This window comes from Larus michahellis, chromosome 7, assembly GCF_964199755.1.
Source record: "Larus michahellis chromosome 7, bLarMic1.1, whole genome shotgun sequence".
NCBI classification, from domain to species: domain Eukaryota; kingdom Metazoa; phylum Chordata; class Aves; order Charadriiformes; family Laridae; genus Larus; species Larus michahellis.
In genome coordinates this window covers 29,267,145-29,386,554 of record NC_133902.1, presented here as the reverse complement: position 1 = coordinate 29,386,554, position 119,410 = coordinate 29,267,145, and the positions used below count along the sequence as shown (strand labels likewise).

Sequence of the window (119,410 nt, the reverse complement as noted above, 5' to 3'; positions counted from 1 at the left end):
CTTCCTAAATGATTTTTCGTAAGTCAGTTTTCAAAATAGAATCTCAACATAGAGTATAGCTTGTCTCAATTAGATAATGGAAAAACCCAGAATAAATAAACTATATCCACATTATCACATATGAGGTGCGTCTTGATTTAGAATATTCTCTCTGGTTTTGGTCTCTCCATTACAAGAACATTATTGACATATTGGAGCGAGTCTAGCAGAGAGCCACCATGGAGGTCAAGTTCTGGAACACATGATGGATGAAGAGAGGCTGAGAGACATGGTTCAACATTAGGAAGAGAAGGGTAAGGGTAGATCTTATTGCTGTCTACAAATACCTAAGAGAGGGTACAGAGAAGCCAGACTCTTCTTGGAGATGCACAGTGGAAGAGGCAAAGAAAACAAGTTGGAACATGGAAAATTCCTACTCGACACATGGATTTTTTAATTTTTTTTTTCTTTTTTTTTTACCATAAAGGTGGTCAAATATTGGACCAGCTTGCACAGAGGCTGTAGAATTTCCATCCTTGGGGATATTTAAAACTCAGCTGGATATGGCCCTGAGCAACCAGCTCTAGTTGGAGGTTGACCAAGACGGCCTCTGGAGGCCCCTTCCCACCTGCATGATTCTATGATTGACTGCTCTGCTCCAAAATATTCACAGAATCACAAAATGGTTCAGGTTGGAAGGGACCTTTAGCTATTCACAAAAACTCACATTTGCTTTAGTTGCTTCCTCTATGTACACTATTTTTTGAGACTTTTGTCTCAGTTTGTTCTCATCCTACTGTTCCATGGCCTTGGAAACCACAATCTGCCTTTCTTATAATGGCTTCTCTTTTGCAAGTAGACATAAATCTAGCATGAAGGAAACGAGATTAAGTGTCTCCTTTCTGCAGCTGGATAACTTGGTCCTCAACTGTTACCAAATCATCTATCTATGCGTTTGCTTCCAAGAAGCCTTACAGAGAGTATTAGCCTTTCCTCATTAGTCTGTTTCTACTCATGGTTTACAAATAGAGGACAACTGTACAACTTTAGCAAGGAGACACGGGCCTAAAAAGGATCTAGCTATAACAGATTACACAAGTTGGAAGTGTACAGCTTAAAATATCTGCAAAGAAACGAAACTTGTCATCGTAAAAAACGTATCCTGGAATGTGTCGCTAATTATTCCTTTCCAAAATGGAGACTTCCACAAAATACGAGCTATGGTTCACAATTGTAGTAATGACTAAGACACTTGCATATGAGCACCCAAAAACTGAAGTCCAGAGCTTGACTGAATACACCATGTATACAGGTGAAAAATATCTCCCTTTACAAACAGAAGAGATGGTCCCAAAGCCCAAAATTTTACTTCAGAGTTCAGGACTCGCTACAGAGAGAGCCTGAGAAACATGGAATCTGGCTGTCTCTTATCCCCCTTTTCTCTATGTTTTTTAGGCTATTTGGATCCATGATTTAGATTGTAGGCCTGCCTCTAGAACAAAATAATCAGACATTTCAGCATGGGTTTTTTCCATGGGGCCCTTGTTCTGCCAAATTTAAATAAGATGTCAACAAAACCATAAATGACAACTGGAAGTAAATAAAGAGTCTTGCTTGATTTTTTCCATTTTAACTAGAATCTGGTACGTAAACTGTCAATGATTAAGGTTTGCAGACTACTGATAGCATGTCTAAAGGCAGGTGTGTTCAGAGGTCAAAGGAGGATATTTATGTAGGTTCACAGCCAATGAATATCATAGTGGTGGGTTTGAGAGCACACACTTTAGGACACTACAATAAGGAAATTCTAGGATTCTCTTTTCCTTTTTTTAACCTAATGCACTGACTGGATGCTCTACAGTTTCACACAGCTGAGGTTTCAGTTCCCATTAGACATCTGGCAGGATGCTCTATATATTCCAACACAAATTGGATTCTAGGGCCCTCAGTCCCAGTGGAACAGCTGGGTGGAATGGCCATAAAAAGTACGCAAATACAGAAGTAGAGAAATACGAGATTGTCAGCAAGCAGTGCTCCGCAATTTTTAAATGTATACATATATATATATATTCATATATATATACACATATAGAGTACGGTTAGTTTTAAATCTTTGGAATAAACTCAATTTTCCTTCTCTCTCTCTTCTCTCTTTCTTTCTTTTCTTTCTTCCGCTCTCTCTCTTGCTCTCTCTCATGCTTTTACCACGAATGTTACATCATTGTCCCTAAAAGACAGTTGGATTTTGGTCCATATTTCATGCCATATGGGCCAGACATCGTATTTCCCCCCTGTCCCCAAAGTGTTCGGTTGACAGTCACAGTGTTTTGTGAAAACTGTGAGGAAAACCAGCATCTTTTGAGTAAATTCACTCTCTCACTGGAACCAAAGGTTGCAAAAGGCTGAGAATTCAAGTGCCAAGGATCCCGGTGACGGCTCTTAAATATCTATTGAGTTTCTTGTTTGTTCTTTTTTCCCCTAAGAGTACAGTTTTACCTCTTGAAACATAAACTAAGGGAAATACTTAACAGTCAATGAGTCAAAACAGTCAAAGAAGGGCAGTTGGCTAACAGTATAAAAGAGCAGCAACCATTTGTGGACCACACGCCATTTTGTTTCATTTCTAGACACATCTTGTAGGGATGGTCCCAGAATATACAAAATATACAAACTAATGACCCCCTGCCTGCTTGCATAGGCCATTCTTATGGTCCTAAATGCAGTCTTTGGAGTCAGGGCCACCGCCAAATAGTTTCAAATGCAAGTTATGATAAGAGACATTTTTTTGTTTTTCTTTTCTATTTTCTAATGAAGACTTTAATCCACTTTGAGCCAACGAAATCCAATTATCAAAAGGACTGAAGGGTGGGCATGAGATCTCCACTTCTCCTTGACGTTTCACACAGTACGCCAAAATGGACCTCTAGGTTAGTAATATTTTAGACCAATCATTTGGAAAAGCCTCACTGCTGTATGTAAAATCCAACCCTTCCTTCACCGTTCACACTGTTACATTTTTTCGTACAGGAGTGGGCTACAGCATCAACTTGATGAATGGAAAAGGAGGACTTTGATAATTTCTTTAAAAGGCTAATGCTGAATGAAGCCATTGTACTTGGAAGAGGTTCTTGATCTCCCACTCAGAGACTGGAGTAGGATTTTTGGCTTGTTTTTTTTTTTGTGTGAAAGATGCTCAACAAACATTGGCTTTAAATTAAAATGTCTGCAAGTGCTCTTTACACAAACAAAAGTCTAATGTTTTAAATTGGTTAATAGAAGAACAGCAAGAAAAAGCAACATAATTCATCACTAAGTCACTGTGGGTTGTGGCTAACGTGCTCACATGATGTGGAAGGAATCTTGTAGTCATGCCTGTGTGGCCAGTCCCAGACCGATATCCAGGTGAAGACAAGGAGTTCTGAAGATCACTTGTTCGTGGAGAAAAGAGAAAAAAATATTTAAGCTTCCAAGTAAACTTTTAAAGTTTTTTGTTCAACAAATAAACAAGAAGTCCTAGCTATGGCAATACGGTGAGGCCTACAGAGATATTAGGTGCTGTTTCTCAGGGGTCTATCCCTTGGCCACTTAGCCATCATGGCAGCAGCTTCCAGAGTCCCTAGTGCATATGTTGTGCAATAGCCAAAACAAAAATTAAAATAAAAACAACCAACAAAAATATAGTCCTCCGTGAAGTCTACATAAACTCAGGCCAAAAAGAGGATATCTGTGTCACAAGTGTCACTCCACAGTCTACTGCCATTAAGGCCACTGGTATTGACTTAAAAGGATCTGAAGAGCTCAGTTCTAGGAAGAAGAACCAAAATCAAGACAGGTCAAAGTGTCTGTGAGAAGTCTGACGCACTGAACATTAGGAATTCTCAGACAAAGAACAAATGAACCAAGAGGTTAATTTTGGCTACCAAACTGGGATTTGGTTTTCTAGGTCATTGTTTCCCCCCATCTATTTAAAAAGAAAGTTAGTGCTACAAATATGCAACTTCAAGACAACATATTATCCTATTGAGTTGCACTGAGAAGCAAGTTAAATAAGCCCCTCCGACTGCCGTCCACCTGCAGGGAAGCCTCCTCCTTTTTCTTTGATTTCCACTGGCAAAAACAGGAAACAAATCCGAGAGGGACGAAGTACTGTAAGCAATTGTTCCTTCTCATTGACTTCACCTCTATACCATTTCCTCGCCTGCATCTTCTCCCATCCAGCTGGGGCAAGGCATAAAGAACCGACGTACGTATTGAAGTATAATTGGGTGCATGACAGTGTGAGCGTGTGGTCTCTGTACAGAGGTTTACACGTGATCAAGTTCTCTTCTCCTGCAAGGCAGCGCGTTGTAACTTGAGTTCCACTTTCATCTCACAACACTTAGCTCAGACAACATCTATGCCAAGCTGACTGATATTTAGATGTGTCTCTTCATGTGGAGGGCGAGGTGATCAGACCTGGAAAAACACCTGCAAAATAAAGCAATTGGGAATGAAATAGATATCGGATTTGGGAAGACATGATTATTGCTCCTTCCTCCTTATGTATAGGAGGAAATATATATCCAGGTTTAGAGACATACCTTTGATTATCCACGGTTCACAACCAAACCTTGTGTGATTGACCTCTGTGTCTACAGATGGCCAACTATCCTGGCTCTTTGGCAGCTAAATACACTACTCTTCTCCTTTCTCTGTTCCTCTCCCTCCCCCTTGTTTCACGCAGTCAAACATCAGGGAAGAGTGCTCATCTATGCACCCATAGTATAAAATCAAATATTTAGTATAAATGTGTGTGCACATATAAAAAAAAGAAATAAAACAAGTCAGTTTTGCTCAAGTACTCAGCAACACCTGTTTAAAAAACCACCAGCTTTCTCAAGTGCCCAGTACCTCCAACAAGCTCCGAAGTATGATGCTGGTTTTGAAAGCTGAATTCTCATTTATAACTCCAAACTGGAAGGAAAGCTGGCTCAGAGTTTGGAGGCTGACAATCCGTCAGGCTACATATCTCTCCCTTTCTCTCTGCTGGGAATCTGTGTGGTAATATGTGGATGTTGATGAACGCTATCTCCCTGAAGGATGCTGAGAGAAGATAAGGTATTATGCCTATTTTGTAAGAGTGAAAACTGAGAGACAGAAAAGGCAAGAAAATTGTAAATCACACAAGAAGCGTGGTAAAACCAGAAAAAAATGCCAGGACTTCAGCTTTCAACTTCTTTAATGACAAAGCCATTTTTCTCCATCTCATAAGAAAACATAACATTTTGACATTCTGAACATGTAGATGGATGCTGATAGGACGGACTTAGAGCTGCAACCCTAGAGAACTAGGTGAGTCTAAGGGCTGGTCTAAACATGCAGATAACAGAGAATAAGGTAGGGCATGAATTTGAAATGAAGCATCTATTCTTGATTAACTCCCTCTCTAAAGGCTTATTACTGCCGCCTTCTGAAATGACTTAATCCACTTGGGAAGTGGGTTAAGATACTCAGAATAAAACACACTCCAGGAGAAGAGCGACCCCACAAAGAGTTAATCAGGAATTACTATTCCAGAACAGTTGCCTTGTAGTAGACATGCTGCAGGGCACTCTCAGCAGCAGGAACAGCAGCCCAAACTCAGGCACTTTACACCACCAAGATATTGTCAGAGTGATCAGGGGAATAAGTTCTCAGGAGGACAAGAGCTTTTCTTCCCTGTCATTCAATATAGACCCCATTTTGTCGAGACTGTCAGGAAGCAAGAATATTTTTTTTTACTTCATACCCATTAGAAATGGGATTGAAAGCACCAACCCATTTCACACCCGCCATCACAGTGTCATTAAAGTTATGTATGGCACCAGCAAGCAAACCGCAGGACAAGCGGGCAGTGGCTCCGTCTGCTTACCCCAAAGCCCTAAAATGGAACCTGACTGTCAGAGCAGCAGGACTCAGACACCCTCAAAAATTAAACTTCTACTAGATACTTCAAATCAAGCACTAAAAAACGGGAGGTTTCCAAGTACCCTGTAAATTTTGGCTTGCCTTCTTTCCATCCTAAGCCATAAGACACTGGCTTATTTATTTTTACTAACAGCAAACCCATCTATTATAAATATCTCACAAAGCCCCACATACCTGTGGCTTTCGAGTAAACTGTTTTTGTAGGCTCCAAGGGCACCATGAAAAGCTACTTCCAGAACTGACTTGCCTGCCCCACAGATTTAGAGTATAAAAGAGCCACCGATACCGGTCTGAAGAATATCCAAATGGCTTATTGTGAGAATCTGGATAGCTCATACATGGGCAATGAATGTATTTCCAAAAAAGCAGTAGTTGAGTATTTCATATTTTTCAGAAAGAAATGAATTGAACTACTTCGTAAAAAAAGCCAAAACCCAAAGACAAAAAAAAGAACACTCAATCTAAAGGCAAACTCCCAGAGGACAAACACCCTAAGCAGAGAAAGGCTGAGAAAGAGACGAACTATAAAAATTAAGATATTTTAAATAGTTAGGGGATCTTTTCTGTCCCGCTGGCAGTATTCTCCTGCATAAGCGATCTATCTGCATCTACATGCAGAGGTGAGCGATCGAGAGGTGCATTTTTAAGGCAAAGAAATTTCATAAGAAGGCGACTTTCGCAAGAAAAGCTAGATACTCATCTTCTGTGAATAAGCATAGCTCTGATCAAGTCAGCTGTTCTCTACTGATTTGTAGCAGCTTTCAAGGGGGTTAATACCTTCAGAGTGGCAAAAATTAAGAAGAAAGACTTCAAAATAGGATGGAGGCTGCATTCCTCCAAGCTCCTACATGAAGCACAGTGAGACAGACGCGAATCTGACAATGGACGCTTGGCTTTCAACACAGCAGGCTCAGCACAACTAGAATTTTCTAGCCCTAGGGTGCCAAAATACACCCTTGGACCAACATCTCTCTCGTCAGTCTAAACTGAGAAAGCAGCATGCTCTGGCTACAAGGGCTGCCAAAACAAAACAACAGCTTGAGTGGCTGCCAAAAAGACATGCACCAGCTGGCACTTCAGTCTAGGACTAGTCATAAGACCACCACCCAAGCACGGCTTTTCCTCTCCGATTGTCTCTATTAGAGATGCAACCCAGGAAAAAGTATGCTGAGTCACAGCACAGCAAGATCTGTTAAAAATATGGATTCAATACATTGTTTCACATCAATAACCACAGTATTAGCATCTAGTGTATTTTTCAGCCCTAGAATATTTTTATAGCTAAGAAAATGCTACCATAATTGCTAATTTATAGCTAAGAAAATGGTACAATACTAATTCTTCACATTCTTCTGCTGACTAATTTGGTTAGTTCTATCTCTTGGTAAGACTGGTGGATGCAGACATTTATTTTCAACAGTAAAACAGTCCCTATAAAATTCTGCAGCTAAATCACACTGACAAAAAAAGCTATTGATAGTGGACGCATTTTTTTTCCTTCTGGAACTAGAGGCAACAGTGGAAAAAGCTCCACAGGATAAACTGTCAAGGAAAACTCCTTTATTCACAAATTAAGAAACAAACAGCAGCTTGCTGGTCTCTAGTCCTGCCCATGAGACAAGACCTTGCTCCACTCCTCTGGCTTGACACCTCTTCCAGTTCCAGACCAGCTCTGCACATTGTAGGTGAGTCCATCACAGTCCTCCCCGTCATCCCTCTCCCAGTCTAGCTCTTCCTAGAAAGGACAGTTTATGCCAGAGTAAGATACTCTAATTCTGAAAGTCATACAGTGATGCGTGATGCATAAATTCCCTCCTCCCAAACATGATTCTTTACTTTCTCTTTTTGCTCTATCTCCTTAGCAACACAGCACCGCTCGGCACTGAAGCCTCTGCAGGAGAAAAAGGGAAGGTAACTATGATGAGAACAGAATATATTGCTCAGCCATCTTTCTTAACAGCTGTAGATTCTCCACTGTGGGATGTGTTCATTCCAGCTAAGTGTGTTCTTAGCTTGCTGTCAAAAAGGAAACCACATGCGTGCGCGCGCACACACACACACACAAAAGAATATATACTCCAATAGTCTGGCACTAAGCTGCTATCTCCTAAACACATATTTACGCAGAACAAGCGAGCACCACTACCCTGTCATCCTCTTCCCCTTGGAGTGCTGAGGGCTTGCACTGTCTGAAGAACATAACCTTAGCCTGTGTTTCTGAAGAGCATAATTCCTGGGGAATGCTAATAACCAGCATAGCCCTGGTGTCTGGAAGGCACCAGGGACTTGTACACTGCTTTCCTCACCGCTTTAGCTGATTCTCCTTTCTCCCCTGCTGCCACCAAACCACACACCATTTGCAGTACATATGGTGCCACTCAAACCAGTGGTAGTTTGCCAGCTATAAGTAGCAATGTGATCTGTGGGCTGCATGGTATTGGGATAGGGCTGGGACAGCAGGAGAAGAGAATCACGCCTTCTTATCTCTTTTGTTTTAAAATTGACCTGTACACAGAGAACATTAACACCCCTTTGACGTCTGCCAGGAGGTCACAGACACAAACACATCTGAAAACAGCCTGGAAAGAGAATTGCAGCCAGGCTGTATGCACAACATTCCTCTTCTTTGCTATTTGAATCACCGCTTTCATACTCTGATTGCCAAGGTACGGCCCCCACCTCTGAACAGCAGCAGACATACGTTTTGTGCTATGTCACTGTTGTTAAAGTAGCTCCAAAATGCTCCTTAAAGTATAGCAGCCAGGATGTCTTGAGTGAGTGACCAAAACTTCTGACAGTAATGGTGGGTGCAATAAAGAGTAGCAGCTCAAATATGGAGAAACTGTTCCCCAGCTGGGAACCTGGGCTCAGGAAGGAGCGTTTTTAACATTAAAAATCTGCCTAAATAGCTAAGGACAGATTTAGGCATGTGCTTTAGTGCTTGCTTGAGGTGACATCTGCAATAGATGGCAGTAGAGAGATCTGCGAATGAGAAAAGAAGGAAAAAATAGTGGTATGGCAGAGTGGGCCAAAAGAAGAACAGGCACCATCACTCTACGAGCTTGCAACAAGTGACTGGAAGACTAAAGACGTATCTGTTTCCTACCACCACACACAGATGGTACGTGCATGGAGTTCAACAGTGCACAGTCCTCAGAAGAATCCTCCTTATAAATATTTTTCCTTCATCTACAGATTCAGCTGAAGAGCAGAAAATGCATTAGATGATTGCAGGAGTATATCGCTCAACTTCAGTGACTTGAGTTGGCTGCCAAAGAAAAAACCTAGGTAATAAGGGATAATATGTAGAGGGAGAAGAATGAATACTTAACAAAGGGCTGAAAGAGACTGAGAAGTTCAAAATACTGACTGTATTTCTTTAGATGTCTGCTAAAAATATTGTCTGTCCTGACATAGAAACCCTGGGGCTTTGTGTGTATGTGTGTGCGCGTGTGTTTGTGAGGCCAGGATGGTTAGTTTGTTCTTCAGAGGAAAGAAAAGAGAAAGGCAATGCCTTACATTTAAAACAGGGAACATAACCGTTCGCCTTCACAGAGGTGCTTATACAAAAGCAGAACTCCAGAGGTCCCTACTTAGCTTATCCTGTCCCTCATTCTGAGCAAACAAAAGATAATCCAGGGATAAAACAAAAGATAATCCAAGAGGAAGCCCTCTGTGGGGGAAGGGGGACGGAAAGAGGGGAGACAAGGGGAGAAGAGCACTCAAGAAGATGAAGCTCTTGGAATGGCAGGATGTGAAAATGATCGAATTTCCTTCCCATAAAAGGATGGGGTCCCTTGTTTATGTCCCACACATCCTCTCTCCACGCATGTTCTCTGCTGGTCTGGTGTACCCAGAGGCTTCCTAGAGCCTTTATTGTATTACAAAACGTTTCCTTATCAGAGCAGAGAACCTTACTGCTGCATTAAAAAGATGGGTAATTTTCTTAAGCCTCTTTTAAAAATACATATAAATAGGATTAGCTGGATAACATGTTCAGATGCAAGCACATTATTTGATTACTCAATAGTGGATCCAGGTTTCACCCAGGGCACTGCCAATCTCCAGCTGGGGGGGTGCGAGGGGGAGAAGTGCTTATTGTTCGATCCTGTCAGTGCTGTCAAGAGTCATTACAGGGGTAATTGCTTTTGCTCCACCCTAATTTCCTATCAGTTGGGACTGGGGATGGGGAGGAGGATTTTCTTTTGGTTTTGTTTCTAAATTCAAAGAACCCAGCTTTCAAAATTGCCTAGCACCAAGCAAGGATGACCAGATTTTTCAGACAAGTTCATCATTCATTCAAGCAGCTAAAACAGTGGGACTGCAAAAAGGAATCAGCAGAGAACGGCAGCAACCACGGCTCTCACTGGGAGCTGCTGGGTGCTCAGCTCACCAGGCAAAACTGGCCCCTCATTTCTGAGTGCCCAGAGGAGGATTGCTGCATGACCGGCTCTTCAGGAACCCAGGCTCTGGGCATCTGTCAGGCTTTTAAATCTGGGGCCCACACAGAATGAAAGTGCAGAGTATTTCCCACACCAAATAGATGTCAAGGGTGAGATTTAAAACTGTAGGAAAAGATTCACTAATTAGCAGGAATGTGCAGAGATCACTGATGCTACACAAAACAACCCCATGAACTTGTATTGTCAGATGTGCCTAAATCACTCCTGTGCTTTTGAAAATCAAGTCCTTTGCTGTCTTCCATTGACTCTCCCCGTTTCATCTGGGGAAGAATGGAGCCCTGGACTCAGTGGTTAAGAGAAGACAATGACCATACAGAAATTAAGTGCTTTTCTCCTAGACATTTCCTATAGATTTGTGGCACAACAGCCACACACACTCCCCATCCCCCCAGTCATATACCCATGTATTTGTGGGGCACATCAGCTTCTGCTAACCACCCTGCTGAAATAGGGGGAGCCAGCGGTGGTGCCTGGGGTAGTCCCTGAAGCAGCGCACATAGAGGGAGCTCTGCCTCTGTAAGGGCACTAGGCTCATAGAACTAGGAGATGGAGAGCTCTGGAGATGCTTTGTTGAGAGGTTCATCAGTGAAGTGGTCTAGGGCCCTCCAGAGTTCTCTGCTTCGGGAGTATTAAGAACAGCTGCTCTATGGACCAAATTCTGTGCCTACAGCAGACATGGCAGCTTTCAGTCAGACCTACATCTGGTCCCATATTTTTCTCTGTGCTGTGGCATGGAAACGGCTTAGGCTGTTAGGAAGTATTCCCCCTCTGCCAGCCTGCCTGGTCACTGAGGCAGAGAGGACAGGGGCAGAGTGGAGGGTCTGTCTTTGGCTTGGGGATTGAGGCAGTGGGAGAGGAGGCCAGAAGAGGCCCCTCTGCTGGGAGCCAGGTCTCTTGTCTCAGGGAGCTGGCGGCCCCATGCCACTTTCAAAGTCCACATGTTGCTTGAACACCGTGTTAGGAGGCTGCATTACCTGTCACAATGGTTGCATTTAAAGGGCTTTGCACCCGTGTGCTTTCTGTAATGCCTCGTGAGCTCGTCACTCCGTGCAAAACGCCACTCGCACCCTTCCCACGAGCACTTGTAAGGCTTCTCACCTGCAGAGGGGAGGAGAGAACAGTCAGCGTGGCAGCAGGATTACTGAGCACTCAACTTGCAAGCCCTGTGTCCTCCCACCTCACCTCTGTCCCACTTGCGCCAGTTAGCCCTTCACACAATTCACGGCCAGTGTGGCATGGAGACAATTTAAGGCTTATGATGCATTGTACTGAGGATGGATCCAGCCCAAATTTTACTGCTAAAATTCTTGCACAACCTTATTTCCCATTTCTAACTAAACCAATCAACTACTCTTCAAAGAAGCCCTCAGAACATCCCCAAATGCCTGTCCTGCTGTGTGTCTGGAGCCTGATTTTCAGGCAGCTTTTCAGCTCACTCTGCTCTTGCCAGAAGAATTACTGCGGTAGCTGTGAGTGGCTGTACAAACACTTTAACACACTGCAGGTGTGCATCAGTCCAGAGTGACCACCACCACTGCATCGCATGCTTTATCCCGGCTGCCATTTACCCCTCACATGGCCAGACTCACATCTGTTCCCTGTAGGACTGCACATTCTTTAGTTGCTTCTCACAAGAAAAACTATTCCTTGTTTCTTGGTTCAAGAAATTATGCATCAGGACAGTGAGCGTGAGACGTGAAATGTTGTCTTCTTTAAATCAGCTGGTCCTTCAGGCTTTTTGCACTACACCTTTATCAGCTCTTATTCTGCCCCAAAATATTAACCATACCACTGAAGGCAGTGAAACAGTGCACTGATAAGACAGGAGAGATTCTAGTCTGCTGTGTTCACATTTACCTATCTTCTAATGCAAACCAGTTTCTGTGGATCAAAGTCTGCCATGGTGCAACATCCGTGGGGCCATTAACACATTCTGATGGAGAACTCCAAGGTCTCATGCCTCCCCTTTACTTATGCAGTGCACGTGTATTCAACTGCATGCAAATTTACCATCTCCCCCAGAACAAATGCTCCAGTACATCTCCTCCAATATAAACAGCATGTCACTATTCCCCACGCAGTTAGCACTGTATGGATGCATTAGAAGAGGAGGGAGTTAAGATAAAACACAGACAAGAAATCACTTTCACTACCGAGCTTCTAAACTGGGAATTATAAACAGAGAAGGGATTATTACTTATTTATTTTTTCATAAAATTGCTAAGAAGGTGATCTTAAAAATCCTACCACTGACCAAACAGAAATTTCAGGCTGTATGACCTCTCTATGCCAGTCACGTGAAACAATCACTTGGCCACAGCAGAGAAATTTCTCAGTGCAGAGACGCAGATTTCTATATTTAGCATTTCTATTCAGCAAGTAAAGGAGTGAGATGTGATTATGGGAGACCTATGTATTTCAAGGTGACAAACTGGAGAGGCCACAAGAGCAAGAAAAGTGAAGAGGGCAAGAGAATTGCATCGAAATACAGAGAACACTTGTTCTTTCATGAGTGAGTTCCTGTGTACTTCTTATTGCGCAGGCAGCTCTGCTGCATGGTGGTCATCCACCCCAGAGAGAACAGCAAAGTGGGCTGAGACGTTAACTGTAGTTGAACCATTTTATTGGCCTTCGAAAAGTTTCTTTGGCTCAGTAGCACGATTAAAGGATTCATTGGGGTGAAGCAATGAAGAGGGGGCAGCAGCTGGCAAGACCTCGCCAAAATACCCATTTGTCCCTCTGTCCCTGAATGCAGAAAGGGCAGCCTGGATGTCTCTGTTGTATGCCACAGTACACCACGGGAAAATGCCCAACAGGGCAATGGACTGAGCCAACAATAACACCACCCCACTCAGATTGTGTCTGCCTGGTCATCTCTGCAGACTTGCCTTTTGTTCTTTTTTTCTTTTAATAGGATTTTTTCAGGGGGAAAAGAAAAAAGCAAGAAACTTCTTGTTAGTGAGCCAAGTGCTGGTGTCCTGTTTCTGTGCCGGTTACTCAACTGTAATTCAAGCACCACCACCAGTGCTGACTCTAGATGCTGGAGTTGCAGTTGCTGCAGTGCTCTCCCCCTCCCAGCCCTTGACATCCTACCTGGCATACTGCATCTGCTCTCCCCTCTCAGAGAAAATGGATTTCCCCAGCCCTGGTCATGTCTATGGTGGCAGACCAGTTTTGTCTGAACAGTTCATGCGTTATTTTTAAAAGCTGTCAGTAAACAAGCGTCGATGACAATTCAGCTTCCTCAGTTCTCTGACGCTCTCTAGTGCCTACCTTAGAGTGGAGACAGCAAGGCAGACAAACTGCCTTGTAGTGTACGTTTGCTACACACACTGCAAAGCAAATGCAGAAGACTGACAGTCTTCTGCTCAGCCAAATCTGGCAGGTACAGCCCGTTTGAAGGATACAGTGGCCTACGGAGCAGAAGGGTGAAAGAAAAACATCCTGGGCTTTCTGTGAAACAAGGGCTATTAGGACTGAAGCTGAGTTTGGTTTGTTAACATTTGTCAAGAGCTTTGAAAATGTACAGTGCTATATATAGGTTATGAGAGGCAGAAATGCCAAGCATGATTACTGGTAAAGCCATGGGATGCCACATATCTCCGTTACTTGCTGCAGGGGCTCCTCTCTCAAATGTTCCTGGTCTGGCCTTGCACAGCCCTGAGCTGAGTTTGGTTTTCAGATGCTTTTCCTCTGTAACCCAAGACCTGTTCCACAAAATGTCAGACAGTACCTCTTTGTGCTCCAGACAGCACGCTGGCATACAGTGCTCCGCGTGGCACAAGATAAATGCAAAGGAGCACAATGACCTTTAAAGCCATGTCAGATGGCTCCTTGACCCAGAGACCTCAAAGAGGTCAGACTTCCTGCCCTCCTGCAGCTACTCAAAAACATGAGAGGGCAGGAGGAGAGAGACCTCCGTATCTCTGCACGTGAAGACTAAGAACAAACTGCTTCTTTAATGGCTGCTTTCACCTTACCCGAAGATGAAATGGAAGCTTATCTTGCCGAGGTGCACATATGTAGGAAGCATGGGCATGGAGAAGGGGAGACGGTCCTCCTACCTCACTACTGGCAATGGCAGGGAGAAGAAATGGGAAGGATTCTTTTCATGTGCCAGGCTGCTCTTCTGTTGTTGCAGAGGATTAGTGAGAATAAAAAGATAGATGGTGAAATCCTCCTCTGCTGAAGGCAATGGCAAAACTCCCACTCATTTCTACAGGGCCAGGATCTCCCCCTTTTTAACAAATTAATTATGAGCTTCAAAATCCAATTAAAAGTAAGAACATCACAGAGCTCTGCCACACTGACTTTTTTCAGGCTCTAATTCCTCAAAATTAATAACCACACTTAAAACTCGTGCCTGTGAACCACTCCCAAGGAAGGAAGCTCTACTCCTTAAGTCACCTTTATTCAACACAAGGATCTGTGCAGTGCTTAAACAAATCCATAAACCCACATTTATACAAATGCACTCAAGAGAGGAGCCAATGCCCATCCGAAAAGAAGCCGATACCCAGATATGCAGCTGTTAAATACTCAGCTGTTTCAGTTCAGAACGTGCTCCACACCGTGTGGTATGTTCAGCTTTCACACATCCACAAATGCACCTGGAAGGGCAGGCAGCCAGCAATGCAGACATACATCCAAGCAATGAATTATGCAATTTTCTGAGATGAGCACTAGTGCTAAAACAATGTACCATTTACTTATGGAAAATCTTCTAGAACTGACCCAAAACAGTGGCTTTCAGCTTTTTCTAATTTTTTCCCTGGAAGGTGGAGACTGCTACCTAGTGATTTCAAGCTTACTGACCACACTCCTTTCCTTGGGCAGCGTGTGCATCAGAGAGGACTGCAGAGCAGTGAAGGCAAGCTGATTTGTGAAACAGTGGGTATGCAGGACCCAATATCATCACCGCGTGCATTTGAAGGGTGTTATTTCTGGCTAGCCACAGCCTGGTCCTGTGGCCTGAACCCATCCGTAGGTGAAGTGTGCCAGCTGTGCACTTGCAGAGCACCTCCCGGGACAGGCCATCCAAAACCATGTGTGCGCTCCAGCCAGGCTGAACCAAAGCACAGTGAACGGGGGCAACCAGAAGACCCACCTCAAAAGGGGACTCTGGATCACCAGAGAACACTCACACAGACACATCCTTAGCTGCCTGCTGAGGATCCCCGAGAAGCAGCCTGCGCACGCCTGCAAGTGCTGAAACCTACTGATCTAGAAGGACCTTATCATCAGAAAAGTTAGTGGTACAGAAACGCTATTAGCCCTTCAGATATGCTTTAGGGTTTCAGTCCACCGTGACTGCGTACTTCTGTGAAGCAGCCTCTCTTCACTGTGGCTCTGTCCTGCAGTCCATAGCCCATTTTAATCTTTTCATCTTCCTGGAACGTATTTTCATACCCTGAGACTGGGATGCTTGGGGAATAGGCTCTCTGTTCCACTTCTGTTTATGGCACCTCACACAACCTAAAAGTACCTCCCAAGCACACTTCAGTACAGTCTGGCCCTCCATCCTCTTTATTTCATCTAGCCTGGTCCAATCTGGTAACTGGGGGACACAAACCTTTGCAAATTTATGGGAAACATGCAATAATGAAGCTAGAATTTATAAGTCATAATAAAAATCCATCAGACTTTGGCAGTCCTAAAATCAGGTCGCTATTCTTTTGGTGACTAAGACAAATACAAGACTCTAAATATTAGGCACCTAGTTATAAAAATAAACAAATTATTGGTATAGCTTTCTCTTGAATGCCAAAAATTTATCATTTGAAAATATGAAAGAGCCAAGCACACGATCCCAGCAACACTACCACGGTAAACACATACCAGGTTCTCAGCAAAACATGATTGATAGAGCTTGCCTGGTTCTGTGACAGAGACACCGCATTGGGCTTTGGGACTTCTCCCTCCATTTTCCAGCCTTGGGCCGTCTTGGTGAGCTTCATCTCATGCAACTCGAAAGCCACTGTCTGGAATAGCCACCTATGGCTCTTTATGAAGCTAATAGAGAGGCAAAGGCAAGTGCAGAGTGTGACACATCGGACCCCAGTCAGACTTCAACTGGAAGTTAATTTCTCTCCTTTGATGGTACAGGGGGCTAGGCAAGCAGCTCAGCTGCAGGCAGCTCTGTCTTTGCTCTCCAGGCACAAAACAGAGAATGTCAGGTCTTCTCTCCAACGCATACTTAGATTGCAAACCCTATACAAGCCTTCACAATAAATATTCCCTCACAAAACACAGCAGTGGGGATGTTGTCTCTTCTCAAAATCCAGACACCCCCTGTCCTTGCCACCTACATCCCACAGGCACCCTCAAGGTCCCAAGGATACTTCTTTTGTATGGGGAGTAAAGAAGCTTCACTACAAACATGTCATAGTGCCTGTTTCAACAGAGTGATTAGTAGAAACATCAGGTTCCAGGATGCAGAGGTACATAACTGAGATCATCTGAGGACACTGTCATGATCACAAAACTACAGCACACAGCGGACACTGGGAATATTATACATCTTATATTGCATTATTTATTGCCACCCCCAAGGGTTAAAAAGTCATGAGTCCAGTCTCCCACAGAAATAATGAGATTTTAAAGAAGAAAACAACAATATTTAGAGATCATTTGCCTTCTGCTTTGTAGGTAACCTACGGTCATGATTTTAAACTTCTCTTTGCAGCCCTGCAGGCTGGAAACATTGATTATGAAATACAGGGAAAGGAGTTTGCTCTCTACTCCTTGGATTTCAAAAGCAGGGACTTTAAGAAGAAAACGCTGTGCATGATAAGATCGCACAAGTTGGCAACGCTGTGGGGTGAAATCCTGGCTCCATCAAAGTCATTGGAAAAATGCCCATTAAGGCTTGAGTTTCACTCTGTATCTTTACAGAATTAAAAGTAAACAAAGATATTATGATTATCCATCTGTATCTATTTCCTTATCCCTCCCCTGCACCCCACCTTAAACACCACAGCACAAACATATGTTGATTACAGCACACTTAGTAAAACAATCAAGTCGTTTAAGACTCCAGTCCTGTAATAAACTTCAGTAAGACAGAGCAACCCTAGAAAGAGGAGAATCACAGTCAAAATCCTTGCTGGTATCTCTCTGTGCTAAAATGTGGTACAGTCATGGGATTCCTTTTGTCAGTATGAGCGATTTAGACGAAAATGCTCAAAGAAACCGAGGGAAAAAAACCCCAAACCTGTCTGTATGCACATTTTGAAGGTCACTCAAATAAGACATTTGTTGCACTATATTTTAAGAGCTCCTTAATATCATGTTACATAACTACACAAAACTAGCAAGCAAATGTGTCTTTAAGAAAACAACAGAAACATCCCCTGAAAAATCACCATGTGTTCTAATCCACCATGAATTATTTACATACAGTTTCAGGATCCAAAAAAAAGTTCTATGAAAGAAACACAAAACATTTCCTTCCTTTTTAAAATCTGTGATTTAAAAACTATTCAAAATGAAACTACTTCTAAAAGCCTCAATGTCTAAAAATATGTATTGAAAGACAGCTTTAAGTATGCTTGCTCCAAGACTGGTGCTCCTGGAGAACCAGACAAACTGCAAATTACAACTGAAAAAGGAATTAAATGCAAGATTTCTTGCCTGGGTTTCTCCTACAAGAAAGCTCTGGGGGCCTGAGCCACACAAAGAAATGTGTGAAGAATCAAGTAGTCCCACTGGCTTTTAAGAGAGTGTTTTACTAATTTTGCTTGCCACCCTTTCTGAAAAATCCTTTTGGGACTTTTTGCTGTTCCCGGGCTAGTGACTGGGACCATGGCATTGCAGCGAGCAGTGGTGTCACTGCGGGATGACCCAAGGCATCTTTCAGAGGCTGTTGCCCACAGGGGTGTCATCAGTGCGGACACAAGTCACTCAGAAATGCCAGAAGCCAGTGCGGTTTTTGGTGAGAAGCGGCCCCCCAGATTGCTTTGCACAGAAACACTAGGCAGGCAATTGTATTTGCTTTGCATTTTATTACGAAAGTCTGCCACAGCACAATGGGATGCCTAATGTGGAACATCACATTAACAATATTTTATATTTATGTAGCACTCTTCATCTCCAAGAGTCCCTGAGAGCTTTACAAGCTACATACATGGCATACCAATGAAGCCGAGCCATAATTCTTCTAATTAGCTGAACATCAGCACACTGCACATGGCACAACAGAAAATGTTACTGGTCACTCTTCTTACGGAGAGAGCTATGTTATATTTAATAGAAGCTGAAGGACATTCAGTTTTAAGGACTCCTGAAAAAATGGAATCTAACCAGACAGGTCTCCTTAACACCCATGCCTGTCCACCCTCATTACATACGCACACTTTGTCAAATACGAGACACAGAAGAGGAGTAGCCCAAGACCTGCTGCTTGTTAAATACCCCCACTTTCACACTAGATGCAGCAAGTTATCATCACATGGCTCAGGCAGCTGCTGTGCTGGTGAGGTTACAGAAAAGCTAGTGAGCAGCTGCAGTTCAGCACACAACCACATCACCCTCTTTCTAAGATTAATAAGTTCATTTCTTCAGCAAAAAGGAAGAGCAGGCTATTTAATACACACATCCTCTGGAGATCAATGCGAACATCTAAGCATATGTGCGTGCAACCCATCAACCAGTAAAACTAATTACAAAAATCAATTTCAGATACTTTTCTGAGCCTTTCATTCCTCAATATACTCCTAATTGATTTTTGTTGGAGAATGGAAAGCCTAATTATTATTTTTATTATTACAAAGGAATGGGGGGGGGGCGGGGCAGTGGTCGGTGCGTAAGTGGCTCACCAATGCTTTCTACCCAAAAGAGAAAAAAGGAAAAATAAAAAAGGCATTTTATTCACAGTTTTGCCACCTGCTGGAAAGATGGAAAAGGCTTTGAAAGGGTGACAAAGCACAAGAGAAAAGCTGGCAGGAGACAGTACAGGGCAGAAGAGGAATGTGACAGGATTGTGAAATACACAATGTGAGAAGGTTGTACCTATTTTTAGATGGGCAGGGATGATCAAGTGTAAAAGCAATACATTTCCATGAACAATGCACAGCTCCTTTCATACAAAAAGGTCAGCAGTGCCCTTACAGAGAGATGGCTCTGATTATGTCTATATTAGAGATGGGGGAAAGGAGGTTAAGAACCAGACCCAATGTCCAATCAGTCTTTCTACAAACTTCAAAGCACCAGATTAGTCCCTAAGGGCCTTGCCAAAGCTTGTCTACCGAGTCAGCAGCAGTCCTCAGTATGTAGCCATTCAGGACGAGAAAAGAAATGAATTTTTGCAGCATTATGTCTTACACACACACAAGCACCTAACACACCCCCACAAAGCCCACTTGCCTAGCTGAAAAGCAGAGAAAAGCAAAGCATGTAGCAACATTCAAAGAAATGGAAATTTCCCATTTTCTACTCTCCTTGAGAGGACGCATTTAATGAACGCCCATTGCCATACATGCAGAGCACTGAAGGCGGGAAGGCTTTATCTCCCCGGGTCTACGCAAGACTCCCATTGAGAGTGATAAAGCCTTCGAAACACCGCTCCCCTTTCAAACCCCTTCTCCGCAGCTCCCCTCCGAAGGAAGCTCCTGGCTGTCGGGGAGCGGGGCCAAGGGACGGATGCCGGCGCCAGCCTGGGCACACAACCCCTGCTTCTGCCCCACTAATTGCCGGCACATCCTCCCCCAGCCCCAGGCCCTGGGGACAGCAGCTGAGCAGCAGGCCCAGGCGGGGGCCCGGCAGCAACACCAGCAGCAAAACTACCCAATTAAGCCTCCAGAATGAGTGAGTGAGGAGGGGAGGAAAATTTAAAAAAAAAAAAAAAAGAAGAAGAAAAAAAAAGGAAAAAAAATAAGGATGGAGTTGCTTGGCAACGGGAGGGCAGAAGCAGCTGTGCAGCAGGTCGGGCTGGTACCCAGGCGGCCGGGCTGGCCCATTAGCACCCCGCATCTCATGCATTTCGTGCCGGGGTCTCCTAGTAACAGCCTGTGCACGCGGGCTGTTGCGCACTTCCCCTCCTCTCCTCCTGTTTCTCCCCATCATGCGAGGCATTGCTGTTTGCCCTAATTACACATTCTCCGCTGCTTCAAGCTGCCATTACTTCGGTCCCCAGAGGAGAGGCAAGAACTTTAAAAAAAATCTCCTCTAATAAGGGCTTTTAGTTTCAGATTCAGTGGAGCTCTGTGAGCTCAAAGATGCAAGGCAAGGCAGCAGCGGCAAAAGTAACAGATGAAAAAGGAGAAAAATTCAGCAGTTCACTGGGTCAGATTTTTCCAGGACCCTGAAATATATTTTTTCTCTTTGTTTTTTCTAAGTTACCCTGGAGGGTGAACAATGAAGAGAGCCCTTTATGGGACATGGCACATATTTACATAATCCGGCGCAGTGCACCAAGGATGTGCTCTTTGGACACCTGCGTTTTAGGCCAAGAGTTTATGAGAAATTCAAGGCAGAATATAAAGGCAAATATTCCAGGCAAAATATAAGAAGTGTGTTTCAGGGACTCGAACCGATGAAAAAGAGGAATGGACACCCCCTTTTCCAAATGCTATGATTTTAAATCATTTTGCTCCGTATTTTTGCTAATGAACGTGGGTTTTTTGCTTATTCAAACTATTACAGTGCTGATGTTTTTCACCACTTACGTATCACTTCACTTTCTCCCTTTCAGCACTGAAAAACTGGAGAAAGACGAACCAAAAAAAAAGATGCATACTGGCAGAGACAGCACAGGAATAAAACACAAGGTGAAAATAAAATACATTCCTTTCTGTTTCCCAGTTTTGTCAACCACAAAAATTAAAAAATGGAAGAAGTCCCAGGATGCTTTCATTCATTCAGATATTGGATTTGATTTGGGGGTGGAGGTGGCTTGGACTGTGCTTGGGCTTAAAAAACACACTGCCAAGTTCTCGCAGTGAAGGCTGCACTGGTGTCAGGGCAGGGCTACCTACACGGTGGCAGGCACGGGATGTTCCTGAGCGAGATCCCATCCTCTCTGGTGCGTTCTCCCTCTCCTGGGGCTGGAGGTTGCAGGCTGTGCCCAGCGGTGCGGGAGCTCCTTGGTGCTTCACGCTGAGCAAGGCTCAGTAAAAACGTCTTGGCAACACTGGTGGGCAAACCTTGGTGAACCAAGCAGCCTGGTCTCAAGAGCATAAGGCAGTGAGTAAAAATTAATTTTACCGGCTAGGAAGTCTCCTCATCTGGAATTTGGAAAAGGCACAGATGATTACCTGTCCTTAGCTCTAAGGGAGGTACAAGCACCCAGCTGGAAATCACCCAGGTCACTCATGCTGCCAGATGAGTGTAAATAAAGGAGGACACAAATGTACTATGAAATTCCATTGTTGTGTGATGCTGCATCTTCAGGGAGAAAATTTTAAAAAATAAAGAGGTGTTCTATATGAAACATATTTCCTAAAACATATTCAAAGCCAAACAAAGCCCAGGAAAAGAATTGCCTTTGGGATTCTATGGGTTTTGCAAAGAATTAATGAAAAAATTGTATCACATGTTCCACACTCATATGAAAGTCAGTTTACAACAGATCATAGCTTAGTACATTTGAGTTAATTTTTACCCGGATATTCACAGATAGAAGTCTTCTACTCAAAGACTATTTTCCATTACACAGGCCAAGTTTTTAGCTAAACTTGTTACACTGAGGACAGCTCTTTTCTCCCTGCCCCTCCCCAACACACATGCCACATTCTCCTCAAAACCAAATATTTTTCCTCCAACTTCTAAAATAACAAACAGTAACCACACTGGAAAAAGACCAAATGTGGAAAATTTCACTCTGAAGAAGGAAAAGCTTTGCAAAGTTACAGGTGACCAACAAGAAGAGGTCCAAATGGAAGTCTATGCAAAATCAACCATAATACAGTTCCATGCAGTTACATATTGAACAAAAGATGTGCATGCCTATATTTTTATAACATTCATTTCCAAGAAATAATATAAGCTTCTAGTGCACTGATGATTGCTTATGGTCATCATAAAAAGCTAGAATGACACTGCAAAATTGTCCAACTAAACTAATCTATTAAGATCTCTCTGTTGGTGGTAAGAGTCCAGACGTACAGGAGGAAGGAATAAATCCCCTCTAAGCCTCTGAATGCACACTGCCATACAGCGAGGACACCTTTCTTTCAGAACTCAGCTGGGGATCAGCTTTTATCTTGAAACACATGCTTGTCACCGTCAGCTTAGCTAGCACGCCTGCAAATGTTTTTTCAGCATTCAGTTTTTGCAGACCCAGCTCTCAGTCCCAGGTTTCAAAGGCCAGACACCTCCAGGAGCAAATCTACCCAACGCAACATTTGGGTGCCTATCTACAAATGGGGACTGCTGGGATTGTGAACTGGCCTGCAATGTTTTAAAGGCTTTTCATTCTTAGTAAGTCTTCTTATCATGTATAAAGCTGACCTATGGAAAGATTTCGGTTCTGCAGTGACACAAAGGTTTTGGACTCTCTCAGAGACCTGTGGATAAAGCACGTCCCATGCAGTATTTTTTCTTCCCCTTTCCAAAATGGCTACACTAGTCTTTAAACTGCCCTGACTTGATGTCCTTGTCTCTCATTCATTTCAATCTACTGCAGCACGTCACCACTCATTCTTGGCGTGTGGTAAATAACTGGTTAGACAGAAGTTTTCTGAAGACACAAATACATGTTCTCCTAAACTCCAGCAATACAGAAAGAGCAATTTTATTCTTTAAATCCACCTTGCATTCTCTTCATCATAAACTTGCCCTTTAACTATCTTTAAATACATTTTTTCAGCCATTATTCCTAGTGCTAATGCAGGCCTAGCTGGTCCCCCTACCTGCAGTTGGTCTCTGCTATACGTGGGCACCATCTACGCCATGGTGCCCATGGTTTTGTTTGGGACACCACCACCCTTGGCAGAAGCATGGACGCTGTATTTAGGTCCGCTGTATTTAGGTCAACTTCCACGAAGCTTTGCAGTTCATCTGCTCCTGCTTGCTGCTATGTAGGTGTGTGGGTCCATGTCTGCATGGGGTGTGAAAGGCAGGTTCTGGATTAGGAGAGGTCCATCCAGGCTCGTGGCTGTTTGCCCAGATATGACCCAGACTCAAATACTCACTCTGTGCTTAGGAAAAGCCTAACTTGGCACCTGCTTTTGAGACAAGAGGTAGCGCACTTGGCTTTTCCTGCCCAGAGTGCCTCAGCTCTCCCAGCCTGCTCAGGCCCTTCTCGTCCAGCAAGCCCACCTTAGCCTAAACCAAGGTCTCTGAGCACACATCTCTGATTCAGGCCTGGTGTGACCTCAAACAGTTCAGAAGTGCCAGTGCTTTGGACAAATGGGCAAGAAAATCATAGCTTCTTGTCATTAACCTGCCATTTGTATACACTGTGGGACAGCAGCAACACAAAGGGAAATCGGCAGAAGACAAGTTGAGGGTTTTTACTTTGAGTCTTTCTCTGTGATCCCTATCATTCACCCCCTTGCTAGGTGCCTCATGGGGGTTCAGGGTGGATGGTTATAAAGAAAACACTAGATGACAAGCCTAGAGATTGCTCCTCCGTGCCTTACCAAGACAGCCTGCCATAACACTTGGAGGCATCTGCACTCTCCCTCCTGCAGCTGCTGAGCAGACAGCAAACATCACTTTCTAGGCCTCCCTTGTGCCAAAAATCATCTCACATGGCAAACAAACAAACAATACCTATTTATATTTTCAAACCCAAACAGTAAGGCTGTCCTGTGCTATTGATTTGGCAAATGATGGAGCAGAAACAGGACTGAGGATTCACGTATTGGCTACTAAGCAATAGATGAACACCACTGGTGTTTTAAATGGCAAGGGCTGCTTTTGGCAAGGCTTGTCCTCCTGCCGCCCGGGAGGTTCACAAAGCTCATTTCCTCAGCCTAAGCTCTCGCTGTAATACTGAAGTGACGCTCTGGCCATCCACAGTGAAATCACAACACTCTCCTCCAAACTTGCCAAATGGCTAAAAGGCTTCAAAACCAGAAAGTTTTAAAGAGCTTATTTTAATCAGCTTTGATAAACTCTTTTTATGTTTTTACCCAAAAAACTTCAAAAAAACCCCAGCCCCACAACGAAACACATCTTTCCAATTTGTCAATGCAACTGTACCCCAAAACAAATTCAGCCCTGAGTGAAGGTCTTCCTCACACACCCCTCCTCCCTCAATTCCCTTGCTCTCGTTTCCAGTGGCAAATTCACCCGTTGCTTCTGCTGCTGCCATGGGAACTTCAGCATCCTCCATCTTCTGTGTCCCCTTGCTGGCGTGCAGCCCTGCACACAGAGCTGGGGACTCGCTACAAAGCCATGAGTTTCTGTACAACAAAAAATCTTGGGCTTTGGCTTTCATTTATCCTATGCTGCCTATACTGTCCTCCCAAATGCTTTTCCCTAAGTCATTATTCAATACCTTGCGTCCTGCAGAATTGGTGCTGTGCTTGGCCATTTGCTTTTTCTTTCTCTTCATTGGCTTTCTGTTCACGGGTCCTACCACACTAACACAATACAGCAATGCGGCTTCCCGTTCATGTGGTACCACTGACACAGATAGTCTTATTTTCTCTATTATTCCTTTACTTTGTATTAATCTTCTTTATCTATCATCCGGCCTACTCTCCTCAGTTTGGTCTTTTCCAATCGTTTCCAAATTCTGGATGTTTCCTCTTTTATCTCCAACACTTTGGGAAAGCTCTTCTCTGTTGTTTTAAAAACCTTCCTGTTCATTAATGCTCTTTCTAATACTCTTGTGTCTCTCGTCTTTTTCTTGCAAATGTAGTAATTTGTTTTCCTGCAGGGTGGATTTGTTTGTTTTAGTTACTCTCACTCAGCACTTTGGATCAAAGAACTGTATAATTTAAAATAAGATGTCCTGACAATGTGAAACAAACTCCACTTAAATAAGTGCTATCTTAAGATCGCATGTAGACTTGTAACATCTATTTACATGGGTATTTCCCACTTGTTTTAGGCTTTAGAAACCTAAATATAGACATGAGGTGCCCAACTGCTGTTTCTCAGACATGAGCTTAAGTTGTATCAGATCCTGGTTTTAGACGGATAAAGAAAAAACCCAAAACCTTCTGATACTCATAAAATGCAAACCCCAGCAGAAACCCCTAGAGGTCATTTTTTATCGCTATCACAATCTTAAGGATTTCCTGGTCAGTTTATATGTGATGCTTTATCTCTGGCCAGAAAGCACCCATGCCATCTCATACCTTCCCTTGTACATTACTGCAAGGAAGCCTGATATGAATGGCTTTGTCAGGAGATAGAAATCTCCTCCAGAGGTCTTTGATCTGGGAGACACAGTGACGTTCCATGATTAATCTTTCCATAGGTCACAAGCCAGCTCACCCTTAGACTTATTTGCATCCAGACACTCACCAGCAATATCCTGTTTTCTAATTTAGGAAGTACTAATGACTACACCCGGATTGTGGCTCATTCTAATTCCTTCCCTCTCCACCCTCCATTACATCGGCGATTCATCTCCATACATGTGTGAAGGCTGGATGAAAATTTCTGTCTCTCAAAAGAGACAAAATGTCATTGTTTGCACTGATGTCGGCTCCATGAATAAGAATGTGAGAATGTGCTAGGGCTGGATTCCCATGCCAGTCCTGGTGGCTCCTTCTTTAGATGTTTTTACCTCACCGTCACATTGGCAGCATGGTCTTTCCAAGCCTACAGCTCACCTTTTCCTCCTGTTTACAGTCCCAGACGCTATTTCTCCCCTGAGTGGCTTCTTTGCCGCCCTCTGACAGTCAGTCCCACCACTGCTCTTAGCTCCTTTACACACCCTTTGCTTCAGATGCCCCAGCTTGCTCTGAATTCAGTCAAATATTTTCATTTCCCTTTCCATCCAATGTTTTTCCCTTTCCCTTCCAGATTAAATTCTCTCCCACACAGATGATTGTTTTTCCCTCTCCAAAGGTCATCCAGAAGGTGGTTTCATAACCAGTTCAACCATTGATGGGCCTTACAGCGCTGCCCTGATTCTCTTACAGATGAGATGCGGGAGAGTAACAAGAGAGGCTTGTACAGCACCAAGTGCAGTGTGGGGGCTGACTGTCTCTGGGCTCTCCCAGCAAAGTAAAGCCCTAAGAGAAGATCGGCTCCAACCTAGCAAGCTGCTATCGGTCTGTATTGCCTCCAGCCCAGCCTGGCTCATCACACAGCAATGAGGAACGCCAGCCAGTGTCTGTCTGGTCAGCCTTACATACGAACGAAAGGAATGCAACCTCCTTCCGCCGCCTTCCACCCCCCAGCTCCCCAGCCCATGGTTTTCTTGTTTTCACGCACTGCAGTAAATCCCTTTGATCCAGCAAGTGGACTTTGCATGTGCAAGTTGGGTGACCAGCCCGCATCTGCCTCCCTGCCTGTGAACCCCACACTGAGAGCTCTTTGTCTGTCAGGGCGCTCACACCCTTTTACACAGAGCCCGCACTGGCAGACTGTTCTTGCATGACATACTAACAAGCTACCAGCCAAAGGAAAATATCTCGCAATCATTTCAGACCCTCTGGCTCAGCCACTGACTAAGCCAAGTGGCTACTAGCCATTGGCACTGCTGGGTGCATTTGCAACCCACAGCACACTCAGCTCATGGCATGAAAAAAACAAAGCACTGATGGAGAAAAGGACTCCTTGTCCCTAGACCTGAAGGCGTGCACGGGAAAGGAGGCAGCCCTGCCATTTATAATTCAGTCCCAAATTTCCATAGTTACTCCTCTCCATCCCTCTCTTTTACCAGTGGCAGGAGCTGCCTCCGGGGAAATCCCCCTTCAGAGGTCCACATAAACAGATTTCATGTCTTGATTGTACCAGCTCTGATTTAAGACATCCAACGGTCAGTGATTTTTAAGGGAACAGAGCACTTAAGCAGGATGAAGAGGTCTGAATGACTTTGTCCTATGGACTATATTTCTCATTGTGGATTTATTGTAAAACGTAAGATTTCACATACTGATGTTATCAAGGGAAAGGTTTTGATCTCAGATACAAAATTCAACCAGGCCTAAGGCTGGGTTAAAAAGCATGCAAAATCTTGCAAGATTTTGACTCCAAAGAGTGGAGGCGTTGAAAGAGTAGTGGTTTTTGCAAGTGCACCCTCAGGACTCCTTGCCCACAACCCCACCTATTGGGTGACAGAACCGGAAAAACTCCAAAAGTTCACCCTTTCTAGGTGATGGTGTCACATCCCTGACTAACTTCAGGAAGAGCCGTATAAGATCCACCACTTCCAGGTCAGTGAGGAACGCAGGGGTCACATCTGAACAGACGAGACTGCCATGTCAACAGCGCTCACACTCTGCATTTGTGCCTTCATGGGAGCCCTGACACCTGCTAAGGCCTTGGCTGGGACGTCCCCCTGCACAGCCCTGGCAGGGGCCAGCTGCACAGCAGCACCGGCGCTGCAAGGAGCCTCCTGACCACGATGATGTTAATTTCAAAATGACTGCACTACTTTCACTGGCTTTCAAATCACTGGATCACAAGTGAGGTCACTCCTGGCAAGGCGGCTATCCCCAGTAAAAGCACTAGAAAGCCCACATAAAACAATCAAAACCAAAGCCTTTTATGTCTTAATATGATTTATACTTCAGACCATGTAACTTTTACAGGGCTGCCTAGTAGTTGATGGATGCAGCTCTCTTAACAATCCACACATTTGTTTGATTTACTGCACTGGTCCAACATGTTATTTTCTACCTTGCAAGAACAACCTCGCTTCTAGGAATCTGCCTGCATGATAAGATTGTGAATTAAATGTGCAGTTATCGTAAGAGACCACACATTTTACAGTAAAATTGAGAAAACTGATTACAGCAATCCCTCTGGAAACAAGAATAATCACATGATAAGAGAGTGCTAATGGGAATTTATCATCTCTCATCACATGCGAAGCTCAGAACAAAGCAGCAACCCGAGCAAACTGCACAGCTATTACCGCCACTGAATACCAGCCGAAACGCTACTGGGGACTATGAACAACTGACAGGAGAGTGGGGATCCTGAACAGCCAAACCTAAGCCAATTTGGTATGCTTCAAGAAGCTTATGCAGTGGAGCTTTTATGCAATTTTAGTAAATATTACCCACAATAACAACCTGACATCTTCCCATACATCCTATTCCCTCTCTACATAGAATACTCCATTCAAACTCTATTCTTTCAATTGTTCTCACTGTATTTTACCACCAGAGAAGTCCAAGATCATGAGCATCTCAAGGGTATGTGCATCTATGTACCTACATGTCTGCATCTATACACATGCTTTCTCATGCACACATTATTCCTAAACTACATATCTCAGATCTGAAATACATTTTTCTCTTTCACCCATACAAAAGGCAACAAAAACCTACCTATCCTATTTTCTATTTAAAGCAATTAACACTTGACTAAAATTAACATTTTTGAAGTTGTCTTGAGGAAGCGAGTGCTGAAAACCCAAACTGTCAAGCCCACAGTTTTAACACGAATGATACATCTACATCCCTTAGGTATCCTAAAATTATTCTGCATCAAGCCCCATAAGACGTATGAAACCCCTACAGGTTAATGGTAGACGGTAACTCCTCCATTCTATCAAATAATGGGTACATTTGCTGGCCCACCATATCTTTTCCATTTCCCTGTTTCATAGATAGAAGCTTGGACTTTCAGAAGAGTTTTTTTTTCTTTTCTAAATGAGAATAAAAGGAGATGGTTACGGTTAGGTGGCAGGGGGACAAGATGAGAGAAGCATCCTACACAAGTACCTGTATGAGTCCTCTGGTGAGCCTTTAAGTGGGAGCTCTTTGTATAAACCTTCCGGCACCCATTGAATTGACAGCGATGAACCCTCTTCTTGTTTTCTGGGGATGCTTCTGCCCCTGTACCTCCTTGTTCACTGTCACTTTGCCCGCTCTTTATTGTCCCCGTGGTTGCTGTTGCTACACCCACTTTCACAGAGCTGAGTGAAGTTTTCTTGGCAACCAATTTCAACGTCACAGTGCCATCCACCGCTGAGAGAGTTTGTGAGGTTTTTACAAGGTGGCGGCTGAGCTCCGGAGAGGAAGGGGGCGTTAATGAGGTTACTGCATTGAGTTGGGCCTGGTTGACGGCTGTGTAGCCTTCTGTGGAAGAGCTGGTGGACTGCAAGCTGAGGCACGTCTCAGACAGCAGCTTGTCCCGTGAGAGGATAATGTCCATGTTGGCGCTTTTGTCACACGTACTCGTCTCCACTGGTAAAAGGATGGGGTCCAGCCGTCGGATACTGTCCTCTGCATCTGGGGCTGAGGAGGCATGAAGGAAGCAGTCTAAATCCTCACCAAAGGTCTCAGAGATCTTCCGTGGTTCAGTCTGAAGGTATCGCTCCAACTCCAGGCATGTCTGCAGAAGGGGAAGGGAGAGGGGAGGGAGAGAAACAACTGTTAGAGAGAGGTTGCCACATAGCTGCCACCTAGGGCAGGAGAACAATGTGGTCCAGAGCCATTCAGAGAGAGCACTCATGCACACCAGCACCTTCTTGTGAGGTGGTCACATTCTGGGAGACATGAGGATTTGGCACTTGTTTGATGCTGCTCCAAGACAGTGTGGGAATATCCATGTATGGTAGCAGATATTATTGTAGAAGTGAAGATACAACAACCAAAAGCATCCACTACATATTCATAAAAAATCTGCACATTGTCCCACGAATGTGGTCCTTCTCAATTTTAAGTGTAATCTGGCCAACAGTCACTTCCGCATAAACTATCCTAATGGCCCCATCGCCTGGCCATGTACAAACAAAAAGTCACCTTTCCAATGAACTGCTTGCTCTTCCTTCACAAACACTAACTTTCACTCCAAATTTAACTCAGCGTAGTTAGCTGGGGCCCAATCTGTTCCTAAACCAGCACAATTCTGAAACATAGCATTTTAAGACAGGAGACAGAGAAAAACCTCCAGTGACACCACAACTTGTTTAAAGGGCCTGACAGACAGAAAACAAGGACTTACTGTCAGTTTTAGAGGGGTTTTGGCACATCTGGTCAAATGGGGCTTCCTGTGTAGAAGACACCAGACTTGCACACAAACACACACGCGCACCTTATTAAAAAGCAGGTGAAGATGCAATCAAAGAGGCTGGCACATAAAAATGTGTTCCTGGATGTCCACAGCAGTGATCATCAGCACAAGGATGGGGTGCGCCTCCTACTTGAATGTACCTTATTCTGAGGTGCCGTGAGCTAGCCCAAATAAAGTCTCCAGGCACAATCAGGCTGCCCAGTGTTCTCCATAACCAACATTATAAACTTTTATTGTTTATAGAAAACTGTTTGCTCTAGTGTGAGGAGCTTTTAATGGAGTTTATTAGTCCTGTTTTTCATTTCTTGCTGCCTGAAAGGCTAGCTGGTTTAATACCACCACTGTGATTTTACAGGACTTGGACAAAGAGACATTCTAACTAATACATTTTAGAAACCTTTAAAAACTACTCCTCAATAGAGATATTAAGAAAGGGATTTTAGGCAAAAATTTTCAGGCTATGAGAGCTAACGACCCAACTACATCTCAACCTGGAGAGTCCAGCATCTGATCAAGAAACAAAAGCTTCCTATGACCAGAGGAGAGACAGAGAATCCTGCCTTCTGAGTAGAAAGGTCCCATCAACAGGAGTGTAAAGAGGCCACTCGCAGCTCTCTAGGAGCTACTGCATAACTCAAAATTACTACTTTCAATGTAGCACTGCTGGTTGCAGATACAATTTGCTGGGATGACTTCCAGAGTTCAGAACTGAATTTGTCAGACTGTTATCTGTTGTTTCTTTTTAAAATAATAGCTGACTATAGACCTGACCCACAGAGATGGACTTGGACAAAAAGCAATGAAATGGCAACAGAAACAAGCTATACTTTAGCGTGTAGGTTATTTTCAGAGGTATGACACTGTACATATGATGTGTCTGCACACAGACCTGGAGGTGGGACACTTACCAGTTAGTACTCTTGCCTTAAGCAACCTTTCAATTTTCTTTTTAAAGTGCCTTTCTGGGACCGTGAGAAATGGCTTGCACTGGGGATCTGGTCTCTCCCCAGATGAATCCTAACAGGTTTGGGGGGCTGCTTTCCAAACGTGCTTCACAGTCTTTCAGGAATAACCATCCTCACCAAAAGAGGCGATGCTTTTGAATTCCCCACATTGTGTAATTTGGGCTTTCTGGCCCACTTAGCCTTTACCCAGTGGGGCAGAAACAGGTTTAGTGGACAAATAAATAAAAGGCTTCCAAGGGAAAGAGCAAGTGTAATCACAAATTAGGGATGGAAAGGGAAAAAAAAAAAAAAAGAAAATAAAGAGACAGGGACTCAAGGCCATTAAATCTAATGACAGTGACATGAAATTTCAACTGCTGCAGGATCAGAAAGCTGCACGCCGGCTCCGGGCTGCCCGCAGAGGGGAGGCAAGCAGGAGGTGCTGCTCCTTTAAGGCATCACTACCCCATGACAACAATAGTGGGCCTGACAGTTTTTTCCAGCTTCACCATTAATTTTCCATAAAGAGCAGTTTCTCGATGAGCCCTTTTCAGGCAAAGCCTGATGCTTCAGAAACCTGTAATTATTCCTGGCTCCCCCCTCCCGCAGCCATTGCACCTGTGCCATTTCAAGACACCAGCTGGTCATGTCTTGCCTTCTGCCTCTGAAATCCAAAACCAGTGGATCAAGCCCATCTCCCCATAGAGGGGGGAAAAAAACAACTCAAAGAAAGAATATAATGCAGTCCCTCCCTCCTGCCCCCCTCAGCCTCTCCACTAAGTCAATAGGGGGGAAGAGCCTAGCAACGCTGAGCCAGAAAAGCCCTCCACCTAATCTGCATGGCAGACAAAGCCTGTCGAGGAGTTACGGCCACAGCCCTTCCTTTACCCCCTGCCAGGGCCCTACCTGCTGCTGCATTTGCCAGAGCGGTCAATTGCCGGCAGAAACAAAGCGTCTTCCCCCATATGCACTCCCCAGCTTCTGCCAAGTACCTTATGCGACCTTCCTCCTCCTGGCCCAAAATCACCCAGAGGGTGGTGAGCCAGGGTTTTGAAAACAGCCTGCTTTCTTCACTCCTGCCCTGGCAAGACAATTTTTAGGCCAACTAAGCCCACCCCCTCATCTTGAGATCTGACCTGGAGAAACCAGTCTGAGACTACCAAGGTCCCCACTCAGCCCAGTGGACCACCAGGAGGGGCAGGAGAGTTCTTTTATCTCCATTCCCACACAGTTATTTGCCAACGAGTGCATCAAAACCTACCAATTTTGTGTGGGAGCAGCAGGTTATTTACCACTATCCACAGAGGTATGAACCCAAACTGATGGACTCCCTGTAGATCTCCTACATCCACTACCAGCCTGGTAGGAAAATGGTCCAAGGATACCTGAGACAGGAGTGAGTTGCTCTTGTCATGCTCTTGACATGGATATCCAGCTTCTCCTTAACCACTTACGCAAGAGAGAGGGAGCTTTGTGTAATGGATTTAATACACGTCACATGCGACTATCCTTTGGTTGCTACATTGCAGGCAACTTGGTGGGTATTGAACTTTCTTAGGCGGTGCCTGTAGGATTTACAGCAATTAAGACTTCAAAAATTGCAATGGGAAGAGGAAGATGGCTCCCTTCAGGAACACAAGAAGAAGATCCGTAACACTGCTGTTTGCTGTCAAGCTGGTTTTGCAGGCTAGGGATAAAAAGTGACCCACTATTTCAATGCATCTGCCCTGATTAACAAGGGTCATTCTCCTTGCACCTTGCTCCTCAATTTAGTGAGTTAAAACAAATGATGATTCATGGCTGACAAATAATAGGATGTGACTTCACGAGACCCCATGTACTTGCAGGAAGCCAGCTAGAACAGGATGGCAGCCTGGCATGCAGACAACCCTAACAAGGCCTCAGTCTGATTTTTCAATTTTGTATACAATTGCAAAAAGGCTCACTTTCCCATCAGAGGCACATTTCCATCACCTGCAAGAAACTCTGTCTTTCCTGACTACACACCAGTAACTCATGTCTTTGCTCCACACATTATACTATGACCTCAACCTCTGGGGCATGTATAGCAGCAGAGTACACGAAAACTGCACACCATGACACTTCCACATGTGATACCAGATCCTTCAGACTGTACAAGACAGCCACTGTTGTGCTGTCCTGTGGCTGGTAAGGACCTACTTTTTGTTTGTCCTTTCAGAATTTGTAGTAGCACTGATCCAGGAAAATTCCGTGTTCAGTACGTCCGTCAATTCAGAAAGGTATGACCTCTAATCTACCTGTATTCTTACCTCTGGAGCTCACCTAAAGCTCATCTACTGCTAAAGATTATTTATTAAACACATTGAGTATGCTCACCACTATGAAATAAAACACAAGAGAAACCCAGCATGTGCCTCTCATAGTAGAGGTGTGATACATGTGTACAATTTTCAGCAGAGCTCAGCACTCACCTAATTCTGCAGACAGCAGAAATCAAGACAGTTTGCTACTAACTGCAACAACAAGACAAACCACAGACTTTCCAATCCCTCCCCGACTTGCAGATACTCGGTTTGGCTCAGACAGACTAAGTTTTAGGGTGCTTGTCAGCTGTGCAGGTTAAAGTGCAACCCAGAACATTCAAAATCCAGATATGAAGGAGCTGGAGTCATCACTCACGATGCTGATGTTTGACTTCATCACTCTACCCCAGAGAGCAACCAGCAGGAAGGCTCTAGCTGGGACGACCGCCATCATCAATGTGCCAAGCCTCACGGCAGCATAGCTACCTGATGTGTCTGTCTCCTCTTTAGAGAATGATGGGGGAAAGACATGCGCATTGGCTAGGGGCCTCTGCAGGGACACAAGTTTGGCATCTGGGTTCAGGTCCAGACAGCTCTGGAAAACCAATTCCAAATCATGACCCAAAACTAACTCTCAGTTCACAGGGTATAAATCTAAACTTGCTCCAATGAATTGCAAACAACTGGTTTCAATTGTCAGCCATGTTGTTTATCAGAATTTGACCCACACATACAAGCTCTTGAAAAATCACAGGTCGCTTCAGAAGCACCTGCCTATGCTGTGAAATCTTTAAAGCACTCAAACTCCTGGGCATTTTGCACACGTAGAGACAGAACAATGTGGCAACAGTAAAGTTCTGTCAGGGGTAAAACAAAGCCCAAACACCTAAAATTATTTGAGGACAAGAAGTCTGGGAAGACAACTTATCAACACGTTCACGAGGTTCCTTTGTTTTATTGATGCTGAAGTATTTTATAACATCTTGATTTTGAAAATTTCTAGCAAATCATGGGAAGTTCTTTTCTGGAAGTGCTAGTTATTTCTAAATACCATTTTACTGCAGATATAATTGGACATCAAGCACTAATCTTGGAAGTGATCCAAAACCTAATTAAGAAGTTGGATACTTAGATCAGGCTGTGACAGAGAATGAAAACGTTGAATGTGGTTGACAAGCAGGTCTGATCTACTAGCTCTGTTTACAATACTTGAAAGGATTCTCTTTGCAGAATAATTTATACGAGCAAAGCAGAATTATATATGTAGTAGTCAAGGTCAAATTCCAACCTCCATCGTGAACCCGTTGCTTCCCACTGGCACACAAAAAAGGGGCCTCATCTCTAACTTTAAATAATTGTGAAAGTCTCAAGACTGCAAAGGAACGGAAAGCATCCTCAACCTGAAGGCAACCCAAAACAGTAACTGTAAGGCCAGTGCCACCACAGTTCACTCAAGCTCAGAAGAAACAGCAGCACCAGGTCCAGTGCCCAGTGTCAGTATTTCATTCTCCAGCAGAACAGCAAAAGCTTTGAACTATGGTGGCACTTGTGTTGCTGATGCCAGCGGCAAATATTGAACTGGATGTTATGGAGCAGCCCTGAAGTTAAGAGGAATAAGAAATTCAAAACTCACCTGCCTTCCCTGAAACGCCATGCTATTTTTGTCCGTAACACTAAAACAAGGTTTCAAAGGTGCATCTTCTTTCCACTGCCAAAAGCCTTCATTACTTCCTGAACAACAACAAAACCCAATACTCTTGCCCATCTATTCCAAGATTGTCATCTGTTCCCAGCCAGCTGCCAAAACCTCCAGCTTTTCCTCTTGGCAACCTCTACTGGGCAGTTGCTAGTTGTCAAAAAGCTGCAGCACATCAGAAGCTTAACATTTGGGACAGCATAAAATAAACAGAATTTTAGTATTAAAATAAGTAGTTTTGCAAAATACACTTGGGAAAATGGGAAAACCACAGCCTGAAATGAACGAAAAGTAAGAACAAGTTTCAGGCAATACCAAATCATTTCTATTGCAAAGAATTTAAGATAAAACTCCTAGTCACAGAATCATAGAATAGTCTTGGTTGGAAGGGACCTTTAAAGGTCATCTAGTCCAAACCCTCTGCAATGAGCAGGGACATCTTCAACAGGGTTGCTCAGAGCCCCATCCAACCTGAGCTTGAACCAGGGATGGGGCATCTACCACCTCTCTGGGAAACCTGTGCCAGTGTTTCACCACCCTCATTGTAAAAAAATTCTTCCTTATATCTAGCCTAAATCTTCCTTTTTTCAGTTTAAAACAATTACCCCTTCTCCTATCACAACAGCCCCTACTAAAAAGTCTGTTCCCATGTTTCTTTTAAGCCCCCTTTAAGTACTGAGGTCTCCCCAGGGTCTTCTCTTCTCCAGGCTGAACAACCCCAACTCTCTCAGCCTGTCCTCACAGGAGAGGTGCTCCAGCCCTCTGATTATTTTTGTGGCCCTCCTCTGGACCTGCTCCAACAGGTCGATGTCTTTCCTGTGCTGAGGGCTCCAGAGCTGGATGCAGTACTCCAGGGGATGTTTCACCAGAGCAGAGTAGAGGGGCAGAATCACCTCCCTCAACCTGCTGGCCACGCTTCTTTTGATGCAGCCCAGGATACACTTGGCCTTCTGGGCTGCGAGCACACGTTGTCAACTCATGTCCAACTTTTCATCCATCAGTACCCCCAAGTCCTTCTCGTCAGGGCTACTCTCTATCCCCTTCTCCCCAAGACTGTACTGATACCAGGGTTTGCCCCAACCCAGCTGCAGGACCCTGCACTTGGCCTTGAACCTCATGAGGTTCACAGGGGCCCACTTCTCGACCCTGTCCAGGTCCCTCTGGATGGCATCCCGTCCCTCAGGCATGTCAGCTGCGGCACCCAGCTTGGTGTCATAGGCAAACTTGCTGAGGGTGCACTTTATTCCACTGTCTAAGTCATTGATGAAGATATTAGTACTGGTCCCAATACGGACCCCTGAGGGACACCACTTGTCACCAATCTCCATCTAGACATTGGGCCATTGACCAACCCTCTAGATGCGACCAATTCCTCTGAACAGTCCACCCATCAAATCCATACCTATCTAATTTAGAGAGCTGGATGTTGTGGGGGACCGTGTCAAAGACCTTAGAGAAGTCCAGATATACGACATCTGTAGCTCTTCCTTTGTCCACTGATGTAGCCACCCCATCACAGAAGGCCACTAGGTTGGTGTTATGGTTTGAAGAACCCACAACAATTTATTGTTGTTTAGACAATTATTCTATGACCTGATGAGGCCTCCCTGCCCAAGAAGGGGAATTGGAAAAACAAGGAAACCCAAGGGTTGAAATATAAACAGATTTAATAGAATAATACTAAATAATTAACATTAATAATACTAAAGAATCAATATTGATCATGATACTAATATAAGATATATGAGGATTATGCTCAGCCAATTCTATCAGCAGGAGGCTGTGCACTCCCGGCAGTGGACAGCAAACGTCGGACACCGTGAGCGCTACAGCTTCGGGAGGAAGGGAAGGCCTCAGGGGTCCAGGCCAGGGCACGAAGTTCTCAGGATTGCAGCCAAAGAGAAAAACTCCTCATCAAATTTTCTAATTTATATTGAATGTGACGTTCATGGTATGAAATAATACTATTGGCCAGCTTGGGTCAAATGCCCAGGTCTCGTTCCTCCTTGTCCCCGCACCTGGCTAGCTCAGAAACACTGAGACCTTGAAACCTGCATACCATAGCTAGCTATAAAGTAAATATTTTCACAAATTCAGACACTAGAGTCTTCTAGAAATGCAGTTTTCCCAAGCATTAGAAGAGACCTTACTGAAAAGTCAAATTACTGAAAGAGAAATTAATCCTGTGTCACCCAAACCAGGACAGTTGGTCAGGCGGAACTTGCCCCTGGTGAAGCCATGCTGGTTGTCTTAAATCACCTCCCTGTCCTCCATGTGCCTTAGCTTAGCTTCTAGGAGGATCTGTTCCATGATCTTCCCAGGCACAGACGTGAGGCTGACAGGTCAGCAGTCGCCAGGATCCTCCTTTCTGCCCTTTTTAAAAATGGGTGCTATGTATGTGCCAGCACATCTCGCCCACGTATTATATAGTTCATTGAAAAAAAAGACAGCTAAAACCACTTTTCAAGTACAACAATAAGACATGTAATGACAGCTAACTCATAGTAAATATCTGCATGCATGTTCTTAATCCCTTGTACATATGAAGCAAATCAAGTTAACTGTACACCCAAGAAACAGGCTTTTGCCAAGAGCAAAAAGCAGGCACACACATAGTCAGCAAAGATCACTTTATATGCAAAGACTTGCTTTCCTGTGGTAACTTCACCATATGCCTGAGCCATCAGGCTAGTCCTCTCTTAACACCAGCTGAATGGTTCTCACTAGCCACCACAGTCTGCAATGGACAAGTCTGTTAACTCTTGACTACACTACACAGGACTCAAGACTCTGGTTGCAAATTTCTTCAATATAATAATGGCCTGTGCCCATTTTCCCCCTTGCTCTCAGCCCAAAGACTGAACCTTTTAAGGAAATGTATTTAGCCAAACCAGCCCATCCACTGTTATTCACGCACATCACTCTCAACAAACACTCTCCTACCACGACCCGGACAGCTTTCTCCCTGGATGTTCTCCACAGCATTTTTCTTCAGAGCATAAAAGATGTTGAAATCAGAAGCCTCAACCACATTCAGCAAAGATACATTTTAATGTAAAAAATACTGCGGATTTACTTAACGGACAGAATCACAAGCCATTTTCCTGTTGCTCTGGGGCATGATGTAACCAGGGTTATCAAAGACTTTGATCAGCCTCTAAAGCTCAAAGGATCAAAACCATTTTTGCCATAAATTAGCAATTTTCACCAGCAGAAATAGGTGGTAAAACAAATTACTCAAACAGAAAAAAAGTCTGAACCCGTTCTCTAACCAAGGAGTCAAAATCAAGATTTGTTCCCAAATTCAGTGATAACGAAATATATCTTATCTAACAAGTATTCTTTTAAATGGACAAGCCAAATTTGTTCACTAAAAATCTGCGGTATTTGGGCTCTAAGCATAGATAATTTCAGTGCACTAGTTGTGAGACATTGAACAAAGGACTGCAGCTAAGCGTGCTGAATTTGATAGGCATCTAGATAAAAAAAAAAAAAGGATGAAAGAAATCTGCAAACACTGAACCAGGGCTTTGGAGGCCTTTTGTTGTTTTTTGACTGTTTAATAAAGACAGAAAAAATATCTGCAACCAGTCACAACAACAAAAAATAGCATCAGTGTCAGCAAAGGATTAAGGATAGCCAAATCAAGAATTCAAAAGTGCAGGCAGCCCACTGTGCTAGTATCGAAATATGATAAAACTCGTGTGCTTGTACACCAGCGCATGTCCTGCATGCTGCCATGCAATCCAGACAGCAGAGTGACATACAATGACCATTTGAGAAATTATATATATGCAATGTAAGTGTGTTTCAAAATCTTTCTGAAGAGAACATTTATTTATATAACAACGCTGGATGGCTTTGAGTGAGCTGGCTAGTAGCCCTCACTGCAAACTTTTCTCCAAACTTCATCAAGTGTGTATTTAACCTGTTGCCGTCCGGTTTGGAAGCAGCTTTAATTTAGCATTATAAATAGCAAAAAGGCACAATTAGCTCCTTGAATTGCCAGCCCTAACTCCTGCTGAAATCAAAGGATCAGGTTCAAAGCATGTCCCAGAGTGTGGTAAACTTCTCACAGGAAATGGATATGCAAGAGCAAATGCTGACGGCTGTGGAACCTACAAACCAGAGCAATATTTTAAGTCTCGATCCTCAATTAAGATTCATCCTTACAAAGTACTGCAGTGGGGTTACACAGCAGAATTGGATTCCTTGTAATTACTCTGGATAGGATCATGAATGAAAAAATGTACTCTTTAGAGATGTTCCACTAACATCCAGAGATAGCTTAACATTTCCTTCTCAGGAGCTGACACAGACATATACACCAGTTGTGTTCTCACACTTTCAGGCAACAGCATATTCATAAGCACAATTCTTCACTATTAGCTTATTAAACCAAACCTGGAGAAGAGATGTGATCAATACACTCAATATATGCTACATTTCATAAGAGTCCTGGGTTGCGAGTCACCTCTTCTGCTCTGACCTAAAAACATATTAAACAACAGGATGCATAACACTGAATTTCTAACCCCAAAACATGCAATTCCTCATCTAGACTGTGCGTGTTCAATGTTTTTGCAGTGGGACTACTGTATCTACCCTGTACATGATGCCCATTCATTATCACATCTCATGGCTCAAAAAACCTTTTGTATGTTCCCTTTTGTATTATTTTTGGCTGTGGGGAGGAAGAGGTGGGGACCCGTCTGAGAAACAGGAAGCAGGAGGAAGGAGGGGAATGTGTTGTAGAATAAGGTCAGAACAAAAAAGAATAAAAGAGCATTTATACCATTTCTAAATGATAATAAACATATAGGACCAAAGCTTGCCTCCAGCCACGCAGGGAGCAGTAGGCTGTTTGGCTGAAGTTTAAACTTTACTGTGAGCACAGCAACTGTTCAAGCACATTTACAAAAATCTATTTGCTGCTTTTTTCTTTGATTTTTTTTTTTTTAAATCATTTGGGCAATTTGTTATCTTACAAGAACAACATGTATGTGCCACCACGATAAATATGCCAGTCTGGGCAAGGAAAAGAGAAGACAACAGACTTGAGTTTCACCATCACACTGAGGAAAAAAAACTCAGACTAGAAACAAAGCGATGGGAAGCACAACCGGATTCTCAGCTGGGGTAAATCAGCACAGAGCAGCCCTGATTTCATGGTTCCTGTTTACATCAGCTGAGGACCTTGCCAACACTCAAACTCCATGAAAATTCTGCTCTTGATTAGCGCCATTTAACTTTGTGGCTTACGTGAAGCAGAATTTGACATGTTCTTTGACGGCTGGAGATGGTTATTTTATATTACAAATCCTGTCTACTTTATTAGGAACAATGTGACCCAAATGGAAAAATAGGAAAAATTTAAAAACAACAGCAACTTCAGACATCCTGATGCTTGGATTTGTTTCTTTTCTTTTTTTTTTTTTTTTAATTTGTGCGGTCTATATCGAGGTATTCACAAACTGGTTTCTGCCACTTTTAGGCCAGTTTTCATCATTTATGCACAGGAACAACAGCCTTCACCCTTGAACTTCCCACTGCAGATAAACTTGCCTCTTACTCAAAAGCCAGATGCCCTCTAAAGGATGCTCCCTTACAGCCAAGGGTGTTTTTCCATTGCTTTTCTTTTCTACACTGCTCTGCCAAGGCGCTTGTTCCAAAACTCCGGCCACCAGCGATTTTGATCAGCCTCAAATCTCACAGGCAGTACACTTGGGCTGCTACGCACCATGATAAAAGCAGCATGGTCTTCTTTAAAAGCAATCTGCCAGAGGACATTGGTGAAGTGCCTGCTGGTATTGCCCCAACTGTTCAGCAGCAACCCAGACAGCTGCCCACAGGCATCTGAGGAGACCTGTATCCCCAAAATGCATTAGATCAAACATCTATGTTTGATCTGGCAGCGCCTTTTGTGGATATCATTAGTAACTCAAGGTGCGCTGTCAGAACTGGTCGAGGCACTGCTCACTCCTCATGAAAGGATCACGAGATCAGTCTCATGTCAGCGTGGTTTCCAGCAGGCCGTACGGCTACCGGCTGCAGCACGGCATGGGAAACCGATCCCATTAAGAGCCCTGCCATTTATTGACTTGAGAAAGCTCGGCAGGTCAGATCACCAGCTGCTCAGAGTCAGCACACCTCTGTGAGCCAATTTACACAACCACGGCTCTCGTGCTGGCTCGCCTTCTTCGGTCTGTTGACTGTGGACACCCACCCAGTTGTTATGGATTTTAATATGCTGCAATATGAAAGTGCTATTTCAGGACAAAGTTATTAATAGCACAGCAGCCAGAAAATAGCCTAGAAGGAATGCGATGTTTTGGTATTCCTGGAAGATACGGTGACTTCCCAGCATCTAAGCAGCCACCATGGTTAATTCAAGATGCTTCTGTACACAAGACTCTCTTTTGTTAGAGTAGCTAACTATATGATAAACCGTTATGATGTGCCTTCATAGAAATGCCCTGTATGGGTACCTGCAGACTCCAGGTCTGCAGAGACTATAATGCAGAAAGGCCCAAAGAATGGTACTCTCTTACTTTAAGCACGCTGGTGAAAAGCAGAGGCTGACCACTGTGGTGAAGCATCAGCAGAAACAGAGGCCAGGAGAAGCTCTACTCTTTCTGAAGGTGGATGATGCGATAGGAGCTGTTTAAGCCCTGCTCAGAAATCCGTCTGGCTCCAGGACCTCAAAGAGACTCTTCTCTTCAGCTTCTCTTCCCTACGAGCACCCTCTCCATCCCTTGTTTCTTCACGCTGCATCTCCTCAGCAATACTCTTTACTTGGGCAGGAGCCTCACAGTCAAGGCAAGACACTGTCCCTTTTCATGCTCTCTCTTAAACCTTCTTTTCTCCTGGCAAAATATCCTTGGAAACGTATTGGAGAATACTGTGCAAAACTGCCAGACCCTGCCTCAAGTTTATGTTGGCATCTTTCCCCCCAAAATTAACCGGGAGGGTTCCCAAATTAGTTCCAGGTACAACACCAAACACGACGCTCAGCACCAGCATGCGGAGATGATACCAGATGAAGGTATCTCTCTGCTGGCAAGGCTTTTAGCACCCTGTCTGCCTGAACCTACATTGCTGTGAGGCCTTCAGCTTCCCGGCCCCATCCCTAAGTATCCCTTTGAGTAAACCAAATGAAACTCAAAAATGCATCTTTTCCTGAGATGAAAAGACCCAAATAATAATGCCAGGAATTGGAAGATGTCACATTGACAGCGCTGCAGCCTTACCCATTAAACTGCCATAGACTGTTCCAGCTCACTACTGAACATGCAGTGCAGGGAACTGCAGTCCCTCACCACCCCCCAGAAAGGAAACAAAACCCCACTCACCAACAAGGAAAAGAGGAAACATTTGTAGTCATTATAATCCCAACAGTGGACATGTTACCTGGCATATTTCCAACTCAGACATTTAAAAAAATGTAGTTAGTTTACCTTAAGTGTCCTATTTTCCCCGATTTCCCTTTTTGACATCTATTTAAGCCTATGTAGCATCTCACAAGATAAGCCTGCTTTTGTGGGTTGGCTGTATGCCATTCCTTCCCTCTATTGTCTTTTCTGAGATGTGATGGAAGTCTCCAATGTCACGGCTTGGAAGACCGCAGCCAGGCTCTCTTGGCTCAGTTTGTGGGAAGGGGAAGAGCAGCAACTGAGGAAGGACAGCCTCTCCCACTGCAGGAGGGGGGTCCTCTTCCTCATGGTACAACCAGTGCTCCGTGGCATTTTGTTTATCATCGATATGCTTAACTAAAGCTGGTTTTAGTAGCCCCCAAAGGTGGAGCCTGTTGCCAGCTATCATCATCCCAAACACTTCCAGACCTCTGTCACCATGCTTTGGTACAATCCCTGCAATAGCTAAACACAAACATTATGTTCCCTCAAGTACAAATTATAGCTTTCAGGAGCTGCAATTTTATTTTGGTTATAAACATACAAAGGTAACCTTTATGCCAGGAGAGGAGGAGCCACACAAGAGACCACAGGCTGAGCCTCCGCTCTGCACGGAACATTCCTGGGAGCACTTTGCTGCTTTGCCTCCAGCCGGCTCTGTTTCCCAAGTGGTTGTGCTTTCCAAGCAGTTGTGCTTCAAAAGTGGTTGCATGATATCAGAGCTGAAGCAAGAGCCAAAATGCCTTGTGGTGGCCGGAGCTGCTGGAGGAATCTGCTTCAGTCCCAGCAGTCCACAAACTGGGACTCAGAAAGGGAGAGAAATGCACTCAAAGTGTGCTGCTTTAGCTATAGCCAGCACTATGCCGGCCTACTCATTCAGGACACAATTTTCCAGGCACAACTCATGACTTGGTTCACCATCCTGAGCCCTTGCAGAAAACAACGCAGCACTTCTGAACACGTGAGTCCCGTCCATGGTGCTCCCATCATCACCAGAGCAAGGCTCAGGGGTTTTCCTCCGTTTCAAATGTCTCTACCCCTTCCCTGCTCTGCAAATGTCCCATCACCACCCAGCAGCGAGATCGCGACACCTATCAAAGAAGCATCATGTCAAATTGCCTCTGCAAGCCCCTGCGTGATCCTAGGCATTTCAGTCCTCCCTGTCAAGCCTGCTAATGTGACCCTGCTCCAAGAGTAATGGTGCATTTCTGGAAGCAAAAACTGCATTAAAAGTCTTCTTTACATCTGAGCTAAGAGCTTTCTTTGCCTTGTACCATTTTTACTCATAAATATAATATCAAGGTGAACGTGTTCTCCTCAGACTACTCAGAGCTTTCTGAAAGTAAAACCTGCAATTGTCATTTTATCAGATGGAAAAATAAAAGCCACATTCGGTTCTCCCTACGCTTAAAAATGACCACGTGCTGTCTCTAATGCAGACTGATCTTTTTAACAAGGTCATGAATATCAGCCTGGGTGGTGGGGGGGGAAGGGAACAAAACCACCCTGCACATGTTTTTCCTTCTATGCTGCTTTCTTACTGATGTTTTGGTCACTTTCTAAGCAAAGAGGAAGCCTCTCCTGTTCCCGTCACCCTGTGTTTATCCACATTCCAGCAGCCAGCGGCTGCTCCTCCAGGCGCTCTCCAAGGGCAAACAACTGGATGTCGCTGCAACGCATTTTTGAACTTGAAACACGTCCAGCTCTGAGTGGGAGTGAGGTGGGAGCCCTGAGAGCTGAAATGATAGAGGCAGTGTATGGTGGGACACCATGCAATCTTTTGAAAGCATCGCTCCTGCAAGCTAAGACAAAAAGCACAACACACCCTTCACCTACTGAAAGGACTGGAAAATGCACACAGCCTTAGGAGTCAGAATAAATCCTCTCAGATGTCCCTGGTGACAAAGCAGCCCAATTTGATCAATACAGCAGCGTTATTAACACTGCGCTACCTTACATGAGGATAGTCATATGTTCTTGCCTCTGCTGAGCATGGGGGAAGGGGTGCAAACTCCTACAGCAATTCACAGGGGAAATGTCTCTCTCAAAATCATTAAGATCGCACAAAGAATCTCTTAGCCATTTCCATGCAAGCTGCCTTTTTGGGAGAGCTCTGCTTCATTAGTATTGATCAAGCTCAGGTGGAATTCCAGAAATAGTGTGTGCTTTATGGTTTTCTCAAAAAGAAATTTTGTTTTTAATGACTTTAGGATCCCTGTCTCCAGGCTTTTTTCTGCAACCATGAAGACCCTTCCTTTTGGGGACTGGATACAGACACATAAATGTAGGTGGTTAACAAGAGAAGGTTGTTACCAGAAGGTTTATGATTAGAAAATTTTGTAAAATGATTATGAGGATTAGGGGTTAAGTGCATTTGGGTTCAAGCAGAATTGTAGTAAAAGGGTATGTATCACCGCGGATCCTGAGCCCCACCCAGAGTCATGGCCCTTCTGTATTCCTTGTCAGTAACTTGGGAATTGGCAAGAGAATGGAAGGGGGAGAAAAACAGTCCTAGCTAATCACCTGCTTAACCACAGACAGCAAATCTGAGGATTTTGTGAAAACTAGGTCCTGTGTGCACCTCCTGATGAGTTTGAAGAACGCTAGAGAGGTACGACCCCTATGCCAGGTAACTTAGTGTGGAAGAAAACAGCAGAGAAGCTAAAGGCTGAGTGGTAAATACTGATCGCATGGGAGGAAGGACTGACTGTAATAATAAACACAAGACCAGCAATTGACCTTTAAAACCAGGAGAAAGACCTTCTTACCCACAAAGAGAGGTGTGTCATCCATTGCTGGAAAGAAAAACTACCACAGAAATGCTGCATCAGCACCAGCCATCTTTCTCCAGCATTCAGCTGGGACAACATTGTCAAAAATGAGGAAAACAACAGACTCGCTCTCACTCCACAGAAAAGAAATCCTGCCATGAACCCCCTCTGCCACCTCTCTCTCCACCAAAAAACACAGAGACTATCAAAGCCAAACCCTGCACCAGGGAGGTGAAATGCTGAGTTTGAGCACACCAGGCCACCTCCACACTGTGTCTGCTAAGCGTTTCGCACCAGAGGAGTGTGGTGCTGCTCCAGAGCTGCTGGCACAAAGTCCTCCCAGAAAGGGGTGCTGCAAAAGTGTCTAGACAGACTAAAATTAAAAAGAACAAATTATATGACACTGCCCACTGTCTGCAAACCAGGGCCAGATTCTCAGAGGGAGGAGTAAATCGCTAGTGCCGTTAACTGTAGCTAGTGGAGTCATCTTAATTTACACTAAGCAAGGATCTGGCCCAGAAAAATATTCCTGTCAAGTTTGCAGCCAAAAATTCCTCCGCTAGACCACATTCCACCAGTTAAACTGCCAGGGAAGACAATTGCAGAAAGAATTTAATTAAAATGGAGATCAGGGAGCTGGTATCCTTTTCAAGCTCCGTTTGTGACTTCCTCTCTCCAACAACAAAACGCTTGGGTGTCCCAGTTTCCCGGCCTGTAAAATGGGCATGCTACAGCTTCCCTGCTCTCTAAGGGCAATGGCTGTGAAGCATCTTATCTATTCAAAGCCCAACCATCAAATCAAACATCAAATCTGAATGCTCTAAACTTCTGGGTCTTGGATGAAAGAGTGTGTATTTTTCTCTGCTGAAACCGCTCTGCCATTACTCTTGGAAAATTTGAGCCTCAAAAAGGCAACTTGCAAGTTTTGCCTCCAGGACTGTAGGTGTCAGGTCCTCTGATACAATGGGGTACTGCTAAGGAATTTTGCTGCTCCAGACTATACAAATTTGGTGGCACAGTCCCCGGTACTGAAATAGAGGCAGGCAATGAGAGTACAGCTTTCCCACAATTTTCTCATTCATATTTTATTTCTGAACTTCGACTTTTGTACTGATTAACATCCAGGTAGACAGTGGATTTTCTGCATCCCCCTCTGTTTTCAACTCTTCCAGGAAGTCATTAGATGGAAGAACACACCCAGGATGTAGACCAGTGCAATCACACCATCAAGTCGTAAGGATGGTGACACGTGGTGCTCATTGTAGCAGGTCCCTTCTTTGTTTTCACTCCTTAATTTCTGTTAAAACATTTGGCCTTTTGGATGCTGGACTGCATTAGGAATAGCACATGGTTTAGGACCTGTTTCTTCACAGTCCTCGCGTTCCACACAAAAACCCCTCAGGGATACCCACAGCCTAAGAGCATGCTGAAAAAAGGGGAGAAAGATGACAGTTCCTGTGAGAAGTTTTCACAGAGGCAGAACCAAGCAAAACCCAGCACAGTCCTGCTGCCCACAGCCAGCTGTGCACCTCATTGCTATCTGGCAAGGCCCCACTGTTTTGTTATAACCCTATCAGACCCTGTATGGGGTGAGCAGCTTTCCTCCACAGGAAGGAAAGGGAATCGCCCATCTTCTGAAACACCAGGAAAGTATTTCTTTGCTGTGCGAGTGGCCCAAGCTGACTCAAAGGAGCAGAGATGGTTAAAAGCAGCACAGTGGACAAGCATAGCAGGAAGGTGCAGAGTCCGGGGTTACCCACCAAGCCAACCAAAGAGTGCCTTGCAGTCCAGAGTGGCTAACGCTCCCCTCAGCTCAGGTAAGCTTCTTTGCCTTACACGAGCTGCTTTGGCAAATCCTCCTTTAAGGTGGCGGGGCCAGGGTGGCAGGGAGCCACCCTGCTCGAAGCCACCACAGCCACCCACCCCAGTGGGTGGTTGCAGAGGGGGGGGCCCTCCAGAGGGACAGTGGTGGGACCCCGCTGCTGAACTCACTGCGTTTCGGGCAGGCCTGGTCCCTGTCCGCATCGGAACAGCTCCCTTTGCTGAAGAGAAGGGCAGATATGCTGGGTGGGCACCGAAATTCAAGGGGACTTTATCCTTTAACCATGATCCAGATTTAACACCCACCTCACACCCATCAACAACAAAACCGGTGGTCTTCAACTAACCAGCTAACCAGCCTACTGTTTCCCAAACAAAGGGCAGCAAACTCACAGCAACCCTGCCACGTGATTTTCAACCCCACGGTTGTATTTGTGTTTTTAGGCTCTTCAAAATGCTGAGATCTTCCACGACTTGCTGTCAATAACTACAAGTTGGAACCAGCTACTATCAAGTCGTCATCAGCATCAATTTGACTTTATCTCATTTAAAGTCTGATCTGTTTCATTAAACAAACAAAAATTTGGCATCAATTTTTTTTGTTTCCGTTTACTTTGATGGATCGCAGCCCTCACTATAAAAACATGCTTAATAAAAACAAATAAAAAAACTAAGGAAGCTGATAAAAAGCTTTCATTGTGAAGAAAAGCAGGGAAAAGGACTTAAGGAGGAAATTTTTTGTGATGCCAGCAGAGAGAGGCAGTATATAAAGAAACTCACGCAGGGGCAGGAAATAAATCCTTGAGACTGAATTTGGAAAAAGACAAATTAATGCATTTATGGAAGAAACAGCAACACAACATGCACGCTCAATACAAAGCAGAGATCCAGTAAGGCTGAAAAGAGACCTAGAATAGATAAGAAACAGAGAAGACCAATATAGCTTCGAGGACACATTCTTAGCATCTGATAGACAGAAAAATTGGAAGGAACACAGAGATGGAAAGTATGACAAAATTGAAAGGGACATGCACATTTATTATTATTTATCATGTCTGTTCCACAGTCAGTGTTATAATCTCCAGTCAATGGGCAGGGGTCTCACTTCACATTTAGATAAAAATCCTTGAAAGAGTTAATAAAGATGGGGAAAGCGTCACAGACCGTGCAGCTATAAACAGGGTGAACCCAAACAAAGCAATGGACTTGCTCATGGAGAAAAGAGATAATATGGGAGGGGGAAGAATTAGACCCAGGCAGGAGAGAGAACAGGCTGTTAGACATTCCTCCCCTAAACTAGGTTTTAGCACATGCTTCCAAGGAAGGCAGGGCCTCAGGCAAGGTGGATTTCAAATGAGACTGGAAAGCACCACTGAGGCATACAATAAGAAATAGCACCTGGGCAGAAGAATTTCATGATCTAACAGTGCTGATTTCTGAGCTTATTTGTTTCTGGACCATATCTGCTTATATGCACAGTTTATTGCTGCTGGATGAAGGCAGTGACTGAAAATGCCTTTTCGTCACGTGCACTCTGCTCTTGAATCTCATTTACCTTCAAAATTAGCCAGCAAGACCCCCTTGCTGAACACAAGGTCTTCCACGACCTTTCTCTAACCTTAGAGGCCAAGCTGCAGTCAGAATGTGGCCTCACACCCTCTCTGTGACATGATGTGAATGACATGACATGACGTGACATGACATGGTCTCGCTTTTGATTCTAGTCAGCACAGGAGGAAGCCCCCACCTCCACAAACCTGGTCTCTCCTCTGAGACAGAAACATTTTCAACCTGACACACAGTACGCATGTGATGGATTCTCAAAATCAAACATGTCTGGCCACCCGTATGTGCACATGCAGGGACCCTTCATGACTCACATTTACACTACAGCTTTTGACATCATTAAAACAGAGCAAAAAAGTCTAGAAGAAGATAGACTTACAGAGTGGATTTTAAGGTCAAAAAGGGCCATTCTGATAATTTAGTCTGACCCCTGGACCACACAGCCAACTGAATTACAGAAAGGGCTCCTTTATTACACCCACTTTCAGGTTGGTTTCCACTGCTGGATATGAAAGCCCGAGGGTAAATGAGAATGGGATCCTTCTTTCTTACTCTGCACTGAGTGTTCGGAAACCTCTGTCATCTGTCTTCATTTCACAGATGGGTATTACTGTCCTGGGGAAAGAAATGCCCACACCAGACATCGTCCTACCTTGCAGTACTGGGGGGGGAACACATTTAGCGCTTAGAAACATCTTCTCTTTCCCTCCCACCTCCACATTTTCTTCATTTGAAAAACCAAGAAAACAAATCATGCTACATTCTTTGTTTTATAGAGGGCAGCTCGGGACCTCCCACTCTTTCATGGAAAGAAAATTTCTTTCCAGTAGAGTTTCCATTATTTATTAGCTGAAGGTGGGGGGAGAAATGGTATTTATAGGATGCCTAAGGCCATGCTCACTATAAAACTGAAATAAACCAATACAGCGAGAGCACAACTTAGTGGCCTATTGTGCAACATTTTAAAAAATGTAATCTCTCATTACAGCACTTGAGAATATCTCCTCCCCCTGACACCAGTGGAAATACATTTATGAGAGCCATAGAGCAGCAATGTTGTTTTAATCAAATCATTAAAACGGGTGTGCTTTTTTTTGCTCACATCCTGATATTTATTCCACATCCTGACAAGACCCGGGATTTGTAGAGACCATTCTCCTGCAAGGTGTCAAGTGACTTAGTGGACACTGGGTCAGTGTAAATCCACATATCGCCACTGTGACTTTGGTAGATCTGCATCAGTTTGCATCAGCCCAGGATCTGACTCACTGACTGATCTGAAATCCCCAACGTGACGTGGGTACTATTCTTCCCATTTACAAAAACAAAAAGCATTCAGAACTGAATGTCAAAGGTTTCCTTAACCTTTCCTACTTAAACATAAAGAAATGGAAAGGAGACAGAAATTCCCATTTTATACCACAGTGCAATAACACCTGACGAGAGATACAGCTTGCTGAAACAAAATACTGACTGAATTACCAGGCCTTGCAGCTGGTATAGCTTTCACTGCATGAAGATAATCCATGTGAGACAGTCCCAGTGAGGAGGAGTCTTCAACCTCGGATATCCACTCAGTGTCCAGCTTGACAGGCACTCAAGACTTGGAAGATAAGCATTCAACATTTTCTGAAAGTCACATGCTCTGGAGGTATTTGGGAGTAAGAAGCCACCCACGCCTTGCTTCCCTTGCTCTTCCTCAAATGTGTTCTTCAAAGAAATGTAACATGATTTTCTCATGTCAGAAAAAGAAATCCCAATGCAGCCTTTGCAGGGCTCTGTGCACCTTCTGGTATTCTTCTCAGCACTGAGAAACTATGTTGGGAAGTCACCCATTTACCAAGTCCTTCACACCAGACAGTAACACTGCACTGGCATACTTCTGTTCTGTATCAAACAACTGGGGCTTATTCATGTTTTAAATAAACCACTGAAGCTCAGAAAGCCCAAGACAAGCTAGGCATACTCAATAAAGAGTATTTAAACTGTGTACCCTGAAACTCGTTTGCCACCATCCAAGAAAGATTAATAAAGGAGTCACTCTCGGAAAACACAAAACTGTCTTGAGAGAGCAGAAAATCAGGGCTGCCTGAAGAGAGAACATGAGCTTTGCAGCCAACTCAGAAGTACAGTGTGGTGCTATGGGACCAGGCTGTCATGGAGGCACGCAAACTGAGCAGACCAAGGCCCCCACATTACCTTCTTTAACCCCAAAATCACCCCAGCTCCTGAGGCACTGATTGAAGCAAACATCTTCATCTAGGGAAGCACTGGAGGAAGACATTTCAGCCTGTGTCTGGAAAGTTTCATCCTGTAATCAATGGAGGAAACAGCAAAGCTCCTCCTGACCTTAACTATACAATCAAACACCAAAAGACTTATTCGCTCTAGAAAAAAACTCACAGATTAAACCAGGCCCTACCATTTTCAAATGTTGTATACAACAATCTTTATTTTAAAATCACAGGAGAGCTAAAGGATGCGCTGATAAGAGAAAACTACGCTGTTTTCCTGCAGTAGACAGTAGCAAACTACCACACATGACATCCATTTACCCTGAAATTCTCAAACCTGCTAGAGAAGCACCTTACAAGCTCTTCCACTGGGTCATGTCAGCCCTTACAGCAGTCTGTCTCTTCCTTCAAGTTACTGGAGACCTCTGAAATTGTGCGTGCATCCTTCACCTGTGCGTGCTTCCTTCACCTGTGCATGGTCTGATCAGACAGAAATACCCCTTACTCTCACTATTTGACTGCAATCCCCACGTTTCTTACACGCACAACTCTCAGAGCCTTCTGGTTATATCAGAACCACCTTTCTCAAGACCAACACCAAGATCCTGGTTTCCTTGACTGTGCAGGAAAGGCTACAAACATGACTCTACACTATCCTGAAAGATCAGAAACCAAAAACAAACAGAAGGAACATGCACCTTGCTAAGAACCTGATGTAGAACAACCTTCAGATGTTCACATACACTCTGAGGTGTCAGCACAGCTTATGAACAGCTGAAGGAGGGCTGTGACACCACCAGAGTGAACTGGGACAGCAGTGTCAGATGGAAACAGAAAAGAGATATTTTGCCTAAACTGTCTGTATTCTCAAATCAAGTCAGTCCAGCGTCCTTTGCTTCTATCTTATTATTTTAAAATGCAGACAAATTTAATAATAAAAGCAAGAGACACCAAAGTCCCTCCCTATCTGATCTAGTCACTAATGAGGGAGGTTTCTTTTAACCGGCACAGATTTTCCATTGAGCAGCAATCGCAGCCTCTCCACTGTCCACGTGTAAGAAACAAAGCCACTTCTGGGCTGATGCTTTCCATATGAAACACCAGCTCCCATCTTTCTTCTCCCTTTTCCCTTCCTCTTTTCCATACTTTATTACTCACACGGCAGCTGTAGTAGGTTGCAGATGAGTGAAACGTTTTCTTCGGAGCAGCATAAATTTTCTAGGCTGACGGGGAAGCCAAAAGAAAGAAAAGAAAAAAACAAACCCCAAACCAGGATTGTTTAGTACTTTTCACCAGTTTGAAGCAGGCAGCAAGCTCTGCAGGGCTGGCACCCTTAAAACCGCTGTGCAGACATAGGAAAAGAACAAAGCCCCTGAGCTGCTCACCTCACGCTGCACCCTGGGATGTAGGGCACCTCAGCCCCAGCGGTGAGCCAGAGGTGCCAAGGGAGGGTGAGTGCACTGATTCCTCGCCAACAAACCGGCACAGCACCTTGCCAGCAGCAGCAGCCGAGCAGAGAAGTGACCAGCAGTTGCAAGGAGCTGAGGAAAACATATGACTGCACTGCCCTTGTGCATCTTGTGCATCAACACACCTTGCCAGACCCTTGCCCAGAGGGAGAGAGAGCAAGAGCCCAGGTCAGAGACCGGAAGTAACCTGACATTGCTTACAGCATCATGTAGCATTGTGGCTGCAGTTCTCCAAAGATGCAAGAGAGTCACAGGATAGATAACTTTTACTAGCCAAATAGCTAATAGCTGGGAAAAATGAATCAAGCATCAGGGGCGCAAGCCCTGAAATGGAAGGCTAAAATTGGCAACAAAGCTGAAGATGCTAGCCAAACCAAGTCTCCCACACCAAAAACAGGTCCAGGCCCTCAGGAAAACTTCTAGAAAGTAGAACTGGTTAAAACATTTCAACCAAATATTCTAAAAAAAATAAATTACATTTTTGTCCAATCTAAAGTGTTTTATTGGAATATATTCATTTTGGAGCCACCACATCATCCAATGAAATTTCACATCCAAGATGTAATCTGGAAGGGCAGACCTGAATCAAGTAAAGCAGCAACTCAAATCTGGTCTCTAACATCACAGCTAAGTGCTGTGATGTAGCCAATGTCCATTTCGGGTGTACAAAGCAAGCAGAGAGGAGCAACTCTCACCCCCTTCTACTCTTCCACCCACTGACCATTTTTCACTACAGCCTTTGCTCACTGGAATCTTTGTTTTCCATGCAGCCCTGATGGAGAATACAGACAGGCAATTAAAGGCAGTCCCTTACTTCACCCCCAACAGCACAAAGCAATTCAGCGCAATGCTGATTCCCCTCCTGGGCTGGAGTGAAGACAAGTCAGCAGAAATTGCAAATGTTTACAAACCCAAGAACTTTCCTTATGCTTGAAAATGAACTTTGGCCACTCCAGAGTCAGGATTAAAACCAAATGCCTAACGGCATAGTAGCCTGTTAGTAGTGAAAGCATTTTTAAAATCTAATTTACTTGTCATGCTGCATGCATTTTTCCCCACCGCACAATCCAAACAAACAGTCATTTTCACTTTGATTTCCAGTCACTTCAGTTACACAGGAAGAACGCTGCAGCGTGAGAGCTGCAAAGGCAGCAGGTGGGCAAGACAATCCTGTCCAAAAACCACAAACCCTGCTTCCAAGGTTTTTTAAATTATGTAGATGGAGATAATTCCATTGAACACAGTTTCTGTCCGAACACGTTGGTTTACAAAGGTCCATCATGGTCAAACATCATCCCTATGCCATTGTCCCTTTAAAACCGACCTTGGGAGGCTGCAGGTTTAAGGGCAGGATTTGTAAATCAGGACACTAATTGGAATGTCTCAGAAGAGCCTCTCACAAGCCAGTGTCCTTCTCCTTTGCAACCCTCCCCATCAATCACACTGTCTCCTAAGCTTGCCTGTGTCACTGCCTACTTCTCTATCCCTTGCAGAGTAGGCACTGCTGACCCCCACATGATTTAAAAGCCAGCTTTGTACTTACCCATTCCCACAATGCTGGGAAATAATCAAGAGGATTAAGACATGTGAGACATGGTCTATAAGCACCATGTTCAAAACTGTTATGACACTTAAATGAGTATGCCTGCTGGACCTTCAGCAAGCATTAATACACAATCTGTGCATAAATGACTCAGATTCTTTAGTGTACGTTGTAAAGTATACCACATGCATCTTAATAGTTCTCCAAACAGTAAGACACGTAATGAATACACAGTTGCACTAAGCAGAAATGGGGAAGTATCCTTCATGTGTAAAAACAGGGAGAGGACGGGTACCTGCTTTAAGGGATTAAGAGCATCATAGCAGCTTAATACAGCAGAGCTGATATGTTAAACCTTTTAAACAAAAAAAAATCATACCTTCCTGTCCAAGCTTCCTACACCTAACACTTTTAAAAACCTAGAGGTCAAATTAGTGATGCGCAAAGGTTGCCTCAAAGACAACACAGACCTCTGGGAAGGGGGATTTAAGCTTACCTTTCGCATCCTTATTTTCAGTTTTTTCAGAGAGGCAATGCCGCACCCCACTGAGGGCTCCCTGTGCAGGAGCTGTCCTGCGCTTTCAGCACCCGCCGGCCAGTGTGGCAGGATTTGGGCCAGCAGCTTCAGAGGGGCTGGCTGCCCCTCTCCCCATAGCCTGGCACAGCCCCCTCCTGCCCCAGTCCCTGTGTCCAAGCACCACAAAATCCTAATAGGAATCCTCGCTGCTGCCCTATGAGAACAAAAGAGCTGCCAACTCATCTTGTAGCTGAAGAACTGAGAGGCAAAGGTTTGGTGTCCTGATGAAATCCAAGATGTCTAACTATCTTTAAGCGTAAAGGCTGAAATGATTTCTTCTAAGATGGGAAATAAGACATGAACCCTGCTCTCACAGGCAGCCTAACCACCTCAATAGCCAGGCAGACTTCCTTGCCAGCTGCTGCCAGAGCAGGGATGGCAAATACATCCTGGTGAACACAGTGATACACGAGCTATTCCTGACATACACACCTATCTCTGTACTGACAGCTCTCAAAATGCCACAACAGTGGCATTTTCTTAATGCTGATGGAATTAAGTAACTGTTGGAAATTCCAGCTTTTTTTATTTTTGAGAATCAAAGACAATAAAACAAATCTTCAGCGGCTCAGAAGAAAGTAAAAAGAACATAAAATTAAAAAATAAAAAGTCTGTGACTTTGAAGACAATCTCAGTGTCTTGGGAATCAGGCACATGATTTTTTAACTCAAAGTGGCAATGCTGGGAAGGAGACAAAGCCAAAAGAGCACCAAACTCAGACACTCAAAACACACATAGTGCTTGTCACAGACTGAAGCCAATGAAAGAAAACTAGGACACGCTCAAATACAACAGCATCAGGCTGGGGAATATACCTGTGTAACATCTATACTCCAAACCTGTTCCCTACTCAGGAAAATTTGGGAGGGGGGCAGGCTCTTTCCCTGGCAGGTTTTTTTTGCATGTTTGCTACAGAATCAGCTGAATCCCACAGTTCGAGTGAATCCAGATTCATTTGAACCAAGGCAGAAGCACCCAATAACACAAAGAGAACCTGCGTGGAAAAGAAATTCAGCAATTCAGGTGGGTTCCTGCAACTTGAGCCTGAAAGACACCACAAAAATGGCACTCCCAGCCCCTGAGTGTTGCTGGGAGTTTGGAAGTGGTGGGGACTTTGTAGAGGAATATGTACGGCAATGTGCAGGAGGCACTTGAGAGTCCAGGGAAACAGAAGGGAAAGTAAGAGGGACTCAGCACCATTCTTGAAAACACCTTTATTAACTCTCCAGAATTCAGGTTTACCATCAAACATGAAAACCGCCACCAATATACCTGTGAATAACTTTTTATGAGGTTTTGAGCATGGTGATCAAAAGCCTACAATTTTTCTTCCCCTCTGCAGAATGTCACAAACTTCATAGGAGATGAGGTATACTATCACCCCATTGCTTAATGTACTGAACACCAATGCTGCTCAGACAGTGAGTAAACCCCCTTTGTTTTATAAGGACAACTGCAATCAAGGTTGTTCATATGCAGCTACAGAGTCAAACAGAAGCAGCTTCCTTCTCACTTCCCTATAACATGTTCCCTAATGCAGAATGAAGAAGCAACACACTGGATGTTTCCCAGTGGAGAATCATTTGACAAAGTCTCAAAAAATACGACAATATCCAGAAGATATCCCTTGGCTACATCCTGGAGAGCTTAAGTGTGAAATTACTGCCTGGAATTGAAGACATTCTGCCATTTCCACATGGAAGTATCATATTGCAGGCTAGCTGTATATCATGATTTTTATGTAGCCTACTCTAACCTATGCATTGCCAAGTCAATAGGACATACAGAAAAGTGTGAGTTTGTGGGAGGGGAGGTTAAATCATCCCAAACAAATAAGAGAAAATATTTTCTAGTTGAGTACCCACATTATGAGTGAGCATTGCTTAAAGGTATTTACCTCATTTCAAAATCACTTGACACAAGTCACACACATAATCAGATGTTTAAGACACGTAATGTGGATTGTGGGGCTCTACACTTTCATAATGCCAAGAAATAATCACTTATAGCAACAGATTCTGTAATTAAGGAATCATGAAACAATAGAGACAGCAATTTCAAGTTTGTCTTTCCTCTCTTTCTCCGAGCATGGTTTCAGCACATGGAGCAAGCAGAGAGCCTGAAGGTATAAATGGACCAGTGCTCAGAGTCTGAAATACACTGCATTACACATGTGACCGTTCTTGGAAGTCAACCATTTCTGCAAGTTATTCTCAAGAGGCATGATGTACTATAAGCACTTAAGAAATGTGTTACACTGTGACTGGAACCAAGATGAAATAGCAATATTAAAAGAGATGGTTTAGTTTATGTAGTGGCCAACTACGCCATTAAACTAGAACAATGGAGACAATGGGGAGGTAGGAATGTTCTCCAGTGTGATTTATTCCTTTCCAGTAGCAGTGGAAATTTTTCCTATAGGCCTGAAAATGACCCTGTCTGCCAAACAGAAGTCAGCATTAAGATGTAAGAGTTCTGCTAGATTAGTCACCTCGGGATTCTCTGCTCTCACACAGCACAGGGATCTCAAAGCGCTTTGCCAGACCGGGTCAAAACTCAGCCTCCCAGCCCCACAAAGACCATGCCTCAGCATTGTTGTCATCAGTCACTTCAGAAAGTGGGAAACTGAGGCTTGAAAACTTGATTAAAAATATGCAAAGAAGGCTCTATGAGAGTCAAGAGTGAAACAAAGGCTTCCTTGATCCTATGCTTTACCGGAAACGTGCATCTCCCTTGGAATGATCATTGTTTGCTGCAGCTGAGAGCAACAGGGTCAGCCAAGGCAAAAGGAAATGTTATCGGGCAATGGTTATCAGGCAAATGATATAATGCTATTTCCACTTCTACCAGCCAATTAGACCTATTCTGCCCGATGACATACGTGGGAAAGGCTGGCTTTTTTAGAATAAACCAGGGTTTGGCCCCTAAGTCATGCTGATTTTATATACTTGCGTCAGCTACACGCACAGTGACCCTGTGCATCTACCTGCTCTTTGTGCTCCTGTGCTCTGATATTACGGGAATTGCCATGCTAGAGGCTGCCCTATGGCCCACATAGAATATGAAGAGAGCCCCAAAATGTCTCCTGATCAGACTCCTTCTCCACACAAGGATGGTGAGTTGAGTCCCCCAAGGGGCCCATGGAGAAGGATAACAGGGGTGGTTTGAAATGGTACCCCTACAAAGAGACGTATCTGACTACAAAAGATGTCTTCTGCACACTGATCTTTTAATGACACCCTAAATGACATTGTAAAGGCCCAGCAGGAAGAACAGACTGAAGCCCCATGTCCAGCCCTTCCCAACTCTCAGCACTGCTCTCCCCGTCTTTGCAGCCTGACACACTGAATGAGAGTGTGGCCACATGCAGCTGCACGGGCTAAGCTCCTCACAGTCGCCTCCCTCAAAAACAGCCTCCTACCCACTTCCTTCCTCTGCAGAGTAACGAGGCACTCTTCGGCCTCGTGCTATCTCTCCTAGAAGTCTGGTTCCAATCTCGGGGATGCCACATCAGACAGCTACCCCGGAGCAACGGCATATGTGGCCAGAGGTCCTCCCACTGCATCACAGCAGCCACGCAGGTGCTGAAATCTCCCCCCACTCTGGTCCTGAATTGCAGAGTCAGCTCACAGGGACAGAGAGCAACTAGGACAGTTCAATCAGAGCCAGGAGGATGCACCAGGCAGAAACATACAGATGCTGAGATAACAGCCAGCTGAGTACAGCAAATGCCTCGTTTTCCAATGCACAGAGACCACCTCTTCCTTTAATCTCCCTCAGTGCCATGGTGGCTCACGGCTGCTAGAAAAGCTAAACAAAGACTAAACAAAGTCTTCACTCTCCTGATGAAGTTGTGCTATGAATTACTCGCTAGATCCTGACCTCCCCACTCCAAGAAAAAACCTTCCTGACCTCAAAAGTGGTTTTGCCTGAAGTAGTATACCCAAAGCTGACATACTGAAGCTAAGCTTTTGCTCCTAAGAACCAAGCCTTCCCTTCCGAACATGTATTTTAAAATAACGCAAAACACATCTTGGATTCGGCTCCAGCTTCCACTTCAGGTATTTCCACTTTTACAACGTAAACTATGTTCAGGGCGAAGTGGGGTTTTTTTTTGTTTGTATTTTTTCCTCCTACAAAAGAAACCTACACATGAGATGACAATCTCTTCCTACACAAAATCTGCTTGTTTTGTACATATTGCTGGGTTGCTCTCATTCAACTCCAATGCTAATTTTCAAAAGCACAGATACTAAACTTGCTCACATTTCTCTTGCAGTGGGAAGGAAAAAAGGAAGAGAAGATCAGGTGACTGTGTGCAAGCATTTAGCAACCTGCCTGTGCTGTCAGTGCCCTCCGTGAGTGATGGGTGTTTCACAATCCGAAACACGAGCAACTGCCCCAGCTATGTAGTCCTCAGCCAGCAGCTACAAAAGTGCGGTCCAGACTCAGGAGAAAAGGAAGAGAGGACTTGTGTCAACACTTTCACCCCAAGGTATGCTCCAAGTGCATCTTTCAGGTTACCACAGTAGACACCATTTCTAGGAGCAGGAACTGGCTCGGACTAACTTCTCCACATCAAGCACAAGTAGCTGCTAATCACAAAACAAATGGAGCTCACGACACGGTAAGGAAGCCTGCTCTTGACCCACACAACTACTTCCCCCCCTTTAAGAGACTGCAGTAATCTCCCAGGGTGCTGCTTTGCTGCTGGGAGAAGCACAGCTCTGTGGAGCTCGGGTATGGCACTGGAGCTCTTCATGAGAGCAGAGGCAAAACCATTCAACTGTTTTCACTCAAAATTAAAGCTGCTGCTTCCCAATCCCGACGCTTCCTGCAGGGATCAGTAACTGCCCTGTCAGCTGTCTTCCCTGGGGTCTCAGACTGCAGCCTGACAGTTCTAAGGGATACCTTTAGAAACACATACACAGGCACACACATCCCATGTCCCAAAGTTGCTACAGTTTCCCTAAAATAAATAAATCCGGAAGACCTGGCTACATTTGCAAGTGATTCAGAAGAATGAAATTGGGGTCTCTGTGTCAGTGGGTCTGCCAAGCCTGCGTGACAGCATGCTCTGTAAAGCCAGCTTCAGCTGCTCCCACCACTGATACATCAGTTTTCCTCCCCGTTGTTTGCAAGGAGAGTCCAGGCAGCAACAGTGGAATAAAAACAAACTGTAAATACAGGATGTCTTATGAAACATCAGGCATTGGTTGGAGGATTTGAGGGGAAATAAAGGAAAATGTAATAAATTATTTTCAACTTCTCTTTTCAAACATATGTGGAGAATCTGTGGGGTTTAACCAAGAAAGTGTGAGTTTAAATTTCACAATAGTAGCAGCGGGCTTGGGTGGTACATTGTACTGTATAAAAGAAACTGCTGCTCTTCCACGCATAAAAGGCAGCAGCAGGAGACAGAGTATCACACACAGTACTGCCTAAAGCATGCTGGCTATGTCAACAGATTATCTCGCTTTGGACTGTCTGACTGTTACTAATATGCAACTGAATATGCAAGTGATCCAACAACAACGGTGCTATGAAATTAATTTTTTTAATCAAATTATATTAACCTCTTCAGCTTAATTAGCATGTTAAAAAATATAAAAGGAAAGCAGATGTGACCATCATGGACGTGCGAGCTGAATATTAATAACAAAAACCATCCCCTCCCCCTCAGAGGATAAAGCAAAGTTGGATCGGTCATTTTGCAAATTAAACCCTGAATGTGTTCACACTGTAGCTGACAATAAACCTCTCGTGTGTGTGCACATATGCACACACAGCTGAAGCCAAAACAATTTTACTAGGGTAAACCTTTAAAGATCCAGACCTGGTCCAGATGGATGACAAAGCTACAGCCCGAGTGCTCCCCTGAAGCCTTACTGTCCACATTTCTCCCTATACGCACTTCTAAGGAAAAATTAAATGAACATCCCAAGCTGTCACTTACTGGAGACCTAACACATGCTATCCTTGCGCTATCCAAGACTAAGGTGAATGCTGGCAAGATGAAATCCAGCAGCTTGTTATTCTTACACCAATAGTGCCACGGGTCCATGCGCTGCATTAGCACCACATGTCATCCCAGCCACACTTCACTATTCCTACTCACCAGCAGATTTTTTTTTCATTTAAAGAGACACTAGTTTCCAGAATTTTGCCTGGTGTATCACCTCTGCCAGAAAATCACATCAAGAAACAGGATTGTCTCACAATGTCCTGTCTTTCCTTTTCCCTCAGTATCCCAGCCAATAACTATTTATAGATCTAGGCATTTGGGCTCATAGTTCATTTTATACAACTCTTTTCTCTGTAACCTACTCTTTTCCTTGGTCTTATTTATTCATGCCACCAGTCATCATTTTAATGTATTCATAATACTTGATTTCCATCTTTAAAAGTATCCTAATTCTGTCTGCATATTAACCCCACAGTGCCTCAAAACACACTGGTTTACTGGAACCAGCCTACGGCGTCATTGTTTTAAGATACAGCAAGAAGTATGTGCTTCTCCCGATCTTCTAAAAAAAAAAAAAAAAGAAAGAAAGAAAAAAAAGAATGAAAAATAAGTCACCTCCCTAGTTACAAAATTTAGCTTAAAAGCTTTTGCTAGTGCTTCCACACACCTGCCCACCCCCCATCTCAGATTTAAGCTACGATTTTTATTGACATACACTAATTACCTGAAAATAAGAATGATCTATACTGTTTCCACCAGCTACCAGTTGTCAGCACTGGCTGGAAGTGATCAGCCTTGTTTAACGGAACAAAAAAAAAATATCTAAACTCAAAAATAAAATAAAAATAGTAGTCATCACAAAAACAAAACCCTAAAGAATGCCACCGGATCTCAGGTGCTGCCAGGCGTGCTCAGAAAGGACTGAAGGCAGACAGATTTGAATGGACTGCTCAGTTTGTCATGGTAAAAAATATAGAGATTTAATAGTCTACCCATGCGGAAAAAAAAAAAAAACAAAAACACACCAAAAAAACCCCAACCCTGAATTAAAGAACAAAAATAAAATAAAGTCAGAAACGCAGCCCCAATGCATCAACTGTCTGCACTTAAGAGATTTACAGGAGTAATTTAAATGATTCACCTGCTGCCAGTTTTCCTCCAAGGATGGCAAAGCTGAGAAGTAGCCGGTGTCGTGGACAAGCTGGAGTTCCTGGAATATACTATAACTAGCCAAGACATCCATGCTGCTGCTGAGCAAGACCCTTTCTTTCTGCTTTTGTGTGTGTTTGTTTGATCGGGTGGGGGGTTGTTTTTGATCATAAAAAAAAAAAAAAAAGAAGGAGGAAAATCAACCAATGATAGATCCAGCGTCCCTTTGGCTTTGTTTTGTTTCAGTCACACTTTAAAAAAAAGAGAGAGAAGAGAGAGAGAGAGATCAGCGCGGAGGGACGGCGAGGGCCGGGGGCCGGGCCGAGGAGGACGAGCGGCGCCGGCGCGCACCGAGCACCCCGCGGCCGCCGCACCGGGGCACGTCCCCGCCGCCGCGCACCGCGCCGCGGCTATGCGCGTTCGCGCCCGCCCTCCCCGCCCCCTCCCCTCTTTATTTTCGGGAGACCACATCCCCCACCCCCCGGTTTTCCTCTCACCCTCCCTCGGCAAACCCGGCCCGGCCCCCCCCCGCTGCCGCTGCCGCCGCCGCCGCCACCGCCTCACGGCCGGCCCCCCTCCCCTCACGCAGCCGCGCGGCCCACTCAGGCAGCGCGTGACCATGTAGGGTAAACAGCGGGGCGGGGAGGGCGGGCCCGCGGCGCGCCTGAAGTCACTGTCACCCAATGGCGGCGCCGCTCGCGGCGCGGGGGGCGGTGCCGGGGTGCCGGCGACGGCGTTCGATTGGCCGGCGGGGCGGCTCCCGCCTTCCTCCCCGCGGCCCGTGGGGCGGTGCGCGGCGAGCTATTTTTAGGGCGCTATATAAGAGGGCGTCGGGGCGCGCGGCAGCGGTAGAGTGCGGCGCGGTGAGGGGTGGTGCTGCGCCCTGGCTTGGCCGCTGTTGCCCGTGTCGGCCGTTAAACCGCTGCCGGCGAAAGGCTGGGTGGCGGTTGGGGGCTGCCCCTCTCCCCGCCGCCGGCACCGGAGGGGATGGAAGGGAAAAGGGCCGAGCAGTCGTGCCTACGGAGCAGCCACTAGCGCTTGAGTCCCAAGGGGCCGAGGGTGGCCACACAGGGAAAAGCACCGTTTTCCTTCTCAGTCACAGATGGCTAGGAGAAAATGTGCAGCTGATGAGGGTGTTGGAAGGAGGCAGAGTGGGAATATACCCTGAGCAGGAGCAGGCGGTGTGAGGAGCACATGGTGCCTGTGTGGAGATGGCAGCAGCCTGGCCTGTGAGGCAGTGCTGAGTGTTAATCTGGCCAGGCTATCCAAAAATGCTTGTGTGTTTAATAAGACATCTATTGTGTCATTTAACCAGGCTTAACTGTGAGCTGAGCCCTGTTTGAGTGCTAGTTTGGCTTGGCTAATGAGCTGTTTGACCTTAAATGGTTAGTGTGGTGCAGGGCTTCCGCAAAATTACTCTGGCACTGGGCACAGTTGCATTTCTGCTTTTGGAAGGATTGCAGAACTGAGTGTGCTCATTTAAAGATGGTTGGGGGTGGGAGGGTGGCTGTCCAGTAGTAGAAGAAATGTGTTCTTTTTGTTCTCAAATTTGGAAGGCCCTGTAGTCCCATCAGTTGCATTGCCAGGGCCATGTCTAGCCACCAGTGTGCTGGACAGACATCCTTCTGGGGCCCTTTTGTGGTGGGCTGTCAGCTGTGTGAGTTGGATTGGGTATCGGGGCAAGCAGATGCTGCCAGGGGTTGTTAAGCTATCTGGTTTTAGAGCAGTTGCATCACACTTCTCTTGCCCTAAGTGACTAAGATGTCTCCACTTGCTATTGTCTTCCTTCTGCAACCAGAAGAGTGCCTGGCCCAGGCCTCAGCTGGTGTAAATTGGTGCAATGCCACTAGTACACACATGTCTCATCCCGGGTGTCCCACTCAGATTGATGTGAAAGTATGAGGCAGCAAAACTCATCAGTGTTAATTACTTCATGGTATGTTTTCTTTCTGTGTGATGAAGACAAATTCCCTCTTCCATGATAATGATTTTGAAAGCCATTTTGAAGAAAGCTTCTCAGAATAAACCTCTAAAGAAAGCTCAGATAATGGCTGCACCAACCACAAATTCTTGTAGGTGCTGGCACAAGCAACACTGTCAGAACTTTAGAATAATGCAGAGTAAACATTGCACTCCAGTTTGAGTCAAAATCTAGAGGGAAAGGGGGAAATGAAGTTGTAGCTGAAGGGACTGCAGTAAATGAGAGAGACTGGACTTAGGCAATTTTTTCAAATAAATGGTCTCACCTCTGCAAGACCACTTATAGTTTGTGTGCTTGCATTGCAGAAGCAGTGAGATGGCTCATGGGAGCTGTTGCTCAGGGTTTAACCCTGAGGCTGCAGGTCTGGATGGTCTGGGGGCAGCTCACTGGAAGGTGGATGTCTCCTGTGGGCTGCTTGTGAAAACGATGCCAGTTTCCCACCTTTCACCTAGGGAATTGCAGGCTGTCTCAAACAGGACCGTCTCTGGCACCTTTAGCTTAGCAGAAAAGCCAGGTGTGAGACTGGATGTGAATAATAAACTGCTCTTTCTCGTAAATATACCCATAAATGTGTAAATGTATGTGTTAGTGGGAAGATGAGAGGGAAGGTTAGTGCAGTGAGCACTGCTGGAGAAGCCTTACAGATCGTCGTTACCAATTCCAAGCATGCCTTGATCTGGGAAAGCAGTGCCTTTCCTGAGCACCTTGGGAAGGGAAAACGTAAAGACAGGAGAGGAGAAAGCTGGACTAAGGTAGGTGGATCTGGAAAGAAGCAGCACTTGGGTATCATAACACAGCTCGTTTACTGAGCAAGTTCTGAAAGATCTGTTTTAGAAAAAGCTTTTGATAAGCATTTATCCTGAAGAGCTTGTCAGAACAAGGCCATATGCATATGCAGAGGCGTTTTCTGACCTAGGCAAGGAAATAGAGGACAAAAGCAGTGAAGGTTTGTGGTGCGAGCTACCTAAACATACTTTTTTTTCCCCTACAAATTCTGTAATTCCTGTGGCTGAAAAACATTTTGGTGCTATACTTCTGGCCTTGTTTAGCATAACTACCATTTTAATGTGTAGAAAGCTTAGTGCTATGATGCCCAAGCTCCCCTCTAACACTGGTGTGAGAGGAGACCTGGTCTGTGCAACATGTGGGTTGCTCATGCTCTAGTTTATTGCAAAGCTCGGTGTACGCAGTCAGTCCAGGAGTCCCCTCTGCCTTGATAGTCACCTCTGCTTGCTATTGAGTAACTCTCATTTGAGTCAATTAAAATCTTTTTACGTGTCTGTCTTATCTTGAATTTTCTGCTGAATGCATGTCCTATCGGAACAGCCACTCTTTCACCCTCCGGGTGAAGGTTGTTCTCAGTTGTGGAGCTCAGCTGCTTTACACCAGCTAAGTTCCCAGCCTGTGCCCAGGTTGCACTGTAACTGGTGGCCGGATCCAGTGAGCAGATACTGGTCTGCTGCTCTGGCTGGCTTCAGGGGGACTCGTGTTTAAGGGCAGGATTTTGGCTGTGAGCCTTGAGGTGAAGAGCTGGGCTACAGATCTGGCTGCTTGCCTGGGTGGTTTCCAGGCAGACATTGCATTTTTATTGCCTTGGATATTCTGCTTTGGAGGTCAGTCGAGAAAGCAGAACGGGGTTGTCACTTGGCAGAAGTAGAAAAGTCTAGACAAAAAATGAATGTGGTGATATGCTGGGTGTAATGCTATCGGTCCAGCACCTGAGGTAGCATCTACCTGTTCTGACCCAGAGGTGATGGAAGGCACTTTCTATCCAGCTCTCTTTCGTTTCCCAGGCTGTGCTGACCTTACTCTTGGCAGATAGCCACTTTCCCTGCTCCAGACCAACCACACCACCCATCACGGAGAGCAACACAATCAGAGGTGGAGGAGGAGCAATACCTCCCCACTGCTGCACAGCTGGGCTCAAGGGCACAGAGGACTACATAAAAATTCAGGCAAAGGGTGCAGGCTGGACCTGCAGGGAGTAAAGACAGGCATTTTGGCCGTAGCAGAGATTCGTCCCGTAATGGGTAAAGAGCATAGCCTGGACAGGGAGAGGATTTTTTAGGCAACCCCAAACTTCATCGTCCCTGTGACTTGCTGTAAGGTCGGGAAGATGCAGGCAGGTAGTACAGCTGGTTGTGCAATAGCGCCAATGTGTCTTGGCACCTGAGAAAAAGGGGTTGTTTTTCTGGCATCAGGGGGCAATGGGAGTGGTTAGTCCTAGTGAAAGGAAAGAAAACATTTCCTTGTTCCCTCTGCTCTTTTAGAGAAGGAGAAGAGGTAACTTCACTGTTTTCTGGGAAGAGCTTGAATTTCTCATTGTCTGCCCCAGGACCTCTGGCAACAACCTCTTCTGCGCTCTCCAAGTTGGGAGCACAGAATCACCCCCTGTGCTTGGCTGGGTCTCTGCAAGCTGCTGGTGTGCACAGAATCACAATTTTGTCACACTGGTTGCTTGCCCTTGTGATGTTTCCAGCCCTGCTGCCCCCAGGAGCAATGGCCAGGGGTGGATAGTGGGGACCCAACAGGGAAGGCTGATTTGCTGGGGACTTTAGGGTGTTGGGTTTGTGTTTCATTGCTCTGGTTTGGGTAGTGACAAGGTGCCGTAAAGCAATCAGGTAGTATATCAATTTATAGTTTAAATATTTCACTGGATACACTCCGTTTGGTACCAATGAAATAGCTACAGTGAGATCCCCTGTATGCAGCTCATCTTAAAGCCCGTGGTCTTCTCCGTAGTCAACAAAAGTGCTAAAGCACTTTCTCCGGGTGTCTAGGCTATCATTTTCTTCTACCATCACTTCTGCATGTTATGTTGCCAGCTGCATCTCTTCCTTTCCCCATCTCAAATTGTGAACAAATACAACTTTCCTTGTGCTTGAAACCTGTGACAGGGGTGTTCAAAGGTGTTGGTTCTTCAGTCAGTGTCCCTCCTGGAGAGGAAGAGGCTGTGTCTGCAGGTTGGTAGGGTTGGGGTTGCCACTGGTTGTAAAGCCTTGCAAAGAGCAAAGGGCAGGAAGAGCACTGAGAAGCCCACTGGAGTGTGCCTGGATTTGCAGCTGCACCCTCTCCAGGAGTGGATGCAGAAAGCTATTGGTGGGAGAGTGAAGGACTTGTGGTGGTGGTTTATGGCCAGGTGGTGTGGCTGGAAAAAGGCTGCCAGAAGCACAGCGGGAAAGCTCAGAAGCCACCCTGCTGTTCAGAGTTGCTGCTTTCTGATACCCAAATGTGTCTGTGCATCTGTGTCCATGTCCACCGCTGATGAGAACCCAAAATCCCAATCAACATCAAGCAGCCAAAAGAGAGACAACTTCCTTTCCCAGCATGAAGCATCCCTCTGCAGGCCCCAGACATCCCCTGTTCCTCCTGCAGTTGAATACCTCCCGTCCTCCCAGCCTCTCGCCGCCTCCTCAGACCTCAGTTTCCTGGAGAAAGGCCTCTGCTGTTGGCCCCACATCCTTCGCCTGTCCCTACACAGGAGCATTTCAGTGACCTGGAGGGTAGTTCAGCATTTTATGCCTCCTTCTGGCAGGTGGAGCCCAGAAACAGCATCCCAAGGGCACAGGGTGTGGAGATGATTTCCCTTCCCGTCTCCATCTTGGGAAGCAGCATGGCTGCTAGCATCCTGCCATAGCTTGCAGCCATCAGCCTTGATGGCACTTGGCTCTGCCTGGATGGGACTTGCTGTGAAGCCGGCTGGGGGATCTCGATGCTGGGCCTGCCTGAGTGGAGGTGCCTCCTGGCCTCCAGTGAGCCACCAGCCACTCCTCAGATCTGTGGCAATGGAAGGGGGGACCAGAGTGTGACACAGCAGGTTCCCATGCCTCCCCTCCTTCCTAAAAACAGGCACCATTTGGCTCCCCTTCCCTTTCAAATCAGTGCTCTGCGGACATTGCAATGAGTTTAATTGCAGAGCAGCTAACGAGCACCCTCCCGGATTAGGGATGAATGTGTTTAACCCATAATCATAGTTCAGGGCATCAAAAAGTCTCAGTGGACTGTGCAGGCTGACTGTGCAGCCAGACACAGAAGGTGTTTGGTGGGAAAGCAGAATGTGCCATCCTGCAGCAGAAACTATTCAGCTAAATCCTCTGGACTGGAACAAAAAACAAAGCCCGATGCTTCAAGGGAAAGTTAGAAATCATAGTTGAAGGGCCTGATCTGGATCTGTCCTGGAGGCTTTTGACCCCTCGATCTGAAAAGGCACCGAGCACATACAGCGTGTAACAGGATTGAATTTCCACTTGGGGGAAGGAGTTTTCATCTTCTGTGGTTTGTTCATGTGCTGTAGGGTGTTCGTATTTCTTGTAATCATTTTTATCTTATGGCTGTGGCTGTTAGCATTAGGATTGGTCTCTGTCTCCCAGTTTTCAAAGCCTAAATGCAAAGCAGCGCTGTCCAGGAGAGCACTGCAGCTACGCTCACAGCGGTATGGTGATGGGTCAAAGCTCCCAGAGACAGATAGGTACAACTCCGGTGTTACTGGTGGGAAATGTGATCTCCTTTGGGTCCTGCCGAGAGGTCTGAACCCATCTGGATCTAATTGTCCCTCTGCTGTCTTTTGAGTCCCTTGCTTCTGCCCAAAGCGATCTGTATGTTTCTGAACTTCTTGGCAAGGGCAGTTACCATTGCTATTCTGTCAGTGTTCAGTATCTGACATAAACAGTCTCTGATCATATTAGTAGGCTCTCAGGTACTTCTACAGTACAAATAATAAATAATAATGAGCTGCAAGGAAGACTTCTGAGTCTCAGGCTGGACTCTTGCAGCTTCCACCCAAGGCGTCCACTTTGTAGACACTCCTGCTGGCAGTGAAGTAATGCTGCTGAAGAGAGTGGCCTGGGAATGGTGTTCCAGCAGCCTTGGGAGATGCTGTATGGCTGTCAGCAGACATGAGAAAGACATGTTTCTGTGTTGTATCTCTGGGTTGGTGGCCTTTTAATGACCGAGTTGGATTGTGCTCAGGTAATTTGTAGGAAACCTTACAATAGAGTAGGAAGATACCGGTGGCATGGTTCAGCAGATAGTGAGCAGGGAATGGCTTGTGTTATTACACACATTACTCTGGATAAAGCGTTGGTTTGTCTTGGGTTTAGCCAGCAAGAGCCCTTTTAAGAAGAGCTGGCATTGCAGCACAGGTAGCACCTGCAGCATGGGTGGCTTATTGTGCATGGCTCTCCTCCAGTGCTGCAGCAAACACCTGTGGCACTTGGTGCCTGCAGGAAGGAGAGGGCTCTCCAGAAAGCAGGATTTAGAGCAGCATCGCTGGGTTTTGTTCCCTTAACTTTTTCACAGATGAGGGAAATGCAGTGCATTGAAAGCAAAGCCTGTCTTCGGCTGAAAGCTGCAAGACTCTCTTAGTGTGCTGTTTGCACATCCTCTTGCGGTTTCTCTCTTAGTGGTGTTCCTCATGAGAAGCTGCTGAAGATGTGGCACTCTCAGGCAAACACGGGTGTGGGAATTAGTAAGGAAATGCTGGAGTGCAGGGAAGCAAGCTGAGGCTCCGACCTCGCCTGCCAGAGCGAGTTGTGCTGGGTGCATGCAGGTATGCTGGCGGTGCTTGCCTGCTGCCTTTCATGTTCCCCAACAGAGGTGCATGAAGAATAAAATACCTAGCTTGGCACAAGCATACACAAACCCCACAGCAGTGGCCAGGCTTCATACAAAGAGACTGGAGCCAAACTCAGCCCTGGGCCAGGGTCCCTGCTCTGGTTTATCTGGGCTCTGCTGGTGTGACCCAGGGGCATCACCTGGGTATTGCAGCATTTCCCCCTATAAAGAGCATCTCTTCAGGGACTGCTGTTGTACAAAAAAAGGTGGAAACAGCTTTTCCCTTGGGCAGCTGTGCTTCCAGAGCTTCTCCCTCTCTCAGCCTTCACCCTGCTTAAAGACAGACCTTTGAACAAAGTCCTGCAGACATACTCTGTAAAAAAAATTGCTCACAACTGAGCTGTCTTGGGGGCTTAGCCCTCTTCTGCTGGGCAACTCTGGCCTGCTGAAAGGAAAATGGATGTTGTTCAAGAGGGAGAGTTATCTTTGGGTCTCTCTCCCACCACAGTCTTTGTTCCTTGGCTTTGATTTCCCTTGAGGGTCTGCATGGCTCTATCTGTAGCGTGAGCAGCACTCAGTGGAGCATCTCATACCTGTTCAGTCCATGTTGCACGCTGCATCACTGGGTCGGATGGATACCTGGCTGCTGGTAGAAAAGCAGTACACCAAGAGTGCTCCATTCATCCAGGGGTGTTGGTTGCACAAAATGAGCTCACAGGTTAAATGTGAAAGAGACAAAGCTTAGCCCAAAGTCACAAAGCAAGTCAGAACACAGAATAAACCCGGTATCCTCTCAAATTGCAGATTAATGCTCAGGGACTGGCCTGTAGCTATTGTACCTGCTCCCTCAGAGCCCTCCATGGCTGGAGAAGACCCCTGGCTGCCCACCTTGATTTGGGAATTCGAGGAGTTTGGCTGAACTGTCCTTTCCTCTGGGGCAGTGCTCAGCAGGGTAGCCAGCAGTTTGTCATCCCTGTCCTTTCTACCTGTAGCAATGCCTGCCACCAGTGAGTAATTGGCTGTTACTATTAAAGCCACAGGGAATATTATGAGATTATTTTATAAGGGGTGGGAGAAATCATTTTATAAAGTGGAAGTCACCAACACAACCTCCCTTCTCCTTTTTAATGGGAGGTAAATACCTGCTGAGGGCAAGCTGGGAGGTTGTTCTTTCCGAGGAAGGAAATGAAAAGGTCACATGTGTGATAAGTGGTAGGTGAGGACATCAGAGTCTTGGTCTGCAACCCCCTGCCTTGGGACCTGGTTTGTGGGTGGCCGAGGGTAGAGGTGCTGGATGTCATCATTCCTGCCAGAGCTTTGCCAAGCAGAAGGCAGATGCCCCCCATGCCTGGTAGATTCATGCTGATTTCTGAAACCAGGAATTGAGAGACAGAGAGGCAGAGCCTTGGAGGAGCAAAGGAAGAGGGAGACATATGTCTCTCCAGAAACTCTTGCAGATTCTTGGAAGCAGGCGAGCAGGCTCAGCGGCCTCCTCACTCTCTGACATCACTTTTTCTCCATGGCAGCACACAAAGACATCACTGGGTTTTTGACAGGGGAATCACAAGGGCTTGCATGGGCTGGACGGGTGACATACAGTGCTGCCTTGCCCCTGCTGCCAGTACAGCTCTGCTGGGGAATGAGCCCTCACCTGTTCGTATGAGAAGGAAAAGCCCTGGCCACAAACTCCCCACCCTTCATCTCCTCCACCCTGGGTAGACCTCAGTTCACCAGGGGCTGCTGGGGAGACTGACTGTGGGGGCTGAACCTCTGCCCTCTTGCGTTTTTCAAGCATGTAGTCCTGCTGCAGAGAGTGCCCTGAGAAACTGTGACTCATCCCTTTCTGGGCAGAGCCACTACAGCATGCATATTTTTTTTTTAATCATTTTTATGAATCTGTTCACTGAATTCTGCACAAATTTGGGTGTGTTTTCTGTAAATTGCCATGATGAAGGTTAGCAGAGTAATCCTGCAAAAACTTTCACCCAGCACTTGTGGTGTTAAGTCTGACCATGGCTTTATAAGCCGGCGGGATTGCTTGTGCAGTGCCAAAACTGGGGATGCACAGTCCTTCTCCTTAAGGAGAGTGACTGCTGCAGGAGTTCGCTCCGGGTCCCTTTGAAGTCAATGGCAAATTTCCCATTGGCTTAAGTAGGAGCATGTGTTTCAAGAAATAAATAATACGAAACTTGAAAAGCAAGGAGCAGTATGATCAGGACATGGCCTGGTTTGACCTGGAGACTCAATTTGTATTTCACTGCTACGTCGGCCTCCATCTCTCATCTGTACAGTAAGCAGTACAAGTTTGATTTGTGTTGAAGGGAGCTACGTACTATTATTAGTAATCTACATTATCAGCATTGATTGGATTAGGACTGATAAACTATGGAGGTTTCTTTGTTTTCTATGGGTAATTTCCACTTTAAATTGGGCTTGGACAGAGTGTGTGTCAGGGCACACGGACCCTGTATTTGTCGTGCATGTTTTGTTACTGCTTTGGACAGGCTGGTAGAGAAGTGTAGGAATACAAAATAGAGCCGTCTTTGGAAGGAAAAGCTTAAATACAGGCTTGTTGAAGCAGCTGGTATTTTCCCGTTCAAAGCAGAGTAGGCAGTTAATAAAGTTACATTGATGTTACTGTGGTGAGTTGATCCTTATGGCTGACACAGTGCATGTCCCCAGGCATAGTGCTTGCTGGCTGCAGGAAACTGGGTGAAGATCCCCGAGTCCCAGAATGAGCAGGCACCATGGGAGGGTTTCAACACAATGGGGTCCTCAGCCTAGCCCACGTGGTCACCAGATGTGTCTGTGCAGGACCAATGCAGACCTTGGTTGCTGCGGCACCAGGAGGCAGTGCTGGGGTCTCTAGCCAGGTCTAAGTTATCTAAGTATTTGTTTTAATAAAAGCCACTGGTCATAACGTCAGGGATTTATAAAACAGCACTGAGGCAGTCTGTATGCAGGGCTGCAGCTGCGTGGTCATGGTGCAGGGTACCGCATAGCTCAGCAGTGCTTTTGCAGAGCACGTTGGTGGAGGCGCCTCCATGCAGAAGCAGCACGCCCATGGCCATGATGGGCAGCTACAGCTGCCCAGCCTCAGAAGGGCACCAGCCACCGCAGGTCCACCTGCGTGGGGAAGCACTGCTAGGCGAGCTCCCACCTGCGTGGCGAGCACTGCCATGGTCCTCACCAGCCAGGCCACCATGGTGAGGCCAGGCACTCCCATACGCTGGGGACCCGCCGCCCGAGGGCTGTGTCCTCCCCACTAGACTGGCGGGAGTCTGGAGGGGCATCACCATTTGTCTTACCATTGATTGCAGGATGAATGCTTATTGAAACAATTGCCTCTAATAGCTCGGGAGAGGCCGTTATGGTCTGCCCCGGCGGTGATCTACGGATAATGGCTCCCTCCGAGATTTCTGCGCTCTCCTGCAATCCCCGCACCAGGTGCATTAAAGCTGACCTGCAAAGAAAAATGTTTTATTTTCTCTCTCTCTTTTCTTTTTTCTTTTTTTAAAGAAAAAGTCCATGTAGAGTTTTATGAAATATCACTGTTACTGGTGCGTTGCTCTTTGCTTCTTAGTGGTAGCACCAATGGGTGAGCCTTGCTTTTTTGTGGAATGGGGAGACAAATTTGCTTATATTGTACCTTAGAAACAGGGGGACTGTTGAGTCCAGCCTCCACTGAGCAGAGGGAGTGTGTGGGTCTCAGTCAGGGTGTCCGAATCCTTAACCGGAGGGACAGAGGTGCCAAGTGTGACCAGAGGCGCCTGCTCTCCCATGCCCTTCAGCAGGGGTGGCTGCAAAGGTTTCCAGCGGAAGTGAATTTTCATCTGAAGAACATGCAGCTTTATTTGAAATTCAGGCATTTCATGAGAATGTGCCAATCTGGATGTAGTTTTCAACAGGAAAGTCAAAGTGAATAATTTGGGCTTTTCTGTTTTGTTTTGATAATGGTGAAATGTCTTTTTTTGACAGAGACAGAATTGTCATTTCCATGATGCAAAAATGTTTTACTTCCACCTTCTCATTTTACTACATTTTCTGCTAGCTATAAATACATGGTTCATAACAGTTATTAATTTATCATTATCTTTTTCTAGATTGCATTTAATGTTGTATCTAATTTTTGATATATGCTGTTGTGTTTTGACATCTAAGCCAAGTGTCTTTTTATTTTAGTCAAATGACACAAATTAAGATGCCAAGACAAAAACAATTCATTGTTTATTGAAATTAAATGTTTTCTTGGCTTTTCATTTATTTATTTTTTTCAGTTTTCCACTCCTTGATGGGGAATGCAACTATATTCTAGGTGTGAGGCTGTGCAAAGCAGCTGTTTCCTGTCGGTGTGCTCTTGGGTACTCAAGTTAAATCAGTGTTAGCAATTAAAAAGCAAGCAAGCAGGTTAAAACAATATGAGCAAAAATAATTTCTCTTTTCAGTTATTGAGGTTTCACGTGGAAGGAGAGAATGAAAGGCTTTGGAGTGACCTGTTGTGTAGCTCTTATCAGCCGTAAGTGCCTAGGAAATGACTGTAGGATGTCTGTGCTTGCCATGCCCATCTCATCAGCTCCCAGGCTGGTGTTTATGAAGTTGTACCAGGCTGGAGTTCATGAAGTGTTATGAAGTGAGGAAGCTGGTAGGGCTTCCCGAGCTAGAGGGCAATACCTCTGCTTCACACAAACATCTACCTTTGGGTGCTGGGGTTTCTGTATCAGTGTTGCTAACTTGTTGTGTGATGCTTTCACATTGAGCTGTGATAATGGCACTTATACATCACACTTTCAAGATGCTTTTTATTGACTTAATGTGAATATTATTGTCATCGTTTATTACGGGGAAGTATCTCATAGTAATTGAAATACAATATGGTGCCATTAATCACTGAATACGAAATGCTAACTTTAAACTGTTCATAGGATATTAAATGCTCCTCTAACCATAAAACAATTTGACTTGCAGTTGGATAGTTTATAAATGGCCGATGTTTAGGATTCGTGGTGATTGACATTTATGTGGCGGTGTTCACGTGCTCGTGTTCCTGAACAATGTATTTTCTTTAGGGTTTCTGTGAAGGCTTTGGGACTTTACAGAGGTGTAAAGGGATGCAAACTGCAGGCATGACCATTGTTTAACAGCATCTCCACTGGAAACTTGAGATATGCGTGAGAGCCTGAAGCGCCCAGTGGGCTGTGTACAGTAAGCTGCCCTCCTAAAACATTGCTGGCCTTCTTTCCTCAAGACACCTGGTGAAGGAAAGCAGTAAAGAAGAGACAGAAACTCAAACAGTGAGGCTTTAGGCAGGGACTGTTGAAATAAAGCCCATTTACTTTCATGGGATGCTACTCTAAAATCTCTCTCCTGTATTACTTAGAAAGGAGAGGGATTCCCACTTTTAAAAATAATTTTCAATTAAAAATTAATTCACCTACCAAAAAGGAAAAAATAATTTAAACCCATACAGTAGTAAAAATATAACAGTGCCATCCACAGTGCTTTGGTCAGCTTCCGACCTCTCCTTGCCACCGGCACCCAGAGAAGTGAGCGACAGCCTTGCAGGAGCAGCTCCAGCCCGGCTCCCATCTGCCAGGGGTAGCATAGCTCTCCGCGCTCAGCGCCCCTGAATTTCAGCAAGAAGCATCAGGCGTTGGTGTCAGGCCGTGTCCATCCCTGCCGCCTCTGGCACAAGCCCCGTGCGTGCCCAGTACCACTGCAGCGCTTGCAGGGATGGGGCAGGGACTGACCGCATGTGCATGCACGGCACAGCACGGCATGGTATGGCACAGCACGGCACGGCATGGCAGAGCACAAGCATGGTATGGTACAGCACGGAATGGTATGGCACAGCACGGCACGGCATGGCAGAGCATGGCACAGCACAGCACAGCACAGCACGGCATGGCCAGGACCATGGCGGCTTGGACAAAGTGCAATATTTTAGAAAGCTCAAACATTTGCTGCGGCAGCGGCTGTGAGAAGCACCGCTATTAAACCGCTTACAGCAGCCCCACTTTTTACTGCCTGGTTTTAAAAGCGTACTTCAATGGCATTCATAGGAGGGGAGAAGATGTGTAAGGTCATTTTGCAGGGCACATGTTTAAAGATTTTCCAAGAAGAGCAGCGCAAGGTCTTTTTTCTGGGGAGGGAGGGGCTTTTTTTTTTTTTTTTAGCTGGAGCTTTTATTGTCAATATGTATTTTTAATAAAAGGGAAGCGATAGAAGTGGTAGCAGGTGACGGAGCCTGCTGGTGTTCAGCTGCTGACATTTATAAGACAATGCCAACATCTCTTCAAAACAGACGCTTGCTTGCCACTACTGTATCGATGTACACGTTTATTTTATAACCGACAGCAGCAAGATGAAAATGATAATGCATGAAGAAATCCCAGAGGCACAGCCCGGTGGTTTTGCAGTGCAGCCTCTTTGCCTTTGGCATCATCTGGAGGCAAACGGTCCTGGATGAGTCAGTATGAAACAGCACGGGCTGCTCTCTCCTACGTACTCAGTGCTTGCTCCTTTTTCCTGTTCCTGGTGACACCAGCTGTGTATATCTTAATCGTCTCAGTGCTTTTACATTTCTTTCTCAATTATCTACAAACAGCCCTGGGCAGTTACATGGCAGGTGATGGCTGGAGAGTGCTGGTCAACTGTGAGTTTGTGTAACGTGGTGGGCACCAGGGAAGTGAAAAATAAGTATACTACAGGCTATAAAAGAGGAGAGGTTCTGAATAGCATATTGGGGCAGAATAAATTTAGTGCACAGGATCAATATAGACTGGGGGGCAAATGAACGGTGGGTGCCGATCTGCAGGCTTCAGCCCTCGTGTCACCACCTCAGACCTCAGGTCTCCGCTGGGGAAGCACCTGGGTGCCATGGGATCGCACTGAAAACCCCGTGCATAAGGGCTTCCCTGAGCTGGCACTTAGGTGCCTCCTGGGTTGAGGAGGAGGAGGAAGGCTGGTTGCGCTAGGTTAGAGCCCAGCCCTGCAAATCAGCTCTCTGTCAAGCATTTTCGGTCGCATAAGAATAGTCCCCGTGGCTGCAGGCTGACCTTCACTCTGGGAAGAAAGCTTATGCCGGGGGCACATCTCATAGGATGCTCCTTACCGCAAGGAAATCAATACGGCAATATTATGATAATGTTACGTGTGAGCTTTTATTTCTGGATAAAAAATGAAAATAAAGAATATGCTGTATCTATTGATTCTTTGAATTTACATATTTGGATATATATGTTTGATGTCTGCCTTCTGTGTGCAGCTGTTTGCCGAACGTGACAGGATTTGTTTTTTAAACCTGGGGGCGAGTTCTGCCCTCTGCATTTAAAATAAGATTTCTCTGAATTATTGAATATGTCAATAAATAAAGCAGAGGAAGCAGGCAGGGAAAAACCCAGAGGTCCTTGGTGAAAGGAAGTTGTAGATGCTGGTAATAGGCTCTCACAGCAGTAAAAGGATAAAAAAGGGCAACTTAAAAAAATGGAAGGGACAAAGAGTCGAAGTGAGTATCTTTGCTCTGGTTTTCTCTGGGTTTGATAGTAATTACTAGCTTGGCCCTGGACTGCATTTCTTGTTTTTCTGTGAATTTAATTCCACCTCGTGGTGGAGGGTGAAGGATAAGAAAAACATTTAAATAAATGCTGTAGCGAAGGGAGGAGAGACGTCTGAGATGTGTGGGTGTTGTAGCTGCCCACGGGATGGGGGAGACAGGACTGGGGATGGGGGAGCCCCAGAGGAGTCGGCAGCGCCCGGACACGGGCAGGGACGGTGCCTGGTAAACCCAAGGGACGAGCGAGGAGGAGGGGGCTCACATGGGGCCGGTGGCAGGGCTGGGGGCTGCCTGTGAGTGTCTCAGTCCCAGCCCCACCGGCCCCACTGCCCTGCCAACTCCTGGGGGACCTGATGAATAAAACATCACGTTTTACAGAACATGTGTCATCCCAGCCCCAAAATTATAAAGTCCCTTACTCTCCTCTCGAGAGATCTTGCATGAGCAACCATTTAAATGAGTGTTACATTATTTACAAATTTCACTATTATTAAATTAATGTTACATTCATCGGGGCTTTTGTTTTGTTTTGTTTTCAAGGCAGAGCTGTAATTTGAGCAACATATTCATCAAGTCTGAAATGGTGGTTCCAATTATTTTAACATTCATTTGCCCATTCAGCTTCCTCTGCATCTGCTGGTTTCCTCCCCGTGACAGCGTGTCGAAGCCGGGGACACATTTGCGCTGCTCGGCAGCAAAACCACCAAGAGGGAGGTGATGGGACACGTTCAATCCCGACGTGGACGAGACCAGCAGGGCTCTTCTGCGGGGCAGTAAGATGCTGGTTGCAAAGGCAGCACATCCCCATGCGCAGAATTCCTTTCTCCGCTGGCAAACCCCCCCAGTGTCAGACCACGTGAAGATGGGGCTTCAGACCACGTGAAGATGGGGCTTCAGACCACGTGAAGATGGGGCTAGAGACGTCTTAAATTCAGGCAGGGTAACAAGAAAAGGCTCCATTGATTTGCTGGTGCAGGAGCCTCAGTACGGCAGTTGTGTGCGTGTGTTGTAGCAGCGCTCGTGGAGGTGAGCGTGGGCTAATTGGTTCAAATCTGAAAGGATGCTCTTGAGTGCTGGGTAAGCAACCATAACAAAGCATCAGCCATTCAGCAAGTGCTGAAAATAAGCCAGAATAGCTAAAAAAAAATATGTTTCATTATTTATTTTAATGCTGGAAGTGTAAGCTTTCCTGACATGATCGTAAAATCTGATCATTTATTAATGCCCCTCTCTTCGAGGCTGCATCCCAACCCATCCCCAGCCTTCTGCCGTTCCTGCCGCCTTGAGCCTGGTCCTGCAGCTGTGCCCTGTGAGGTGTCTGCCTGCGCCGCTGCCTGTCCCTCGGCGGGTGCCAGGACTCCCCTCTGCCTGGCCACAGGCTCTCGTAAGGTGGTGGTGGGGAAGGAGTGGGCTTTTAAAAAAAAACAAGTCAGTAACCCTGGTCTCTTTTTCCTTTGTCTGCTTTCTCAGCTCGTGAGATTTGCTTGAGCTTTTCCCTGCAACCACGAGAGCTAATGACACACTTAAGGTTTTTTGTTTTTTTTTTTTCTTTCCCAGATGAGATAGGAGGATCTCGTCTGATTATTTACCCGCAAGAGCTGGGGCCTCTGCGGTAGGCATAACCCAAACATCACGGTGCTCCCCATAACTCGGTGTGAGGAGATGGCCCTGATATGCGAGCATCCTTGCAGGTCCATGCTGACATCCGTGGGACAAGCTCTGGGAGCCATCAGGGCCTCTGATTTTGTGCCTTCCCTGGTACCCCCCTGGGGGTCTCTCCACTGCTGTGGCAGCGCGGGAGCCGTGGGGCCACATTTCTCAGGGACCAGCTGAAGCATCAGTAGGGCGCATGGCTGGGGGGGGACAGCGGGGGAGGCAGGACGGCAGCGCTCAGAAAGATAATGAAATATGGCCCTGGAAAGACCCTCAGCGACGGCTCCTCGGATGTGCCTGTGCTCTGTTCATTAATCTGTGATAATTAGACTTATTTGCAGAGGTTAACAGCGGTGGCACATGGTAATTAACCACTCGTTCCCCGACAAACGACTCATAAAGCTTCTCACGTGCCACGGGTCTGGCTGCAGGTAGTTTTGGTGCTGGTGGGTCCTGGCGCTGGCAGGTCAGGGACTCCCTCCCAGGGCAGGGGACATCCCCCAAAACCCTCTGTCTGTCTCTGACCTGCCATGGGGACAGGCTGCAGGAGAGGGCAGGAGGAAAACAAATTAGTACCCCTCTGCTGTTTGCTCCCCTCCTGCCCTGCCTCACCAACCAGCCAGGGTCTGTAATGTCCCCAGGGCAAGGACAGTATTGCCCCAGCACCTGCAGGGCTGCTGCTGTGGGCAGGTGTTTTGGCAGGGTGGGTGGGAAGGGGCCAACGTGTCCCTCCGTTTTGCAGGGCATTGGATGTGGCATTAGAGCCACCGAGCACCAGCCCCGCAGAGGGTCCTGCTGGCTGGCGTCAGCAGAACCATGCTCGGCTCCACCAGCCTAGGCTTAGGGAAGATGCAGCAGAAGGGTGGATTTTGGACAAGATCCCCCCCTCCTTTTCCTTCCCCTCTCCCCTCCTCTACCCCCACGCCCCCCCAAGCGAAACTGAGCTAATTAGTCAAATAGATGAGGATAGACCAGGCGGGGAGAAGCCCCGTTGCGTGTCCTATATTAGTAACTCACGTGGGAGTAGCCAGATTGGAAGGAGATTGAAAGGGAAAATTGTAGGTGTACGTCGGAAGATAAGTGGGCTAAGCCTTTCCTGGGGCCCCGCGCGCCTCGCTCCCGGCACAAAAATGATGTCATCCTTCTCCATGGCCGGCCAGCCGCCCCGCATCAGCCCCCCACAGCGTGACGGCCAGCGGGATGCTGCTCGGGGGGTTTCAGCCCTGTGAATAAATGATGAGCCGCTGGTGGGAGGGAGGCAGGGCGGCCACCTCGGGATGCATTAAAGCAATTAGCCGGGGGCGAGGAGGGAGCGGCACTGGTTTTAGCCCCTTGAAAAGTTCCATGGGCGACTGCACAGGGGGAGCCACGGATCGGGGGGCAGCTGGGGATGGGGGTTTCAATAGGCACCGGCCATGTCCATGTTTCTCTGGCTGCCTGCCCCAGCTGCTGTGGGGAGCGGGGGCTTTGTCCCGCTCCTCCCTGCCCAACCCCAGCCACTGCCACCCCCACCTGACGCAGAAGGGCCTCGCTTGCCAAAATGCAGCCACAGTCTCCATAGGTTGAGTTGCTTTGCAGGTGACAAGGTCTGAATCTTCCCTCCCTTACGAGGGGTTTATCACAGGTAACTTCTCTTCCCAGAAACTCACCATGTGCCAACACCAGCCCTTCTGCCTGCAGTCCCCGGATGAAAATCCTCCTCAGTTAGAAATCCTCTCTGCTGCCCTGACCTGCAAAGTCCAGTCCCATCCCAGAGCCCAGCGTCCTGAGGCCCCCAAATGTTCAGGGGACTTTTGGAGTGGGCATCACAGAAACACACGTGGTGGCTCTGCACAAAGTGTCTTAAACAAAGGAGTGCTCCTTCGGCTGTGGGAGGCAGCAGCCTCATGGGTGATTTTCTGCCTCACTAACAGGGCAAAGTCGAATATTTGGGGGCCCCATGCGGTGATTTCTGTTCCCCTATCTGTGGCCAGTGGCAGACCCCTCCGATGAAGAGGAGCGTGGTGCTGGCTTGCGGGGCACTGCCCTGCCACTCTGGGGGAGGCAGTGGGCATTTGCAATTAGTGCCTTCACCCTGGGCTTGGGAGTTTGCTTCAATTATCAATCAGGCAAATGCAGCTGGTGGCTGGGGAACCTGCAAGACCTGAAGCGTCCCTGCAGAGATCTTCATCCTTTGCCAGAGGCGGGTGCAGCAGCAGCAGGGCTGTACATGGTGCCGTGGCTTCGGGAGGGCAGGGGCTGCCCGCTCTGACTGCTTGGTGGCTGGCACTGGCAGTTTTCCCTTCCCACAGCCATGGCAAGTGAGGTGACAGTCCAGTCCTCAGCTCTGCCAAACCTAGTTTCCTGACCTACTTTTATTTCACTGCACAGTGGAGGAGCAATGCCTGGCACATGCCCCGTGCCGGTGGCACCTCTGCACACAGGACGGCTCTGCCCCTGCTGACCAGGATGGCACTTCAGCAGCAAAGGCTTCCAGGAAAAAAAAAAGAATGGGAAGGAAAAAAAAGAGGGGAGCAGAGAGCATCTCCTGCTGCCACCGTCCACTCAGCAGTGCCCATCTCACCCCATGAGACCCACCAGCCCTGCTCTTAAGAGCAAAATACATCTGTGAGCCAAGGTGAGGGGACGGAAGGCCCAGGAGAGGCTGCCCTGGTTGTTCCTGTCACTGTGCTCCTTGCTGTTGCCTTCAGCTTCAGGGTAAAAGCTAGGTAAAGATGCTGTCACTGTTTCCAGGGCTTTTTTCCTCCCAGGTCAAAAGTCTTGAGTCGGGCAGTTCAATGAACCACGGCTTCATTGCGGTCAGTCGCTCCTTGTATGGCCACCTCTCCTTGGTGGTGGTGGTGGTGAGCAGAAAAGGCGTTGCCTGGCAGGCTCCAGACCTTCAAAAGAGACAGTGATGGCAAAGGGAAAGAAAAAGGGAAGTACCTTTGCTGACAATCTCTGCCTTCACAAAGAAACATTTCCTTGCACATGGAAAAAATCATGTGAGGAAAAATGTCTTTGCTCATGACTGCAGGGTTGTTTTTGCTGGTGCATGGTCCCGCATCTCTCCCTCTCTTCCCTTCTTCTCAGCCCCTGTCAGACACTTCCTCTCGCGCTTCTCCACAGCCGTCCCTCGCAGCTTTTCTGTCTGCCTGCTCTTCCCACCCCAGACCATCTCATGGTGGTGACCCAGTGTCCTTGCTGCACCCGCTCCCATGGCATCTCTCGGGCAGCATAGGTGTTCATCCCGCCTTGCGTGGCTGCGGTTTGCATATTCTGTTTATTGTTTCAGCTCTTTGGGGTATCGAATAAGTTCCTTGACTTTTTCATCCCAAGTGACAGGACAGAAGAACCTCCCCTGGCCTAATGCACAGCTTTGCTGGTGCACAGGCTTTCCAGTTCACAGGATATGCCATCATATCCAGAAATTAAAAGCAAAAATCCTTCTGAATTAGACTGAAAATTAAAAACTAGCTAGATTTCCTGTCAACTGGAAGAATATCACGACCAAGTCTGGGAGGCTCCTCAAATCCTGGCTCTGAGCAGATCCACCAGGAGCCCAGGCATGTCCTTGCAGATCTTTTTTTTTGGTTCAGTGACAGTTCATTGAACAAGAGATTAAACATTTCAGGCTGGCATTTGTCAGTGTATTTCTGACTAGCTGCAAAAATGAATGCTTGCATCTGAAGGAAAAACATAGATAGGCACATCTGTAGTGACGAGAATAAGCATTTGGTCGGGAGGACGGTTCTCTCCCAGCTTGCTGGCAGTGCTCAGGATTCCTGCCGTCCAGGATCTCCTCTTATCACCTGTCTCAGTGAAAAGGATGGTGCAGATCCCAGCACACACGGCCCAAATGCAAGACGAAAGTGCAGTCTGTGCTGGCTCGCCAGAAAGGGGCACATGCTGACACCTTATCTGCATCCCTCCAGCTCCAGAGTCGCCGTTCAGATGCTGGCCCGGTGTGGCGTGGCTCCGGCTGCAGGCTCTCAAGGCCTTTGCTTGGGTACCGCAGCTCTGCTGCTGCTGCTGTAAAGCTCTGCCACTGCGTAGCGTCCGGTGCTGCTGTATTTTGACAATAATTTGGCTGAGGGTGACTTTGAGTGGGGGTGGCACTATGGGACAACCTAACACCTTATTATAGAATTATAGAACCATAGGGTTGGAAGGGACCTCTGGAGATCATCTAGTCCAACCCTCCTGCCAGAGCAGGGTCACCTTAGAGCAAGTTGCACAGGAACGCGTCCAGGCGGGTTTTGAATGTCTCCAGAGACGGAGACTCCACCACCTCTATGGGCAGCCTCTTCCAGTGCTCTGCCACCCTCAGGGTAAAGAAGTTCCTCCTCATGTTTAGGTGGAACTTCCTATGCTCAAGTTTGTGCCCATTACCTCTTGTCCTGTTGCTGGGCACCACTGAAAAGAGACTGGCCTCATCCTCCTGAGACCCACCCTTTAATGATTTGTAAGTGTTGATAAGGTCCCCCCTCAGCCGTCTTTTTTTCCAGTCTGAAGAGACCCAAATCCCCCAGCCTTTCTTCATAAGAGAGGTGCTCCAGTCCCCTAATCATCTTGGTAGCCCTTTGCTGCACCCTCTCCAGCAGTTCCCTGTCCTTCTTGAACCGGGGAGCCCAGAACTGGACACAGTACTCCAGGTGCGGCCTCACCAAGGCAGAGTAGAGGGGGAGGATGACCTCCCTCGACCTGCTGGCCACACTCTTCTTGATGCAGCCCAGGATGCCATTGGCCTTTTTGGCCACAAGGGCACATTGCTGGCTCATGGTCATCCTGTTGTCCACCAGGACTCCCAGGTCTCTTTCCACAGAGCTGCTCTCCAGCAGGTCAGCCCCCAACCTGTTCTGGTGCATGGGGTTATTCCTCCCCAGGTGCAGCACCCAAAGCAAGGACATGGCAGCAAGGAAGCTTGCAGAAGCACTCTGGAAATGATGCCAAATGATAAAAACACAATTTGAGGCCTAACCAGAAACCTTCCTCTCAGCCGCGCTTCACCCCCTTCCTGAAGCCCATCGACGCATCCCCCCGGGCGTGCTCAGCACAGAGGGAAATGGTGTTTTGGGGAATGTTACCAGTGACCTCAGTTTTCTGAGGTCTGAACACATAACAGAGCATTTGCACCTTTTTCTTCCCTCTCTATCGCCCCCTTTTCTCTTTTTTTCAGAGGCGAAGTGGACCATGAGAGCAATAGTAACTAGACCGGGACAGCAAGAGAAACGTTTTGCAACACAAGTACTGACAGTACAAACCCATCTTCTGAACCACAGTTCCAAAGAGTGATTTTCTGAAAAAAGGTAGAGATAATGCCAAACAAAACCTGTTCCTTTGTGAGACCCGCAGAATGAAAATGAGTCCAGCGTTTCAGTTTTTATTTCAGGAAAATGGTTTCCCCATTTTCCAACCAGCTATTGCAAAAGGATTTGCCATTAGTAACAGAAGAAGCTTCACATCTGGTCGGAGTTTCACCATCAGACAAAGGGGAGGACGTCAGCAAGGCATTAAAAGTAGATAATGAATTACCAACAGGGAGAACAGACCTTGGGGGGGTGGGTGTGGGGAGGGACGGGGGGACAGGACATCACGAGGCACAAAGGAGGTGAAGTGAGACATCTGGGAGGGCTGCGAATAGCTCTAGGGGGGCTCACGCTCCCTCCTTGGGCGGCTGTCGCTGATCCCCCGATGCCTCCCAGACACAGCAGTCATGGGGGAAATCAAATATTAACTGGTTCCTGCTCCCAACCTGCGTGAGGAAGAAGACGAGTGAAGCAGGAGGGAGACCGGTGGAGCCAGGAGAACAGTAGGAAGCCATGCAGAAGCCAAACACTAAATTATTAGTGAGCGTGAGTAGCGAGGCTTTCAAAGGCAGCTTTGACAGAGACACTAGCAAAATCCCCAGGGTAAGGAAGAGCCTTTGTTAAAATTAGTGTAAGACCCAAGGAGCAGCTTTGGTGGATTTGGAGAGCAGCCCTGGGACAGAAGAGGGTGAGCAGGAAGGAGCCGGGAGACAATGAAATGCCTGGAAGCAGCAGCAGGGAGACCTAGCGGAGCTGAACAAATCCAGGGAGGAGGAAGATTAGCAGTTAATTATGCTGCCATCCTGCCCGGGAACCTCCAGCCTGGAGCAGTACCCCAGGCACGTGGCAAGCCCGGAGCCAAAGCCATCAGCCCGTGCAGCGGGTGCTGGGAAGCCATGCCCAGAGCAACACCACCACCAGTCCATGGCCAGCACCTGGAGCAGTGGGGCTGGAGCATCAGCAAAGGCTCTGCCTGTCCCAGGGCAGGGGGAGCGTGCCCGAAGCCCGGCTCTGCGCGCCTGTCCTGGCTGGATCCTGACTGCTGGACACTGCGGCTGGCGTGGTCTCTGCCCAGGCGGCAGGGGACCGAGGTGCGCTGAGCCCCAGCGCCTCCAGGACAGGGGTCCTGCTGCTGGGGGACAGCAAAAGTGAGCACCAGGCATATGGACGTGTGCTTCTTTGGGAACGCTGCCTTGCTGGGAGAGGAGCGCTCCCTTCCCATGACACACTGATACTGGGCTTCCTGCTGCAGGTCGGGGCCCTTCCTGGACACCCACTGCCCCTCTGGCAGCCTGAGGGATGGGCTGGTGGCTTGGAGGCCCCAGGAGCCTCTGGATGAGGGAGACCACAGGGAGGCGGCTGCATAAACCAAACACTGGAGAGCAGGAGCCAGAGCCAGGAGCAGCTCAGCCCTGGGGCATGGGGAGGGCAGGCTGCGGAGGAGACACAAGAGGCAATGAAGGAATTGCTTTCTGTCCACAGACCTTCACCGTGTCTCTGACGCTGTAGCATGGACTGAGACTGGGAGGGAGATGCTTGGATGCCCAACAGGAAGGGGAGACACCCTGGGAGAGCCCAAACTGCTGGTTATTTGGCATTTGCAGTATTGACTCAGAGACCTCTGGGACCATGGGGTCTTGTGGTTGGTCTCTCTGGTGTCTCCCACAGTGCAAATGCCAACCAGAGCTGATTCTGTAGACTCTCAGTCCCCCTCAGTCCCCAGGTGTCAGCAGACCCTGGTGGCAGTAACCTTGTCCCCTCAGGAAACCTTGGTGAAACAGAAGTCATGCAAGGATGATGGGCGATGCTTGAGGAGCTGGGCAGAGGAAGCCCCATCTTCCCAAGCAACAGTTGAGGCTCTCAGGCCAGGGAGAGTGCTGGATGCTCTGCCCAAGCCAGTAGACCTGGGGAAAGGTAGTGGTCCCAGCAGCCATCTGTCATGCTGGAGTGAACTAAAGTGAGTGGATCTGGTCAAGCTCCATCCCTGGAGGACCCCACCAGGGCCACTGTGGACCTGCACCCCGCTCTGTCCTCACTGCCGTCAGCAGAAGCAGTGCGGTTTAAAAGCAGCTTTGGCTTCGCCTCCTCTGAAAGATGGGCCCTGGTCCAAATCCTACTGACGTCAAGAGGAGCCTGGCCCCGGCAGTGTCTGCTCGAGATGGTTTTGGTCTGGTGAGAGCTCATCAGTCACACCAGAGCTCCAGAAACCCCAAACAAAGGGTGGCTCAGCCCTAAGTATTTGTATGAACCCGTTGCCATAGTGTCCAGGAACTTCAGACTTTAAACACAGCCACCGTCACAGCAGCCTGGAGAGGGAGGGATGCGTGTCTGGGTCCCAGGCAGGGAAACGGAGGCACAGAGGCCATAAATCACTTGCCTGCGGCTGAAGGGAAGGGGAGCTTGTGGGATGTGAGCCTCCCGGGGTGCAGGACAGGCCAGCCTTCGCCTTCCCTATGCTTGCAAGTGTCAACAAAAGGCCAACATCCGAGTCTCTGGTGTTGCTGAAGGCCACTTTGCTGTCTGTCTGGTCCTTGCATGGACATAGTGATGCCCATGGCCAGGCAGTGCCATGGGATGGGTCAAACAGGCAGGAGCCATCACTCGCTGGAGGACAGGAGCATGGGAGGGGCAACAACAGGCTGTAAAGAAGCTATGGCAGCGGCTTACCAGGTCTGGAGGCCTTTTTTTGGAGAAGGTCCAAGGATATTGCTTTGAACATCGGGCGCACAGCACACACTGAAGGGAGGCTGCCTGGCCCGGGCGAGACGGGTGGCTGGAGGACACGGGGAAGGGAGCCGGGGGCTGTAACAGGAGCTACTGCAAGGATCAGGCTGTCTTATTTTGCAGAGATTGGTCTGGCAATGCTAATGCTCTTGGTACCTTTCCAGCGGCATAGGAAACAGAGGGATTTGCAGGAGCGTCCGGCGGGCGTGAGTCAGCACAGGCAGAGCTGCAGCAGCGTCCCCAGCCCTGCGCCGCTGCCCTCCCCCTGCCTGCCCGCGCGCCTGGCACACTACACCCGGGGCAAGCACTTCAGGGCTGGCAGTAGCCTTGGCCCAGCAGCAGGGACTGGAAAAGGTGGGGGCAGCACAAGAAAAACCTTAATGCACCAAAGAGCGGTGTCAGCCCCACAGGGAGTGGATTTCTATTAGTGATTAAATTCTCTGAGAGTTTTTACTGCCAACTGTATAGGCATACACCCGGGGTCAGAAATTACACCGGCTCTTAACAGTGGCTCTGGAAATAAGAGAAAGGCGAGAGGAGGGGGGTGGGGGTGTCCCTGCAGGGGTGGTGGGGATGTGGCTCCAAGGACACGCATGCAGATCAAGACAAAAGCCTGCACAGAGAAGTACAGGCTTCATGCCAGTGGCCTCTGATGGGATGATACCCACAAATCCTGCCCCAAAACAGGGTTCAGGGGGTGCCTGTGCTGTGGAAGGGATGTGTTCATGGGAGGACCGCACTCGCCTTCGCCCGTGGCTCATGGAAGAACAAAGAGCCCAGCACAGCCAGGGCGGCCCTGGGGTCACCTGGGGCCTGGAATGGGGTTTTTCTTCTGTGTGTTGCTGTCTCATAGGTATCTTTTCTGTATGATGAAAGTCATGGAGGTGAAAAGCTATTAAAAATTTTTCCTGTTTGCTTTTTTAGCTGATGGAAGTGATAGTCAATATGTTTTGCTGAAGCAGATGGAGGACGAGGCTGTGGAAAGCCTACCATAGTAGCGGGAAGGATGCTACAGCTTTAACAAAGGCTTTTTATCCAAAATGTCAGTTGGCCATTGAAATTAAGTGATGTTAATAACAAAACAAACAGAAACACCGGGCAGCAAACAGCCTGCTCTGGTCACCTCTCAGCCACTCAGCTCACATCGTTATCGTTTCTGTAACTGCACCATATGCGAGTCCTTTTGCCTCCCCAGAGTCTTGAGGTAAAGCAAGGATCCACATTTCTAATGCCAAAAAGTAGCTTTATAAAAATACTTACTTCCAGGTCTTTTTATTCAGCACAGGGAAGCGAACACTGGGCATGAGCCCAAATTGTACTTTCCTTTGTGGGTCACCTTTAAGAATTGAACAAATGGAGGATCTCAACATTAAAATAGAATATGACTGGAAACTTCATCACTGACTGAACTCCCCTTGGCGTGCCTCTGACCCTCCCTGCCAGCTCTGCTCCCTGGGATGCAGAAAACCTGGAGCTTCACGAAGCGATATTGTCTGGGAATCTGTGCCGGCCACTGGAGAGGGGTCCAGGCATCCGCTCGTCCTGCCGGATGCGCTGCGCTGCTGAGATACGCCTTGACCTTTACAATGCTGGGCCTTTGGGGGTTAGGAAAATCCTGGCCTGGCTGAGGGAAAATCCTTGCACAGAAATGAGCTTCGCCAAGGCTCCCCCTCGCTGCGGGGCTTCCGCACCGGCCGGTGGGAAAAGTGGGCACAGCCACCTGGGGAAAGCGGGGATGGGGAGAGGGCTCCGGGGAAGGGGTGTGCAGCGAGAGAACAGCCTTCCCACCCTGTCCACCCCTTCTCCTATCAGTGATGGAGGAAAATCTGCTGATGACCTCCGGGGCTGCTGCGTACCTGCCGGGTGCCGGTGCCTGCCAGCCGTTCAGGGAGCAGGGCAGCGGCACCTCCCTCCGTGCGCCGCCCTCTCTCTGGTAACTGAAAATCTGAAACAGCTTCTTGCCGGTGTCTTTCCAGGCACTGGAGGTTGAGCTAAGGCAGAGCAACTGCTCAGAGGAGAAGGGAATCCCAAACCGCCCCCGCGGTGCAGTCAGGGCCGAAGGGGCTGCCCGGGCATCCTCTGGCTGGTGCCAGCAGATGTGGTCCCTCCCTAGTGCCACGTCTCATCCCTTCACGTCAAGGATGTGGCTTTTTCCCTGCAGTATTTCAAGCCACACCACTGCAAACCAGGACGGCAGGGCTGTTGGGGAGAGAGACTGGTCCTTGGGCAATGGCCCTTTGGGCATCTGTGGGAAGGGGCCAGGTGGCCTGAGCTAATCTCTCTGCTTTTGCTACCTTCTTCATCTTGTGCCGCAGTAGCAAATAGACCCCTCAACTTAAATCCCAGCAGGTAGGATTATAGCGTCCTGCAGGTTGGATGAAGCTGGGCAGTAGGAGAGGAGAGACCTGCCTGGTGCCCCGGCTCAGCAGGCATCAGCCCTGCTGCCATCCCCCCACCATGCACCCCCATGTCCCCTTGCAGGCTGTGGAGGGGGCTTTCCTCAGTTTCCTCGCTGACTTCTGCCCATACCCCACACCAGGCTCCTCTCCTCCTTGACCTCCCCCTCCTCTTACTGTCCCCTCCAGCTCTCGCCCAGGGCTGGACAAACCGCACGCCTCCTGCCCTCGCTTGCAGCTGTGGCTTCCCCCAGCAACTGTGGCGTGCTTACATCTAGAGAGCACGTTAAATAAATCCTGGACGTATCCAGATTTATAACTTAATTGGCTGGTTGTAAAAAGTTATTTCCCTTTTCAGCCCTTGTGCAATAGGCTCACCCCTCCTCTCCTCGTTTATCTGTTACTATGAATATTTGATGGCTGACCGTAACGAGGAGTTTAAATACGTAAATTTATTCGCCGGTACAGGTGCGCTGGATGCCCTGCTGATGCCGGGGAGCTGCATGGCAGCCTGGGGCTCTGGAGAGCTGGGGGGGCTGTCCGGGGCTACGGGGGGCCAGGGAGCCCCCACATGCCAATGTGGGCTGTGGGGTGAGACCACGCAAAGGCACAGACAGTGGCTGGGCTTTGGGAAGGCTTGGTGGGGACAGGAGGTGGCACTGCTCCCGGGGTCACCTTTGCTGCTGCCTTCCCACCTTAGTGGCTCTTCCTGTCCTTCCTCTGCTCTCCTGTCCCCCCCATGTGTCCCCATCCCTGTGGGGAGCGTGCTTCTTGCCTGTCACCCTGCAGGGGATGAGGGACTTATGGCATCCTCCCCGTTGGGCGGGTCAGACGGCGGAAAGGAAACGCATCCTGATGGTGTTTGCATGGAGGATGTTAGTCTGTAGCAGAAAGGGAAGAGTTGCCTTATTTCTCTGTTGGAACGGGTCCAGCGGAGGGCCATGAAGATGGTCAGAGGGCTGGAGCACCTCACTGTGAGGACAGGCTGAGAGAGTTGGGGTGGTTCAGCCTGGAGAAGAGAAGGCTCTGGGGAGACCTTACAGCAGCCTTCCAGTACCTAAAGGGGGCCTACAGGAAAGCTGGGGAGGGACTCTTTATCAGGGGGTGCAAAGATAGGACGAGGAGTAACAGTTTCAAACTGAAAGAGGGGAGATTTAGATTGGATATTAGGAAGAAATTCTTTACCGTGAGGGTGGTGAGGCACTGGAACAGGTTGCCCAGGGAAGTTGTGGGTGCCCCATCCCTGGAGGTGTTCAAGGCCAGGCTGGATGGGGCTTTGAGCAGCCTGGTCTAGTGGGAGGTGTCCCTGCCCAGGGCAGGGAGTTGGAACTGGATGATCCTTAAGGTCCCTTCCAACCCAAACCATTCTATGATTCTGTGATTCTCACTCAGGCCGGCCACCAACCCTGCAGATAGATGGCCACTGTGATCAGGGCTATGGTCTTGCGTCGGGGCTGGCTCTGAAACCCGGCGTGAGCCACGAGAACAAAAGACCTGCAGTCCCCGCTCCTGGCTGGCTTGGTGGCTGGAGCGCCCAGATTTGCATGGACGTTCTCTCCCGGCAGGGCCATCCCGCTCAGGCACTGCCTGTGTAACACGTCTCCTGCCAGTGCCGCCACGTTCTCTCCCCCTCCCCGCCAGGCACGTACTGAGCCCGGACAGCCCCCACAGAGCGACAGGAGCCCAGTCCCGAAATCAGCACCTCGCGGGGCACACGCTGCACAGGGAGGCAGCTGTTGCTGACATCTGAGAGCATCCAGCTGACTCCATCCAGATTCGCTATTGGCACCTGGGAAAAAAACATCACATCGAATTGGTGGGAATTCAGCTTGGGTTTTTCCCCCATGCCTGCCCCTGCCCACACAAACCTGCCCTCCCTCTTGCGCCACTCAGCGAAGACTGGGTTAGAAACCCAGAGGTGCTTTACCATCACCCTTCACGCCATGGTTGGGAAAACAAAGCTCCCAGCCAAAATAACGGGAGGAAAATGCCCTCTGGAGCAGAACATCTTGCACACCCCATACCAGCCCATGTTGCTGTAATTCGTCAGGGGACGGGAGGTCCTGCGGGAGACCAGCCTGTCCCACGCGTGGGGACTTGCAGCTTGTGTCGCTGCTGCCTGCCCGGAGCACGGTGTGGAGGCTTCCAGGGCATAAATAATTCAAGAGCCGTGAAGAGGATTTCTCCCCCCGCCCTTCCTCCCTTCCCTGGCTTATAACAAATGTTAATTTAATCAATCGGCAGTAAATCTGGCTGGTTGCTGACTCACGGCAGACGGTGCCCCTGCGGGCTGTAGCTGCAGCTTCCCTCCCGCCTTCGGAGACGAACAATGCGGGAGCCCGCTTCCTTGCTTTTCACCTTTTCCCTCTTTTCCTTCAGTTGGTACCAAACGGAGATAACTGCAAAATACATCCAAGGCTGCAGGCTGCGGGAAGCCCTGGCTGCTGGAGACTGGATCGTACATGGCCCTGGCTGTGCATAATTTGGGGCTAATGAGGCCACAAGGTGCACAGGGCTAAAAGGTGCAGTGCTGGCACCGCCGGCAATGCTGGTATTTACTTTATTACTTTAAAATTATTGGTATTATTGATAATAATTATTAATTTATTTGTTATTATTTATTGCCGTGTCTGAAAGCCCAGCAGGTCACGTTATCCAGGTGAATAGAGTGACTTGCCATGCTGGTGATCCCATGTTTCTGGGCTGGAGAGAGCAGGACCCTGCCGGGGTTCTGCCCCCCGCTGCCCCCCTCTCCGGCTCCACATCCCGCATGCCCCCCGCCAGGCAAGGCTGAGGGGACCGTGGCTTTTGTGACCATGGGACAGGCAGCGTTTCAGCAAGGGGATTGGTTTCACCAGGGGAATTATTTGCTGGTCATCACCCGCAGTGGTGGTGCTGGTGCCTGCTCACCCAAATACAGGTCTTGCTCTGTGTCTGCTTGAGGAGGTCATTTAGAAATGGGCAGAGGGAGAGGGACAAACATCCCCGTGATGGGTTTGGCGCCACTGTGCAGCTACATGAGGGCGTTAGTCTCTTGGGCTGACGGAAAAAGAGGAAAGCAGGAAGATAAAACTGTCTGGAAACAAATGTAAATGTTCCGATTATCACTAAAAGAAGTTCACTTTTTTGCACCTTTATCAATCTGCAGTAACGCTTTGACCTGTGTAACAGCGGGACAAGGAGGATGCGACAAGACCAAATTGGAAATTGTATGTTGAAATGTTTTCCTAAATGAAAATTGGTTTACAATGAAATGGATTTTTTTTCTGCTTGAACATGTCCATTTTTGCTTACAAAAAAAATCAATGACAGCTTAAAAAAATTAAAACATTTCTTCGAAAGTTTAATGGAGGAGAAAAAAAAGAAAAGCCCTTCCCTCATGAATGTACCGTTTTCATCAGATAAAACCTATTAATATTAGCTAGAAAGCTTTTACTTAGTGGGTTAAAAAAAAAAATTACTCCAGTGGCCTTTTTTTTGCTGCGATCAAGAGCAGTATGTTTAATATCTGTTACAGCCTCTGTCAGGAGACTGCCTCCTGCCTTGGCAGGGGATACAGTCAATTATCTAATAGGTCCTTCCCGCGGCGGAGCATCAGGCTCCCGCGGTGCTGCCGGGGCGAGAGGGGATGAAAACAAGGGTGCTGGGGGTGCCCCCCCATGGGTGCTGCAAAGGCTGTGTCGGGGGTCCTGCGGGGTGCTGCTCCCCCCGACACCACTGTTGCCATCTGCTTCCCCTTGAGGAGGACCAGGACCTAGTTTTGAAACGCGCAGGGGAAACCACCTGCAGATGGGAGCACCCAACGTTGGGATTTTTCTGCAGAAACAAGGGGCGAATCCCAAGGTTGCAGCAAGGGGTTTGGCTTCGGCTGGTTTTAGATTAAGACTCCTGATACAGCTTTTGGGTAGAGGAAAACATCTCTATTCTTCATCCGCTGTTCTGTGTTTTCTCTCCCCCCTCGTGCCAGGCACCTGCTCGCCGTTTTTTGCAAACTTGTTCCTAAAAAGCATTTGCGGCTTCAGCCCAGGTGTGGTGTCTTGCAGCAGAAACCTCCTCTCCTGGCCCTTGTTTTCCCTCCATGCGTTGGGTCTTCATCTCCTCGGGGAAGGGACGGTGTCTTTTATGTCTTGAGCGCCATCCAGCCCAGAACCAGCAGATAATTAGCAATGGAAAACACCACCGCGACCGTTCTTTGGATGTCACTGTACCTTGAAATGGGTAGCGGAGGGGGGCTGTGGAACAGCAGCTGGGGAGAGCGCTCTTTCAATACATCGATTTCGTATTGCGCAGCTCCCTAAATAGTGTGCAGTTTTTGCTCACAAAGCTTTGATTCAGCTAATCAGCAGGATTATCTGCTGCGGCATGTCTTGGGGCTCCCGGAAATGAAAGGAATTATAAAAGTATATTAATATATTACAACATATATTTGCCAGCAGCTCCTGCCCAGCGCGGGCCCTGGCACACGCCATAGGGGACACTGGCACTGCTCCCGGTGCCTCCAGCATCGCCCTCCTCCCCTGAAGGGTCCCCGTCCTCGCAGCGTTGCCATGTCTCTGTGCTGTGGTGAGACTGCTGCCGAAACAGAATCACAGAATCACAGAATGGTAGGGTTGGAAGGGACCTCTGGAGATCATCTAGTCCAAGCCCCCTGCCAGAGCAGGGTCACTTAGAGCAGGCTGCACAGGAACGTGTCCATGAATGTCTCCAGAGACGGAGACTCCGCCACCTCTCTGGGCAGCCTCTTCCAGTGCTCTGCCACCCCCGAAGAAAAGAACCCCACTTATTACCACTCTGCATGTTACCTGGGGTGTTCCTCTTCCTAGCCATAGGAGGAATGAACGTCTCCCCTTCCTTGAAGAGCTCTGTGTCGGTGTCACCAAGCCGAAGGATAACCCGGGTAGTGGGAAGGAATATCCTGACCTCTGGTTCTGTTCATCTCTTTGGTGCGACTTCAACTTGTGCAGCACCACCATAGGGTACATCAGAACACCACCGTCCCAGTTTGTGCAACCACCGTCCCAGTTTGTGCAACACCGGTGGGTTTTCCCTAACCCTGTCCGGCTGCTAATCATTAGCAGCCAATGGTCTGTTTTAAGGAGGCTCAACTCTGGCCTCCAGAACATGTCTTAACACATTTTAAATCGCCCAGCGGTTGCAGTTGGTTTCCCTGTCCTCCAACGCGGTGGTTTCCAGGGCGAGTGTCACCCATTGAAGCAGTGTGTCTTTTCTACCCCTATGTGTGGCCCTGGTGTTGTGGAGTAACTCGTCCCTCCCCCACGGACGCAAACCGCTCTTGAGGCAAAGCACATGCATGACACGGCTTCTGTACAATTTAAAAAACCTGCTTGTAGAAACCTTGGGTTTCTGCTAGACCATGATGCTCTGGAGGGGGGGCTGCATGGCAATTAAAATGCTACCGTTGTTCTGTTTCAATTAGAGGTCCTCTTAATTGCCAAGTCTTCAAGGTTTTTAAAATAGCCTCTGGTGAAAGACTGCAGCAACGTGTGGCGATAGACTGTATTCACATGTCACCCCGCACGCCAGCAACCACCACAACAGGTTCTCCACTGCAACCACATCAGGCTATCACGGCTTGCTTCTTTATTTCTTTTGTCACTGTTGTTCATTACCAAAGAGCTCGGCTGCTGTTCAACAAAGCACTTAAGGCCTTGCTTCATTTGCAGTGAAGTCAATTCCCTTTTGCGGTGCTGCAGCATGTCTACATTAAGGATTCGCGTGGAAAGCACATCAGATCGCCGCTTCTGTCGCTCCTCCCAGCCTAGGCAAGCCGGGAGTGATGCTTTACCTCCCAAAGCATTGCAGAGAGCAGGGCTGCTTAAAAAAAAGCACGTGTATTTCACATGAATTCTCAAAAATATGCTGATTTAATTGAATTTCTTCTTATTCAAAGTGAGGATGAGCGCTTCCATACAGATTTTTATATTTATTTGACCAGCTAAGGAACAGTACTATACTGTCATCACAAAACTTGGTTTAACTGTTGACCTTCCTTTTTTAGGGCATTCCCACTTTAAAAGGAAAGAGGTGCCACCTTTCCATACCTGTGCATCCTCAGCGCGTCTGCTGCTGATTTTTTCTAGGGTCCCTCCGGGGAGAGCCGGGTGCCGTGGGCTACCTGGCCTCTGCCGCACCAGCATGGCTGGAGGTCAGCGCTCCCGACAGACGGCAGCCCGGGGGAAACACCGTTTGGTGCAAGGCTGAATGGGAGGGCAAGGCTGAGAGGAGACACGCATAAATTACACCGAGGTGTCATTTAACCCCAGATTTCTTCATGTCAACTGTGAAGGGGGATGGAGGAAAGTATCCTCCTCTGGTGCTTTTGGTGGTGCTTCTATGCCACCACCCACCGGTACGTCGTTTCTGAAGGGGCGTGCATCGCCAGGGGATGCGCTTTGGGAGAAAAACAGCTGGACTGGTCTGGATGACTGGAGGAAGATTATTTCCACGTGCGCAGAGGTTACTGCCTGCCCAGAAAGGGGATACGGAAAGGAATCAGTGCAGAGATCCTTGCAGCTTACGGCACACAGAGAGAACCAGTGCGGGAGGAAGAGGAAGGAAGTTTGCAGAGATGAATTTGAGGAGGCTGATTTTAATAAATCCCACAGAAGGCTTTTCTCACAGGAAATATATTTAGTGGATCAAGAAGGCAGTAAGCTGAGCAGATGATCCTTATCGAGGCTTCTGTGCTCAGGAGGAGCAGGGCCAAAGGCAGCCGTGATGATAACACGGACGACCCCAGCCATGATTTGCTTTGAGTGAAGCGCTGAAGTTTTACGTACTTCTCAGATGCCCTGTCATTCAGCCACTCGCCTTGCTATAAAAAAGGCTAATTGATGCAAACCACATTTCTTTCCAGCAGCGTGTGCCAAAGCAGCCAGCGTATTGTACGCACACAAAACAACAACCAGGCTTTCGCATGGCTTGAATTAGATGGATGACAAGAGCTACCAGGGGGAGTCAATTAAGCGGCAACCTTGGAGTCAAACTTGCAGATTTTATAACAGTGCCTAGTAAATAATGGGTACTTGCACATCTCCTTTCACTAAGAGGCACCAGCATATGTCTTTGAATATGTTCTCCTGGTAATTGCGCAGGGAGCGTACACATTTGGTCCTGTTGTCTACTATGAATAATGCATAGTGGGGGGGGGGTAGCCAAAAGCCCCTGGCCGCTCGCTTTTAGATGGACTTTTGTTATCATTGTTATTTAGATGTCACAGCCGTTCTCCTACAGAATTGTTCATCTCCTTTGTCACTGCAAAAGTGCGTTTATTTAGGAAGGGGGGAAAAAATAAACCACAGACTGAAGCTAATCTGAGATTATCCATGCAAATTGGCAGCTGAGATTCAGATGTGAAAATCTACCCCTGATAAAAATGACTAAGAGGATTTCTGCTGAATTTCGTTTTTCTCCTGACTGACTAATCCATGCTGGGGGAAAATCTTCCCGTCCGGTCTTGTTTAGGTTAAGTAACATTAATAATCTTTAACTGAGGACAGCGGGTTTCGGGATCCATTTTAAGCACGTGCTGCCGCTGACTGCCGATGCGCTGCTCACAAAGCAGGGGCTTCACTTCTCTCCGTATTTCCCACATTCGCCTTAAATCAAAATGGTTAGTCAGCACAGCCGGCTCCTTTGCTTTCAACCTGCCGGGGTCTTTTTCTTTTTCTTAAAACTCCCACTCAAAAGGCAGAGTCAATTCAAAACCCAGGGAGCCTAAAGGCTAAGCAAGCTGCCCGGGGGAAATACAAAGAGTGTGTGTTTGCAGGCTGAGGTTTGAATATCTCGTAGGAGCCAGGGCTCCAGCTGTGTCTGGATTGTACCTTCGCGGTATTAGCACGCAAAGGGAGCATCTTTGGGAGACGTTGCCGTGCCAGCAGCCGTGGCAGGGAGGACGCAGCGATGCCTCCCAGCCACGCAGGCAGTTCGGGTTGCCATTTCCAAGGAAAATTCGATGCCAGTTTAAAATCCAGCTGTCTAGTTAGGTATTTACCGTACACAAGTTGCATCCTAGAAAAGGTAATATGACAGTTATAATTACTAATAATAGAATAGTAGTAATTAATAATAATGAAATAAAATCTCCAGCAGCAGTGGTTTAACATGGGCAAATGCATTTAAAGCAGCTGAGGTAGATATCGCGTATGCCGATGCTCGTGTATCCACTACACAATCATTTGTCCCTTGTAACCACCTTTAACTACATCTTTATAGCACGTGCAATACCAATTGCTTGCTTCGGTTCAGTTAAGCTGAAGTAGGTTGTTGCTTATTAATACAAAGAGCTATTTTATTTTTTTTTTCTCCTGTGACAAACCTGCTTGAAGCCCGTTGGGGATCCTGAATGGTGTGTGCTGAGGTGCAGCTCCTGGCGGGGTTCCACGCGGGGCTGAGGATAAATACACGCCAGCAGCTATGGCTCTCAAAACATTGCTTTAGGCAGCTGGGCACGCAGGGGTGCTGCTCCAAAACCACCAGTTCCCTCCCTCGTAAAAGGACCAAGGATGCCATGCAGCTCCTGGTGTGGGCAGAGGACGGTCGTATAAATACTCCTTGTCGTGGGGCCCGGTGGCTGTGGAGGGAGGGGAAGGTGCTCACACCAAGCACCACCTGAGCACCCAAGCAGGGTGGCCACAGGGCCAGGAGAGCTGCCCTGGCGTGGCAGCCTCCCCACATCACCACCAGACCCCCCTGGACACCCATCCCAGCCACGCGGCACGGGAGCCGGAGAGGAGGGAAACGGCTGTTTGTGAGTTTTCTTGTATTTTTCAAAGGAGTTAGTATGCGCTTGCTTTTTATTTTATTAAAATCCCAGATATTTGGACACGTTCCATGGCTGACTGAAAAATGAGGGGGCTGGAAAGGATTATGTGAAAAAGTTGTCAACATATTCCTCTTCCCACACTCTGCTCTTCCCCCCCAAAGTGCCCCAAAAACTCCAAAAATGTCAATCAATAATAATTAGCCCATCAGACACAAGTGAGAAAATTCAGGTCCGGGAGCTGCCACACTAGCCCCTGCCAACGTCACCGCGGCGCGCTGCGATGCCGGCGGGTACCGCTGCCAGCATCGATGCCTCGCTGGGGGCGTGGGAGGGTTTGGACGCGTCCACGGCCTCGGTGCCAGCTCTGGGCACCGGCAGCCTTGGCAGCGGCTGCCGTTTCTTCGGATGCTCGTGGCCCACAGGGATGCGGAGGCTGCAGGGCGGCGCAGACGGGGACCCGGGGACACGGGCTCTCACAGCGGGGACCTGCAGGGGTCGGCTTGTGGCCGTGTGGCTGGAGGAGGGTGGTATTCCCTGCCCTGCAGCTTGCTCCCCTGCATTCCCAGGGGATGGAGAGGATGTGGTACGGCAGCCAATATTAGCATCCAGGCAAAGCTACGGTCAGGAACTGTCTCGCTCGGACAACCTGGGAACGTCAGGGCTGCGTCTCACCTGCTCCCGTAAGCACAGCTGTTGACGCAGCAGCATCTTTTAATCCCGCAAGACAGCTAGTTTTCAGGAAAAGCTTAGAAAGAGCTGCCAAGGCTCGTGCCAAAGACATTTGGGAGTGAAAGAGCATTTTGGCCCCCCCCCGCTGGCGAGTGCAGACCCCACCACTTGCTATTAATCACAGGTTGGTGGCGCCTGGCTCCAGTACAGGGTTTTTTCCTCTAAAGAAATTCCCCTGAACTAATGAATGCCATTTAGCTAGAGTGTTTCAGAGGCCTGAGTGCGCCCAGGAAAGTGTCCCTGGGCAGAGGGGCTCTGTTCTGCCAGAAGGAGCCGGGGGGGGCACTCTGGGTTCAAAGTCTGTGTGGTGTGTTTTGACATTTAGACGCCTGGGAAAAGTCTGTGTTTTCTGTAGGAAAACTGCCATCTTATTGTCATCACTAGATTTATTGAATACAGAAAAAAGGGCCCAGCTTACAGGTTCAACTCTTACAAGGCCATCTTTTACCTGGCAGCAAACAGGTAAAATGCCTTTAATTCTCCTCCGCCGTGGTGGGGTTTCACTGGACTTCGGGCTGTCACGGTGGCTCTTGCTCATTGGGTGGCTTGCAGTGGGTGCATTGCTCAGCTGTGAGGGGACCTGGGACTTCCAGTTTCTGGTGGATGTAAGTAACTAAAACCGCCCTGTTTTCCAAACAAAAGCCGGCATGCACGTTATCTGAGCACATCCCCGCACGCAGCCGCTCTGCAAATGATGCAACCGATGCTGGAAATGCATCAGGGCCCCGGAGGGAGCCGCCAGCAACTGGTGCTCCTGGAGGCTGTCGTCTCCGTCTCTCCACAGCAGCAAGATGCTGTGGTCGGATCACCGTGCTTGGGGGACATCACAAAACCAGGACAAGTGGTGTAGTTAGTAGAGAAGATGATATATTTCACTGTGAGGACTCAGAGAAGGTTTCCATGAGATTTTAATGATCCCATGTTTTAATTATTGATCGATTGGTCCCCCAGTGAAACAAGATTGCCAAAAAGGGTGTTCAGGGCAGAGTAAAGCCCATCTGCATCTCTCCGGGAGTCGGTTGCTCGAGGCACATTTGGTAGGGCTGTTCCCTGTGCACTAAAATACAGGCGGTATGGAAAGGAGCTCAGTTCATTACTGAACACACTGCAGGCATCAGTCCATCAGGAGGGATGCCTTTAGCCTTCAGCGTATTTCCCATCTCCTAGGACCGTCGGTCATCAATATTCAGAGGCAGATTGCTGCCTCTGACCCACGGCCAGCAGTGACCTCCCCTTCACAGAGCTGGGGCTACCTGAGCCCCAGAGCTGGCACACAGACCTTCCCCACCTCTCTCCCCTTCTTCTGCCACCTCAGAAGCCCACAGAGCCCCATCCCCCGGCGGTCCCTGCAGGCTGGCACCCACTGCGGCCACGCAGAGACTTTGGTTTCACCGGAGGATTGGCCTGACTTGCCCACACACATGCACTGAGGGAGACGCAGAAAGCCCACCACCCACCGAGGTGCCATTGGTACCTGCTCTGCCAGGGGACCAAGGCCACCTCTACCCCATCCCCAGGGACACTGCCAGGGCTGTGCTGGGGGCTGCGCCGGGGGCTGCGGGAGGGGTCGGGCACCACGTGCAGCTTCACGCCTGCACCCGCGATGCTGCCCAGAGCAGAGAGGAGCAGTTGCGCATCTGTGCCCGGCATACAGTGCCCAGGGTGGACAGACGGACAGATGGACAGGTACAGCATCCCGACACCTCCTTGTCCCTCAGGCAGTAAAGGCAGCAGGAGGGCTCGTGCTCTGGCAAGGACGGAATGGAAAATTGTCATTAACAGCCCATTTCGGCCACCACGTGGAAAGGTGGGAAAGAGGGGACGGGGCGAAGCACTGGCTCGTCTATTCCCAAGCGCCCCTGTCCTTCCCTCTTCCAGGGCCGGTGCTGCCTGGCGGCAGCTGCTCCACCAGGTTGCATCCTGCCCCCCAGGGCGCTGGGCCACCGCCCTGCCCTGCGGCTCCCCCCTGCAGAGAGGGAGGTACGCACTTCGGCTCAGCAGCACGAGGAGTCCCACCGGGGCTAATTATAACCCCTAGGATTTTATCAACAATTAGCTCAGCACGGATGGTCGCGTATCTGCACAGCGCAAGCTGTTATTATCGGCTGGGCTGGTAATAATGCTGGCTACTAATTTTCCCCAGCTCTTCCCATTATAAAACCTTGCTTTTGGTCACTCACAGCGTTGACAAACTTTTATCCATTTAGACAGAAATTCTCCATCCTCACAACCTGCCTCCAAGGGAGGGGTTTATGTCTGGAAAGATTTCATTCAGGCTAAGAGACAAAATTGCTTCACTTATGGAAAGTGCACTCTGGTTGTAGGCAGCTCTGGGCTTTTCCTTCTTTGCCTTCAGCAACTGGATGCTTTGCAGATGTGTTTTTTAGTGTAGGTAGCCCATTGTACCTCACCACTGAGCAACCTCAGGGTTTGGAGGGACTTCGTGTTGTTCCCTTAGGAGGTGGTCACTGCACCTTGTCACCATGGCTTCTGGCTTGTTGCTTCTCTCTGGAGCCACCAGCACTTGACGTTTGCTGCCATTAAGCACCGTAATGCCCAGTTGCTTTTTCCAGCACAGCCTATACCGATAGAAACCCAGGGCCGCAATCAGGTGTTGGTGTATCCTGCGGGTTTGTACACATGGCTGCTAACGCAGGAGAAAATACAGGCAAGGAGGCCTCCTCTGGAAGAGTAAAGAGGCACGTGGGTGCCGCAGGAGTCACGCAGCAGAGCCCAGCGGTGTCAGGGCAGAGCGGCTCCAGCCAGGGGTCACCAGTGGTCCCTGGGTGATGGGACTGGCCGGACCATGGGGATGATGGGAGCTTGGGCAGAGAGGGTGGGATGAGCATCCCCAGGGGAATCACCTCCCCTGAGAGGGGTAGGGGAGGAAGAGGAGGGTTTGGGCTGAGCAGAGATGAAGGGCAGTGCATTTCTCAGCAGCACATCACTGCAAGCACCTCTGGGGAGCAAAGGGGTGAAGACATGGAGAAAACTGGGAAAGAAAGGGGAAGAGCTGATGGGGGAGAGCTAGCAAGGGATGGAAGGACAGGGTGGAGACATAGGGCTGGCAGGATGATTAGCACCAGATGGCAGGTATCAATTATTTACCATTTATGTACAATAAAATAATACACTTTAACGATAGGAAGAGCACAAAACAAGCTCAATAGCAATTCAAAAGCATATGGAAATAAAATGCGGCAATTTAAGGGGTTGTAATAGATGTGCATCGTTGGTTGTAATGCCCCTGCAAGAATTACAAATGTTAAGCCTTAGTGAATTACACTTAAAAATAAATGTAACATAAAAAAGAAATTAGGTACACAAATAACTTTACATTCAGGCATTTATAAAAGAAAATCTGTTTGCAGCAGCTAATTAGAAAAAGAGCCTCTAATGAGCCTCACTTTTCCTTACCTTAGAGACAAGGCTGAAACGTTAAACGTGGATATAGGTGTGGCGGGTGCCGTTAAAAACGCAACTTCCCTAACTTTCCAGTGATTTCAGAAATGAGGTATCTCTTTTCCAGAGATGGGAGCTGAACCTGTGGTGCCGTTAAAGCTCCACCGTGTCTGGAGAGGCCATCTGTACCTCTCTGCGGATGCCCGGATGCTGGCACTGCTTTCCTTTAGTTTTACCACTATTATTCAATCGCTGTATCCGTAAATTAATGTTGACTGGTGGGAAGAGAGGTGACTACCTTAAGCTTGAAATGTGCGACTCCCAGTGAAGATCCTGCATTGCTGTAAGCGGTATTTTGTGGTTTACTGTGGGATGGGTACCGTTCCAGTTGGAAGAATGGTCTTGGCGCGGTGAGCAGTGCCAGTGCCACCCGCGCGATGCACTTCGGGTAAAGCAGGATGTCAGAAACAAAACAAGGAGGTCAGAACAGATTTCTCATTTCTAGTGGATTAGAAACCTTCCATCAAAATATCATTAAACTGATAACTTCCCACAGAGTATTTGCATTTCACTTAACAGCGCTTTCCAACAGCAGCGCTGTAAAATGAAGGCAAATCAGGAGCGCTCTTTGGTCTGCTCTCCCCACCCCAAATTATCAGGAACCGCTTTGAAGTTCTCCACAAATGATGTTTCCCTGGGCAGAGGCCTGGGGAAGGTTTGGTCTTGGTTTAAATTGCATTTTCCCCCCTCCTTTGCTAAGGACTACTGGTAGCAAGGGGAGCAATTCCCGAAAGGGGGTGGCCTCGTGCCCTGCAGTTTCTGTTGTGGGAAATCGTGTGAAGAGGGGGGACGTGCCCCGCGGAGGCTGTGGGCAGCGCTGCTGGCGGGCAGGGCGATGGGCAGGGCGATGGGCAGGGCAGTGGCAGTGTCAGGGCTGCAGGACACCGGTGTGGACCACAACCCGGCCGCGTGGATGGAGCACGGAGACGCCGCTTGCCCCAAAGTTCTTGCATTCACCTCGCATGCCGGCATCGCTTCCATATTTTTAAATATTTAATCTTCGCAGCCTGGTTGCCATGGGAACCTTCACGCAGAAAACTGGACTTTGCGTTAATCAGAAGGATCCTTCCCACGGCTGGGCAGGAGCCGGATTTTCTGCCGGTGCCATGCCAGCTTGGCACCGATCCTCGCTGAGGGGGTTAGCTCTGCCCTGCTCATGCCCGGGGGGATTTTACTATCAGCCTCTAATACGCTGTCACCGAAGTCTTGGGAAATCCCCTCCCTGACACTCAAATAATTCCTACTGGAAGTCATGGGATGTCTCAGAGTACTTATTGTGGGAAAAGCTCTTTTCCAGGAGCAGTCTAGGAAAGGCTGTGACTCCCAGTCGGACACCACAGGCTGGCCCTGCCTCCCCCCACACACGCTGACAGGATTTTAGCGTGCGGAAAGAGAGCCAAAGCCACAACCTGCATTTCACCTATCGGGGAAAAAAGGCTCCGAATTCCCATCGCCAGCTGAAGGCAATCATTCCCTGGCTCATTTCAACACCCTTGCGAGCAGCGGGGACTCGGGCTGGGAACGCAGAGCGAACAGCACGGGCATTTGTCAGCAGGGCTCAGCCTCTCCGATTTGACCAATATACACCGGTGCATGGGAAAAGACAAGCCCCCTTAGGAATTCTGTAGCCCTTTCACAGAAACACCTTTTTGTGTCTGTCTTTGTTTTCTGGTGTGTGGTGGGAAGCGCTTGCCGTGCTGCAGCGCACGAGCAGCCCCACCTCGTGCACCCCGGCAATGAGATGCCCCTCACGATTTGATCCCCCTCCGGCAGACTCCCACTCCCACATGATTCCTGCGGTCCATCCTCCACCCAAGCTACTGGAAACCACAGCCTGACCAAAGTGCAGACCTCTCACCCCGTACAGCTGTCCCAGTTACTCCCCATAGGTTCACCAACCAGAGGAGGTGTCTGGGAGTGAGAGATGCGGACAGAAGCACAGCAGTGGCCATGGCCATGGGGGGTCCCGGAGCAGAAACCAGCATCACACAGTGTTTTACTGCTCGTGACAACTGGGGCACGCGTTAGCCAGGTTGTTCTTATGGCCTTACCCTGAGCTTTTTGTTTGGCATGGAGGATTTTACATTGCTAAGCCCTCATTGGGTGCAAAACAGTGGCTCTCGCTCTGCTTTCCTGGCCACTTTCGCCTTGTGTCACCTGGGGAAGACAAGGTGCGACCAGCAGCCCCTGCTCCTGACCCCTGCCAGCGGCGAGAGGAGGAGAGGGCTCCCTCCGCACGGCCAGCACCCCTCCTTCCCTCTCTTCTATTTTTAGATGTCTCCTCCCACTCTTGTTTAAACATATTACCTAGATCCATAATATTTGCCAGCTGGGGGTAGTAACGCTGGCTCCCAAGGTGCCTGCGGCATTTACACAAAATTAGGCAATGGAAGGAAACCGTCTCAGCAATTATGTGAGAGATGATGGGGAGCCAAAAAGAAAGATGTATGCAAAAGGTGTGCTCTCCTGCCAAAAAATTAGGGCTAAATTACAGAGTCTGGGAGTCTTCAAATAAGTTAAATGTTGTATTACAAATTTAGTTTCAATTAACAAATTAAATAGGAAAACAAGCACACTGCCTAGCAGGTATCACACAAGGGGAGGTGTTTTGCAGCAACGACATTTTCTCCTGTCACCAAATGACACAGTTAAAAAAAAAAAAAAACACACAAAAAAGCAAAATTACAACAATTTCCTCGGTGCTTGCACTGGCAGCCCTCCTCTGCTCCCAGCTGGCCCAGGTGCCAGACCGTCCGGCAGCAGGTGGAAGCCACACACGCCTGTCCCGGGTCCTCTGCAGCCCTGCCTGAGCCTTGGACACGCTGGTTATTCCGTGACCTCAGCACATCCCAGCCAGGGCCAAGACCCATCCGTGCTCGGCTCCGTTCCGGCCGCTTGCAGATATGCCAGCTGCAGGGAGTGGGTCCAGGGCACGCAGCATCCCCCAGGGCCAGCGGGTTAGGTGCCGCAGCCATCAGGAGCAGGTCTGCCCGTCCCCTCCGACAGTGTTTCAGCAAACAACCTGCTGCTGACTGCCCTTTTTTATTACTTTACAGCACAGTTTTTCCTCGAATTTTATGGCATTTCATTAAAGCCGCCAGAAGGTGATACTGCCCCTTTTCCAGAAGTGAAATAAATTCAAGTTTTATCGCTTCTGGAAATGCTGGAACAGCTGTCAGGACATTTGATGGATTTTCTCAATTACAGGACTTGTGGAGCATTTTATACTTACATCCGCACCAAAGTCTAATATACTGTACTAGCTGTTTGTGTGTCCCCCCCGCCCCTTATCTCTTTGCATCTCCCTCCCTAATAATGGTCCACTTGTTATTTTTCTCTTAATTCCTTTTTTTACTGTAACCTTTTTTTCCTCCCTGATAATCATCTAGCATTTTCCTTCTTTATTTCCCAATAACACTTAACTTTTCTACAAAAGCAGGTGGTGACCCCAGAGCTAGCGAGTGCTCCCATGCTGGCTTAATCAAAAGACATCCCCCCGCCTCATCTCGACAGCTTTTGGGTTGGGGGCCACGGGGAGAAGGGCTGAGGGAGGAGGGCTGAGTCTCTGGGTGGCCCTGCGCCTTCTGGACACAATTTCCTTGGAAATAAATCCCCTCTCTACCTCCTCTTCAATTTAGGAGGTTCCCAGTGCAGGCAGCATCCCAAACACAGGGACCCGTCCCCATCCGCAGGTCCCCCCGTCAGAGCCGGGGAGCGCAGGAGGCAGCCCACGGCCGTCTCCACCTTCTCCTAAAGATGTCCCTGACAGATGAAGGCTCATTTCCCAGCGCTCCTGAGGGATTCCTTCTCATCCAGGCTGCTCCAGGGACTGTTTTCCAAGTGGTCTATATGAAATCATTTCTCAGGCTCTTCTGCGCCCTGTCGTGTACCTGACAGGCTGTGTCGGCTCACGCGCCACCATGAACACATCCTGGACTGATGGAGGCATCTCTCCACGTCGCGTCTTTCAGCGAGAATGCCCCACCGAGGCCCAGGGACTGATGGATGGACGTGTTTTACCAGGGTGAAATTATCTTGGCTCACCAATAAAATGCGTGAGGATGCCAAATTACACTTTTCCCTTCTTTCTGGCGGTAATCCGAAGCGGAGAGGCAGCTGAGGGTCTGCAGCTCCCCCAGGCAGCGAGGAGCACAGGGGTTCGGATGGGAGCATCCCCTTACGTGCAGCCGCGTCCTCCCCCCAAAATGAGGAGAGGGCTGAGGGTGGCAGAGATGAGCTCTGCCGAAAAAGGCTGCTGCTGCCTTGCATCACATAAAGTCAGGATTTAAAACCGGTGCCTTCCTCTGAGGCACAGGGAGAGGAAATCTGGCAGAAGCGAGTGCCCCAGCACTGCATCTACCGCTAGAAAAAGTTGCAATGGTCAAAAAAAGCACACGTGAATTTCAAGAGTTGCCTTCTTTTGACCTAAAACTTCATCTCTCTGAGAAGATGGGGGCAGCCAGGAGGCAGGAGGTGTCTGCTCCCTGTAGGAGCAGGAGTGAAATAGAGTTGAGATGAAGCCATAACCCATCCTAGAGGAGGTCCAGCATTTGCACCCTCTTTTTGCCGAGATCAGGCACCGCCTGGGTTCCCACCTACCCCCACACCCCAGGAGAGCTGACAGAGAGCTCTGAGGGAGCAGCTCCACGCCAAACACCACAGATCCTCAGCAAATTTCCACAAGCCAAGGTGTGATCCTGGATTTATTTAAATTAGAACGATTAAGGCAATTAAAGGCAAAGAAGTGCTTGGGAAAGGGGGGAAACTACTACCAAACAGAATTGCTATTACAGTCTATCAAATTGACACAGAAAGATTAAAAACCTGATTTACATTTTTAAAAAAAAAAGAAGAAGAAAAAAAAGTCTAACGTTCCCTAAAATAGATAAGGCACCCTGCTGAGAAAATCACTCCACACATAAAAGAGAAGCAAAGGTGATTATATATAACAAAACTAATCTTCTCTATTGCTTTAATCACCTCAGACCATTTCACCTGCTTATTTGGAAACTGTTAACCTGAGGAAAAAATTATTGTGAGAACATCCTCATTTCCAGCGCTGCGCTCGAATGGGCTTGTTTTCCTAAACATCCATCCCCGGAGTCTTTAACAACAGCCATTGCTCTGCAAGATAAATGTTTGCTTAAGACTATTCTGTAGTTAATACATATATTCATGACTTGAGCACGATGCAGCAAGGGAAGAGGGTGCCGGGAAGCCGTGAGCGACCCGCCAGGGTTGTGGCAGGAGTCTGTCTGTCCTGCCACCGCCGACCACCAGCAGTAAATTTTGCCTGAATTTTAGGGGAGCGTGGCATGGGGGCCTGGGGCACAGGGTGCACAAAGGCAGCCCCGCATCTTTTCTTCCCAAAATCCTGGCTCACAAGGTCAGGGCGGAGCTTACCTAGGGCTGCTCACAGAGCTACGACATGCGCATCCATGGGATGAGCAAGTCGAGGGGTGACCATCTTCCATTTCATATGGCACCTTCCACCACGGTGGCTCTGGGAGGTCCTTTCGTGCCCAAACCGCTGTCGCTGGGACCCTGCAGGTAGTTCAGCAGCTCGTACCCACACCCTCCACAGGTCAGCACTGGTGAGAGAGAGCACTGCATATTGTGAATATTAAGAGAGGCTTTGGGTTGGCAGAGTGGATTTACCCCCACAGTGCCATCACTGGGGTCACAGAATCACAGAATGGCAGGGGTTGGAAGGGACCTCTGGAGATCATCTAGTCCAAGCCCCCTGCCAGAGCAGGCTCACCTAGAGCAAGTTGCACAGGAACGCGTCCAGGCGGGTTTTGAATGTCTCCAGAGACGGAGACTCCACCACCTCTCTGGGCAGCCTCTTCCAGTGCTCTGCCACCCTCAGGGTAAAGAAGTTCCTCCTCATGTTTAGGTGGAACTTCCTATGCTCAAGTTTGTGCCCATTACCTCTTGTCCTGTCCCCGGGCACCACTGAAAAGAGCCTGGCCCCATCCTCCTGACACCCACCCTTTAATGATTTGTAAGTGTTGATAAGATCCCCCCTCAGCCGTCTTTTTTTCCAGTCTGAAGAGACCCAAATCCCTCAGTCTTTCTTCATAAGAGAGGTGTTCCAGTCCCCTCATCATCTTGGTAGCCCTTTGCTGCACCCTCTCCAGCAGTTCCCTGTCCTTCTTGAACCGGGGAGCCCAGAACTGGACACAGTACTCCAGGTGTGGCCTCACCAAGGCAGAGTAGAGGGGGAGGATGACCTCCCTCGACCCGCTGGCCACACTCTTCTTGATGCAGCCCAGGATGCCCTTGGGGCCACATTGCTGGCTCATGGTCATCCTGTTGTCCACCGGGACTCCCAGGTCTCTTTCCACTGAGCTGCTCTCCAGCAGGTCGGCTCCCAATGGGGTCAGTCTGTCGGGGCGGTGCGTGTGTGCACACCTGTGCACACGTGTAGACGTGCGTGACTTACAGCGGTGCCCAGGCGAGCGCAGAGCCCCTGCGTGCCTGCGACTGACCCCCTGCCCAGCACACCGGGCACACACAGCGCCTGCAAGCAGCCACGGCACGGCCGATGCTGGCCTCGCAGCCCAGCAGCCAGCGACTCCGCATAGCTCATTCATTCATTCACACATTGCCCCCATACTGGGAATGGGAAAGTGCAGTGGCTGGCACGGGCACAGGGGAGGACGTGCTGCTCAAGCAAACGGGTTTCATACGTTGATGCTCCGGCTTCTGGTCAGGGTGAGCTGGGAAGAGCCCCGGCTTTCAGGTCTGCAGGGTTGCCACTGCTCCACTGCCAGCGAGAGCGGGCTGCGGGGACCTCAACATACTTTGTCCACAAAGATGAATGCGTTGGCCCTCTGCCCTATGTCCATGGTTATCTCAGTACCAGTCGTATTTGATACTGAAATGCAGCACCTCTTCTGCTAAATCAGACATAGCACGTTAAGCGATGATTCTTCCTTTGCCAGAGTAGTAGCTTGTGAGATTTTATAGAGGGTTTATTTTTATATGTCACAGCTCTGATCTGAAGCCCGCTGAAACCCACTGAAGCCCGGTGGATGCGGGAGGTTTTGTGTCAGAGCTACAGCGAGTAAATAAACACGTGGAGAGGAGGCGGCTGAGCAGCAGCAGCCGCCTGGGCTGGCGCCGGGCGCCGCTGCCGTCACTGGCAGCTCCATGTTGCGGCGGTAAATTCTTGCAGGTCTCCATAACTCAACCCAAACGCCTCGCTCGTTTTTCTTACAAATGCATTTTCACCAGAATCTCCAAATTCAGGGCTGGCATGAGTGATACTTGTTATCCTGGGATGTCAGCAAGGACAGGGAAAAAAATTCCCTCTTCCAGTTAGTGGTGTACAAATCAGTTTAGGCAGGAAATAATTGCGCTCCCCTCTCAGAGGCTAATTAGCTCCAAAACCTGGGATATTCAGAAGAGGGGAAGACATCAAGCCCGGGTGCATGGAGGGAGCGGGAGGATGGTGAGCATCCTCCTCCTAGCCGTAAATCACAGAAATCGAATTAGATCATCTCAAATTGAGGGACAAAAAGCCAGTTATAGATCCATTTTGCAACGCCAGCTGACATGGCTTCCATTTGTGACTCGCTGAGTGACATTACTTATCCTGAGTGCTTCTCTGACAATATAAGCACTTAATGTGAAGATGTGTAAAATTACAGCAAAATGAATGAAACCCAGGAAATTATGTAAAGTTTATGGGGTTGCTTCTTTTTTTTTTTGCTTTGCCTTTTATTTTTTTTTTCTTTTTTGAGGCCTCCTCTCAATTTCTGCCTTCTAAATGAGGATCTGGGCAATGCATCAGCAGACAGTGCCTTCCTGGAGCAACGGGCTCTTCTGCTCTTGATGCACCTGAGCAACTTGAAACTATTACCGGCAGCACGCACTGAACAGCGAATAGACCTTCATGTTGATGAGGCAAATCCTGCGGCACTTAAAAGCAAGCTATGCTGAAGCGTCCCATGTATCTCCGTCTCCAAAGTGCAACACGCTTATGGAAATTGCAGATCCTGTGGTGCTATTTGTCTGGAAGGAGACATTACAGATGACATATGAACCTGATTTCTCAAACAGATGAGGACTGTGAGAGGATTAAGGAAACATCTATAAATTAAGATGCAGAATAAAGTTCCTGCTGTCTTCCTTGGCCTCTCTCTCCTTGGCTCGAGAGTCCAGCGCTCACGACTGCAATACTTGGCACAGCACCAGGCATCCCTCCCTTGCCTACTGCTATAAAATGGGCAGATCTCATGCCACGATCCTCCTTTGGTAAAGCAGCAAAACCCCAGCATCCAGGGATCTTGGCAGTGCCCCCTCTCCAGCCACCTGTGGCCAGCCCCCTCCGCAACCAGCCCCTGCGAGCAAGGCGTCCGGCATGCAAAATGCATATTTATCTTGACCTTTTTTTTCTTTTTCTAGCTGCACACTGCAAACCCGCGTGGTGCCTGTTCCTGAAAGCCATCGGAGGTCGCATGGAGATGTCACTCCATCCGGGAGCACGGGCGAGCAGGCAGCTCGTGGGCCTGGGGGTACAGCCCATGGTCCCCGCACCAGATGGGGGTTCCCTAGGAAAGGCGATCACCACATGGAGATTTCTGGGTTTCCTCAGTGTTCTTCATGCATGAATTAGGGTTAAATGCAAGGGGAGAAGAGTCTGTCTTTCCCCGCAGTGACCCCAGGAGCAATATAATTAAGCCCTTATCACAGACCCATTTGCACTCGGCAGCAGCCCTTAGTGCAGCGGCGCTTCCCACAGGGACAAAATGCAGGCAGGGAAACCAAATTCCTGCTGCCATCTTCAGCTCTGCCCCGAGAATGCATGTGCAGCAGGGCTGCGCAGGGGCAGCCGTGCTGGGGTGTCCCACACCCCCCCCAAAGCCTCCTGCCCGCAGATCCCATCCTGGGCCGTGCCGGGAGCGGGCGCTGGCTGCCAAGCCAGGGACCTGCGCCAGACAGACACCACCCCAAAACCAGCACCCGAGAAATAAGTGTCTACAGTCCCAAGATACTCGTATGACACTTACAGAGCATTCACAGTGACAGAGCAAATGGGAAAGCATCAAAATATTTTGATTTTTCTTCAAAACATATTTTTCGTTGTTGCTGCATTGGCTATAGATGGATTTTTTTTAGAAAGGGTGAAATAACTCCAAGCCACGAGGGGCTGTCCCAGCCAAAACAACCTGGATTGATCTGAACTACATCTTTTTTCCCGACTTGGTCAGAAAATGCACTGCCTGTATGCCTCCACAGACTGCAGAAGAGAAACCACGCAGTAAGGAATCACTCTCTTCTTTACGAGCACAAATCTAGGTGGATAAGGTCAAAGGCAGGAAGGCAAATAAAGGGAACAGAGATAACCTGGTCTGACGGAGGTCACAGCAGACGCCGTTGCTGGTACCTGTGTTTGGTTGAACCAGGCTGTCGGCCAGTGCTGTCCCCTTGCGACTGTACTGTCCGCACAAGGAGTTACGAAGGAGCAAGAGGTGAAGAAGGAGGAAGATGCGAACGAGCTTGCCTCTCTGTCTTTAGGCCCTTGCCTTTCCTGACCGCAGTGGGAGCAGGCAGCAGACGCCGAGCTGAGAGCAAGCCCTGGGAAGCAGCCTGGGAGCGTTCAGGCTGCACCGGCAGCTGGGAGTCACCTCACAGAAGCCGGCTGCAAGCGGTTTTCCTTTTTGTCAGCACAAGTTCCTGCTTCACAGGAACAAGGAAAATCTCCAAACCTGGGACATAAAAAAGGCATCAAGCAAAGACACAAAAGTATTTCCGTTCGTTTCATTGCAGATAACGGGTGGCAGCTACCATTTTGAGATCAAGACTTGCTCTGCCGAAGACCTCCAGCTGACATATCACCAGTCATTTATGATCCGCCATTAAACGTATACAGTCATTGTAGCTCTTTTCTCTGCTAGGTGCAGCCTCAGGACTTTTTGCTTAGGCTGCACATAAGTTCTTGTTTGGAAGACTTAAAAGGAGGAAAAAAAGAATGACAAACTTGGTCTCCCAGAAGCCACGTCGCAGTGCCAGGGAGGGAGATGGCACTGGTGCCCCAGCAGGGTGGCAGCCCCATCCCGCTCAGCCTTCCAAGGGTGAGCAGGGCGGCGTGCCCTGGCGCAGACCCCCAGCAGGAGAGTGTCCCTCCAGCCGCCCTGAGCCCCCGGCCAGGCTCCTCCGGCCCCGGGAATGCAGGCGGCTGTGGGAAGGATCCTGCCTCTGCTTGGGCTCTGTCTTTTGAACACGCTCCTGCCCTCCCAAAAGCAAGACCAGATGTGCAGGGAGAGGTGATACCCTCCACTGCACCCGCTGCCACGTTTAAAGTAGACGGAGGAGTTTTGGGACTGCTGGCCTCCCTCAGCAGCCGCCACTGCCCCATGCTGCACAGCAGCATGGAGAGGGGCTTGGCCCAAAGTCCGCCTGGTTTTCCCAACCGCATCCTTTGTTCAGATCAGAAATATCACCTCTGCCTATAAACCTTTCATCATTTGAGATACCTCCCCACAGAGATGACATGAGAGGAATGATGGGGAAAGGAATGATCAAAGAACATTATTATCAGGATTTTTGGCAGCTGAGCTATCATTCCAAATGTGGGCATGGCAGACACTGCTCCAAAGCACCGATGGGCTCGTGGCTGCGTAGCAGCCCACATGGGGTGAGATGTGCAGGGACCCAGCACAAAGAAACCAGTGCTGGGGAAAAAAAGACTTCTCCCCCAAGGCAGCTAGCCTGGGGTAGTTCATGTCAGCCAGCCTAACAGAGCAGTCACCATCAACTGAACTTTATCTTGGTTAAGTAACCAGCACCCAGCAGCAGCACCCTCCACAGACGAAGCTAACCCCAGGTTATCTACACTTCACAGCTGTTTAACCCGAGGTTATTCCTCTTGGAGCGGGGTCAGCGTGCTCTAATGGAGCTCTGGTGCTGCGTATACAGGAACAGCATTTCCCAGCAGTTAGTGCTGTGGCATAGTGCTTTCTCTTGCATTTTTGGGTTTCTGTGGCTCTCACGCTTCTGCCTTGCTGAGATGATTGTGTCATCCAACCCATGAAAATTTGGCACTGAAATGGTACCCTGCTGCATTGTTTTCTTACTGTATAGCTCATGATCCCCCCCGTTCCTCACAAATCATGGTAATTGTAAGGGCTGCCAAGCCTCAAAGCCAAAAGCAGCTTTGGGATATTTATCCCACCTTCTTGTTTGACATGTCATAGTTGATGTTATAGCGTAGCTGATGATGGAAGTGGCTGTGAAGGCCAGCCCAGAGAATGAGAGAAGGATGAAATTCGGTGCTCAAGAGCACAAAAACTGCTGTAACTCAGTGGGGGTGCCTCATGTCAACCATGAGAATCTGTGGTGGGAGCCATCAGGAGGGAGGTCAGAGCTGGCTATGGCTTTGCAAACGACAAAATTTCTACTGTGTTTCCATTTTGCAGAAATCAAGATTCATCCAGATGCGGTTCACCAGAAAATCCAGATGTGAGCAAGAAACCTGGATAGACAGCATCCAATTTGTTTCTTCTCTGCTAAAAGCATCCATGAATGAAACCAAACTGTTGCCATGGATATTTACATTGGTTTTATTTGTTTGTTTATGCTCACAGAAGAGCTAAATGTATTTGGCAGATTGAGACGGGTGTGGTGGGCAGAGAGGGCTAGAGATCACCCATGCCCTGGAGCTAAATAAAAGTGAGGAAATATTCACCGCTAAGCAGCTTCAGGTCCCCATGTGCTGCTTTCCAGCAGCATCCTTGCCGCTGTCCTCCTTAATCTCTTCCTACAGATAGAAATGGGCAGGAGAGTTCCTCTCTCAGAATAACTTACTCTCCATCCAGGGCAGAGTCTTTCCAAGATGATGCTATTCAAATTAAACCACAAATCTTCTCTTCTAGGGATAACACTCTGCTGTCTTCCCAAACCTGTTCTCATTTTCTTTTGCTGTTTTGACACCATTAGTGTTCCACAAGTGCTAGCACACACAGAGATAATACTGTTAATTTTATCGTGCTTGGAAAAGCACAGAACAGCCTAAACTCAGCCAAATGCTTGGCTTTGCCTTTTCCCTATCATATAATATCCTTTTGTATATAGCTCTGCGTGGCAACTCATTTATATCAAATCTTACCAGTTAAGGCAGGGGGGAAAAGGGGGCACTCAATAGTTGTCTTGCCAAAGAGATCTGAAGTCAACAACCTCCTGTTTTCCAGCAAGCAGGGCCGGCGTGACAGCTCATGGGGGCACAGGCTGCCTGCTGCCCAGCCAGGGTGAGCGCACCATGAAGCTCCACAACCCAAAAAGTTGGCCAGGAGATACAATCCCATGGAGGAGGAATCCTGCAGGCCAGCCAGCCACCTGCAGAGAGCTCTGCAGCCGGCTGCTGCCTTGCGGCTCTCCGGGAACCCCGAGCATCCCGGGGCTGTGGGTCACGGCTGTGGGTTGGAAACACCAAACGTCTGTAGCCCTCGGCGTTAGAACAGCAGAACGGGAGGGGAGCCTGCGCTTCCACACCTGTAAGGACAGGGGCTTTCCAAAAATAAAAATGCTTTGTATTTAAGCCATGCATGAGGAGCTGCTCTTCAGACACTCTCGTGCAGATTTTCATGCAGACGGTCCCAGGGCTGTTTCCCCAGCCCTCGGCAGCGGCTCACTGTGAGCAGACGACAAGGTGGGTGCACATTGCAGCACCAGGAGCCGCCGGGCAGCACTGAAAATGCTGCTGAGTGTGTTCCCGGCAGTGGCATGTAGGGGTCACTTCAGTGGGACTGAGGGCCATCATCCCAAAGCTGGGGACATCAGGTCAAACAGGGGCCTTGGGGAGGGCTGGAGGCCACTTTCCACCCCAGCCCTCACCTGGGAGATTACCCCCAGGGGGAGAGACAGAGAGAGAAAGCAAACATTTGTCCCCCAATCAACTGACCGAGATTTTTTTAAATGAGTAGAACCCTTCTGTATGCAGTTTTTACTTCAAGCACAGTGTAGAAAAAAATCGATTTGTTTTTCTCAGTCCAATTCCCTTCTGTCTAATAGGTCTGTTGTAAATGCCAATTTTACTGTCATTTACACTGTGCCCATCTGAGCAATTTTATCAATAGTTAAATAAGAATACTTTAAAGTAATGTGATTTTTTATTTGAATTCCAATTTATGTTCAGATGGTTTGACGCAAATCTAGTAAGCAAGGCTCACTATTTTCATAGAACAAATTAAATTATATGTTATATAGCCACACAAGTAAATATGTTATATAATTGGATAAATAAATACTTGTGATTAGATACAGTATCTTATTCTTACCCACATATAATAGCAAGACTAGTGGAAGTATTGTACAAATCACTGTGCTTTAATAGTTAGCAGTCCATGAAAACCGACCTGAAAGACAATAGGCAAGAACAAGCACAAAAAAAAGGCTAAACCTAGTTATTTGAGCCAAGGCTTCCTGCTTGCCTGTTTAAGTGCAGTTCAAATCAGCTTAGAGTCATTTTCACTTAAGCCAGTGCATCTGGGCAAAGAGGTCAAAGCGTAATTAGTTGTGCAGAAGATGGTGGTGGTGAATAAAAGGGGATGATGGACCCTGCTGGTGGAATGGATGATGGGGACGAGGACAGGGATGGACAATGAGGATGGGGCTGGACGATAGGGATGTGCCACCAGTTACAGGTCACAAAGCCAGCAGAGCCGAAATCGGCACATGGACAACCAAATGGTTGAAATTGCCCATTTACAGGGAGTTTGAGAGAAAGAGTCGATCTCAGTTCTTGTTGTCAGACAAGTCTTTCCTCCTGACTGTGGAAGAGAAAATCAGTTCCTTTTAAGCCGATAAACACAGCCCAGCTGGGACCCAATTTGTTGTTTAGATACTACAGGCTGAGAGACCAACCGGAGTCCTGGCATGTTTTAAAGAAATTGTGGCTCCCTCATGCAGCTAAATTAGTAATATATAGCACACGCCTGCGATGGAAACTGAAGAAGGCTAGTGGTAATGATTCCTCTCTTCCACCCACCCTCTTTTTCTCCCATGTTTTGCTTCAGCTCAACCTGCACCACTTTTAAAGTGTTTCTACTGTTTTTTTCACTTCTGAAAACTTCTCCCTCCTTCCCACAACTCTTGCAATCTGCCTTTATAGTAAACGGACATGCTAAAAATTTGAGCTGCTCAACATACATTGTTAAACTGAGACAGTGAGATAGCAATCCTGAAACCAAGCACCACACGCAGGCTCCCCTCTTCCTGCCACCACAGAAATTATTCACTAAATGAGTATTTGCCAGCTTCTCACACGGCAGAAAGGCAGCTAGGGAGATATAAGATTTAATTTTTCAAAGTATGAAAGTCAGTCTAAGTCATATTTTCTCTACAGTAGGAACTGACTCAAAACCAGCTGGCTGCACCAATAGAAATGGGGTATTTACCAGCAGAGTGATGTAGAATATACCACCCCAGCAGCCACCTTTAAGCCAAAATGTGGGCACTCAGGACCAAAGATGAGAGTATTTCCAAGAATTATTCCCTAACAATTTCCCCTCCTCCTCCCCATTTCAGTCTGACAGCCGTTACTGGGTTTATTTCAGCTTTGACTTCCACTGTTCCTCATCCAACAGCTTTTTCCTCCATGTGCGGCAGATGAAATCCCATTCCCATTCAAAAGGAAAAGCTCTCTGACCGGCCGGTTACTGGGAAGCCTGAACTCCTTCTCCCTCATGGATAGGGCAGATGCTGCCTCATCACAGCAGTTGCTTCATGGCACGCAGGGTCCCAGGTGCTGGCCTGTCCCCAAGCCGAGCACCAGCCGTGTCCCTTGGTGGCGGGGTAGCTCCCTCACGTTGTGATCCATCACATCACTGTGCAGCTGTTTTCCGCATCGTGTCAGTACTATGCACGCCAGCACAGCAAACACACCTTTTCTTCAGTGCTGCCATCCACATTTTTGTGTATCACCTTCTTCATCTGCAGCAAGGGAGGAGGGCAAACATAGATCTTCACCACCCTGCTGCTGTTACTCAAAGCTTTTGCCGTGTATCTGTTGAAGGAATTCATTGCTTCTCTCCAGTGTGGAAACATCCTCATGGCACTCAAGGCAGAGATTGTGGGCGTAGCTTTGGACAAGGGAGCTAAATGCTGTCCTGGGACTGATGGATCCAGGATTTACTTTTTGAGGCGTGTGTTGCAGTCTGCAATCAGCCCCGTGCTATTGCACTACAACTATCCTACCGCCTGGGTTAAAGCTGTCCGAAATACTCCCTGTACCCGCAGTGCCCATCTGCTCCAGGTCAGTACCCCATTCATATTACATTTGCGTGTCTGGTACTTTAGTGAATGCTGACAATATCATTCATCCTTTTTTCCAGTTCTTAAAGCAACAGAAAGTTTTTGAGTATAGGAGGCCCACAATCCGTGAAGTATGTGATAAAAGGGCTTGATAGGTAAGAAAAACATCACCATTGTTTGGAGCATAAACAGGTATTTATAGCATGTCTAAGCTCTTCCCTGGCCAGCAATTCATTTTAGTTCTTCCTTCTGGGTGACAGTCTGTCATGTGAAAACACAAGATGCTCTTCAGAGCTTAGGTGACCTTTAGAGGTTCAGCCCAGAGCAGTTTTGCTGACATCTGGCACACGGGGGACTTGCCATAAGAGGGAATAACAACAATAACCAAGCTTCTGCAGGGCCGTCATCTGTCGATCCCAAGGCAGGGAAAGCAGCATGGAAAAGGAGGGCAGCCAAAAGGCCGTACCTGAGCTTGATCTGCAGCACCAAGGCAAAGTCACACCTTCGCTAAGTCATGGAGGGGACCAAGATAGGGGCAACGGAGGCAGCCTGGTGGGAAGGGGGTTTAGTGGGAACACAATTCATCATTTATCTTTGCATAAAGAGCAGGGGCCTCAGAAGCCACTGGGACTAGGGTGAGCCAGGATGTCTCTGTAATGAGAAGATGCTGTGTGAAGAATTTGGTCTAAATGCACAGTTAACTCAGAACAAAGTAACCAAAAATAGAAATGGCTAAGCAGGGATTAAACAGGGGTCAAGCAAAGTGAGAAGAAATTCAGCTTCATGAGGAAGACAGGGAAAAGTGAAGCTATAGTGTCAAGAAAACAATGACTTTCAAGAGGCGTTTTTCATGAACTGAAGGATAAACTTAGATTTCTCCCTAGTCTGCGCAGGAGTTGTTCAGATGGTGGGCTAGGCTGGGCTTACTGCAGTGTGCTGGGGGAGCCAGAAGATGTATTTTACTGGCTATGCTTAAAAAACACAGCACACTGTCAAAACATCAAAACGCTGCTTGCCCTCATCTGTTCCTGCGCTCCTGCCCTTGAAACATCTTCTGAGGGGAAACTCTTCTTCTGGGGAGATCATATTTGAGAATTCAGAAATGGGCTGTTATTTAGTAGAGAATATAAGCAAAAGTGTTCGGGGCTCAGAAACCAATTGCCACACCGGCCAGAGCAGGCAAATCCTGCTGCATCAGCCTCTGAGCCAGGGAAGCTCCTCTGTTCCACGCAAGGTGAGTCATGGTGGGGACGGCTGTGTCCCTGGCTTGGGACGGAGGATTTCCCCTCCCCAGCTGCTCTGTCAGTAGAAGAGACATGATCTGCTCTGGCAGGAGGGTGCAGCAGCGGGGCTCCACATTTCAAACGGCAGGGGTTAAGCAAAGTGACCAATTTCCTTGGACTAATTGAGCATGCAATCTGCCTGCTTGTAAAGCCTGTATTTGGCCAGGAAGATTTATTACTTTTAGCAATGATGAATGTCCAAGAGCAGTGAGGGCAGACCTGAGCCTGCAGTTCATTAACTTTAAGTGGGATGATGTTGAAAAACCATTTCTATTTTTGGTTATTTTGTTCTGGGTTAACTGTGAATTTAGACCTAATTCTGTAATAAAGTGCTCAGGGGGGGCAGTGAATCGTGTTCTTTCTGGCAGATACTAAACCTGTAGGGTTTTGTCCTTATCCTGATGAGTAAGCAGTTTTGGCTGGTCCTGAGAGGCTCTGAAATGACAGAAGACTGCTCTGTATGGGAGTTTGAAGTTAAGCCTCCATCTATCTCAGAAGCAGAAACCGAAATGGAGGACTGACATTTCTTTGCCATTGGGTTTCAGAATAACACCTTTTTATCACCTTCATCTTCTCCTCAGAATGCCATCATCAGTTCAGTGCTTTGTCTGTGCTACTGAACAGCTACGTCCATCACAGGGGTATGGCGGCACCCCCTGCCTTCCCCTACATCTGCTTTAAAATCAGTTGCTCTCTTTGTACAGGTGGGAAAGTGCAATGCAATACTCCTTACACTGAAAAGCGCTGGACACTTTACTAACCACCTAACGTAACATCTGCCCCCCTCCACATTCATTATTTGCAAACGCTCTCCTTTCCTCCCTTTCCTTGG

At 47.6% G+C, this 119,410-nt stretch overlaps 1 protein-coding gene across 2 annotated transcripts; it reads right to left on the bottom strand.

Moving 5' to 3' along the window:
* Positions 1-2,150: 2,150 nt before the first annotated feature.
* Positions 2,151-62,476, bottom strand: KLF7 (KLF transcription factor 7). 2 transcript variants are annotated; one of them, XM_074595155.1, is made up of 5 exons: positions 62,412-62,476; positions 61,907-62,165; positions 29,189-29,801; positions 11,363-11,486; positions 2,151-4,446 (listed from the first exon to the last, which is right to left on the bottom strand). In XM_074595155.1, exons 2-5 carry the CDS (start codon positions 62,006-62,008, stop codon positions 4,395-4,397), a joined length of 891 nt encoding a protein of 296 aa, XP_074451256.1. In that variant the 5' UTR covers positions 62,009-62,165; positions 62,412-62,476; the 3' UTR covers positions 2,151-4,394. The 2 variants fall into 2 exon arrangements, with proteins under 2 accessions (XP_074451256.1, XP_074451255.1); XM_074595154.1 differs by lacking the exon at positions 62,412-62,476 and having other exon boundaries at positions 61,907-62,342.
* Between the last annotated feature and the right edge of the window lie 56,934 nt (positions 62,477-119,410).

Excerpts from the sequence above, each read along its gene's own strand:
- KLF7 (XM_074595155.1), bottom strand. The coding sequence starts at position 62,008 with ATGGATGTCTTGGCTAGTTATAGTATATTCCAGGAACTCCAGCTTGTC. Across the intron at positions 29,802-61,906 it reads TGGAGGAAAACTGGCAGCAG|ACATGCCTGGAGTTGGAGCG; the intron begins GTGAATCATTTA and ends CCCCTTCTGCAG. Across the intron at positions 11,487-29,188 it reads TCACCAGAGGACTCATACAG|GTGAGAAGCCTTACAAGTGC; the intron begins GTACTTGTGTAG and ends TCCCCTCTGCAG.